The following is a 144179-nucleotide window of genomic DNA, read 5'->3' on the forward strand; positions in this document are numbered from 1 at the left end:
CTCTGCCTAGCTACAAGTAAATTAGTCAAGTCTGATGCTGAAAGACTGCTGCTTCTCCTGACAGCCACATCCTCAGGATATCAGCAAATGACCTATCATTAAAGAGGGCCTCTCCAAGAAAGCGGAACAATAAAAGCAGTGAAACCCTTCAGCAATAATTTCAAAATGAAGAAAATTACTTGGGGGGGAAAAAAAAGTTTCCCTCAAAAGTCTGTGCAGTCTTATAAATGATGAACACAAGTGCTAAGCTTGTCCCCAGGCTGTCATTTAAGTTATCTCGCTGTGAAATGTAAATGAGAGCGCTCATAAGGTTGTAATGGTGCTCTATTTAAACCATGAGGTTATGATTACACCGTTTCTTTCCCTTGAATATTCAAAATGCATCAAGTGGGAGTGATTGGATCTAATTCGATCACGGGGACCAGGAGTACGCGCCGATGCATAATGGATGAAATCTCGGCAGCCTCCACTACGTCTGAGGGAAGCCAGGAGGACGCAAGTTCATGGCGAGCCGGAAAGTCGAGAGATCTCTCAGAATGAATCGCCTCGTGGTGTTTCCTCTTCCTGCCTCCGAATGCTTCGTTTACACGAGCGGAGCGTGAAGTTGACGTTCGCTTAGTGTCGTAATAAATGCGGGAATGCAAACACCGGCGAAACGGGGGGGATGTGAGAGGTCCACTGCAGAGATTAATTGGAGGCCAGGAGGAATGTTGTATAAATGCGTGTGCGCGCGTGTGTGTGCATACCTACATGTAAGAACCTGCGCCGCCTGAATGTTAAAGACGAATCGCTACGGAGACGGATTGCAAGCCGGTGGGGAAACGAAGTAATTACGGTATGCTGGGGAGCAACGTGAACACTATCTTAAGAACAGGCCCTCTGGCCGGCAGATACTCCAGCGTACTTCATGGCATCAAATGGCCAATTACATAGCATGTCAGTGGGTGATTTATTGTACCCAAACTAAGTCCTGCCTGACACACAATCAAAAATGAGTGCCTGATTCTATTAGATACTCTTTATGTCCTCCTGCATGAGGTCTTTGACAAAGGCAGTAGGCTGTGTTTTGACGTAATTCCATTATTTAACAAGTTTGCGAATGAAAAGTAGAGGAAAGCAAGAGAGGCAAGAAAAATGAGAATTGGAAAAGACATGATAAGCATGCAAGAGGAAAAACCCCACCAGCAGCAACTAGTGTATGAGTGAGAACTGTATTAACAATTATATTCTACATATGGAGACCATTGATCAGATCACAATCGGCAGAATTGTTGAAGACTCTTTGATTATTAAGCTTGCTGTGGTTGGCCTTATTATAGACAATGATGATTCTCCGTATAGACAGGAAACCCAGAACCTGTCTGCATGAATGAAGGTCAACAACTTCATTCTCAATGTTAAAAAGATAAATAAATAAAATGACACATAAATGATATTATCCTTCCTGGCTATTTCCTATTCAAACTGTTACATTGTGCCAGGTGCTATAGAGCCATTAAAATCTAAGATTCTCTTAAGAGTTTTTTTTTTCACATTTGCCACATTTGTAGTAAATAACCACCAATTTTATTTACCTTGAGTGAATGTGTTTTATCTGGTGTGATTTTTTTCTTTATCTGTCTTTTAATGTGTTTAATGTCTTACTTCGCTCCATTGGGTTGCATTCCTCACGTGCTGTTTCAGTGCAGTAACAATAAAAGCTCTCTATTAAAAGTTATAATAAAAATTTATTTCAATTGAACATTTTCATAGTTTACCAATCAAAGGTCAGAAAAAATAATCAATCCTCATCAAAGATGAGCAACACTTAGTTTATTTTTCTCTACAGTCTCTAGGATCTCGAATGTTTCTGGATTTTTACAAATTTGTTTAATCTCATTTTAGCTTGAAGGCACACATGACCTGACTCTTCTAAATATCTGCTAAGTAGTTTTCTACTAATCCTCCACTTACTACCCAATACAAATGCTTAAACTCACCCCAGGTATCTTTTCCGCAGTAGGATGTTCCCTCAAAATTGGCAGAATTTGCCGATAAACTCGTGAGAGAGTGCCGATGTTGCAAATTTGTTGAAATATACAGGAGCGACTTTGGTTTTGGTCAAGATTATAATCCAATAAAACCAATTTACAACAGTAAAAATATTAATTATGTTGTGTTGTAAGTGTTGAGTAAGACAGTGGTGAAAAAGGATAAAAGAACAAATGTATCATTTTGTTTTAGATGTACTTCCGTATTGGTGCAAGGTGCCATGTAATGCACTATAAAGTTATTTTTATGGATACGATCCCATAGCAGCAAGAACTAGTGTGTAAAACGGCAACAATTGACAGAGAAAGATTGCCCTCTAAATTAAAAAAAGAAAAAAAACCCCACTAAAGTCACATTGTACCGTTGTCATCCGTCATTGGGCCAGATAGAATCACGTCCAGAGCGGAGATCCTCACCATGATCTCTGTGTACGTGTGGCCACATCCATCTTCTGTATTTTGAAATTTATCATTAACTCAAAAACCGTTTTAAAGGACGTCTGTCTGTCAGTTGGTGCTAACCGCTAATCAGCTAGTAAAGAAACATGTAAACTAGAAATTTGCACGTATAGATTGATCTAAACCTTGAATAATGCCACATGACTTTGGTAGCCAAAACATTTCTGATACAGAAATTAATTCAATTACACTTTTTTTCCTGACACAAAATGCTCAAAACTGGAGGCTGCAGCCCAATGAAAACTGCTGAGAAAGGATGAAACGTTTGACAGTGATAAGGCTGCACGTTGTTACATAAGACATATTCTGCACAATTTAAGCCTTTGTCATATAGAAAAGTGTTTAATCTGTTAATAATTGTGATTTTCAGTACCCAAATATAAATATCACCAATATACCATGTTGCAGTAGTTAGATCAGTAACTACTGCCACATACCAAAACTTGAAAGATTACATTTTAAGAGTTTAGTAGAACTTCAGCAAAAGAAAAGCCCGGAAACAGAAGATTACTCTTTCAGCAAAACATTTCTTCCACCTATAAGTCGGACATTGATTTTTAAGTCAATGAGAAAAGTGACGCGTTAGGAGTTTCTTGCCAGAAAAAGTCTAGAAGGTGTTCATCTCTCACCTCGCATTTCAAAATGAATGCTCCGCTGAACCTCCTCAATATGCTTTAACATGCACCACTTTCAAATAGGCAGTAATAATGCCATACTTCCATCAGTCACCCTAATCCTTCATCCTCCGTTTAGTATTTCAGCTTGTAGCTAAACTGAAGCTGCTCTGAATTATGCACATGGTGCCACAGAGGAGCAAAGCCAGGTCAAGAACAAATAGAACAAGTTCTGTTCTGATTCTGTTATTACATGACACACAAACTGAATTATTAGTAATCAGAAACAAAATCATATTATTAGTGTGTGTATTAGTGACACTTTTGCAACATATCTAATAATCATAAAGTGTCAGTTTTATTACGGCTTATCATCTCACAAGAGTGTGTAAACGTACAGCACATCCAAAGAGACCCCAATAAATCAATAACAATATATGCTGAGATAGACATGTGATCAATATCAATAGAAATGATTTCACTGAATTCCCATCTGGAACCGCACAGCATTCTGGGGGAGGTAGGCAGAGGGAAGACTTTAGCTTCTCAACTTCTCACAATAGCTAACAAAAGTTGGTAGCATCAGCTAACTCACTCTCTTTGGTTACCTAGTAACAACCTGTGGAATAACTTGCTAGCAGTTTCAGTTTTTATCCACCGCTGCTTTAAAAAAATGTTGTTGTTTTTTTTAAATGGCGTGGAGTGACGGGAGAAAATTAGTACAACTTGACAGAAAACTGGATAAAACAAGAAAGGCAATGTCATGAGTTCAGCTGTATTTCAGATATTTAAGATGAAAAACTAATCAATAATTACCCAAAATTACATTAAGTTTAAATTAAGTGCAGCTTAATTTAATCAATTTACAAGAAGCAACAATGACAAGCACCAAATGTGTTTCAATCACTTGTGCACTAAGCTGATTATGTGTCCGAGACTTTTTTTTTTTTTTTTGCAATTTCAAAATCAAGTTGAAATCAGTAAATACAATATTCTCATTTGGCATTGTACATACCCAGATTAAAAATCAATAAAAAGTTGAATTTGCTGTTTAGCTGCTCCGGTCTCTCTGTCACAGTGCTATAGCTTTAAAGAAGCCATGCATTAATTCTCATTTCCTGATTGTAAATAAAAGCAGGACAGAAACTGTTCACATACCAGCGACTAATTCTGGGTATGTTTTTTCTTCTTTTAAAAAAAAAAAATTGTATTAGTGGAAGAATACTGCTGTCCAAGCAAACACTGTAACTTAACAATTGCCATCCCTGTATGATAATCACTCTTGAACAGCAGCAACCGAACTTTAATACATCTCAGCTGCGCCACTGAGAGAATACAGGAAGCAATATTGAAGCCAAAGCAAAAATTAATGGGACCCACATTTTCAGCTGAGTAGAAAGTAATTACAGTCTTTTTTAGAAATGTTACCCTTTGGTGGGAGAAAAAAAAAATGAAGGCCACGCTAAAGCACAGATGGGTGATATTTGCCTGCTGATAATTACAAACCATCAGTTCTGAGCCAATTTTCCACTTGTTCTCCTGGTACCGTAAATATCAGCCACTTCTTTTCCCATTTGTTTCACAGTGCCAGAGCAAAGAAACAACAAAAAAAGAGAGGACAAAGTCTCATTTTTCTTCTTTATGTAATGATTTATAAATCAGAGATTCACTGTTCTTTCAAGTAAGTATGAAAAGGAATCTTAAAGCCATTTGCACTTGCTAGTAAATGTGGCTAATTAGCTAAACTGCGGGAGTCTGCATCACTGCCCAATGCTGCTTTAAAAAAATAAACATCTCGGGCTTTATTTCAGTCTATTCTATATGTGAAGTAAGATTTACCTTTTAAATCATTCAGAAGTGCTGCGATTGGTAGATGTCACAGCCCTCTTATGAAATACTATTAGACTAATATCAGCTAAAAATCTGATGAAAGGACAATCTAGTCAAGAAATCTGGGATGTTTGGTTTTGTTTGCATTATTACTCCAGTTTTCTATTCTTAGGATTTCTACGTTGTTTTATAGCTCAGTTTGTTTCTGTGAACACAGCAGCCTCGTGCTTCGCCGGCTGCGTTCCCAGTACAAGCCAGCGCAAAGCTTTTGTCAATATTTCGCTAATGACGAAACCCCCCCTGCACAATTTTGCAATTGCGGTGTTTCTGTTAAACAAGAAGTTGAAATCAAATGTGATAAGTCATAAAAATTTTTTTTTAAAAACATGCCGCGTCGTCATCCTCCTACCACTTCCTGTTGTCTTATTTGTGGTGTCCGCCAGTGGCAACATCCGGTTGTTAATCGTGTGATGTGAAAAAAAAATTTTTCCATTACAGTTTTGCAAAAATAAACCAGTTTTGATACAGATAAAAACTATCTCATCCTAGCACAAAAACAGTTTTTTTTCTTTAGAAATGGCCCTGTTTCTGTTTTAGCAAATTTATTTTGAAATCCCAAATAGCACAACTATGCGGTCAATGGAAAGGCATCTAGTGTAATGTTTACTTGGTTTCAGCCTCCCTCGGTATGCCCTGTTGATCTTGTCTCAATGCTGCTGCACATTCAGCTAATTACACTCACCTGTTCGTTGATCCACTATTCTGATGATATTACTCTCTTTCACTCACTACTTTTTTGATTCAGTCGTTATTCCTGTCCCGTTTGTGGCTGCTCTCATGATCGCCTTGGATTTACTGCCGCCTTCATTTCTCAAGGTCCAAAAAAATTTGGAAAAATTCATTCTCCCTCTGCCAGAAAAGAACGACATCATCCTTTTCTTCAAGCCCTGGTTTGTGAGTTCTTACGGATTCTTCTTGATACATAATCTGAACTGAACGTCTTTCTTCAGTGGTGTCCAACTAAAGAAAAAAGAACGGAGTTCCAACTTAGAAGAAAATCATCTAATTAATCTAATTAAGTTTGTCAAACTTACTTTATGTTTGTGTAATAAACTTAAGTTTAGTTTGATGAACTTTATTTGATTAGTTGTGAGCAACTGATGCAATATATTTAAGATGGATCACCTGTTTTCTTTTTTCTGTGGTCTAACATTTCCAGAGAAGTTGACTCCTCCAATGAACAAGCTAGCATGTCTGTTAAGCGGCCATTACTGCTGTAAGTAGAGTTCTTGCTTCTTTTCGTTGTGAAACGTCACGTTTCACAATTCTTGTCTACATTTGGGTCCAAACTACACAAGTAAAACTAGTATTACTAGTACGTTTTTTTAAAAATTGAAGTGGATCTTGTGTTTTCTTGTTCTGTTAGCCGAAGTAGCTAATAAGGGCTGCTCCATGGCTGCCTGGCAACACACTAAAAAAATTTGAAAAAGCCTCTCTCCGTTTGAAGTAATTTTTGTAACATGGCTTTGGATATTTGTCAGAGAGCAACACAACTACCTAGAGATGATATGAATGAGCTGTTAGAAACCCTCAAGTGGCTGACCATTAGCCGCTAATGACCTTAAAGCTATGAGCTTCAAAGCTTCCTTTGTAGGTGCCCTAAGCTAACAGGATGTATCTCTGGCTTTTTTGGATTCTACACTGAACTAGACATTCTCTGATACAAAACCTTGAGCTCTAACACTTATTAACCTAAACTGGGTAAATTCTAAAATCCTTTTAAACACAGTTTGAGGATGTTTAAAAGTTTTTTCCCTCTGGCGCTCTTCAGTCCGATGTTGTGTATCCTCTTATCTTGTGAGCTGAAATCATTGTTACATCTGTGATAAGTTATAGAAACAGTCACGGCAGTGATTACATCATAAAAGTTGTTTTCTTTCATCCTGCTGTGAAAGCACCGCCGGGTCTCTCAGTCGAGGGTTTCTTGTCGTTTTTAGCATCTCTGATTTACTCTGCCCCTTTTTTTTACTGCTATTTGTATGATTACAAAGCGAATTGTTTTCTATCATTTGTCTTTGGAAATAATAAGACAAAAAACCAACCACATATCAGACGTTTCCATTAGGAATCTATTTTTTTTATTTATTTTGTTTTCAAGCATGGTGAGTTTTAAACTACTGTTGCGGGAATTTCACCCTTGCAAGCTCATAAGTTTTACAAGCCCATGCAATTGCTTTTCCTCAAATGTAAATTGAATTTCCAAAAGAGAACTGCATGTACCCTCTGTGATTACCGAGGCCTTTTAGGGACAATCTAAAACCCACATTGGAGAACCATTTCATCATATAACTTTTGGCATCATAGTACTTGCACATTTCTTGAAATTATTAGCGTTTAATTTTTACCATCCAGCAGATGAAATCCTCCACTGCAATTACGAAATAAGAAACAGCATTTTCCATTTTTGTCTTGAGCATACTGCTGATCAGTATTTAAATGTTTTTGCTTTATTAACTGTATTTAAGATATTTTAAGCTACTTTGGTGTTTTTAAAAAAAAAAAATTCCACCTAAGCGGGGAATGCAGAGAAGACTAACATGAGTTTTAATGAAGTAGCTATTCACGTGTTGCTGTTGGTACATGAATAGTAATTGTGTGTAACTCTGGCACACAAAAAAACATTTGTGAACAACAGCGATGGAAAATAAAGCTGCTTCTTTTGGCCCACTGGGGTTAATTTTTGCTTCAATAAATAATCTGACGGAACGCTAGAAAACACTACTGTTGTGTTCAAGTTGTGCTAAAAGGTGCTAGCCCAGGGATGGGCAATCCTGGTCCTGGAGGGCCGGTGTCCTGCAACTCTTAGACGTCTCCCTGGTCCAACACACTTGAATCCAACAGTCCAGAGTCCTGCTAACGACCTCATTATTTGACTCAGGTGTGTTGAAGTTGAGACGCATCTAAAAGTTGCAGGAGACCGACCGGCCCTCGAGGCCTGGAGTTGCCCACCCCTATGCTAGCCTATCACTGAAGCTTTTCAAAAATAAAATATTGTCTTTATGTTGAGCGTCGACATCCCCAGCGTTAATATCATATTATGGTCGGATAACCTGCATAAAACATACATTTAATATCTTTGTTGTTGAACTCTTATGTCTATTTGCTAGGGTTGCCACCCTAAAAAAATACAGAATCGTCCCATATTTGGCTTATGAATGTTACGTCCTGTACTGAGCCGATATGGGACACGATTTGTTCTGTATTTCTATAAATGTCCAACAGACACACCTATCACACACAAATTAACACTAAGTGTAACAATAATGACCAAAATAAAACACAGGAAATATTGAGATCAGCTAAATTGTCGTGGCAGGACATAAAGGACTCCCTGAACCCCCCGGAACACTACGGTCCGACACTGTTGTCATGGTTGTCTAGAGACGGACACTACGCAGCCATGGTGAGCTGCCATCAACATGCGTCTTTTAAAATGTCCTCGACCGGATACTCCATCGTCCTTAGAAGTAAGAACTCTGACAGAAATACAGACGTGAATGAAGAGAAGCACATTCCAGGCTAAACAATGTCTGATTCCAGGCTAAACAGGCAATTATTTAAAAATGTGTCCATCGTGGTGCCGTGTGCTGCTGTGTGATGTGATTGATATCAGACAGAATGGATCAGGAGAGGAACTGCAGACCCGTTTCTGCCTCATCACTCCTACTTGTTCTATACTTTTTACAGGAAAATCACAATCTGTTACACTGACACTAGTCCTGGTGCGTGTAACACATGCTACAATCTTTAACATGTTTTCTGGAGATGTTGGCATCAGGGCTGCCGGTCCAAGCCTCCATATGGACTAAGTGTGACCAGCAGGTGGAGATCTATTAAAAGTAACAAGATGCACCTGAACACAATTCTTTAAAACGGTTCTTTTTAAAAACAAGGCTTCAGGCCTACTACTCTGGAACAAAAGGAACACAAAAGGAAAAAGGACAGACAAGATCGATTATTCCAAAAGAAATAAAACAAAACATGCAATGCAAAAGAAATTAGTAAATCAAACAAACAAAACAGAACACAAATTAGTAACTTCAATCACAAAACAAAACTAAAAGAAAACAATGGAACAAATCGTCGTCCACTTCCAAATGCCCTTCTATGGGGCCAGAGTATTAACGCCCTGCCCACACAGCCGGTCCAATCCGCAACAGGTTTAGTTGAGAGCGGCCAAAACAACGGCAAGACAAGACAAGACAGCACAGCGTCCAAAGCGCTGCAGCTCCAAACACAATCAGGTGCCTGAAACAGAAAAACCCATCAACGGTGGATCCAGATAAATGAAATCAAAAGCTAAATAGCAGGTAGCTTACCCAGGGGTGGAAACACAGCCTAACCTGGGAGAAATCGGGTCAGCAGGTGAGGACCAGACGGAAGCCGCACGCCACAGCAAACCCCAGCTGCAGCCTGCAACGCCATCAGAGCAACACTGCAGAAACGCACGACAGGTGTAGCACCCAAAAACCAACCATGATCCCAGCCACGTAAACTGCCACTTACGATCACAGACGAGTCGACCAAACCCACAAGCGACATGTAGCCGCCCGACAGTAGCAACAGTGGGAGAAACAAAGACGCACGCACCCTGCAGCGGCCCGCCCAACTATAAAGGTATTCGCCCCGCCCACCAATCAATGGTGCCCGGTGCACAGAGTGGGGGAGGGTGGAACACCATCCCACCACATAAGCAAAATGTTATTTTGGGGCCCTCTATATCTGCTGTTAACGTGGACTGCTGCAAATCAACAGATTATTAGATTATTTGCACAGCTGCTGTAAACTCACTGCCTCTCTGAATAATGTTGTTTATGTTATATGTTATATGCATATCACCTAGTGGTGGAAAAAGCAACAAAAAACTAGCATGCTCTGGACTTAAGATGGAATATATGCACACATATTCATGACATACCAAAGTATTTATTGATTAAATTAATAAATGTAATTCCAGTAATGAAAAATTAACTTTATACCAGGTGAGTCTCTCTCACCTGAGAATGTGAACCTGTACTGGCTGATTCTGTGCCTTCAAATAATTTTAACAGCTCCTGGGGAAGTTTCATAACTGAAACAGGAACAGGTCTGACAAAAACTGTGCTACATTTGAGACAGATTCCTTTGATGCATCAAAGAGTGATGTCATCACTGCTGATGTCATTGTTACCACTGAAACTGAACATTCTAATGGTGCATTCACACCAAACACGTCCTAATATGATGGATTCATTGCTTTGGGTCAGGGGTAATGCTTAGAGGTAAGATGTGAATTAAGGTTTAGTTAATGATAGGGCTAGCAATAAACTAGTCTTTGTTAAGGTTAGGGAAAATGTGTGGGTTAGGCAAAATCACAGCTACTAAAATGAGGGGAAATTAATGCAAAGTTCTAATATGGGTTGAAATAGTTTTGACAAGCCTGTATAGCATTTTGTTTTCTAAATCATTCTATAAATAACAATTATATAATGTTAGGTTGTTTTTCTGCAAATTGCATAGCTGCAGGATACCAGTAGACACATTCAACACATTAGAAACCAATCAGAATCAAAAATTTGCCTTTTTTGTCTTTCATCTACCTGCTTTGTGAGATCTTTGACATGTTGGCTCGTCTCTTCCACTAAGGTGGTGATCTCGAAGCCAGCAGAGGGAGTTGTTTTCTGCTCGACTTCCAATGATGTTGGACTCTCCAAGTCGCCAGAAGTACTTGATTTCCTCTGGACCTCTGCTGATTCATCTTCCGGCTCAATGGGGCTGCCGCTGTCATCTACCAAAGGGAAAATGAGAGAGTCGTAGTCGACTTGGAAGTTGAGGTTCATCATTTCGACCCAAGAAAGCTCAGCAGGAAAAGCTTCATGTTCACAACCAATCTGTTGCTTCATGTTGATATTCTGGTAAATTCTTGCTTCTCTGAAAGGCGTGTAATATCTGGAATCGATATCCGGCTCTTTTCGATAAATTTCAAACTTGCTCTGAAGAGTGATCTGTCGCGATAGAACTGTGGAACAGGTCTGAGAAAACGCTGTCTGTGAGCTACATTCAAGAGAGAGATTCCCTTGTGATATCATAGAGTGATGACATCACAGCTGATGTGTTTGATACCGTTGGAACTTAACATTCTATTGTAGCCTGACGTAAAAACATTTTAGCTAGACAATGTCAAACATTGAGAAGTTTTAACTTTTGTTATCAAACATTAAGAAGCCAAAAGAAGAAAAACCTCAGAAATACACAGGGTAGGGTTGCCACCGGTCCGTAAAATACAGAATCGTCCCATATTTGATAAATGTTGCGTCCCATATTGAACCAATACGGGTTTGTTCCGTATTTCTATAAATATCCAACAGACACGCCTATCACACACATATTATCACTAAGTGTTAACAATAATGACCAAAAAAAACCACAGGAAATATTAAGGTCAGCTAAATTGTCGTGACAGGAGATAAAGGACCTCCTCCCCAAACCACCATGGAATGGTAAATTTGGTCTAGAACCAGCCTCCAAACCCTAACTCCTTATTTGTATAAATATTTTGGTAATACAGTTAACTTTTATATTTTTGGTTGTTTGAGGACACATTTTAAATATTAAATCAGGTGTTATGATCAATTACTCAGTACTTGAGTAGATTTTTACTTCATTAAAGCTGAAGTAAATCTACTCAAGTATAAACATGTTGAAGGTATGCTACTCTGATTGGAGTACAATTTTGGTGGGCGACCCTTAGTGTGATTTCTGAAAGGTGGCAACCCTTTCTATTTGCTCAATAATCTAACGGCAAAAAGAATTCCTGATTTGAAAATGTTGCTTATTTTATCCACAGATCATTTTAGATAAAACTCAATTACGTTTGATTTAATTACAGTCCCTCCAATTAATTAGCCCACCTCCATGAGCCCATCACTAATACTTTTAAAAGTATAACCCTTCACCCCTCGTTGACATCGTGCTACGCTGGATAGCTTATTTCAAACTACATACATCAGAGTTAGCATCTCACAAACTGCAAGCCAATATATTTTGTCTGCTTGATTTAAATCCAAACTCAGGCAGCAGAACCAAACGGGCCAGCTGGAGGAAGAATAACCAAACCGCACGAGTGGCTAGATGATTGCCATAATCACAGTCTAGTGTTACAATCAGCGAGAGAGTAGCTGGCTGAGTCAGCCAAAAAAAATGGTTAGCAGGTTCGAGCAGCTGACACGTGTCTGAAAGCATCTGCATGGTGGAGATAAAAAAAATAATACACACGGCCCAGACCCGGACCCATCAATCACTCCCAAGTACCATCACATCCAATCATGAGCCGAGGTGTCACAGGAAAATGCTTGGGTCGGAGGAAAACAGTAACACCTGTTATAAGCATCAAACAATTGTCATTGTTTCACAGAACACATCAGAGATTCATCAAAAAATGTCAGCTGTTTGTTGTCTGTTTGCGTAAAGTGCAGGCGAGCGGATTTACGAGTTTACAGCTTCCTTTTTACCTTTTCCCCCTCCGCCGTGTTGAGCCATAGATCTGCGAGGCCTGTCACCTCCATGAGCCCATTCCAAGCAAGCGATATTGCACAATAGATTTCACCAACGTGACAGAAACACCAATACAGTGCTGAACAAAGAGGCATTAAGGCCAAGATAAACCTCTGCGAAAGGAACATAAATCTGCAGGAGGGGTCTTGGTTCAGACGGCGCCCAGAAGGGTGATGGCCACCCGTGATCAATACGAAGCTCATCAAGAGAGGTTTCTGCCACTCTGCTGGAAGGAGGATCTGCTTTTAAAGCCCACTTAGCAAGGCCGGGTCAATCAGTTAGCAACGATGCGGCCGTTTTACCGCGTTCCTACGAGGAAAGGAGAAACAAAATCTGCAATTGTGGCTTCAAAACCCCTCTCAAAGCCCCCCCCCCCAGGCGTTATGTATGAGTTTTGAACAGACACAGAGCTGTTTTTAGCGTTTAGCCTCCATGTAAGACCACATTGAGACATGAGTCAAAGCTGTGTTGTCTACGTTTAGACGAAACAAAAGTCTGTGGTTGAGCTGGAGCATAAGCTTACAATCTACAAATTGAAAACAATCTCAAACAGTCTGAACGTACCACCTTCATCAGTCTTTCAGTCGTGGCATTATCATTGTGTGGAACTAAACAGTGGCGGGAGTTGAGAAAGCAGTGCAGATTCCCTTTTGCAACATTTTTGCTGCTGCTGTTTTCTTCATTTTGTCAGTTCGGATTCACAAAGCAGATTGCCCTGAACGCACGCGAGAGCAATCCTGCTCATAGAGGCCAGGAGATTAAGGGAAATTGAGAGACTTGCCCCTGTTTTTGGATCGGTTTGCAGTTCTTCTTTCAAATAAGATGTGATCAATTTATTTTAATTAAATGATTCGAGATCCTGACCTGAAAAAGTTTCCCCCAAAAGTTTTAATAGCAACATCTATGTGGAGGAATAATGTTGAAATAGGATAATATACTGTAGATAGAAACGGTTCCTACCAGCAATCTCTGCCTCACACAGTTTCACTAGTGCAGGTCTGGCTGACTGGAGAAAAGTCAGCAGGAGCCACAATGACTGATGTTCTTGCTCCTTTCAAAAAAAAAAAAGAAAGTAAAACCCTGGCACCACATTGTAATGCAGAGATGATGCAGCAGTAAGATGTTTTAATTGGTATTGACAAAAAAAATGAAGTAATTAACTTTATAGTGACTAAAATAAACCCAAGACCGGTACACATAAAAAGACCTGGACTTGAATATTATGTTGAGTAACATTGTCGTGAGTTAATGCTGCTCAATCTGAGCTAGAACAGATCTAAGGGTGTTTTTTCACACCTCATAGTCCGGTAGACTCTGTTCGATTGGGGAGAAAAATTGCCACATGTCACATTTTCAGCTGGTGTGGTTTGATTTCACGCTGCACTTCGTCAAACGATCCAAACTATTTAAAAATCTGTTCCCCTCTTCACCTGTGGTGGCGCTGCACCAAGAGCTACTAAAGGAAACAACATGAAAACCTCAGAAGGAGACACTGAGCGGAGCTTACTGTTCCACATTTTGTGGAGCGGCATCAGATTTTCGTCATTATAAGGTTTCTCTTTTGTCTTTGTCAAAAAACCACGAGCCGTTTCTCCTTCACGTTACTCTCGCGTTTTGTTGTTGTATCTACTCAGTGCGCCCTGCTTTTGGCGCCGTCTCTGGCTCGCTTGCATTCTCGTATGCATTCCAACCAAACCAGGGTTCACTTTAATCGAACCAAGACCTGCGTTTGTAGGTGGTCCACAGTTCTCTTTTCTGGTCTGAGTTTGATTGCACATTCACACCTCTGCAAACAAACTAGACCAGACTAAACAAGTCAGTTGTGACACCCTAAGTTTAGATTAAGTAAGTCTAGACATTAAAAACTAGACCAATTTCAACCTACACCTCTATGAGACAATAGACTTTTTTTTATACGAATTTTTAAACTCAACAGCGATTATTGGATTGCTAAGGCTGGGAAAACTGCAAGGTGATTGGTGATTTCCACTCCTCCAAGGTGAAGCTGTGCGAGTCATGAGGATAGAAGTCTTTTCTCCTACAGTGCATCAATGTGCTATCAAGGTTTCAAGTATTCAGCTGGCCACTTGATGAAAGTGTTAATCCTCAGCCGGCATCAGTCAAGTGGACGGGTTCTGGCCATTGAGCTGAAAGTTCACGGTGAGTTCACAACAGAGAAACTTGAGATAAGGCTCCTTCCGCTCGACACGAGGGCCGCAGTCTCACTGGCATTTTAACCTCAAGCTTCACGGGCTCAGATTGCATTTTCCTGTAAAAGTGGTTATTTTAAGAGGGCGAGTTATGAGGAGGTAAAGTATCGCGCGGAGCGGCGACTTTGTGACATTTCCATGCTGGTTTAATTAGGCAGGTACAAAGATCAGATTTACAGGATGAAATCCCACAATGCTTTTAGCACATCTTAACAGTAAGTCCTTTATTCATTGCTTTGTCTTTCTGGTATTCTTTTTGTTCTTCAAATCCTTTACCACTTTAGATTTATTTATTGGAACATTCTGAGCAAGCATTGATACTTAGACATATGTTGTTTTATAGCTGGTTTTAATGTGTTTAGGAGGCCTGCAAAAGCTTTTACTTCTAACAGCGTGTGTAGAATTGTTGAGAGTTTCTCAATTCACACCAATAGAGATTCAGACAGACGTTGCACCTCCTCTTATTTCATAGAATAAGACAGAATATTTACCATATTGTCACTTTGCTAAAATATTGACTGCATCATTTTTTGCCAATATCACTTTTGGCAAAAACATTACTTTGTCCAATTATTTTAAGAAGGTGGCTATCTTGAGTCCTGAAGCTTATTGTTATATTAAACATGCATGTGACAGAACAATCTGAAGAGGATCCACGGACACACCTACAAACACATTCATGCTTCCTAAAACTAGCAAAATGTCTCCACAAGTTATATTCCTGATTTATATTTTTTGGTGTTCCACAAGGCGCAACATTAGGTCCCATTCTTTTTCAAATTTGCGTCCTATCCTATGATTGGGGAGAGTCAAAGCTGCGCAGCAGACACAGAGCGCTGAAATCTTAGTTATTTATTGTCTGGGAGTTTAATAGACAGAAAAAAAACTTTCATTCAGCGTTCACACACAGAGAGAGGAAAACTCATGATGCAAATTGAAACTGTCAGCTGTCATAATTCTTGGGTGTTTGGTTTTAGGTTTGATTAGTTCTTCTCTTGAGGTCTATTTTTATACTATCTTGTTCTGTTGTTCCAGATATCTGCTTTAGATTTTTTCCATATCTCGATCTTCTGTGTTTTTTATTTCGGTTCAGACCTTACCATATTGGTCTTTTCAGATTCCTACATTATTAATGGCTCAGAAGGTCTCGCCCTATATGTTTATTCCTTTTGAAATTATTTTGGTAGTTTATTGTTGCATTTTGTTCTTTGTGAATTTCAGTTTTGTTCCCGTAGATTAGCGTTGGCGCTTGATTTTTCACTGTTCTTTGTTTCCATGATCTGATTCACATCTACATAACTAAATTTCATATCCCGTTTTTCCTGTTCCTGAGTTTTAGACGTTTGGTTTTTTGAATTTTTCTCTAATGCCTCTCATCAGTGGCCATCTGATGGCTCAGTTTATTCACCATGAAACAATAAATCTTTGAGATTTCTTGAAAACATAGTCATACTTGATTTATATTGGACACTTCACAGACCGTACAAATAATGTATAAAAAGTGCTGCATTAATACAGTCTGGTTGATTGATTGATAAAATATGACAATTCACAGCTGATAATCTGCTATATAATAAGTTTTTTTCCAATATATCTTTTTATCTTATGTCTATTTAGGGATTTTTGAAAGGGTGAAAGATAATTCATATTGGGGAACAATGTCTTTGCAGGAAGCTGCTACTAAATTGTATGAGGGTGCAATTTTAAATTGGTTCTTTAATCATTTCTTTTTGTTTCATGCAGACTCAACATCGCTTAACCTCCCGAGTTAGGTGCTATTCTTATAATGAACAATGGTCAGGCACAGTTGCTGGGGTGAGAAATTTGTTAATTAGCAGCCATTGTCCAGAGGAAGCAAAATCTTCAGGCAACCTTTAGTAAGCCTGCAGAACTTCTGCTCAGTAACTCTTAAAACTGCAGAAAACAGTCTGGCTCATTGGAAAATAGTATAAATAGCTACATGAGGAGACATGGAGACACTTAAAAAATACCCTAACTTCCAAGAAAACTCAAGTATATAGCTTGTGATTTAGCAACTAAGGGCCCAAATTAAAGGCCCTGTGGATATATATTCATAAGATTAATGACTAAGTTTAATGCCTCACAGATTGTTTTCATACAGAAACAGACCTGTGATCTACAATTTGTAGCCATTTGCTTTGGGAATCGCTGCTTACTTCCAACAAAGACAATGGGAGCTACTGGATGAAGTATTGATCACGATTGTGTTTGGGTGGTAGCAAAAAATAAATGAATAAAACCTTCTATGGTAATTAAGTTGGTCAGAAAGCAATTTCCCATACAATTCATGTCACCTTTATGAAAGAAATTCAGGGTTTAGTCTCACAAAAGTGCAAATAATTTAGTAATTTGTTAGGTTTTTCTTAAAATGTCTCCCTCTAACCGTCTTCGGTGAGATATTGTTACAGAAATATTTGCTTATGAAAACTCCCTTTGTTACTGGTGAACTAAAGAACACAAACCAAAAAGGAACCCGTTGGAGAAAGGAGTGTTATCTCTTCCAGACAATTAGAGAGGAGATCTGTAGTTGTGTTTCCAATAAGAGCCAACCAATCGATACATATCTTGAGGGTTTAGGACGTTTACCTTCTAAAACAATTGTTCTGCAGGACAGCTATGCATACTATGAAGTATGATTCAATGTAGAAAAGACACATTGATTTTTCAAACCAGCAGTATAAAAGAAGATGTGAAAACAATATTAGTATTTCCACAAACTTTCCTCTTCAGAATAGTTTTTTTTTTTTTTCTGGACAATTTTTGCTACCTTTTAGACATTTGAGTACAGAATCATGAAACACCACAGCGCTGAAGCTGACCTTGAATTTGCCGGTGTGGTAAATGGAAGGGAAGCATTGAATCGGCCGATACCGATCTGATAAAACGGTGCTTAAAACTTTTCTTTTTATTACAAATGTATTTGATAACTCTGCACCAGTACAGCACACTTTAGTCAACAAATAGCTTCACAAGTTGGTCAAACATGTAAAAACAACTTTAATTTGTTTAGTCAGCGCATTTAGGAGTAAAACAGTCAATGGAAAATAAGTAAAGAAACAGAAACTGACAAAAAAAATAGTTTGACGACCTTGGTCAAACATGTAAGAAAAAAACCTGGAACAAATCATCTTTAAAAATAATTCAGTGCATTTAGGAATTCTAAATATAATGTAAAATAAATAATAGAGAACGATGTCGCTCAGATCACCAAGTGTAGAATTAGACTGAATAGATCTGGCCTTGTGAATTGTCACTAATGTCCAGTCTAGAATTATTTTCAATATCTGGAGCGATACACATATTAACATTGGATTGGTGCATCTCTAGTAAATGGAAATCTGGGCCTAAGTAGACTTAACACATTTTGCCATGAAGGTCAATATGCTCAAGCTGAGAGTTAATTAAACCAAATTATATTAGTAGAACTTTTTGAAACACCCTGACCTTCATAAACGGTTATGAATCGTCGACTGCTTGATTATTCGTTTTCTATTATTTGAAGAAAGTGCGATCGCAAAGTAAATTGCTTCTTTAAAAAAAAAATACAGCTGAATAATTGTAACCTCTCTAGCTTTTGATTGTTTTTGAATGAATCACCCTTTATCAAACCTGTTGATTAAACGAACGTCCTGCAGCAGAGCAGATTCACATACCTAATGAGAGCCAGTGTGAAAAAGCCGCAGTTATGTAAACAAAAGCAATTTTAAGTTGGACCTTTTTTTTTTACGTGCGCTGTTAATAACTTGTGTGGATAATTACCTTTTGTTTTCCCGCCTGAATCCCACAGTGTGAAAAAAAAAAAACAATAACCCAGCTGAGAGAAATGCTTATTTTCAGGAATGGAGGTGTAGAGAAGCAGGGATTGGCAGGGCCGTGATCTCCTCTGGTTTCTGGTCTGTTGCGTCTCCCTGGAGGCGCTGGGGCCACGCCGGCTCCCTGCCGCCGCTCTGCATCCAGTCAGCCTTCATTAGGATCCACCGTAGCATTCCTCATTCCGCCAATTCACATTCAGACTTCCTGATGGCTTGAGAGTGCTTCCACTGCACCGAGCCGCAAAAGTCGGAAATATATATATATCGAGCCAAGTTTTAAAATTGAATATTGAGTGGGAGCTGTAATGAGCTAATTACTGCTGCTAAATAATGAGTAAAATCTAATTTAAGGGGACTAATCATTAAGTAAGTAATGATTGGTTCCAACCAGTGTTTTTCATTAATTATAAGTTCCACTGTGATTGCTGTGCTTTTTACTCATACTTTAATGAAAATCTCCTGAAATCCGAAAAGCCACAGTAAGAAAAAAAAATGTCTTTCATTAAACTGAACCATTAAATGAACTGGCCACATTTAGCTGCTGTAATGTAAAAAGTTATTAAATTCCAGAACAAATGCTTTTTCTTAAAGCACAATAACCTGCTGGCACACAGCAATTTAACTGATTTATTGCCAATCACCTTCAAGATAATTACAACTATGAACAATAATAATCTGATTAACCAGGCTCTAGTGTTGAAGTGAGAACAATCATATACTTATGTAGTTTACTTAGATTTAATGGAAACCAGTGCGAAAATCAATTACAGGAGATTATCGACATCTTTAGTTTAAAGCTGCAACTAACGGTTATTTTAGCAATCAATTAATCTGATGATAATCAATTAATCGGAAAAAATGTGGCATATTCTTCAGTTTTTTTAACCTCTTGAGGTTATTTGATGCTATATTAACTTATTTTATTTTCAAAAATCACTTTTGAATCCACGAAAATAAGCTTGATCAATTGTAGCAAAAAAAAAATTCATCTGCATCTAAAAAACTAGTTCTGACATCAAAATGTGAGAATCTCAGTCATTTCTGCTCAACTTAACACGTCATATCATGAAGCTGATCAGTTGACTATTTTTAGGATTAACTGTCAAATAATTGTATAGCTAAAGGCGATTATTAGATGTTTTCAACTGAACTTGAACCAGGTGAAGCTAAAACTGTCACTTTAGGTCACCAAAGTTGTTTTATGTCAAATGCAAAATTCATATATATATTTCATACAGTTTTGATTTAATTACTGCCCTGTGTTGTTCTTTCAGCACATGGCCGTTTGTGAGTTTGTATGCCCTAGTTACCTATAAGTTACTAAATAAATTGGCGATCATTTCAATAAATGATTAATCGCGACAAATCCGATTAATTGTTTCAGCCATACTTTAGTTTTCATCAGATTCGGATTAAAATGATAGAAATTAGGCATTAAGTGTGCAACAGGACTCCTTTTGATGTCAAGTATCATTAGCATGGGTTTTGGGTACAACAGAAAAAAGAAATAAAAGCCAAACTAACTTTTTTAGGTTAATATATTAAAAACAAATTAAACAAGCTATGTGGCTCAAAAGTATTAGTTCACAATTCTTTTATTACAAAAACCACCATCTTTTAAAACATCAATCACATGTCATGACGTCTCTGTTTCACGCTGCTCACAGCCCCTCCCCTACCTGTTGATTAGTGCATTGCTCTCACCTGTACCTCTGCCTACTTTAAAACCTGCGATAAGCATGCAGACCGTTTCTACAAACCAAACAGTAACAATAATGTCATTTATCACAATAACTTCTGGTACAATTTATCATCCAGTAAAATATGTTATTGCTGACAGGCCTTCACATCCAACATCAGTGTCTGACCTTGCAAATGTTCTTCTGGATGAATGGTCAAAAACTCCAATAAGCCTTTGTGGAAGGCCTTCCTGGAAGAGCTGCAGCTCCAAAAGTTGACCCAACGCCACATTAGAACCTTCGCCTTATTAAAGTCCATGTGTTCCAAAGAAGGAAATATGGAATATGACTCAAGTGTGAATGACACTCCGTCTGTCAAACAAACCTAAATGAATTGAACAAATCCCGCCGAGCCTCATGAGCGGTCCGTTGCGATTCCAATGCTGAAGAGAGATGCTGGAATCAATAGTGATCAATGCAATGCATCAGGGTTTGTGCTGCCTCAGCAGAGACGCCGGTGATCCGTCATGCTGATGGGAAAGGACCTCTGGACCTTGCTTTCATTCTGCATCGGAGCTAAGCCTTCTGCACAGCAATGCTCACCGTGCAGTCCCCAGGTGCAGAGCACAAATTCGTTTTAACATTCTGATCGCAGCCGTGAGCGACTCGGACCTTTCCCTTCGCTCGCGATCCGATGGTGTCGTCTATAATCCCCTCACTGTGCTCGGGCCGGTCCGTTCGACAAAACGCTTTAAATGTCTGCTGCTAAAAATGAACGCGACTCTCTGTCATCTTCAGTGGAGTTGTGGTTTTTATAGGCTGAATGACCCGGCAAAGAAATGGAACAATCACTGTGGAGTTTGGGGGTTGCAGCATGGATGAAGGAAAACCACATGAGATTAAAAAAAAAACAAAACAAACAATTGTTTGTCATCTATATTCATGTACTTTGGAGGTAAAAAAAAAAAATTGGCTTCATGTATTAGTCACATGTGTAACCTACTGTTTTTTCCTCCTACAGTCACCGTAGGAGAGGACTCGGAAAAAGAACAAGGCATCCACTTGTGAAACCCTTAAACCTGGAGTGTGTTATTATCTCCCTGTACGGTTCGAAGCAGGAAGATGAAAGGCCTCCAGAGTAGTTTCTACAGACGAATTAGTATTGTTGCACTCAGGCTCTGTTTACTTCCTAGCTTCAGCTTTGGTCCTGAGGGAAATGAACAACACATGAACAGCTGGATTTGAAAAATTCTGAAATAACTCCTCTTATTATGGCTCCTGTAACTTTGCTGCTTAATAATTTGTGGGGAATTATATTGACCACTCAGGGCTGTGGCGTAACCTCTCTGACAGAGAACTGTCTTTAAAAGCTAAGGCTGCTCTTTACTCTGCCTTTGCAATTACCCATTTAAACACAGTTTCACACACCTACCACTGGAAGCCTTAAGGTTTTCAATATATGAAATGTATTGAAAACAGGTCAGAGCCATCAGTCACCAGTGCATGTGCTGTAACCAGCCAAGGTTCCCTGTTGAGACGTTCTACCCAGCTGTTTATGGTTTCATTTTTACCTCATGGTGCATCCCAGTCAGGTCACAGACAGAGGAGTGTTATACGGATACAAGGAAAAACTGGGTAAAATAATATTTTGCTTTTAGTATACATTTTTACAAAGGTTGGCTTGAAGCACTTTCGGGACAGGGTTGATGATTTTCATGTCATTTTACTTTGGTATATTGGTTTTGCCAAAACTCCACTGACACCTCTGATGTAACCATTTGTATCGCTGTCAGTCATACAGTATGGAGTCCTGCATGCAGAACTTAGATTTTCCTGTAAACTCCAGAATACCAAAACCAACAACAGCTCTGAATGTAAACTAAACATGTATGCCTTCTTGTTCTGTTGCGTGTGATTTATTTCAGAACTGGATGCCCAAATACATGCATTGGATCTTGGATTTTTATATCAAAACCAGGCATTTTTCTCAAGTTAAGAAGTACTGAAAATACCATATCTTGGCCGTCTGTTAGAGCTGCAGTATGTAATCATCCTTAGTGATACATAAGACAAATCCATTTGCAGACAATGGTGAAGGCAGGGTTAGCCAGAACACAACGGCTATGCACACTTACCTGTTAGTCTCCATCATGTTTATCCACTCATAAGTCATTAACATGACCTGTCAATCTCTTTCACTGATTGGCTGATGGACGTTATCATCATTCACTGTGTTGGTGAATGCTGGGCGTCTTTATTTCATATTTATACAAACACACTGGAATACAGGACTAAATTGGGAACTAAGCTAAACATGGGACAAATAGTCTGACATGTCATTAATAAGAACAAACAGTATTCACTGACAAGCTCCAGAAACAAAGTGAGCTTGAAATGAATTTCTGTTAGACCTCTGCATTAAGCAGAGTGATTCAAACGCCTCCTGTTACCCAAAAAAACCAGCAGAATCCAAACATCTCTGAGATCTTGTTTTTACTTTTTCTTCTCTTTTTGTTCTTTTTTTGGGTTTGGAAGTAATGTAAAGAGAGATCATATTGGAGCTAAACTGAGACAAATTGGACCCAATGTAATTCCCTTAAAGCTTTCCTTTTGACAGATCTTGACTTGCAGTTTAATAAAATGAATGAAAGACTAAAGCTAAGGCAACAGGAAATTAGGTATTTACTTAAACCTGGCCTAATCAACCGATCAAAGCTCAAGATCTAGCCTTTAATGGGTGGGCCATGTCATTAGCTGACTAAGAATAGGGAAAATCGCTGCTTTTATTAGTTGATACTTGATTGCCAAATGTTGGAATGAAAACTTTTGCCAGATGTTGAGCTGGTACCTATCATGCTAGAACCGCGACTTTAGACTTGCCAGCTTGCATCCAGGCAATAAAAAAAAGCAAATCATCAGCAAAAGCTCATAAAGTTCAGTCAGAAACGCACGCTGTGGTTCTTAAGACCAGTATGGCGGCTCTGCCAAGAACAGGGAAACAATCAGTCCAGAGACATGTTCACAATCAGTGGTGTCTTACATAAGCCGGAACGTTGACGATGGATGTTGGAACCAGAAATGAGGTAAAGAAAGTCTTCAAGCAAAAATTGCTAGTCTGCCAAAGCAAGACTGACCTAGAAAACAAAATGGAGTCATGACGAGGGCCTGGAAAATGAAATCTTGCAAAGCAGAACAGACTTTTAAAAAGCAGGGACCATCTGTGAGACAAGGCAAGAGAGTCTCACTAGATTTGACCAGTCACCAGTATCTAAAGCTGATCTACCACTACAAGTTTTCCATATCGGGAGGTGAGGATACATGTGCCGAGTGTCAATGCTCGCTTGCTTTTTCAACAAAAAGAAAAAAGAATCTACTCACACTTTCGAAATATCACAGGCACAGGAGAGATCCCACCTCCCTCAAGACAGCAAACATTGTTCCTATTAGCAGGAAGTCTGCAGTGTCAGGTCTAAACGACAATCATCTCGTTGCACTCGAAAACCTCTCTGATTAAGTAGAGAAACTGGGGATGTGGAAGTGTAAAAGCTGATTCTGCACTACCTCATGGCACATAATGCCAACTTCTCTGGCTCCCTGCCAGAATAGTGCCAGAACGCTAGAGATAATGGGGATCCTAATAAACAAGAACTACCATATTTCAGCCTGTCTTCCTACACCCTGACAACAACAAACCCCACATTAGGATGCCGTTTGCTGATTTCAGCTCACCACTCAGTGCTACGGTCCCAATGAGTTGGACTCTGAAGCACTAAACCAGAGCTTATTAAGGTTCCGCTCTGCTCACCGAATGCCCAGACGGCATACTGCATAAAGACAGGTTGACTTAGTAGTTTACTGACAGCCTCAGAAAACCAGATTTCAGACAGCATGTTGTTACTAAAGGCTGCAGTTTTGCAGTGTGATGGATAAGAAGGAAAACATGGAATGTGATCAGAACTAAAAAGGTGACTATATATATATATATATATATTATGTGATTGCTTTTGTGTGTGATATTTTGCATTATGACTTTAATGTGACGGACATAATCATATGCTAAACTTCAACATGTGGACTAAAAGAAGAAGGGCCAGTTTTCCCAGACTAGCCAAGGCAACTCAAGGCGATTTAACGAAATGTAAATGCAGTATCAACGATAAAAAGTTTCCAAAGCATAAATAAATAGTTTGGTATTCTTATGAAGGCACTCCAGTGTAGAAAACTATTGATCCAGCTCTATAAAAATATGTTGTTGTGGGCATGAGAATTGGCTTCACCTTAATTTATTTCCATGGTCTGACTGCAACGACATCCTTCACACAAGCGCGCACACACACACACACACACACACTCAACCCCGCTCCCAGAAAGGCACAGGTTATCTCCACTAAGAAGAAAATAACACACACATCCAATACTAATCAAATAAATCAGCTCAAGTGCATTTCTGCCCTCCTATTTATCAGATGGCTCTGACTGAACAGCTGCTGATAATGCTACGCCGTGCACACCGAGGCAGAGGCTCACTTTGACACACAGCGGGCGCCCATTTCACGCCCGCCCAGTTCAGGCGTGAGGGCGGGGGGTTGCTAATGAGACTGGTTAGCGTCTCAGAACTGGGCCTGCACGGGAATCGAACATCATTAATTCCACCACGATTCATTTTGCAACCAATTCACTGATCAAAGTTCATTCCGGGAGAATGATGGTTTGATGTCAAGCTCTCGCATCTCCGCAAACAAATTACATGGATTCATCCCCCACCTTGTCTGCACACTTGATTAAATAATAATGATTATACGTGAGATTAAATACCCATCTTTTATTTTTGGATGAAACGGCTAACGGACGTTTCGGATTGGCTGAAACCTTTATCTGCCTTCCATGTGTAAACCTTAGGTGGTGAACTATTTACATGGTCTGTGGAACAAAATGTTTTGTCTCGAATCGGTTCAAATCAGTCGGCTAATAAAGACGTTAATCTTCCCTCACTGACAAAAAAAAAAGGTAATAAGCACTAGAGTTGGTGTAGAGATGGAAATAAGAATGTGTACTGTACGTCTCAAAAGGTCATGGCTATGTTGCAATGAATACAATAGTAGTTCAAACAGACAACAGAGTTAACAGTGATGTGTTTGAATGGGATGTTATTACACAGCAGCCTTCGTGCATCAATGAAGTTACAGATTCGGTACGGAGCCATGCAGTCATTGCATCATCTCATGCAGCCGTTCTTGATACAACATTTGTTCTGGAATGAGGTTTACGACCAAGCTGACCCCAAACAAGCTGGTGTTGTTGGGGTGGAAGGGGGCATTAATACGGTAAGGGAACTATATAAGTGCACTGGTATGTTATAAGACTTTTGGAGGGGTAAATGACTCTTTATTGAGCCAGAGTGCCGATCCGAAATCAGTTTTCGTTGTCACACCTGCATGGATCTTTACACATCACTGTATGTACGACACAAGACTCATACGGTCATTTCTCCCCTGATGTCTGAAACAGTCTGGGCTTCATTGTAAAAAAATCAAAAGCTTTCCTCCAGACCTCTGCAATCCAAGCCACTTCCCACTGATTGTAAGTTCGTCCTTGACGGTTTTCTTGGAGAGAAGTGGCTCTTTGGCTTTTCTTGGGCCACCCTGTTGGCATCCCAATGCCTTAGTTGAATTGTCCTTATGAGGCCGATCTGGGAGTTGCTGGACTCTCTGAAGCGTCCAAATCTTTCTGTACAGTTGTTGAATATCTCTTTTGAATTCCTGGTGAGTCAATAAATGGTTGAGTTGTTGCGAATCTCAATAAAGTTCTTTCTTACACGTGAAGGCCTTCAGATCTAAAGCAATGATGACATCGCAAGTTTCCCTGGGTTAATCAGTAACCCCCGCATCAGTTCACACGTTCTCTTTAAAGATTTTAAAATATTTGCTGACAATACAGGCAATTCTGACTCTTCCTTACTGAATCAGAACAGGAAATAATAAATACATAAATCAAGACAATAATCGTAGATTGCATGTCATTGCATGTTGGTTCTAAATGGGAAGATGTCTCTTTGTATTATTTCTTTCACGGTACAAAATGTCTCTAAACTCCAAGCAATTCTGTTGTCACTGCTGTCAAATACAATCCATATTACGATTTCTTGGAGGACGTTGTTTGGAGTTTCTTGTTTCAAACAGAACCACAGCGGCCGTGAAAGAGCGCCAAAGATTTGCTTAGGTTTTAGAGGAGCGCTGTATTTTGAGTTTGAAACAATTGTGTGACTTTGGTTGCTTTTATTCATTTTCACTCAGTGTTTGTTTGTACAGAGGGCAAATGAAAGATTACAGTTGGGGCTGGATTTATGTCACATTTGTTAACACATGGTAAAAGGCTGCACTTCTTGCTACAGTGACGAGTTCGCAATGGCATCCTAACGCAGTTCTTTTCTTTTTTTATTTATTTGAAGCCTAGTCTTGATTTACTGAAACTCATCGATGATAGATGTTGCTGTTTTTAGAGAGATAAAATGCCTGAAAGGATAGTTCTCAACACCTTATGGGGCTTTGTGAAAGTAATGGGATTTATGTGATAGAGGAACACAAATGGAGCACAACTGTGAGGTCGAGGAAAGATTATAGGCCTGTCGCATATTATTGTTTACATCTGGACTTTTCGCACTGCTGTGGTAGAACAGTTCTGTTAACAAAATGAAACCTGGAGATGTAGGTGTTGTTAATTTGGTGCAGAGTGCCACATCAAAGGGAAAATAACCAATGAATAACAGCTCAAAACCACTCAGCCTTCTTTCTTTCTTCCTTTCTTCCTGTCTTTCTTTCTTTCTTTCTTTCTTTCTTTCTTTCTTTCTTTCTTTCTTTCTTTCTTTCTTTCTTTCTTTCTTTCTATTTGTCAGCTACGCTACTCTCAGACCCGTTGCCACAGCAACCGACTGACAACTCCACCAATGTGTCAGTGTTCAACATTGAAAAACACGCAGACGGTTTGTGAAAATGTTTGCGATTGGGCCGACTCTCAACCTAATTGTTTGTAGTACATTTTGTAGAGAATTATTCTCTAACTCCCATGAATACTGGAGACTTACTGTACTATTGAATTTGATTTGATTTAATAAAGATGAATGAGAAGGTGTTGAATTGTTTAAAACTTATATTTGCACACCTCTGATTTATACCCTTCTGTTGGAGATATTAGTCTGGAAGTTGAATCTTTTCCCCAAAATCCAAAATCTTTAGCCATCATCTTTTTCTTTTTTTTCTTTTTTTTTTCCAGAATTGCCCTGTATTTAGCATCATCCGTCATCCCGTCAGCGTTTTCGGAAGATGGATTGGACAGTCCTCCGCGAGACGCTTAAAATTTGAGATATTGTTTTATAACTTGATCCAACCTCAAACTTTTCCGCAGCTTTCTCCCCTGACCTGCCTGCTGTTTCTCATTTTTTATGATTCTGGTTGCTCTCTGATGTTCTCTAACGAACCTCTGAAGCCTTCACAGAACAACTGAGATGAAATTACACGGAAGAGGAGTTTGCTTTGTAAGTAGGCGACTTCTGATTGCAACTAGTTGCACTGGATTTTATTTAGAGGTATCAGTTTAAGTACAGTATCGAAATGGTCATTCCACTTTGAAATTATTTCTTTCCCCCCCCATAAATTCATATTAAAATACAATGTGACACATTCTTTCACCATGTACCATATCACAGTTGATCGTCATCACAAAAATAATGGCGGAAGGCATTTTTTGTCAAAAGATGATTTAAACAAAAAAGAAAAAAAACTTTTGGCAAAAAAAAAAAAGACCATTATTTTAGGAAAGTGACAAAATCTCGATTATGTTTTTCCCTTATTCCTGTTTCTGATGATAGGCTGGTTCTTAGGCAACTAAACTTACAGAGTAGATGCTGCTAGACGTTCGTCAAAGAACAGCTTCACCTCCATTCTGTTGGACTGAAAAGTCTAATCAAAGCATGCACATAGCCAATATGCAAACTCCTCACACAAAGACTCCAGCTGAGAGTTAAATCAGAAAACCTATAGCTGTGAGGCAACAGAGCTAACAAACACGGCAACCCCGCAGCAACTTGAAAGCCAGAAAAACAACAAAGCAAAAGTATGTTTTTTAAAACTCTTCCCAGGTGTACGGTGTTGTTTTTGGCACAAAACCAATACAAATGAGTCCAAATGCTGAAGTAAACAACAGGTGAAAGCAAACATGAAGACTGAAGTTTCAAAAGTTTGGGGTCTAATAGGAAGGTGAAGTCATGAAAGAAAAGTTTGGAGCACCAGCTCCTTGCAAACCTCCAAAAGTGAGATTTTTCACTCATAGAAACTGACTTCTGTGACAGTTTTGCACATTAAATTTGGTCAGTTTGCCTGACTGGATAAAGATAAATTCAATTGGAGTTCCATGCAGCTGCCACACAATTTTAGGCATCACCATGACGTAGGAAGCATACACAGAGAACGTCCTTAACAGTTTACATAGGAGAGCCAAAGGTTATGTCCAGCTAAATAGTGGATTTGAAAGGGTTTATAATGAAAGAAAAGTTTAGTTCTCAGTTTGAGAAGCAAAACAAGTTAAAGTTCCCACACAGACGGCTGGGTCAGTCAATAAAAGTCAGCAGTGAGAAATGTCCTAAAATACAGGAAATCTCGAATTGTGTCAAACTTTGTTTACATACTTTAAAATTACATATACTATTTAGTAACGATGTATGAAATAAGTGCCTTCAATGTGACTTTAGCTGATCTGAAATGTATTAATGATGGTACACATTTATACAACTTCAATATTAAAAGACCCACAAGTTTCACTGCATTTTATTTTAATTATGTGACCAATCAATGCAAAGTAGTTCTTAATTGTGAAGCAGAAGAAGAAGGATACATAATACATAAAAATCTGAAGTATATGTTAATGCCTCTAAATAAACCCCTGTGTAATCAGTAGCTTTCATCTAATTAGTAAACACATTCCACCTTATGTTACTGAAACTGCATATAAATCCATCTGCTCATGGTACTTTATGATTGTGATATCACAAAATAAGTAGCTCAATGGGTTTGAATACTCTTGTGAGGCGCTGCAGATCGCAGGATAAGCGTTGGCTGAAACCGCAGGCGATACCGTATCCGAAAGCCTGATGTGAACAGACACGTGTAGAGCAGATATTATCAGGCACGTTAATTGCAGGTGTGGAGAAAGCCTTGGAGATAATCCCGTCACTGTAAGACATCCTCCTGACGTCTGGAATACGTGAGGAAGACTTCCTCTGTCCTCCCCAACCCGTTCTGTTCTCCTGCAGCTGGCGGCGAGCAACGCAAGCTCAGCGTAAACGTCTTCGGAATAACCTGCTTCCTGAAAGAGGGGGGGGGGAGTCTGGGTTGTACAAACATTGGATTCAGAGTAAATCTCTAAGCGTTTGGTGAGCAACATGTTGCACATGTTTATCTGCTGCCAGCAAATGACTGTGTTAGAGATTACACTTGACTCTCAATCGTTCTGCTCACATATTGCGGCCCTGACAGAGACATCAGCTTAGAGAGGAGAGGCACGTTCCTGTTTTAACGTTGAGTTATAGCACCACCAGTGGTGTCGCAAGCTTCACGCTGCACATTTAAATTTGACTGTTTAACAGTAGAACCCAATCAGGCTAATCACTCTACTGTCCCCTTGCCAAAATGGAGTTGGAGAAAGCAGTGATTACCCACCTAATGAAATGACTTTGAATAAATTTTATAGCGCCCTTATTAGGCCACTTTTAAAAGCCATAAAACTATGACAATACATCAGCCCTTCACACTTAACTGCCCGTGAAAACAGTCAAACAACAAGACAAACCACATTCATGGAAAAGTCTGTAAGGACAGGGAAAGGAGAACTATTAACAAGCGAAGTGGGCATATTTGATTTAACAGAGAGGGCAAAGGCAAGGCTGGGATTGGTTCGGTCTGCTCTGGGGCCACATGCAGCCAGATATCTGAGAAAACACATTTTAATGTGTTTTAGCCATTCATCCACACAAAATCCTCATTTTATATCACTAAAAATGATTTAGAAAAACACGTGGAGGCTTTGAGAGCACTGTGTGTTTGTGTTTCATGTGTACGTGGAAAACGGTGATTTCGTGTTGTGTGCATTAATACTAATACACCAATATATTTACATACTTGCTTTGACGTGATTCAAAATTGACATAATATACTATTTATTTTTATTATATCGCACTATTTAACCAATATATTGGTCTGCACAAACAAATCCCAACAGGAAATTGTCATTGTTTTGGAGCAATCTGATTGGCTGACAGGTTTTAGCTTTTGCTCCACACTTCCCCTTTTGGGTTTGACATGTTTAAAACGAAGCTCAGGGACGTATTTGTGTTGATGAAAACTTTAGTGAAACCGAGCCCGTGTTTATATTTATTTTAAACAGCATGGAAGAGAAATTTGTTCTTATGAAAGGTTTGCATATCCAGACTTTATTCCTTGGTCTTTTTTATTCTAGATACTCCATCCATCCATCCATCCATCCATCCATCCATCCATCCATCCATCCATCCATCCATCCATCCATCCATCCATCCATCCATCCATCCATCCATCCATCCATCCATCCATCCATCCATCCATCCATCCATCCATGTTTGTCCAACTATCCATCCTTTGCATCTACAGATGTTAAAGCCACAGATTTGTCCAACCATCCTTCATTTTCCTATGTTTGACGTTTACATTCTTAGGCTTGTCACAATAATCAATAAATTAATTAATTGCATACGAAAATAAAACAGTTAAATAATTTTTTTCCCTTCTTCTACCAAAAACTGGATGATAAAAGTCTTCAGTTTGGTGTTTTGGTCTCATCCAGCTCATTTTTCTTTGTTTGCAGAGACCTTATAATTCACTTATTTGTGGTTTTGTTTATTTATTTGTGGGTATTTAAAATGTCTTTCAGTTCCAGTCTTAAATGTTCATTAGAACATTTAAGACTCGTAGATCAATAAAGTTTATTGATCTACGAGGATCTGTTCTTGCATTATTATCTTGCCATTATATTACTTAAAAATAATCTCAAAACAATATTTTCGTTTATCGCAATTAGTTATTGTGCCAGGCCTATCTATCCATTCTCCATCCCTCTCTACAAATCTGTCTTTGCTCTGCTTAAGTAGTCAAATGACTGCAATCCCAGTAAATTTCTGCTTAGAAAAACAATAAAACAATTTTTTTCCTAAGAATTGCAGTACAATCTTCACGGTATATGGAGAAGACATAAACATATAAAGGTGCCAGTGTTTTCTGGAGGGATAAAAACCCAGGATGTTAAATAAATAAACAAACCGTTCAGGCAGTCACAGACTCTCAGGTACAACAATAACGTTTACAATAGACATTAAATCCCCGCATCAGTTCACACGTTCTCTTTAAAGATTTTAAAATTAGCAGCTGTGCAGCAGAAATTAGCCCACCCCACTCATTGGACGGCACACAATGGCTGCATGTGTTTGTCCACGGCCCTCCTCGCTCCTCGCATTCTCTGAGTGCACTGATGTGTATGTCCTGCTGCCTGTCTGAGATGACAGGGATGGCACAGCGCCCGAAGACCCGGCGCCGCATTCCAATGGCCATTAATTGAGTACCTGCCCGTCATCTCCTGCCTGATTGATGGCATAATTAGAGACGGGGCCGTTTGATGGAGATGCCTGGCAAACCCTTCTGTCTGCTGGCCTTTGTGTGAACGTGAGGCCCAGGTCCCCGGAGCTTTGGTCTTTTGCTAACCTTGCCTCATAAGAGGGTAGGAGTCTACCTTAGCATGTGTGTGTGTGTGTGTGTGTGTGTGTGTGTGTGGATGGTGTTCACCGGTCCTGCTCTCTCTTACAGCTTCAAGCTCGGGGAAGCTGATTAAATTAAAGTGCCTCACAGGCAATCATCCCAAGGTCAAAGAGATGCTGTGCAAACTGCTTTTGGCATCAACGCTCCTCGGGGTGCGGCGGCGCTTATCAGCTGTGCCGTGTGCGGCTTCGGCCCCGGCCGTGGATGAACAGTCGTGGAACGTGGAAAATTGAATTGTCACTGTTGATTTTGCTTCTTGCATATCAGAGAGAAAAGAGACTTTCATCGGCGGCACAATATGAGGCCCGCGGCTTGCAAACATCCAAAGCAAAGCGAGGGAGTGGGATTGCTGCCTGTTTGTCTCCATCAGCGAGGTTCAGTGAGATACGTTTCTTCAGATGAGTGGTAACTCATTTGATTACCACGTTGGTCCACAAATCCAGCCGTCCGCGGTCAGTTTCAGTGGTTCCAGCTGCATTACAACTTTATTCTTCAGAAGCACTTTGACTCTGTCTTTAGGGCCTACAACTTTTGCACAGCTGCTAATCACCGTCTACGTGCTTTAATGAACACGGATGTATCCATGCAGGTTGAAAGAACACACTTGATGGTTTAATGAGCGCTTAAACATTGGAAACAAATGCTGAGTGACTCAGTCACTGGGTTTTCCAGAAGCTAATTAAAGGTCATGTGAGGAGCAGCATTTCCTCCAACTTGGTCATAACATCAACAAACAGTTGGGTTTTTTTATAATAATGGACAAGTGTTTGTCTATTTACCTTTTGATTACATTAATATTTTCTAAGGTACATAATTTAACAGTATTGGTATTTATCAGTAGTTTGTTAGTAGTATCGGGAGATGTATGTGTTGAAACAAAACTTCTTTTTTTCCTGACTTTTGGTCAGACTCAACATTTCTTGTTCAGGCAGAATTGGAAGCATAGAAGCTGCATTCAGCTTCTATGCACCACAAATCTGGAACTAACAAAACACACCAAATTCCACAGCACATCCACCTTTAAGGTTGTCAAAGTCAAGCTAGCATAACTGACCTATTTCCATACCCATCATTATTTTTCCTTTTTTAATTAAATCTTCTTCCTGACCTTATCTAATTATCATAATGTTGACAATTGGTAGCAAAGCACTTTTTTTTTTTTTTTTACATATAGCGCATATATTTAAGACTTAGCATGTTAAGACAATAGAGGTGAACTGATTGCAGTTTTCTCAAACTGATTACCGATCTTTAAAAAACCAAATTCCTTTTTTTTTCTTTTTTTTGCCCGAGATGTTGCTAAATATAGGAAGAAAGTCAATGAGTTGGGAACAAAGGGGTCACTGTTAACTGCAAACATGCAGGCATGACCTAGTGGGTCAGTCTGTCAGTCAAACTTCTCTCATTGCAGAGCAGAAGTGGACATTGGCTGATCTTTAGACTTTTGCCGAGGCAGATGACATCAGTGGATGAGATTGACTTTATATGTAAGCACTGGCCGATCACCAATCTCCCAATATTAATGAAATTGGCACTGATAAATCAGCTGGCCGATAAAGTATCAACCCCTAGTTGACGACTTAGCATCCAAAACCAATGGTAGTCATCATGAGTGACCAGTTTCTTGCCCTCCAGCAGAGAGTTGTGTCCATAAGCAGCTGGTGCCACCTGCTTGGCATCTCTGAATCTTGCATGCCCAAAGGTACCAGTATGCAGGCAGCAGGGTCTTCAGCCAGGGGGCATCCTTTATTAATGCTTCCTGGACTGTTTCAAGGTGGAGGGAAGGACATCCAACCCGACTTAACTCTGTTCAAGCTCGAAATTGGACAAAACCCTGATGTGCGATTTATTCTACTCTGTGAACTGGGATAACTGTTATTACCAGCACTGGCTAAAACCAATCAACTTGTCCAGTAGAAGAGGTTGCGCATTAACACACTCCAAATGTGAACGATTAGGTGATATTCAAATCATCAGAACCAGCTATCCCGACTTTCAAAGCTGGAAACCTCCGACTTCCCCGCTTGGAAAACTGATTTCAAGGGACCTTTCATTTTTCCAACTACAAACATCCTCACATTGCATCCTTCAACTAACTAACAGATGATGGTGATCCAGTCAGCAGCTGTTTCTGCTCCTCCATGGATGTCTGTGGCTAATGACTCACCATTTGAGTTCCTCCACGTCCCGTGGAGAGATTCTGAACCACGGGCCAAGTTTTACGTGCCATCGGATGCGTGATCACCAGCGGCGTCGGCAGCATATGCTTAATTGGCAGTTTGAGCCTCTGCTCTGCTGTCTGCGTTCCAAATCATTAACATGCATCATGCACGCCGGACCGTGGGCCCACAAGAACCACTCCCGTCCGCCGCAACGCCCGAGCGGCTGCGCGGGCGCGCTTCCCCCAGCTGTGAGACAAAAGGGGGCCTCTGCTTTCCGTCACGTTGCAGATTCCTCTTCAGTTTTGCGACGTGAACTGTCGCCACCTCTCAAAATTGATCTCTCTTCACAAGCGCTTTCTTGTGGGATCCCACTGGAGCGGCGGCTGGTTTTTGTCTCCGCTGGTTTAAGGCGTAAGAGGGAGGAAAGACGAGGGAGGGACAGCGAGTGGTGTTTAGCAGCTTGTTAAACATTTCTGCTCAGTTGAGGAACATTCACACCCGTCTGCCGCGTCTGTGATACACAACAATCATCAAATCTAATGCTGCAAATGGGAAAAGGCTTTTATGTTCTGAACAGAGAGAAAAATCCTATAATGTCTCCATGTTCTGAGTGAATATGTGAGGCTTTAATGAGCTGCTAGCTTAGACCGAGGTGTTTGTTTTAGACCGTAAAGGATAGCAGGTTTGACTATGTAGGCAGAAATAGGTTGTTCAAGAATGAGTCATAATTCAAAATTTCCCTCTGAGTAGAGAAAAAAAGGTTGTTTTTTTTTTGTTTCTCCTGAAGCTGCAGTGCTTATTAGATGCAACCAAATTCCAAAAATAGTCTTGCTTTCACAGTCATGCTTACCGTTTTTTTCAGCTTCCTGCCTGAGCTTTGATTCAGACTTTGTCGACGCTTCATTTTCCAAAACAATTCTTGTATTTGTTGGTTCTTAAAAGAAAAAGCTCCTAGTAACAACATGATTACTGGAAATGATTAGGAGTGTAAATATACACCAAACCCAGGTTTGACAGTCACCGTTCGGTACGTTTCGGTATGCTTTGATCAAGAGAAACACATTTTTCTTATTCAAACTTTGACCCTCTTTTTGTTTTAGAACTTCAGAGCGCGACTATTTTTTGAACAGACTGAGAATTGGCTTGATTATTTTAAATTAATGAAGCATAAACAGGAAATGATGATGTCCGCCTGAGAATGGACAAAGATGTCGGTAAGGAATATTTGAATATTTTAGTTATATTTGGTAGTTTGAGCAACTTTCTCTGGGTATACATGTGCTTTTAGTGCAAATAGTTCTGCAGGTAAAAACATTCTGCATGGGTTCTGTGTGCATGTCGAACTGTAAGGCTGTACTGGGACCGTCGTCCCATAACTATTTACATTTCAATATTTACCTACTTGTGAATTATTCTGTGGAATGTAACTAAAACATGAACATTCACATAAAATCTGCAAAGTCAGATTTTCTCCTTTTTTTTTGGTGGTGCATATCTGAAATATACAACAGAAAACAGCCTGAGAAGCTGGAATTCCTTGGTGCACTGCTACTTGACACGTTATTGGCTGGTAGCGTTTGCAAAACAGCCAATCCAGGAGCAACATTTAATGTTGTTTTGGTACTGATTAGCTGCAGCCCGAAGAGCCACCATAAGGAAGACTGTAGATATGTTTTATGGTAGTGCTAAGATGGTTTTCACTGTACGCATCAATGCATATTTGTTGTTTGAACTATTAAAATAGGAAGGTAAAAGAATTTTTGCAGGAGGTCTTAAGTATTGTGGAATTTAGGTATTTGCAGGATTTGTGGGCCACTGTAAACCCTCAGGAATTACTTCAACACAAAAACATGAAAAAACCCAAAAAACTATTTTGTAGCTATTCTAGATTGTGACGTTTTAGTCCCAACCCTTCCTAAGAAATGCACCAAAAACAAGAAAAGGTGTGAATCGATCACATAATGGAGGCATTGTGAGGCAGTAACAGCAGGATGCTTTAGCAAAAAACAAAAAAAAAGAAATCTAAATTTCTATAGGATATCTTTTTACACATTTAAAATTTCCCCAAACTTATACTAACGCATGTACCCACAGTAAATAATAAAACTGGGAAAAAGAAGCTTTATAATTACTGAGTAAGAGATCTGACAGATCAAACAGCTAAACAGGAAACGCTTTGACTGGCTGAGCTCATTGTGTCAGAATCAGGACTTTCACATCATGTGTTTATGGGAAATATGTTTTAAATTAAAGGCACACGTCTAATGCTTCTGTTACAGTTAAATGTCAATTATGTCTTGGTGGTCCTGAAGAACGTCATCATAATTAATCAAGATATTTTCAATTGTAATGTCTAATTTAAAAAGTAATAAGTACAAATAGTTCATCTGTACTTCATTATTGCAATCAGTAACTGTTATTAGATTTTATGTTTCCCAGGAGTCTTTATTGGATTGAAGAACTGATTCACACCAAAGCTGCTAATTGCAACGAAAATACCAGCAATTTACTATCATGGTGGAGCAAAAAAAACAAAAAACTAAAACTTGATCATTTTTAATAAATAATGGCCAAACGATGTCTTTATTTTCTCTGTACCTTTAATAAAATGAACTAAGTGAAAAGTCTTTCCAAGTTTTTTTAATATTTTTTTTATATGCTAAATTCTTGCCAGAAACGAACTTGGGAGTCGAGTGAGACCATAAATAAGTGAACATCAAAAGCCACTTCCCAGTGTTACATCAGCTGCAGATGTTTGCCAGACAAAAATAAAAACCTCTGCAGTCTTTCCATCATAAATGAGAAAAATGTTTTGCTTCTCAAAAGCCTCCTCTCTATCTGGGCCGGCTGCACCGCAGCATAACAGGCATTACTTTCTCTGCGAGAGCGGCTTTTATGACTGCGGTCCAGAGAACGCAACGGCGACCGGGGAGTTCATGATTGAGAGAAACTCGACGTCTCACATTCCAAGTGAAGCTTTCTATTCTACCGATGCTCCAGAAAAACAACGGCAGGAGAGGGGGAAAGTGGCACACTCTGAAAAGTTGGATGCGTGATCCTGACTTGCACAAAGCCGAGGAAAACTAGAAATTTTTGGAGTAAAAAAAAAAAAAAAGCACATCTTTGCAACTTGTACAAGTGTGAAAGCTTTAACTTTCATATACAGGAAAACTGACCTGAATCCTTTTGTTAGGCGACGTTGGATGTGTCTAAATACGTCTGTGCTGCCCACGAATTGACCATGAAGTCCAGAAGTAAATGGCTATGAAGTTGGATTCTGATTTATTACTCCTACCTCGGCATATGACCTGTGACCCAGTAAGCTAGCAGGCTAAAGGGAGATGAGAATCGAGAACAGTCTCATAGGTGAGCAACGACCAGGCTAGCATATGTTGAACTGTCTTAAGATGGCCTAAATGTTCCGATCTCCAGTACAGTCTGACGTTTCATAATGCAGTTCGGGTTTAATCCAAGTTGTCAGACTCATCATTCTGTTTGCAGAGGCTGGAACGGTGCTAATGCTCTTTCTTTGTTTACAATAATTTGGTGCTATTTTGAATTAATTTGATGTCATTGAGGTAAGGTAATTTTATTCAGACAGCACATTTTCAGTAGCAAGGCAGCTCAAAGTGCTTTACATGAATTAGAATAAAACAACAAACCAAAGGAATGAGCAAAAATAAAAAATAAAAACGGTATAAAACTACATATTAGTTCCCCATGTTTAAGAATAAGCAGTCTGTAGGGGATTCTTGTTCTGATGAAAGGAGTTTCTCTGGATTCTAAGTTTGTTCTAATTCCTGTTCTGGGTTGAGTGACATATATAATTGTAGTAGCTAATGATGGTGGTTGCTATGATTAGATCTCTCAATGTTTTTGGTCAAATCCTTTGCCTTTTTCTTCATGAGGGAGAAACATCTCTCAAGTATTACATCAGTTTATTGCCCTTTTTTTCCCTTCTTTTTTAATAAAAGCCATCACAACCTCAAAGATGAACTCTACCGATGATTTATGGGGACTTCCTGTGTGCTTGAACTGAAGGTATTTGGTCTCATCCGTAGCCTTTGTGCAGGTCAGATTGATCGAGGCCTTTAGACGCCTCGAGTTTGCAGCAGGCCTTGAAAGTCTTTAAATGTTTGTAGTTAATTTTGCGTTATCAAGGCTCTTCATAACTCATGTTAAGATGAATTGACCTTTAATATTCAAGTCACTGCCATTGTAATAAATACATCCCCATAAGACACAGTTTGGACCTTGGACGTCTCAAAGGCTTCCCTTTAAAAAAAAAAAAAAAAGCTAAGTGGGGAATATGTGCATTGATGGAAAATTTTAAGCAGCACAACATGTGAAATAATTTAGTTTTTTTTTCTTCTTCTAAGAAATCTTGACTTTTCTGGAAGTTGTTTTAAAGTCCACCGCCTAGAGTCCAACGCTCCCGGGTCTCCCGAGAACGGCAAACCTCTCCGGATGGACCGTGCAAACACCGAACATCCCCCTGTCCCCCGACGTGAAAGCAAAGGGGAAGAATGTCTTCCCCGTCACCTCCGGGAAGCTGCGAGCCCCTCCGCCTTCACTATTCATTGCCGTCTCCACGCGTTACGGGCCCCACCAGACGGCAGGTCCTTCTCAAGGTCACAGCTGCGCCGTCCCACCTGGATCGGCGACTCCTGTGACCCGCCGGCCCGGCATATGGAGGCGTCGCCACGCTCCACGAGTTCCAGGAGAGAAAGCCAAGCCTTAATCTGGTCAGCTACTCGGGAATTTGCTCGAAGTTTCCTTGGCAGGTGGCGCTTTAATTATTGACATAGTTGGGTTCACATTTAGTTTAGCCACCGGTGACTTTTGCATCAGCAGCAACTGGGAGCCAGAAGCAGCCATATGCAGCACATTTGAAGCTATTTTGAGCTTTTCTTCATCTTGTGCATGCAAAAAAAAAAAGAAATAACGTCTTTTTTTTTCTCTCTCTGTCTCTCCATTAAATCTCTCGCCCAGCTCACCCCTAGACAAAGTTTAGACGTATATTTTCAAAAATTCTTGGCTGGCGAAGGTACCGCGCCTTTAAATCAACGAAACCAGACGAAGAGAAAGCGTTGTTTATGTCCGAGCCAATTATTCCTCTGTACTCCTGTCTCCGGAGACATCACCTTTCCCATGATAAAAGGCTTTCCAAGGCGCCCAACACTGCAGCGTATGCCGAATGGAGAAATCACCTATTAGAGAAGAAGTTTTCTTCAGTGCAACTTCTGTAAAAACACCAAAAAGATTTTTTTTTTTTTTTTTTTTATAATGAGAAGGAAAATGTGTCGAGACCTATAGGTTGTTAGTTGGAAGAAGCAGAAAAATGTTGGGAAAACTTTATCACTTCAGTCATCTTCACTCACTTTTACTTATGATCATCAGTGTTATGCCGTATCGTACCGAACGATGCAGCTTTCTGTTACATTTTGGAACGGCGTTCAAAGTGGTTCTGAACTGTTCGCATTATTGTTGTGGATTTAGAACGTATACATTTTAAAGCCTGGATGGAGTCAAGCAGTTGAAGCTCGACCTGCAGCATCAGTAGGGTTAACTGGAGGAAAGAATGTAAAGAGACAGATTCACCAAAAATGAAGTCGTTTTATAGACATGGCTAAGTGGGAGACAGAGGATTGAAGTTCTCTTAGTAGCTGAGTAGCAATAATTAATTTTATTTTCTTTTAACATCTTTGGCACTCCGAACTGTTAAGTGTTAACCTGAGGCCCAACGGATTTTCTTTCACAAGTGGAGTATTACGGCTTTCACCAAGATTCTCCACAGCTGTGGAAAAAATGAAAAGACCACTTAAAAGGATCAGTTTCTCAGATTTTACTCGTTATATGTATGTCTGAGTAAAATGAACACTTTTTTTAAAAATTGTGAATTACTTACAACATGCCCAAGTAAAAATTTAGCATTTATTTGCAAAAAAATGAGAAATGGTCAAAATAACTGAAAAAGATGCGGTTCTTTCAGACCTCAAGTAATGCAAAGAAAACAAGTTCATGCTCATTTAGAAACAACAATACTAATGTTTGAACTCAGGAAGAGTTCAGAAATCAATATCTGGTGGAACAACCAGGAGGTTTTCAATGGGGTTCAGTAAAGTGGGCTCTTATTTTTTTCCATAGGTGTACATATGTAACTTTAACTAGAAGTTGGTTTTGCGTTTATTTCAAATGTAATGAGAAGAAAAAGAGAAAGAGAGAGAGAGAAAGGTGGTGAAAAGGTTTAAAGGGAACAAAGGAGTGAGTAGAGGAGAGAAGGACACATAGACAAGTGAACACGGTGGACGTCTGACTGTAGACCTGCTTAAAGAAAACAACAGAGAAACCACATCAATAAACATAACAATTGTATCACCACTTAAAATTACACGGTACAAGTTAATTCAAGATGGATGGAGTGGCGACTGTAGCCCAACTGACCTGAATCCAAACAAGTTTTTTTTATTTTTTTTTTAAAGAAGTTAACTTCTTTTTTACCTCTTAATTCAACATATATTCCACAATGAAACTTACAAAATCCTTCAACGTGGTTTATTACATCATAAAAACCTGGCCACCTTTTCTACCCACTGCAGATGTGCTCAAAACTTGTGTTTGCCAGCAAATATCCGTACGAGCCTCAGGGAAACCGAGCCAACAAATCTGACGGTGTGAAACTTCCCAGAGGCTGAACTGGTTGCACGGTTCTGTTTGTGGCTTGCATCACGCCTCAGATGGCGGCCGGCGCTTTTATTGTGTCAGGGCCCGTAAACGGCTGCTGAAGCTAAGAGGCTTTGAGATGACCACACAGCAGTTTCCAGCCCGGTTGACCCTGCTGTAGTTTTACTGAGCATTCTTCACAGACTGCTGTGTTGCAACCAGACTCGGCGTAGTGGGGGATGTAGTTTCAAAATAATGTTGTCGATGAAGAAAAGCAGCCTGTTTTTCTCTGCGAGTTAAGGATGATCATTTCATGTACAAGCATTAATAGCACTCAGCTCAACGACTAGTGAAGGTACTTTTCTCAGAGTTCAAGTGCTTAACGGTATCCAGACGAAGTCGATGCAGTATTTTCAGTGTTTTAACTCACGTCAAATATCGATACATGAAAAGAGGATAAAAAGTTGGTTTTTGAAGGTTTTTAATCTTTGATATGACATAAAAACTGTATTGAAAACAAGTGAAATTTCTAAGAACCACCAAGGTTGATGAAAGGACAAGAAGAAAACTGGACCAGGAGGCTTCGAAGAGATCTTCAACCATTCGAGGAGCTTCCTGAGCGGTGCACACGTTCTCTCCTGTTCTTCATACACCTGGAATAAAAACAAGATTTTTTTTTTTTCCGAGCATAATTGTGCAGGAAGGCAGCAAGCAGGCTAACAGAATGATGAGACGGAAACATTTTCTCGTCAGGAAAAGTCTTCACGACTGGCTAAATTTAGCAAAACTAGAAAACATTTAAAGTTTCCCAAAACCAGAAATGTGTCCTGGAATGATGAAAGTAGAATTCTTCAAAAAAAAAATGAATATCATTAGAACAGAGTGTCTTCACTTAAAGGCTTCTTCGTTTTTGCTGTAATACAAACCACAATACCAGATCCTTCCCAAAAAAAAAAAAAAAAAGATACATTTAAGAATTGTTACTATCATTTTTTATGGCTACAAAACATATCTTTGATCATAAAAAAATTGATTTTTAATTGATTTGCCTAATTTTACGATATGTTTGACACTTGCATCTACTTACTGGGGGGGGAGGGGAAAGCAGATATCATGACTTTTATCCTAAACACGAAGCTTCACCTTCATTTGGTGTCCAATTAAAAAACGACTGAAGACGATGACAGACGGGGAAACGTACCGAGCGCAGGAGGGAGCAGAGCGGAGCGGAGCGGAGAGGGCCATCTCCAGCCTCATTTTCCCACATGTTAATGTCTGTAATACCTGCTTTAAGCCTCCTTTAAACTGCATCCCTTAATTACATTTTCTCCATATTGAGACCGATTAGAAGTTGTTTAAATGTGGATCACAAAGTGAGGCTGTTAAAGGAGCTTTTAGTAAGCAGGAAATTAAAAGCTCTTCTGGCACAAACAGAAGAAAGCAGACTCCCAGCGACCACCTGTTCACAGAGTGAATCAAAAACATTTTAAATAGAGAGGAGATTCCCACTTTGTTCCACATCGCCATATGGACGCTGGCGGCCCGTTTTCTTTTCAAATGAAAGCAAACAATCACAAACGGTGGAAATCGAACCGTGCTGGGAAGAGACTTTTTCAGTAAAACAAAATAAAAATGAATGGGCCGACTTGACCGGCTCGCAGTTCAAACGCAAGATTTTGCATAACTGGCCAAATGAGTTTCAAGTACGGCTCGTCTGTTGGAGGTAGAGAGAAAATGATATTCATAACAGCAAAGTACAGACTGAAAGTTCAGGTTTTTCATTGGAAAATGCACCATGTAAGATTGTTCTGTTTTATTTGTTCATTTTTTTTTACATTAATTTTGAAGTCGGCCTGTAGAAATGAATTTTGTGCGCTCTGTGCCTTACCCAGAGCGGACGGCTGTCAGAGCAGGTTCTGTTTAATGAGTCGGGTCGGAGCCCTAATGGAGCAGGAACGTCTGGCTTCCAAAACAACACAAGATCGAAACTTTTACAGCAGTTCCACCAAAAGTCAAATAAGTTTTGGGTTTTTTTCTCCTACGTGAGAACAGTTCTGAGTGAGACGGTTGCTGAGGTCGTATCAAATATCCTGCTGCTGCTGCTGCTCAGAACAATCTGCCAGGATTTGGTTCATCTCTATCCAAACTAGTTTTTGATTTTCAATTTGCCCTTTACAATTAACACAAGACAGTTGAAGCCATGAGATATTTTCAATTTAAAAGCTAAAATAAACACACAGATTATTATTTTTCAGATTGCTAAAATGTAAATATAAAAGCTAAAATTGAGTTTTTTAAAACTACTCCACACGATTGCATTTAGAAAAGCGAAGCATTTTTCAACAGCATTTTTTAGCCTGGACTCTGTTGTACTTGATTTTATTCAGTGCTTGATAAATGAAGCAGCGTAGTTTTCTTCTCAGGCTTCATATAAATGAAGTTTTACCAGCATTTGTTCTTCTTCTCGTCACTTATAACTACCATTATAAGTGTAACTACCATTACATTTTAAATGTAGAAGGTAGAATCTTATTTTTAAAATATAAAACATCTTTAACATGCAATACAAAAAGCTACTTTCTGGTTCTGGTTCTTTTTTCTTCAGACTTTTACTAATTCAAGGTGGAAGGATTTAGTTTTGCAGCCTGTCGCATGTGTGCAACTAACCCCACATCTGCTAACGCTGTTGACAAATTTCGGTTTAATGTAATCTTTTAATCTGACCACCGTGTTCCTTCTCCGAGTTAACGTTTCGTGGTGGCCAAACCGGATTTGAATCTAAAAGTCTGAGGAGGCGACTAAAGATTATGGTGACGACAAAAAGCTTCCCAACATCAAACACTTGGAGCTCATCACCGAAAATAAACCATCAAAAGCGAGTCAGGAATTACAAGAAGGGTGTGTTTCATACAAAAGAAAAATCTAAATAATTTAACAAACCAGTTTTTAAAAGCATTTCTTGCCTTGTGTAGGAAAGGTGTTGTGCTTAACTGTACATGAATATTCTACGTATAAATCCAGATAATTTTATAAAATGTCATATATGACATTTTTTTCAAGATGTTTATTTGTCTTTACGATGTTTACTTATGCACATATTTTAACCACATATCTTCACGCTAAGTGTGGAAGAGTCAAACGTGATGTTTCTGTTGGGGCTGGCACGTCTAAGCCCACATTTTGAAAAAGATTTTTGACGATAATGTGAGTTGCGATGCATGAAAATGAAACATTTGTGTCGACGTACAGCCAGCGGTTTGTTTTTCTGCCTAAATATGTTAACATTCACTCTTTTTACATTTTATCCAGCCCTTTCCTTCCTTAGACCCGGCGGCGTCCAAAGCTGTTACTGTATTTTGGGTCAAACCAAATCCTAAAGCACTTTTTTTTCTTTCTCTTTCTCTCTTGGAAAACAAAGATTTCCACATCACAAAGAACCCATAGTGGACCTTTATGACATTAGCTCTGCTAAAGCTGGGAGCATAAGTTTAGTAAAAAAAAAAAAAAAAAGAAAAAAAAAACTTGACGAGGGCACAACGTTTATGGAAGTGGACGGCACAGGAGGAGGGAAGAACAACAAGGTGGCCGGTGCCAGCGCCAAGAGCCACAGTTCATTTCACCCGGTTAGCCTCTGCATAAAACCTTCACTTCTGCAATAACAAATCACATTTTGACGTTTTGGGGGCTTTTAAGGAACATAGAAACTTCCCACTCCAAACACCAGGGTGACACGCCCTTTTGTGTTCCAGCTGCGGTTAATTGTCAGAGTGAATTAGGACTGGGGCTAATGTGGGTTTCCAAACTGGGACGGAGGCTCCAGAGTTTAGGGGAAATAGTTCACTCTGGGATTAAACTAGTGCCATACGAGTCAAATCCTGGATTTCCCCCCCGAGCTCACTGCCGAGCCGCGGCGAATATGCTACCACGTCAGACGCTTCCCATATAGCGAGACGCGGAGAGCTGGGCCTGGTGGCGGCAGAGCCAGAAATCTTTGACCCAGAATAACGACTGTCTGACCCAGAATAAATTTAGCCAGCTTCTGTGTAAAACCAAGAAAGCCGGGTGACTTCACGAGAAAAAAAAAAAAAAAAAAGTGTTCGTTTAAATCCAATGGCTCTTTTTATTTCTCAAAAAGCTTCACTTAAGTATTTACAGTTTGTGCAAAAACATTTAAAGGTTTCAAGGACTTTACATTGTAAGTTCAACCTCAAGGCACATACATGGAACAACATCAATATTTCATCATGAGAACAAAAACAAACGAAAAAAAAAAAAAAAAATTGAACTTTGGTTCCTAAAGATGTCTCGCTGTGGATGGCTAACGTAACACTGCCGCACTGTCTGAATGAGAGGCCGGTATTCCAAACGGAGCCATTTTACATGCACTGCAAAAAAAATGTCGGTTTTTTTTGTTGTTTTTTTTTCCAGCCTGCGTCCTCCAAACCACACGAAGCGTTCTGCGTACGCTCGCTCACACTGCAGCGCAACCACCTCTGGGGATTTCCTTAAACAGAGAGACGGAGAAAAAAAAAAAAGGGCCAGTCCAAAACCTGGTGTGAGAACAAAATGAAAGGCTATGAAGCTAAATACAGAACATGCAAAACAAAAAGAACTAAAGAATGTCACTGACTAATAGTTTAAGGACAGGTTTTGGTCAGTATGAAGAAAAGATGACATGAATCCAGAGTCGTGTGTTTCTGTCTGAATTAGAAAAAAATAAATAAAAATAAAAAAACGCTTTATTGTGAACAGTCTATCCATGTTTTGGCTGTTGAATTTTCACAGAAACAGCGATTAAAAGCTAAATTATTGAGAGGTTTTAATTAATGTTCAATTTAAAATACAGATTTTTTTTTTTCTGTGATTAAAATATGATGGAAAAGAAATATAAATGATTCCCCCCCACAATGTAAAAACAAATGGTACACAGGTTCACATGTGTCTTGATGTTTGGATTTCGTCTTTGGATATAATGAAAAACTTAAAACAAAAAAGTTTTTGTTTGCATTTTTAAATGTAGAGTATTAAATTGAAACGCAAGCAGTCACTCTTCTTGGGGTCAAAGAAGGACAAGAACACATATTTCTTAAATATATAAAATAATAAAAATTCACTGGTAAAGGGAAACAAAAAAAACAGCATCCATATCTGAAGTTACAGCAAAAAATGCTTCAGTTTGTTTTGTTTTTTTTTGTTTAAATCTATTATTGTCGTTCTCCAAACGTATTCAAACTGTAGAGATTTCCACTTTGTATGGTCTTGTTCATTATTGTGGTGAAAAATATTTGTGACATAAGACACGGTGCCTCCTGAGGTCACAAGCGCCAATATGAAAAAATAAAAATAAAAATTGTTTGCATTTTTTACACTGAAAATTTGATCATTTCAACCATCATTTTTTGTAATTTTTTGTGTGTGGAATTTACACTTGTTTTATTTTCTATGTCAGGGTAGATTTGGTTTGCCAAGAGCAGAACCAACATACTTAACTTGTAGCACTCAGAATTTTTTACGTAAGCTCAATTTTAATTTCTACTGATCCAACAACAGAATATTTCACATTTTAAAACTAAAATAATCAAATGATGTATTTTTTGTCATTACTGTTTTATGATGGGAACATTCATTTACCAAACATGCACAGGCCCAAAACAAAAAACAAACAAAAAAAAATGTGCTTCCTTTCTCGTATTCTGACACTCTACATCTCACTTTCGCTTTCATCACAGCCTCTAAAATATGTGACAAAAACAATCATCTTTGTCTAGACGCCTTAAAATTTTAGAAATGTGTTTATTTCGTATGCTTTTATTCAACTGTATTTTATCTCTGGTACAAAAAAAAAGCAGCATAACTCCTTTGAGGTACACAAAAGTAGCAGAAACCCCGACTGTTGAGATAAAAATGGTTGCAGATGTGTCTCTCTTTGCCTGCGAGTTTGTTTGTATGATACAAAGAAACATTCAGATTTCTATCATCTGTTGAGGGCTGCAAAAAAAAAAAAAAGAGTAAAAGTTTGTATCTTAATTTTATTTGTATTTTACAACAAAAATCCAGCCATCTCTTTTTTTGTTGTTTTTCATTCCTGGTTTCTGACCAAATGATGCCCGTTAGCTTCTCGGCGCCCTCGCACACACACAAAAAGGGAACACTGTGAGCCTCAGAAAGGTTTTCTGGTTTGCTGTTGGTCCTGACACTGACGCCACGTTCTGTCAGCAAAGTTAAAAGAAACGCAAACCACAAAACAACCAAAGCTCCACCGCTGCCTGCTCTGGCTCTTTTTATTTTTTGGCACAAAATGTTGGATGAACCGTCTTCGGTTAGCTAGTTCACTTGATGCTAACCGTTTGTTTGCCTCTTAGGGCGCTGTAAGAAATGTGCTTTCCTTTCAGCTTTTCCTGTTGCTGTCTCTTCCCATCTTTCACCCCGTTAGCTCTCTGTAGCTAGCAAAATAAAGGTAAGGCAAATATCCGTCTCCGTTAAAACATTCACACACAGGGCAGATACTATGCGGCAATGTTTTTGACCTGACTTGTTTGACCAGCATGTGGCTTTAAAATGGGGCTTCTGGGGGAGGGGAGGGGAGGGCAGGGCAAACAAAAGTTCATGGTAGCGTGTCACTGCGTGGGAGAGCGTTCAGCAGGAACGGCAGCTAGGCGACGAAAAACGGGAAACCTGTCAGGTGCTCCGCGGGGCGAGTCCGAGGACAAATCCGGTCGGTGTCGTTGGACATTGTGAGCAGGGCGAGCTGATATGTAGGTATTAGTAGAAAAATGGTGAAATAAAAATTGGGGAGGCTTTGGTAACCACAGAAGTTAATGATAAACCCATCTAATCGTGTCCGACTTGGACAATATTTGCTTAGAGAACTGATTCCCAAACTTTTCACCTTCCAGGCCACAAAATAACAGTAGCAGAAACTTGTGCTACTGTTAAATTGAGTAGACAGGCATTACTGTAAAAAATGCCTGTTAAGAAAATCTCTAACTTACAGTAAAAATACCTGTATTTAACCATGAAGTAGAGATGTTTTTTTTTTCTTTATAGTGTAGTTGGTGAGCTAAAAGTGGATATTATATTATGGCAACAGTGACATATTTTGAAAATAGCTTGTTTCCCCTTTTTAATACTTAAAACAAATTCATTTTAATATTAAAATCACACTATTTTGCCTTCCTTGGCTCCATATATATATTGAATAAATTAGAATATGCATCCAATGACGCTCGTTCGTCAGATTAAAAGTACGTTTTCAAAATAAGCTTTAAGCAATTATGAGACACATTTCTATTAAGCCCACATTTCTGAACTATGAACGTTGAAATCTGAAAATGAAAATCTTGAAATATATTCCAACCTTAAATGCCATGTTTTCATTGGCTGGAAGTGGAAAATTATCACAAATGAGAGAAATAAAAGTTTGAAAACAGCTTTATGTGTGTAATTAATGTTTAATGGTTTTCACTTTGTGAACTGAGTTACTGAAAAAAAAAACTTCAACTTTACGTTATCACAAGAGTTCACTGAGTAATTAGGTTTCGTTTTTTAAGAGTCTTTTTACATATCAAACCTAAGAATTCCCACAATGTTTGGCCAAAGAAAGCAACAACCGACATGCGCTTTGATACTATTTTGCTAGATTTTGTTTGGGAATGGAGGGAATTAAAAATGAGTTCAAGTGAGGGTCATATCCTGTGATACTGGTATGGAGACAATATAGAAATGTCTATTTTCCATATTGATTACTTTCTTTTTTTTTCTAGGGGTTTATGAAAAAGTAGCTGAATTGGCAGGTTATACAAAGAAAAATGAAATATAGCAAGAATTTACCATTTCATTTTTGGAATGGAATACCCCAGTTTTTTATTTTAGGTATTTTATTTCATACAGAACCGCTGACTATGTAATACTTAAAGGAAAAGTTGAACTAACACACCTCACTCTCATACTAATGACCAAACTGATAACTCATTATTTTTGAATGGCAAGCAGCCAGTTGGTTCAACTCAAAACACACACAAAACAGCAAGACCTGGCTCAGGCCAAGCATGAATCATGCTTGTTAATTGATCTACGAATCAGCGAGAGAGAATCATTTTCTTTTCAAATTGAACCTCTTGCCCATTTCTAACATTTGTGATACGCTAAGCTAGTTTTCCTTAACAGCTCCCACTGAATATGTGAAAGAAAAACAGCGAAAGTTGCTGTCTGTATTTTATGATATCAGGTTCAACATCAGTATCTGCTGTGAGATATATATTTTTGTAAAAATGTTCCCTTTGGCGTTTGGAGCCATAAAATATGATCCAACTGGCTTGTATTGCTTAAACTATAGTCTGGTCCATCAACACAGCAATTGGCTAATTTATGATTTGCGACTGGAACATTGTTAACAAAGATGTGATGCAATTAACAAAAAACCTTTTCCAGTGGAAACATTGGAAAAAGTTAGTCAGTAGTTAGAAAAAGGGTTTGATGGCTACAATGTAAAAATAAAGGATTTTTCCACCAATTATTGATTGGTGGAAAAATCAATAATTGGGTTGGACAGCTGACCCATTTTGTTTTTTCCCCAAAGTGGATACTCCTGTTCTGTAATTTTGTTCTCCTAAGATGTCCGTTTTGTTTCCCGTCAGGTTTTAAATCTGATTTAACATATAAATCTACCAGGGCAGAAACAGAAAATAACTTGATATGTGCTAAATGTAATTTGCTAAAAACACAACCGGTTCTGCTGCTGGAATTACAGACAAGTGAAGCTAATATTGCAAAACTGAGGATAAATACTCCACTGATTATCTCCGTGATCTGGAACAACTTTGTTATTTTTTTTCTACTTCAATTGTTCTGTAAAATTTGCTCCAAGAAATAAAGTTAATCTTCTAGAGGGAGCTTCACGCAGCCGGTAGGAAATTAACGCTGCAGATTTTTCTCCTGTTTTTTTTATCGGATTATCAGGAAAAATGATCAAGTGTTCTTGAAACGTGTTACTTTAAAATCGAATACAGTCAAAGCAAATAATTAGTTAGAAAAAAAAGCAACCGACTTCTAATTCCGACTTGAAAATTGTGAGGTCGTAGTGACAATCTGTTAATTTGTTGTTTTGACAATACTGGTTGCGTAGTAACTACCGTAAATTAGATTTTAAATGCTGCTGGTGTTACAACTGGATATGTTTTTTTTTTTAAAATCTAATCCTTTCTGATGGACATGGACTCGTCACTCTTAAGAAATTAACCTCAGTTTAAAAACAAATAGAAAGACAGTCATAACCTGCCAATTGTTTAACAGTTTTATCATACTGTGTATTTACCGTTTCTGTGTTTAGCAGTAGGGTTTGGGATGCCTTATGACTAGTGATCACGGCTGGAATTAAAATCAAACGCAACTAATTTTGAGATTTTGGAAAAGGAAAAAAAATCCCTGGAACGTTTTCCGCTCTAAATGTTTCCTACAGTCTAAAACACGTCTGTGGAGCCTCGCAAGGAGTTAAAGACCGTTTCATCTGGAGCGGGCTTCATGCGGCCAAGTGAAAATAAGGTTGACATATTTTTCTTCCTTTTTTGGTAGGATTACGAGGAAAGAGGTGGGTGGGAATTCTTTAAGCTTGGCCGCCTTAAAATCAAATTGTGTCAGATCAAATAGAGTCCTGAGAAGTGCATAAATGGAGACCTCTCACACGCTGAAGAGCTGCTGCTGCCGCCGCCGCAGCGTCTGAGCCGAAGGGCAGGAAGAGGGTTTTAATTGAGCCCATGCAGGGATCAAGAGCATGCAGCCTAGAAATGAAGGGTAAATCGGGTTGGACAGAGTGTGAATCATCCTTCCAGCTACTGCCGCCCTAAAGAGAGCAGGTACAAACGTTTGAGACGGGCAAACCTGAAAGTGAAATGAGGCGCCTCGCGAGGGGGGGAGCGGGCCGGGGACAAAGAGATAAATAATGATGAGCTAGGCGAAGAGCTCGGCGTGATCATGGGCAGGGTGTGATCTCAAAGTCATTTTCTAATTCATCACTATGTCTAATAAACGCCGGGACAAGGATGAAATATGTGGGTGTATAATTAGCGTTATGTGTGAGCCATCTCCAGATTCATAGCTTTCCTCCCCCCAACCCCCTTTTCTTTCTTTCTTGCTCCAATCTCAGAGGAATCTTTATGCCGCAGCTGAAAATCCATATCATTTAGCCACCAAACACTGAAAACACTGTTAGTTTTAAACACTTCCGTGTCATTAAGTAGCTCGATGAGCATGACTATGCTGTTTGAGCGTGAGTAATGCTGTCTGGGCAAAAGGCTCTGGGGAGAACGATGGAGGTAAAGTGATCTCTCTGGCCTCTCTACCGTTACTTGGTCCCACACACACAGTTGAAGGAAAACCTGCCCCCTTGTGGCCAAAAGATTAGGCCAAGAAAAAGACAGGATAAGAGCGCGGTACAATTAGAAAGGAGCTTCAAGTCTCCTCATTAGAGACAACAATCCTTTGTTGCTTCTAAGCCTACATTAATTATTTTCGCTGAAAGCTGCACATCCTTTTCTAGACTTTTTGTTTGTGTCACGACTACTCTAACCTCCTCTGTGAAGCAACAGAACAAAGATGCTTTTTATTATCGTGTGGCACTTCTGGGAAAATTTCAACAAATACTCAAGTTTGACATTCTCTATCCACAGTTCCATCACCTCTGCTCACTTCCTGCGCGGCTGCTGTCAATAAGAAAGTGCACTTAGATTCAAAAAATATATATAATTATATATATTTTACCACACTAATCAGCAGTGCTTCGATTCCCCTTGCTCCGTTTTACCGGGGGAGTGACTGGGGTGGAAGGGAATAATCATTTTTGGAGTTGTGAGGATAATAACCAGTAAAGGTCATATTTTGTTTCTGTGGTTAGCAAAGGATCCCAGCCCTCTGGAGCGGCCCTTTCGTTTCTGAAGCTGACGCTATATTTGTCTGTCAGGAGCTACACCCAGGGTGCCGTGATTGTACAAACCTATGTTCGTGTACAGTACTGACCATTGAAACGACTTTCAAAACCCTGCTGGTTATTAAAAAAAAAAAGAAGAAGAAAAAAAACCCACTTGTGTCTCTTTTTTTCTAAGAATAAAAAAGATAGCAGAGAATCCCACATTATTATCCACAGTATAAATTACATTGTAGACAGATCTTGGAAATATATATGGTACAGTTATATTTCACTAGAATTTTTGTATATTTTTCTTTTTTTTTAGATGTCATCTACACAAACAGTGTGTATTTAAGCAGTTGTTTCTGGTCCGTGTCCGTCCGAGCATTGCATCACGTGTGGCAGAACTCTGTACTGGGCACGTTGCTGCTCTTGCAGTAGGCTATGCTGTTGTTGCTGAGGTGACAGTCTCTAAATCCAATGCCCCCGTTGGGCGTGTAAATAGGCTGGATCCGGAAGTCTCCCTTGAGCAGCTGCTCATTGTTCAGAGCCACTATCTGGAAACTGGTCTCGGTCATCTCCAGGATGGAGTTGTCCTTCTTGGTTCCCGCCTCGCAGTAGTCGTCTTTTCTCCGCCCGCGGTTGTATTTCCACTTGGTCGAGGACGACCGGCTCTTCCGGTGCATGTGCCAGCAGAACAAGCCCAGCAGCGTCACCAGGATGATGACTACCGCTCCGCCTATAATCCCAGCCATGAGCAGCGTGGAGTTCAGGGTGTCCTGCGGGGCTTGCTCGCGCCCAGGAGGCTTAGTGGAAGCGGGCGCCTTGGTCCTGGCGTCGGAGCAGATAGTATCCTCTCCTGGCCGGTAGGAGTTGAGGGTGTCCAGAACGTGAACGCAGATCCGATACACCGAGCGGGGCTCGAGGTCAGTGAGGCTCAGGTGGCGCCGATCCCCGCTCACCGTCCTCTCCCGCATCCCTTCGTTTTGCCTTTGGCTACTTTTGACCCAAGTGACTTTGTAAGCTGTGACGGTGAAATAGGACGCCCAGCTCACCTCGATGTTGGTGGAGTTGACCACATGGAAGGAGATCTGAAGGGGATCCTCATAGGGGGGAAGGGGCCCAGAGGGGTTATTATGGATGGGTGGTAAGGGAGGAGAGGGGGAGTCAAAGTAGTAAGGGTTAGATGTGGTTATGAGGGTGGAAATCATGGTTGTTATAGGGGTGGTGGTGGGTGGAGGAGGGGGTGTGGAGCGGAGAGTGGGCCAGGGCGTTTGGTCAGGGAAAATAGGGCACTCAATAATATCCAGCGTGAGCTCTCTGATTGTCATGCCTCGCACCTTCTCTGGACTGTTACACACAAACCCCCTGGCGTTGATGGAGGACGGCAATGACTTGAGCCACACCACCACCCACTTGACAGAGCAGTCACAACGCCAGGGGTTGCTGCGTACCACAAGGTGCTTCAGGCTCGACAGGCCATCGAACACTCCTTGCGTAAGAGTCTGCAGCTGGTTGGAGGAAATATCCAGTCTTTCTAGCCTGTTTAGGTCTGCAAAGGCCGCCACAGGGATCTGGTCGATCAGGTTCTCCTGCAGACTGAGCTTGACCAGAGACTGGCTGGGTAAGAGGGGTGGGGGAAAGGTGAGGGAATTCCTAGCCAGAGCCAGCTCTCGGAGAGAGCCCAGGTCCCTGAAAGTCCCTGGCGCTATGCCCTCGTCCGTCAGCAAGTTCCCGTCCAGCAGGAGGCGCTGCAGGCGCGTCACATTCTGAAAGGCCTCCTCTGCAATAACAGCTATGCGGTTCTCATCCAACCGCAGCTCCTTCAGGTCCTCAGGAAGACCAATAGGAACACTGCTTAAGTGGTTCTTGGTAAGGAAAAGGAGCTTAAGGCTTTGCGCCTCCCTAAAGGCCCCTTCCTCCACCCCCACTGTAGAGATGGAGTTATCGTCAAGGTGCAATTCCTCAAGTTTACTCAGCTGAGCCAAGGCTGCTCTGGGGATTGTTTGGATGTTGTTCTCCTGAAGATGCAGGACTTTTGTGTTTTTGGGCAGATTTATGGGGAATTCATCCAGCTGGTTGCCGTACAGATAAACAACTTCTATGGATTCTATATTGTGAAACTCCATAGGGAAGCCGGCATTGTTGATCTGGTTGTTGTGTAGGTAGAGGATGCTGTAGCCCTCCCCTATCCCCAGAGGCACTGATGTCAGGCTGCGTTCGTTGCAGTATATAAACGCTTTGTCACAACGGCACACTTGGGGGCAAGAAGCAATTGGGCTGAACTGCATTTGAAGGCTAAGGATGACAGTTAACCAAAACTGCAAAAACGAGGCCCAATCTTTATTCCACGGTCCAGAAAGAAACTCCATAGTGGAAAACCAAAAAAAGGAAAACCAAAAATAAAAAATATATATATCCCCCCCAAAAAAGGGCAATAAATTGTAAGTATCCACAAAAAAAAAACAAAAACAAAAAAACCCAGATCCTGCAAAAATGTCCACCACAGGAGAGTCTAGCAACAATTTACAGTTAGTTGGGAACAAAGACAGTAATCCCGTAAATGCTAGTCCTCAGCTGAAGAGCAACGGCCTCATTCGCGGTGGTGACTCCATCCATGCTGAGACGTCAAACAATGGCGGGACCCTTCACTCGCCGCTCCACAAAGAGCTCAGCCAGGGCCAATTTGAAGACGCGCAGGAGAAGGCCACCACAGGCTTCGCTCGCCTGTCTGTCACACACTGCTGGTCCCAGACCACCGCGAAGCCCGCAGGGGGCGGCATTTGGATCCAGCAACCTGTGGGAAAATGAAGGGAAGCTAGATAAGTTTTTATTTTTTCAAGGAATGGTTAGTTCTTGAAAAACAGGGACCTCATTTTTTTCTTCTGAGCCTTATGTACCTTTACTTAACATACAAACACACACTTTTCCATCTACGAGTCCCTGTCTCTTGAATAGACAACCAGGGTCACATATTGTTTGGAATTATACACCGACTATGTTATATAGGGAAGAAAAAAAAAAGAAGCCGTCTGATAAATATTCAGAACAGCTCTAGCACATCCGGTCTCACAGACATAAAGAAGGCTTTTATTCCCCTCGCGCTCTATCAAAGGAGGTAATAGAGCACTGCAAGGACACTCACTCATGGATTCACGGGGGCTTCTCGGCAACATCGGGGCCCGCTTAATGGAAAACATGATAAAAAGAGATAAGACTAATAAAGACATCGGTTTTCTAAGTGCCAACATGGATGCACAAGACGGTTCCTGGTGAGAAGAAGACAACATGAGGAGGAGGGAAAAGACGGATAAATAAGAGCTGCACCTGCTTTTATTGTTATTATTTTCTCTTTATTTCCAGCTGCTTGAGCAGACGTTGCACGGAGAGGTGCACGAGTAAACACGACTGCTTACAGTAAACAGAGGCGACTGTTTTGCCGGTGGCCCGCAGAGGAAGTTGTTATTATCAACGCCGACTGGAATGACGTGCAGAATTAAGGCAGGGGACATTGGGGGTGAGCTGGTGGGGAGTGGACGTAGCAGAGGCAGTCGAGGAATATAGACACTGCGTGTCGGCTCCTCCTCCGGATCGGCGTGACATACACGACCTGCCAACTGGAATGGGATTGGAAAAATCATATTCCCCTTCAAGCTGCAATGCATGAACAATACAGGCTTATAACATAGCAATGGAGAGATATTGAGTCCCCCCCCCACTACCACCCCTCCAGATCCATTATTCCAACTTTTATAAGCCATCAAACAGCTCTTCTTCCATCTTTGCGTGATTTAAAGATAGTGGTCGTCATCTGCAGCTTTCAGCTTTGACCGAAGCCCCTCCCTGAGTCGGCCACAGCGGTGGGAGCGAGGAGTTGAATGTTAAGCACTGCAGTGGCCATGAGTGTAGATGAAGGGTTCCTGCTCAGATTGGAGCAGCCAGAAAGAGACAGATTGGGAAAACAGAGAGTTTTAAAGGACAGTAGGACGCTTTTGCTAATGAAATTTTGGGTGAATTACATCTGGCAGCCATAACGGATAAAATCTTTTTTTTTTTTTTTTTTTAAGAAACGGATCGATGGATCGATCAATGGATGCACTGAACATGTCTTATTGATTGATCCCGGTTTTTTGTTTTACACTAACAATTATAAAACATAAAAGTGGAAAAATATGCTGCAGGTTCTTTTATGGGGTTAGTAGATTAGAAAGTGAATAAATCACCATGTTACCCTTAGTTAAACATGAAAGCAAAATAATACATAGCTAATTAGTTATGAATAACATGTTTTATATATATATATATATATATATATATATATATATATATATATATATATATATATATATATGTGTGTGTGTGTGTGTGTGTGTGTGTGTGTATATGCTGTTTTACAGTAGGCTATATATGCCACCAATACCTAGATAGGGCCTATACGAATAGACTATTCTTATAAGCTCCATTAAGGTGAGTGCTTTAAAGAGTTAACTTACATATAACTCATTGGAAAAAAAAACATGCAACACTTATGTAACTTCTGTGGATGTACTTTGGACGCTCAGTTGAAAAAACAAACACTGACAAACGAATTATATGGAAACACCCGTCAGTGTTTTTAGCTAATTGTTAGCTAAAAACACTGACGTTAGCATTAGCTTCACAGCTTTTCTCAAAAGTGATGCTAGATTTATTCTTTTTGAGAAAGCAAAAATAATAGTACTTTCTGTGTTTTCTAGGACCATAATGTTCAGTCAGCGGAGCCTTCAGGAACAAAAACTGGATTCTTAGTTTCCCAAACCACCTTGTCTCGTTCTCCTGAACCCATCATCATCTAAGCTGGTTTTATCGACACAACCCAAATATGCAACATATAGCTACGCTTTAAAAAAAAAAAAAAAAAAAAAAAGTATACCCTGCCTTTGCTTGTTGTGGAGATGGGAGCCAGAGACAGAGGAACAATCCTGACACACATCTGTGATCTACTTTTCTAAATTGAAAAGAGCTAAATTTAATCAAATAAGCTTCAGGGGTGGTGGCGGTGGGGGGTTGGGGGGGGTGAAGGATAAGCAACCGCATGAGGCGATAAAATGCGGCTGAATCAACAGCAGAAGGCAGCAGCATCAAGATTATTATGGCAGCGTGAATCAAACGCCACCAAGAATCCAAATTATAACCTTCAAAAAGCAGCACAAGTTTACGGGAAAACACCAAAATTCTCTCATATCAAATGCAGACAGGAATCAGCACGTCAGGGGGTGCTCTTTCTTTTCTTTTTTAATCTCCCCCCCTCCTCTTTCTCCTTTTCTTTAATTTCATTTCCAGTCGAGGGAGCACAGTTTCTCACCACCAGATGAACGCGGTGATACGCGACCAGGACAATCCGATTAGGAGTGGGTTTAGCGCCTGAAACGCAATTAAAAAAAAGAAAGAAAAAGTTTTTTTTTTTCTTTTTAAATGGATATGGGCGTTTAAAAAGAAGGCGATCAGGTATACTTGAAAAGGCTGCCCTGTGAGCGCTGTTCATCTGAATGAATCATTTCTAAAGGAAGGGGCAGGAGAGCGTGCAGTGCATCGAGAGCGAAAAGCTCTAAATCATCAAAAAAAGGAGGAAACATTAAACGGAAAGCGCAGTAATCCACGGCATCCAACTAACATGAACGCAAAATGTGGAATTTTTTTATTATTATTTTAAAGTGTATAATGCGACGACTGTAAAGACGTTGAGTTGTTCTGTGTGTTTGCACATACATTATAGAAAAAAAGTCTTCGATCCTAATTTAATTCAGGCCAGAGCCACACATGCATTTCTTTCCATTTCTCTCCCGCTTTAACATGCCACATTCTCCGTACCTTTTGCGACCCCGCGTCCATCTCTGAACCCCGCAACCGCATTTAACTTTTGCCCTCTCTCCGATCCTCCGTCCTTCATGCGGTCCCGCTGCGTGTCCGTGCGTAAAAGGCTCCCATCAGCGGCGTGGACCCGACGACTCCTCGGAACAGCGTAACATTTTTATCCCGCATGGGTCCCCCTCCGTCTCCTGAGCGCTCTCTCCGTCCGTGCGTCCGCACTTTTTCACCGGGTGTGCGTGCGTGCGTGTGTGTGTGTGTGTGTGTTTGCGTGCGTGAGAGTGAGAGCTCCGCCGCTTCCACTCAGCACAGTCCGCGGCGCACCGGGACCGAGGAACGCGGCTCCCCGCTCACACACTGTCTCCGCGCGGCGAGGACGCACTCTCCCGATCCGCTCCGGCGGGCCATGGCGGCCAGCTGCGTCCGTCCGTCCGTGTGCGTTTTTTTTTTTTTTTTTTTTAAGGCAAAAAAAGAAAAGTCGGGAGGCTCAAGTCTTCTTCTGCCTGCGCAACTCGGAGCTCGGACTCCCTGCGAGCTGTTTTCCAAGATGGATTCAGTTGATAGTGCGACGTGCCTGCTCCGCTCCGCTCACCTCTCCCTCCCTCCCTCTCCTCTCCTCCGTCCCTCCGCCCCCTCCTCACTGTGAAGAATGCCTCTCCTTCCAGCAGCTCCGTGATGGCTCTAAGCCACAGATCCTCCCCGCCGCCCCTCAAACTGCACAAAATAGTTTGCCTCTCAACAGACTTGATCCTTGCGCGTTATTCGCCCAGCCTCCCCCCTCAGCCCGCAGCGATAACACGGCTTTCATTTGCGCTTCATGCACAAAATCCAGGCATTCGACTTGAGTCACATCCACGATGGGGGAAAAAAAAAAAACAAAACAATAACCACACAGCAGATTTCTTTATTTCTTTGGATTAGTGGATTTTGTTGGCTAAAACCTTCAGCTGCACTGTTCGCTGTGTGGGGATATTTTATGATTAGTTCAAACTCGCTTGAAAGTTTGGTTTTAATTCGTGATTTGATCGACTTAAACAGTGAAAAGCTGAACCCGTTTGAGTTTTTTTTTCAGAGTTTTACACCTTCACAGTAGTCAACCTTCACAGTAGGACTAATTTAACAAAGATTTTTAGCATAAAAGTTTAACCCTAACCCTACATCCAGTGGTGATAACAGCATGAATCGGGCCCTGGGCAGACTCTTCCTCTGTGTCCCCCCCAAACAAAACTGAATACATCCTCTCTGCGTGAGTTTAGAAAGGGCAGTAGCACAGTCTCCTCTCCCTCCTTTTTTTTTCTCGTCACAAAGTATTTTATAGGACCAGAAAGAAAACATATCACATGAAGTTTCATTTCTTTTAGTTTTATTAGTGATCAGAATCGATTAAAATCTTTAATCGGTCTTTAATTTATCACGATTAATCACATTTTAATCAAACTATTTAACAAACAAAATTAACATTTAAAATTGTTTTTGCTGCCAAATTATTGAACAAATAGAGAGATGAGCTCAATGACAAAGATATTCTTTAAAAAAAAAATCTGTTAAGGTTATTCAGCCATTAGATTGGGTGTTATATCTATTCAGCTTTCTAGTGTTTCCCTCATCAGCCATGTAACCCCTTTGGGTAACACTTTATTTGAAGGGGGGTGAATAAGACTGACATAACACCTATCATGAACATGAATAAGTCTTCATGAATATTTATGACTTGTCATAAAGCGTCATTCGATAAATTATGATACTTTTAATACAAAGTTGACATTATTCAAAATGTTATGTCAGTAATGATTTCTTGACATTAACCAAGAAATCATTACTGTTTAAACTTAACCTTTAATAACAAAGTTACCTAATTTTTAAAGTGCAATCAGTAATGATTTCTTGGTTAATGTCAAGTTGTCATAACATTTTCAATAATGTCAACTTTGTATTAAAAGTGTCATAATTTACCGAATGACGCTTTATGACAACAACAGTCATAAATATTCATGAAGGCTTATTCATGTTTATAACAGGTGTTATGTCATGTTTATGACAGTGTTATGTCAGTCTTATTCACCCCCCTTCAAATACCCTTCTTGGAAAAAAAAAACTTCTTTAGAAATGTGGACGCTAACATTAGCAGTGGGTACATCTGTGCTGCTGCAGCCTCGGTGATGGGCCACAACAATAATCTTTTCCAGCATCATTGGATCATTTATTGAAGCAAAAATGAACACAGAGTGTTTCAAAGTAGCACCAATTCATAATTACAACCTGCAAATTGGACTTAAGCCACTGCTGTGGTTAAAAGGCCTGGTTTAAGAAAGCAGCTCGGAGTGATAAGACTCCCAACTTAAATCTATTGCAATTGCTAGCTAGAGGATGCTCCAATAGAATTAGCATTACAAACCAAGGTCAAAGTATTTCCCTGAGTTTTATGGGAAATGGATGTCATCTAATAGCGTGTGTGCAAATAGCTCCAACTTTCAATGTTCCTTGACTGTGGCAGCCATGTTGGATTTACAGTCATGGTTCATGGACTTCCATCTACTTTTCTCCTTTTTCTCTCTCATCCACTCAAAATAATGTTTAAAAAAAACAAATGGGGAAATAAATTATGAAAGTTTTACATTTTTTCCCCCCAACTAAGATAAACCCAGAGGTGGAGTTGAGGTCGTAACGTTTGACCCTAATCAAACATGTTTGAACATCTTTAACGTTGAAATGAGTACATGATGTGCTCTGCTGGGCTTTGCATCTAGAAATGAAACAAAAATAACCACTGATTGAGTCCGCATTCGTCTCGGTCATTACTTCAATTGTTCCCAGCACCAGTCAAACACCAGGAAGTGATTACAGCCTCAACGCTGATGACAGTCGTCCGGTGAATTGTTTGTTGGAACAGTCTATGTTCTCTTATGCAACCAGGGTCACTTTGAACTGTGACAAGCCGATAACTCCATGCCTTATCTAGCCGATAACCTCTTCTTCACCTGTCCAAATCCTGAGATGTCCCGTGTGTCTGTTGCACTCTTTATCTCCTCTACTCCTCCATTCCACGCTCTGGTTCTACTCATACAGAGAATGCAGTGGAAAAGCAACCAAAATTAACCTGTAACCTATAAAAGGTACGTTTTTAGCTGCTAAAAACATACAGGGCTGCGGCCGCAGATGCTAATGTTTTAGGAAGCCAATGGAAAAACATTAAACTATAAGTTACACCCCGGCTCTGTTTGGAACACCCAGGGGATTTACTACTATCGAGTCTTAATCTTATAATTTATGGATCAGAGTGCCAAATATTTACTGGTAGTTAACATAGCTTAAAAACTTAATGGTGCCAACATGACTATGTTCAAAATATTAGCATTTTTCATCACACTGGGCAGTGCCTGAATGGATTTGACTCTCTGTAGTGTTATCTGTTGCTGTAGAGAATAACTTTATAAATGTTAGATTTTTCTGAGATTGTGCCTCTTCATGCTGTTCTTTCGAGATGTGTATTTCCACGGCTATCTTGAAATGCAAATATTTCTTTTTAAAATAAAAAAACAGTAAGGTACTCAGATTAAGTATAGTTTATAAACAGTTGTTTAAGTAATTTAGATTTTTTAATGAGTGATTAGAGCAGCACAAAGTAAGAGAGAGTAAAGAGAGTAAATCTGTAAAGTCATGGCTTCAGCTGCTAGTTGAGTATTTAACACTGTCAACACAGAGAACAGAAGCTAAAACAGTATCCCCCATATTAGCTAGGCTTACACGCTTTTCAGCATTTATTAACCAACTTACCTCTAAAGTACAATATACCGACTCTTAATCCAAGTTGAACGTAAACCTGAAAACTGAACGATGAAAGTATATATACTTTATCTGTTTTAGGCTACGGAGAAACGATTCAGTCGTGCAGCACGGTAGTTTATGGCCATTATGCAATTTCAGGCATCAAATTTCAGAGGTACATCAGCTTAAGCCATTTCATCTTATTGCAGTTTCTGTTTAATTTATATCCACTGAGGCAGAAAAGAAATGAAATACAAATGAAAGCCATAAGACGAGCAGATTCAAAGGCCCCAGTTTTACTTAAAAAAAAAAAAAAAATTAAATCTGTCATGTTCCTTGTTTTCCCCCCGTCTGGCGGTCGAGGTCAGAAAGGCACACGGGAGTCACAGGATCCACACGGGTCAGCAGGTGCACATTTTCCCTTTCATCTGTGCCTCCAGTTCCCGAGCGGTATTAATGTTTGACTTCTAGTGACCCGTTTCAACATATATAAATCAAACACCAGACTGCCAGCAAATAACAAGGCTCCCGTTTAAACCGCCGTCTGTCATTTCGCGCACGCGCCACGACGGCCCGACTCGTCAGCTCCGTCACGAGACAATTCGGTTGTTCCAAACGTCCCCTCCCTTCATGTCCAATTTCGTCTGCCTTGTCCCTGGGACGGACGGCTGTTGCGAAGCCCCAGTCCACAACGTTTAATTCCTTCATAAATCAAGCTTCTCTGCACGGCATGCATTATTGATTGAGTGAATTTAGAGGAAACGGCCTATTTTTATTTTCCCTTTGATGGACGTGCTTCGCGGCGGTGCACTTCTTCATTCCCGGCCGCTGCTGCATTATGGAATGTCTCTTTCAAGCAGGCAAATGAGAATAAAAATTACAGCTACCTGAGGGGCCCTGTGAGGACAAACACACCGGCGCCATTATACGGCCCGTTAATTTAATTGTGTTTATTGTTGCCAAGCAAAATAGCTGAGCGGCATTTACGTGTGAAAGGCTGGAATAGTATTAGCGCTTTAGGTTAAAAAAAAAAAAGAAAAGAAAAGAAAAATCACAAACCCAAGTGTATTATTCTGCTGATGAAGTGTCTGTTTGGTGCATTCTTTTAAGCTCTGATGACTGCATGCTGTGCACTGCATTGCAAAAGTACCCAATCAAGTTCTTAATATTTTGTGATATTACACTCAAATTTCCACAGTTTTCTAAATTTTTGGTATTTCATGCATGTATACTGTGAAAATTGTGGCATGCATTTTTACTATATAGAGCATACAATATGAAGTTACAGTAGGTTTATTTGGGAACAACATAGAGCTACTGACCAGGGGACATATGGAAACTACCATTTATCAGTTTATAGGGCTGATATATTAATTTGCTGTAATTTCCATTAGCAAAATATTTTTTCTGCACCTACAGGACACCCAATGTGGCTCTAGCTCAGGGGCCCAAATCCTTGTAGATCCTGATTAAGCTCCTTGCATTAATTATTCCTGAGCAGCTTTCCTGTTGACAAAAATAGCCCCCACAGCATAATGCTGCTATCACCATGCTAGAGCATGACGGTGGTGAGTGCAGGATGTATAGTAGAGGTGGAACGATCCAAAATATCAATAATAGACAACAAATTGTTATAAATACTGGATCCCTGCTAGCGTGGAAAGGTTGATTCTTTAGTTTCAGATTCCCTCTTCTAATTGTTTTTATTTTTGCATTGAAGTTTCTCAACTCTACCTCAACAATTTTGTTTTGATTTCAAATAATATTTTGCACTTCATTTAGGAAAAATTCACATAATTCATGTCATGTTATTAGAATATTTTATTTATCCCTATAAACTTGGCCCGTATTTAGTCCTAGGTTGGAACAAAATTATTCACAGGAAAACAACCACAAATACACCTAGAGGTCAGAAGTTTGTCATATCAAACTCAAAAAGCATAGATATTAGTATCGGTATTGACGATATGGTATTGGATATCTTGGCATTGGTATCGGATCAATGCCAAGATATGCGTAAAATAGTGTATTGCATGTTTGTTTGGGTTTTTTTTACATGTTTTCCAAAGAGTTACGTTTCGCACAATCAGTGGTTGTCAAGTCAACACATCCTTCCAGCTGAGCTGAATCCTCCACAGGTGGAATTTAGCGAGTCATTTGATGACCTGTGGATTTTATTTAATAGAGAAATAGCAGATAGGCAGGTACATTTTTAAGTTGCATTTTCTTTTCATTTGTCTTATTCTACATTTATTCTACTCCATAAAAAGAAAGTACATTGGAATCTGTGTTTTTTTTTAACATGACAAAATGTAGGTATATTCGATCCCTTTGCAGGGCATTTTTTCTATCCACATTCCAGAAAGACAGAGTAAAATGGTAAAACATCCATGTGCACCCTTTCTTCAATCTCAAAGTGGAAATTCCCCCTGCCTTGCCCTGTGTTTTGGTGTGGCATATTTACTCGGCACGCATGTGTGGCGTGATAAAACTACAGATACCCATGACCCCAGAGAACTTCAAAGCCTGCTCCGTCCATCTGCTCCTGCTCAGGCCCCAGACTCTAACGGAGAGTAGATATGGGCTTTAAAAAACAAAACGACAAAAAAAAAAACAAAAAAAAAAAACGATCCACTTAGATATGCAGATACGTTTCTCCCCCTGGTTGTATCCACTCTGGTCCCTGAAGACATCATTAGCTTATCACATTCCTCCCTCCTGCATGAATGTACATCTGGACACTGAGAGGCACTTCAAAGGTGCCAACAGCATGAGTGTTTAAAAACCCCCTTCCCCTCGGCAAGTCTTGGCGAGACCCTTCTCAGGAGCCCGAGTGTGGGAAACCACAGTATCACGGCGAGCGGTGATGTAATCGGGCCCCGTCGCTCGAGATTCGCCAGGCTTTGAGGAAAAATATGCTGATTATGTTTAGAGTGGGCGATCAATGCATTCATTAATTTCCAAGGCGGTGTAATTACGTCTGCCCCTGTCGATTATCAATCTACATACGGCTCACGCCGCAGCGGGGCTCTAAGGAGAGCCGACCAGATGAGTCAGTCAACAACACGCCGAGTGTTTTGCTCATGGAGCTCGGCGGCTTTTTACCCAGCTGTACAGGCAATGTTACAAATAAAGCTGCAGCTCAGTTTTCCTTCAAATTAAGTGTTTGTGTCTGTTCATTTTAAACATCAGGATTTCATTTGAGGCAGAAATGAACGCTATTGATTACGTTTGCTCAGGAATGTGGCACATGAAGGATTAACGCTGTTTCCATGTATTTATATGTTGGTCAGAAGTTCATCATCTGCTCTGAGTTCAATTCCTTATAAATGTGAAGAGCTCAGCTTTCCATCTGACTTTTATTGAATTTACTATAACATTGATAATTTTATTTTTTTGTTGGTGTTTAAGGAGATTGGGTTGTTTGCTTTCCTTTCATATAGTGTAATAGCAACTGGTTGACCACTGGACCAGTTTCTAAAGATCAAAGAGGAAATACAGAAACTAAAACAGGATGTGATGTAATTTAGATGAGAAAACTCATCTTCTGACATGAACAGTTAAACTATATTCCATCCACACCTTCTTTAAATGTTCAAATGTATCAGGGCTACAGATGAAAACTATACTTACACTTTCTAACAAAACAATGACGACGTTCAACATATTTTAACTGGGATTTGTTAAAGTGCAGCACTAAGCAGGGCATCATTTGCTCTTTCACAACAAAGGAGATTAATTCACTTATGACATATTTCCCATGTTACAAGTGAAATAATGTACTAGTAGAATTAGTGCTGCTTCATCAATACTAAAGAATTGTTTGCTTGAAACAAGCCCTTGAATCTTAATCAAAAGTAGCTTGTAATGCAATTTTGGCTTATTTCAAGTGTACCAAGATATTTTTACTAGAAAAAGACTTGACAAGAGTTTGTGTTTTTGTAGTGTTTGTCCATTTAGGTGATTATATTGTCAATATGTTGAGACCAGGACATTTGAATCAATAAAGGACAATTGTGGGGGGAAAATAAAACATGTTAGAAGCTGCAAAAGACATACTTTTACGTTAGAACGGCCCAGTCAAAGTCTAGACCTAAACCCATGTGAGAATCAATGGCAAGACTTGAGATATTGATATCCACAGATGTTTTCCATCCAGTCTGACTGAGGCTGGTTGAAAACCTCGCCACTTTTGATTCAAAACCTAGTTGATTTTTTAATGCGTACGCTTTATTAGAAATTGCTTTGGATTTATTTCAGGAACATGGAAACAGGGAGGAATAGGTTTAAAGGGAAACAAAGAGAAAGAAGCATAGAGAGAACATAAGTCAACACTCAACTAGTCTGTGTCTAGACCTGCAGAGAGACAGGAAAAAAATGGAGCTCTACTAATTTTGAAATGAAGGATGATTACAGATACATGCTCCAATTACAGATTTTTTTTTCTTTTTGTAAAATAAATAATTAAAACACTATCAAAGCGGCAATGCAATTTATTAAAGTGTGTGGTTTGTAACAAGAAAAAAAAAAGTAAAAGTATTCAGAGGACATAAATAATTTTGAAAGACTGCACAGCAAAATGTCATATGCGATATGACACATGGCGAGAAGATTTATCAGCAGGGCATACAGTAGCTTTAATAAAAAAAAAAAGTCTAAAATTGATGGGGATGCTGTCAAAAGGCCTGGCAGCACTCAATCAGGCCCATTTCATATGTGGCGGTGCATGCAGTAAGTAAGATCTCGGATGTGAATTTATCAAGGTGCGAACGCGCGTTCCTCGCTGAATGCTGCCCTGTGCTGATGCCAGGCTGTAAAATCACCGACTTGACAACAAGCAAGTCCCTGTAGTTCTGCTGAGAGAGGGATGGGAAGCAGGATGGCAGGAGGTGGGAGGGGCCGCGCAGAGACGGAGGGTAAACTGGGAGGGTGGAGAGGTAAAGAAAGAAAGAAAAGAAAAAAAAATCACTCCAACAGAACTGCCATGTCATCCTTGTCCTCCTACTGTTTAGTATATCAGATTGCTGCCATGTAATATCATACTTTCAACTGAAATGTTATACTGATGTGTTTGTAGTCAAAGTAATACAAAGGAAGCTGTTCCATTTAAGGTTTTCAGGTTGTTGTTTTTTCCAAAGTAAAGATTATTTTCAGCTGTTCTCCTGACTGTTTCACCATTTAAAAGCCCTTTATAATTTCATTTTTAAACCTGCATTGCAAAACGTCAATAACAAACTTTAAGTCAATAATTTTTTTAATTTTGATGAAAAAGTATTTGTTCCATTGGCAGATTATTTCACTAATAAGACATTTTCCCATGTCATAAGAGAAATAATCTGTCAATAGGATTAGTACTTTTTTATCACTATAACTTATGACGATATGGTTCTGGACTTGTTGGTTTTTGTCTTATTTCAAGTTTACTATGATATTTACATTAGAAACTAAACCAAAAATACTTGGTAAGAGTTTATGTTTCTGCAGTGTGTCGCAGTAACCAATTCATCAATTAATCTTAAGATAAATTAAAATTAAAACTTTTAAATTTTGTTTGGACTTCATAATCTGTTTTATTTATAGCTCCGGTTGAATTTAGTTTATATTTCCATTTTATTCATTGTTTTTGGTTTATTTTGTCTTTGGTTATTTAAATTTCTTCCAGTTCCTGTGTGACTTGTTCTTTACAAAATTAAACTTTATCAACCTTTGAGAGCGCAAACTTGCATTATTCTGCAATTATCAATGGATTTACTTGAAAATGGTCTCAAAACAACATTTTTGTTGTTTATCATAATAGTTTCTGCAACAATTTATCGTCCGGCAAAGTTTATCATGACATGCCCAGTTAGGAATTAGGAAGACTGCACATATTAAGACAGTTTCCATGGTGAGTATTAATGCATTTGTCGTGGTAAGCATTTTCTGATGGCTTCTGAAGTATTAGCAGATTTTAGCTTCTCGCTAGCAGCTGTCAATAACGTACTGCGCAAAACGACAACAAAAATCCAATTTGTTTAAAATGTTCCATACTAAAATATCCCCGAGTCATGAGAAAAGCAGCAAAACAAGCCATTTGTGTGTGGAAATTTTGGAAAAATGTGCAGGAACTCTGACGCAGGTGTTAGCATTTTGAGTCTTAATAGCTTCACAGAGCCACATTCCAAGCTTTCAAGATTGCTAAAAAATGACCATGTTGGCAAATCTGTGCTAAACCTCAAGCTGAGCTCAGCAGCTCAAACAATAATAATGGCCTTCATTAGAGTGAATTATAACACTTACTTATTCAAAGTCCATTGTACTGTCGTAGTGTATGAGTTGAGGAAGCAGAGGGGGGAGGGAAACCAGAGAACAATGCACATCGTGATGGATAGTTCAAAGGAGAACAAAGTTCCTTGAGACACTGATCTTGTATCACATCGTCTCTTAATCTTTCTGCGCATGACGTTCGGCAGCAAGGCCGGTCAGACGGATCAGCACTTGTTAAAAACAGCCTTGTCCTTCTACCAGCCATAAAAGGAGCAACGGGAAAAAAAACAACTTTGAAGAGCTCAGCACAGAAGAGATGCAGTGGAGAAGAAAAATAGACAGATGCCAGGAAGGAGCGGGTCCCGGGGTCAGGAGAAAGATGGGCCTGATCCCACCTCCAATCCCTGCAGCTTTTCTTTTGTTTGAAGTCACATCTGGGCCAAATTTCCCCCGTTTCTGACTCGAGCAGAGAGGAAGTCTTCTGGGTGGGTGCAAGGAGGACGCGGCCCGCCGTGGCCTGCCGGGCTAAACTGTGCGAAACTCTGTAGCCGCCATGAGTCACGGCAGAAGGGACAGAAGCCGGGGGCGGGGGGATCAGACACGTAGTCAGGGTTCATCACGGGGATCCAACGGTGAGGACAAGAATGTGTCAGATAAGTCATTCAGTGACACACAGGAGCAAAGACATGTTTAGACACTGAAGACAGATAAGCAAGGAAAGAACCGGGGGCTGGAGGGAACTAATCGCTACATTACCACATCACCTCAAACGCAGGTCAGCACTGACTCAACATACAGTGGAAAAGAGAAGGAGAAAATACTCGGTGAACTTCTCACCTCAATTAAATTTTGCTCACAGCTTTGTGCTTTTACAATGAAAACGAAAATGCCACATAATATGAAATTAAAGAACTCTTTCATGGAGTATTCCCTTAATTCTTTTTGCAAATTTTGGTATAATTTATTGGGATTTTGTGATAGACCCACCCAAAGCAGTGGATGTAAGTGAAGCGGGAGGAAAAAGATACGTGTTTTACAACTGGAAAACCGTCTGCCGTAGAGCCAAAGCGTCATTGGTTGTGGGTCTTATCGAGCGTCGCCGTTGACTTCCTATGAAATTCTGCTCGATTCAAATTTTGCTTCACACACTCTGGGATTTCTTCCATTTACTTGGATTCTACTGGTTGAATTTCTACTGGGTCAATCAGTGAACAGGAGAAGATGTGATTAGAATTGTAGTCTGACTTGACTTTTAGTGACGGCAGTGGAGGAAGTGAACGAAGCTGCTCAGTCCAAATATTGAATTACCATATTTTCCGCACTATAAGGCGCACCTAAAAACCTTCAATTTCCTCAAAAGCTGACAGTGCGCCTTATAATCCGGTGCGCCTTATATATAGACCAATATTGAGCCACAACAGGTCTAGCAACTACGGTAAGCAGCCGCCCACTTCATTTTCGCCCGTAGAAGAAGTAGTGCACGGTGCATGCTGGGATAGTTGTCAGAACGCTGGTTTGTTAATAAAGTTTGACTGACCTATCTACCTACCTCGTCTGCAGGTCATTTAGCACCACGTTCTCCACAAACATGCTGTGTGCGAACAGAGAAGGGTGACCATCGTCCGGTCACGCCCCGGCCCAGTAGCGGAAGGCTCTCCTCGCCGACCGGAGTTGGACTGTTTTGTTGACTTTCTTTATGTCAACAAAGTGGCTTTAGATATTCATCCGGGGTGCTTCGACTAGGGTTACCAAGGGACCAGCCTCTATATATTTAAAGCCTGGGGCGGCGGGGGAAGAGAGACAAAGACTGCGGCGGCAGCGTGTCGGTTGGTCTGTGTTACCCAGAAAGCAGTTGGGTGCAATATCGCAACATCAACACCGTGAGTGAAACAATGACTGGGGCAGCCTACTATATAAAGCACTCGGGGACCACTTCTTTATTATTACACATCCACATTTGTAGAGTACGGAACAAATCGCGTGTCTACCTTAACTGTAGCGTCTGTTCTATGCGCCTTATAATCCGGTGCGCCTTACAGTGCGGAAAATACAGTAACTTTAACAGCCGCCTCGTTCAGATTGGCACATCTCTCTTCACAGCAGAGGACGGTTGTTTACAGCTCAGGTAATTTCTGGTAAGCTTCATAATGTCAAACTGGCGCATTACATACATTGCGGACAAACGTTTGTGACTGGGTAAAATTTAAACCCTCAGAGTCCACGTCTCCAGGCAGCCATCGCTTCTCAACAGCCGAATGTCCAGACCGTTTTGACGAACAGGGGGCTGGTTTTTACCAGGCTCTGACTTATCTGGAGTAAGGACTTTCTTCCACATATTTTCTGTCCATAACCTGACAAGCGATACTTCTAACCACTTTGGGTGTTTTTGCCTCCTGAACGGTTTCAAAACTCTAGATTTGTTCAACCCTCCTTCATATGTCTGAAATGACTGGATTTTATTTATGAGCAGCAGAGTAAAGAGGCCTCAATACAAATGCAAACCAATTTTTCTAGATTTTTATTTATACGTTTTACTTCTGTTTTTTTTTTGTTTTGTTTTTGTTTTTATGAGAAGAGACAGCTGCAGGGAGAGCAGTTTCATGTTTTCTGTGAATTTCGAGATATACTTTAGAATTCTGGTTGCAAATCATTGACATGGAATTGGGAAGCAGAGCGGTCTGACGCAGGTTATTGATTCAATTATGAAAGAGGGAAATAAGAAGCTATGGAAGCACGGTGACCTGTCACCTGCGTCTCTGCTGGCTATCTTTAGCTCAGTTGTTGCCGTAGTTTCACCAGAGCAGACCCAGATTCATTTGGAACCGGCAACATTCTGTCCAGAGAAATAATATCCCCTGTTCTCCCTCTGCTTGACCTCATGCTGTCGTCCATAGAGGACGGAGCAAAAAAAAAAAAAGAAAACAAAAAGTAGACATTTTAAGAATTCATGCACTATAAAAGTTATATGCTTCTTTGTTTCCAACCAATTTTCTTTTATGCTGCTAATGTGAGTTCAGTAATTCTATTACAGAGGAGGATAAAAACAGGGACTGGATTTATTAAGAAACCAATTATTATTTTTGTTAAATTTGGAAAAGTAATCAGTAGATTACTGCAAATGTAGGTTGCATATTACTAACAGAATTAAAGCATTTACAAAAAAACCTAATCTGATATATAGTGGGTCAATGAGGAAACATGACTTTATGGTAGTACATTACATCCAACAATCTCGACTTTTATGATTGAATAGCTTTTTGTGTAGAAATGAATAATTATATTTTTGAACATTATGTTATTCAAAATAAATAAATGGTTCAGTCAGTCAGTCTAATGCAATCCAATTATTTTCTTCAAATATGGGGATTGTAGACAAGCTTTTGTGGATTATATTTTATTATGTTTATTCAAATTCAAGTACATACAAATACATTAGAGCATAATAGAAAAGTTAATTTATTTCAAAGCAAAACTCATATTGAATGGTTTCATCAGATAGTGTTATTCCTCAATAAATAAACCTTTATTTTAACCTATATTTATTTAAATGTACCTGCAAATATGTATGATTTAGCAAAAAGTTTTCAACCACAAGAATGTTTATACAGTGATAATTTAGAAAATTACCTCAACTCATATTTGTTCTTCTGGAGCTTTTTTCTACTAGAGATTTTCTCCTTCCACTAAACTTTCCATTAATATGTAGCCATCTTCATTAGAAATTACATTTTGTAGCTTCTTTATATCAGTGTTAAATTATTTTGAGACCCAATTTAAAAAACAAAAATTGTCTTTTTGGAACATTCTGCTAAAAATCTATTTCCATCCACTAAACTTCCAAATAATATGTAGTAGGCTTCATTAGAAGTTACATTTTGCGGCTTCCTTTCATTTTTGACACTGGTATATATAAATTGTTTGAGACCCAAATTAGCAAATCACTTCACCACACATTCGTCTACCAAACCTTTTCCTGCCACTAAACTTTCCATTAATATGTAGCCATTAGAAATTACATTTTGTGATGTCTTCTTTTTTTTGCCACTGGTAATTTTTAAAATGATTGAGACACTCACCTTTGGGTTTTTTATTATATATAATCTAAATTAAAAGAACAAAACAGATTGTGTCTTAAATCATCTGCATAAATGTAATTTGTTTGCGTTGAACCAATATAACAGTACACATCCTTTTATAAAGCAATCAAACTATTGAAATATACCTTTAGTGTTAAGTGCATGTAACTTTATAATTAGAGGCATTAATCGTGTTAAACCAGCAGCCTGTATGTAGAACAAGGACCCGTGATGTGAAGCCCGGTGCGTTTAAATAAAGCTCAGCACAGCGGCGGCGTTCTGCTCCGTCTCAGCACCACCTTGATTTGATCGGGTCCTTGCAGCTGTTTAAAAGCTCCGCCTGCGCTTGAATGACAATCTGTGTTTATCTTTGGCTTTCCTCTCCAACTAATTAACTAAACCCCGGAACACCAAAACACACAGTCCCTCCAGAACCTTCCCCCTCTGCTCTGACAGCTGACGTATTGTTGCGCCGTTTTTAAATTAGTGCCGAGTGGAAGATGTCTCACAACAATTTACACTCGTGTGGCCTGAGACACTTATTAATTGCTATGTTTTAATTAAAGGAGAAATTACTCTATCTTAAGCATATAGTGGAGTGTAACTGTCAACTTTGGGTCTTTATGTGTGAATTACAGGAGGATGATTGAGAGAACCCGCTGGTTTTCTTAAGGTTTTTTTACCTGGATTTTTATTTCATTTTTATTAATTTACGACGGCAGGTTTTGGGTTATCAAATCGGATGTGCGGGCACTCTGGAGATGAGGCTGTTCACTCCCGCTTCCACTTCTTCAGTTTCAGATGAAGCACTCTGCCAATCTCTATCCCTCCCGGAGACGTTTAATTGCCTCTGAAGAAGAGAGAGACGTTTTCAGGCTCGCCGTGCTTCCAGAAGCAGTCATTGTTTTGGCCCCCATTATCTATTCTTTTTCTTTTTTTTGTCATTCCCCCTTCAGCATTTGAATTGCTCTCACAGCGCATGAGGTGGGAATTTGGATAAATCCAGATTACATCAGCAGGCAGGTGAACCAGCTCAGAGAAATAAAATAAAAAATAAAAAAAACACACAACTAAAAATATAATTATGCTGTCAGACGCTGCTAAGCTGCAGCCTTTAATCCCTCGCCACGCAGATACCGCCGCTTGTCTTCTCCCATCACCAGTCGAAATCCAATATTCTTATCCCCGGCCTTAATATGCGTTTCTTTCCTCTGGTTAATTCATCATCATCATACTTTTTCATGTTATTTATTCTGGTAACAATCACAGTATTGGCCTTGGCACGCTCGAGCGTAATTTAATGCGCTGTGATATTAAAGTCTGGCAAGTGTTCATTTGCTTTCATTTCGGGAATATTGCTCTCAAGTCGAGGCGAAACTCCCCTCCGACAGACTTCTTTCTCTCTGTCTGTCTCCCTCATATGCTCGTGGCGTTCCTGCCATCGTTTCCCCTCAAACTAAATGCCCCGGACAGCGTAACAAAATATTGCGCTGATATCATGGAGGGTTTTTTTTCTTGCGGAGGCCTCTTCCCCTTTAAGACAATCTGCGATTCCATCTGGTCGCTGTGGGTTTTTCGCCTCCCGTCCTCATCAGCTCCCTTCCACTCGATGACCAGTTTGAATAATTTTCTGAAACTTCCTGAGGGCATCCTTCGAAGTGAATGGGAGCTTCCACCCCACGTCCCTGGCAGGACGCTTCAGAGACGTCCAGAGAACAAGTCACTTAACCCAGCCTTCGTGTCCCCATGAGGTACGATGGCCGAGAGGAGGAAGAAGAAGAAGAGCTTGAAGCGGGCAATCAGTTCAGACGGATTGCTTTTCATGGCTCCTTCCTTCTCTCTCAGGTGGCAGCGGGCCCATCTCTGGCGCCTGCCACCATGCCCACGTTAATTGGAGCATGCCACTGTAAATGAATCGCATGTGGCTAATACCTTTATTACTACTACTACTATGAAGTAGTGGTTTCTTAGTTTATGACATTGAAAGAACACATTTCTATTAATTTTAACCAAGATTTTATGACAACATTGAATTTGAATTGAAATGGTACATGAGTGTTGAATTGCTACAAAATGAAAATCCGAAAATTCTCTTTAGTGAGTCTTTAGTGAATTTACCAGATTCACTAAAGGAATGAAGGTTTGGTTCATTGGAATGAAGGTAGTTCTTCTTTGCAAAATAGCTCAACGTTCGGAAGGATGGAGAGCGTCTCTTTGGTCAAACTTGTACGTCTTAATCTCATTGTAGCTTGAGCTGTGTTTTTAGCATTGTTGCTAATCTGGCTGTTGCCTTCCTATGGGATTCTGCTCGTTACTCATCTCCCTTCAGTTCTCCGTCTGGGATTTCTCCTATTGAGTTAAATTTCTCCGGAAGAATTTCAGACGTACCAATTGGCGAACAGAAGGAAGATTTATGAATGATGTCGATTGGTTTAGAACTGAGGTCTGTACATAGGGTTTTCATTTAGCAATGCCAGCGGAGAAAGCAAACAAAGCCAGTAAGTCAGTGTTGAGCAATTGAAGTTGAAGTCAGAGCAAGAAGAATGTTTGAGACGTTTTATTGCTGTCAAAGATGTTATTCAGCTTGGTGTTTCTTTCTTTTCGCAGGTTGTTTACAGCCCTCATAATTTCCGCCAAACTTTGTGAAAGCCAAACAGTAACGCTTTGGTAAAATTAGATCCTATAATTTAAAACTGCAACTGAGTTCATGATTCCAGCAAGCAATCATTTCCCAATCGTCAATGGTCCAGATACTCTGTACGAAGCAAACGAGGGGCTGGTTTTTACCAGGCTTTGTTATCCTTTTATTGGACGGTCAACTCTTTTGCAGCCTCTGTTAGTATTCTAAAAGTATTTTGTAGACACCTATAAGCTTCGTCCAAATGTTAAAAAGGTTAAGATTTAGCAAAATAATTCCAAAGACAAACCAGATAAACACCTGAAGGTCATTAGTTTGATGTTATATCAAACATAAACAATAAGTTTCGGTATTGGTATTAATATTGTTGATACTGGTCATGCATTCACTTGGTATCGGATCAATACCAAAATATTCAGTATCACACACAGTATCAATACTTTTGCTAGGCACTGTATGAACATTACTGATTTATATGTTTTTTTCACAACTCTCTCCCTGTTGACTTTTTTTTTCCTTTTAAGAAAAAAAAAAGGTGAAGGGGTAAAAAAGGAGGAAGAGTAAAGATAACTGAGGTCAGGTGCTCATTGGCTGGAGTTCACTGTAAAATTCATGACTTTCCATTTTGGCTTTTTCCATTTGTCTCGTACCGCGGTCCACTCTTTGCTCTTAACCTGGCACAAAGCAGATTAATTGCTCTGTCGTACGAAAGGTAGGAACGGGCCTGCGCACCTGTCCGCCGTGCCACCACGCATTAAGATGAATGCGTCCCAGCGCTGGTCTTTATTAGTTATTTATAAGGACCCACTGCCCAGAATAACAGCACTAACAAGAAAGGGACAGGCTGAACGCGGGAGCCAGCGGCGGTTTCTGGCAACGCTCACAGGGAAGTAATAGGAAAGTGTTGACCAAAGTGACATTAACCACGGTGCCCCGCCAGACGGCTCAATTGGGTTGTCATGTCAACGCGGCATGCTTGTCACATAAACATCAGGTTTGAACAAAAGCTCTGTGAAGAGGATTTGCTTATTTTAATGGCTGCAAACGGATTGAAGACATTTGAATTTGTTGGTTTTGGCACCGTTTTGAGTGTTCGTTGTTTCTTTTTTTTTGGTGAAGTAAAATAACAGAGTAATTTTCTGAGAGACTCCGTAATTTTCACCACAAGGAAAATTTACATATACAGTAATTGACCTCAAGGAAAAGAAAAAACAAACTATAGAAATACTTTGGGTTTTCTTTACAACCAGCAGCTTAAGGTCAACTGAACGTAGACACTAGATAAGTATTTCTGTAATTCTGCTTAATTTCATTTTGCTATACCGTTGTCAGCTCTTCTACGGAGCTCTCCAGGTGCCAGGTGTTGAAATGAAAACAAGAACTCTGTTATTCTAGTTTATTTCATGCAGATGAGCTAGCGGCCGTTTTTATGTGCGAAAACAAGCTGTACATCTTTTAGTTGTAGAAAAACCATCAAACTAGGTTCTTCATAAAATCATAAAAACTGCAAACAGCCTTAAGGGTCATCTTCATGAAACTGTTACATGGTAACAGTGTCTTTAGTCAGATGCTTCTACAGAACCGCTGTAATACAGACTGCTACAGGAGCTACAGCCGTCAGCATCTACAGCAACTTAATAACAAAAATTTAATATGAGTCACAACATTCATTTTACCTCTGGGATTAATAAAGAATACTTAATTCTTTTAACTGAAGGGGCAAATATACTAAAATACTAGAACCAAGAAATCTAAGAGAAACTTTGCTAAAATAGTTGACTCTGCATTCAGAAGTCATTGAAATCAAATTATGGTTAACATCTTTTCACCTTCATGTAGTTTAGCACAATACAGATACAATTTTTGATTTTATTTCTAGAATGTAGATTGCAACATAAAACCTTCTGTCGGTCTGGGTTTGGTCAGCGGGCCTTTAGTTTGATACACGTTATTTATTGAAAAACTAACTTCAGAACTTTAATTGGAATAAGCCATTCCTAACACGAAAGATGGTGTTGGCAGCATCATGGTGTGGGAATGCTCTTATTAAGCAGCTGATGGGCGTCGATGGGAAGGTGAATGCGAGTATATGTAGAATGTGGGCAAGCCCAGTCAAAATGTAGACAAATCCAGTGAAGAATCTGTAGCAATGCTGGGAAATTGTGGTATTTACCTAAAAATTGTGCAAAAAAATTTATAATCTTGAGATCTCCAAAGCTAGCAGAGACATACTGTAACTTTTTCCCAGAGGTTTGAAGGTTTGAAGGCTTAGGCAATGTGCTGCAGCCTTTCAGGAAGATCTTGCTAGACGAAAGGCACTCTACCAAAGTTTGAAGAAAACCATTAGCGGAGAGGAAACGCGGCATTCGCAGCGCTTGTGGGGTTGGTTTGCTCTTGTCAAATTTGATCTTCCAGCAGGCCGGCATTGCGGGAGTTTACTGCCTGCGAGCTAATATTTAGCAGCGACTCGAGATGTCTGATAGCTAATGAGAGGACAGGCTTTCACAAAGCCACAGCGCCCCATTGATCCCCCCTTCTTATCATCAGCCTCATCAGGGTGCATTCACTAACTTGGCAGGGACCCTGATTGCATGGTTAGAAATTCAAGTGGTGGATGTATCAGGTTTGATATGAATATTATGCGGTTTGCCCACAGGGACAATTCCATTTGTAGAGCCTTACCTCCCCACTCTGGAACCTTTTTGCATTTGTCACTTTGCATTTGCTTTAAGGAGCGAAGCTTTTAAGCACTCCCAGTAACATAAAGCATGCTCTGCTGGTGACATGGCTGTGATCTCTATGAAAGCCATCTGGAATATAAAAGTTCTCGGCTTGCGTTTTAAAAGCATGTTTTGTGCTTTTTTTTTTTTTTTAATTTGTTGGTCTGATGCGGGTGTGGTAGGGTGTGTGTGGGGGGGGGAAGCGAGTAAATCAGTTCATGCACACGCTCAAAATGCTTTGAGGACGACGATGACGACGCGTTAAATTTAGACGCAGCGAGAGTTAAACACTTGTCTGTCATCGCGGCAGTGCGCGTCCCCAGACGCCCCCTCGCATTTCCCCATCTGTGTATAAAAACAGATGTGGGCGACGCTGTTCTTTGAGTGCGTTTTAATCTTCGGACCCCCCCCACACACACACACACACATTAAAAAGAGTCTGTTTTTTATTAAATACCGCGTCAATGTACGTAATCGGCCATTAAACGGCGCGTTTCGGGCTCCCGGCACGAGCCGTCAGCATGTGTTCGCCAACCCACCACCGCGATTGGCGGCGTGGCCTCGGCGCGCACGAACCAGGGTGGACTCCTGCTGTCGAGGGATTTGTGTACACAGGCTGTAGAGAGGGTCTGCGAAAACATTAACGCGAAACGGAGCGTGAACGCGCGCCGCACGGCTGGGATTTGCAGGTGCCTCGTTTCCTGCACACTGTAGGTCTTTGTTCTGCCACGACCTCGGTCCAGACGCTCCCGTCTGGCGACGAGGTGTGGCCCGCGAAGGCCGACTGGATGAGTTGGCGATTCTGAAAGTGATAGAAACGGCCTTGGCATTTGTCGGCATCTCCTGGGTGCCTGCAAAGTGGGAAACAATAGCTGATGCACGGCCAAGACTCCGGAAAAAACACGACGGAGGGAATGGCAAAATCCCCCCCGTTGTTATTTAAAACTGCTAAAAGCTAGCAGGTATTTCTCATGACTATCTGCTTTCCTCCTGGGTGTCTGGTATCTGCGGGAAAGTTGCAGAAGGTAGTGCTAAAGGTAGGCAGCATGCAAGGGCTGCACGTGGAATCGTTTTAGACCGACCTATGTGAGAGGGATGTGAGGAGAAACATCGCTCAATGTCCTCTTCAATGTATCTCTTGGAGAGAGTGTTAGCACATGTTTGGTTCCCTGGCTGCCCTGCCCCACAAGTGTGTGTGTTGGTGTGCGTGTGTATGTGTCTGTAACCGGCCTTGCAGCAAAGCAACTGCCACGTTACGGTGGGGGGTTGAGTAGAAATACACCCCTGAGACTTGAGTCCTGGCTCAGGTCCAGCTCTTCTGATATGTTAACAAGAAGAACTTGTTCTTATCAATGGGCTGCTTTATTCCCATTCCACACACATACACACACACACACATGCACACGTATCAACAAAAATGCTAACATCAAAAATTCCAGTGCTCTTGCTCGCATCTACACACAGCAAAACACACACCCAGACAGAGGAGAGAGTCAACCAGCCTCTGAAATAAACACAAATGCACAAAAGTCATGCTGGACCTCATGTCGTCTGTAGAGACACACCGACACACTTTCAGTGGCCAATTCAAGATTCTCAATTATTTTACAGCTCTGGCTTGTCAACACTGATTGTTTTGTCGAGTCCAATTTCCATCAGTAACAACAGAATAATTCTGCTTAAATTGAACAACTTGTTTTTAGTAAAGTTAATAAGTCCAGAGTTATGGAAGTGACTCTGCCTCGCTGAAAAGCATCAAATGTTGATAATCTTCAAGATTATGGGATAGTTGGTTCTGTACAGATGGCCTACGTTCAGCTTAGCTCTCTGATGTCTATAATACCCTCTTCTTCATACTAAATCCCCTAAAAATAACGATGTCCATCTTAGTACATGAGTAACTATCTTATTTTCTATTGGTTAAGAAATTAAGTCTATTATTAATTAATTGCAACTTAAAAAGAAAAGGCCATGATATGCTTTTCTGGTGTTTATAATCAATTATTTTTGTTAGAACCAAAGGCAAAATTATGAGATGTATAGAGTACAGTTGGTGAGAGTTTAGAAATGGAATTTATTTAAAATAAAGAAAATGATTAGAGTTGATCTTTTTGGCTGTGGTTATCAGCGTTTGGCACGCATGTAGCCTGTAGCAAAACAAGCACAGTTAGCGCGGTTAGCATGACTAACTATAAATTTCAAGTAAGACAACTATACAGATATCTCACTTTGTGCTGGAGCAGACTGAATGAACAGCTGCAAGATTTCTAGAAGCTTCTTCTACTTCATGAAGCTACTTCCTTGGACTTGATTTGTAAATAGCTCTACCAATTCCAGCTCAGTTCTTACTGTACTTTAGAAAACTGTTGGAATCTCCCATTGTACTTATTTATGGTGCTGTTGGTGTCGATAAGAAATGATTAAGATTAAAAGTCATGCTGGTTTAAAACCCCGTCCTTCTTGTAGGACGGGTTGTTTTTGCCACATGACAAATGTTCAGAATTGTCCTCATGTTTTTCTCTTCCGCGCCGCAGCGTTCCTGCTGAAAACAAACCTGAGATGGCTCTGTTCTTCCCGCTGTTTGCCTCAAAGCCTGTGTCATTACTTAAAGCCGGGACCTCGGTCCTATTGATACCTTCGCCATCGATCCCCTCCCCTTCTGCTCCTCGCCCACGACAACAAGGCGCGTGCCAAGCGGGGCCCGCTCGTTAAAAAAAGTCTGAATTCAAAACACCTGCTGAGAGGAGAGGTCTGAGTGGCACTGATAAACAACACCTCTGAGCGCTGATGAGAGGCAGGAGAGGGAATCAAAACAAATAAAAGGTAAAGTCGGAAGGCTGAGGGAAGAAAATGAACCGAGAAACAAAAAAAAAAAAACAAGCAGAAGCTGTCTTGGGCCGATCCGAGCTTGATAACTGAGGTTGCGATCCATTGCAAGCAAAAGATTTAATCACTGCTCTGTATTTTTTGATGTTGGCAAGAAGAAGAATGCAGATATGGCAACATTTTAAGCACATAAACTCTGTTGTTGCCTCAGTGGGAACAGTTCCAGCATCCTGGATGTAGGCCGGAGCAGTTCTCGGTGAGCCCCTCCCTCTGCCTGCTGCCAGCCAATTAGAAGGCAGGAAATCGTCTCAGACATAGCTGTGCAGTGAAAGGAAACTTTGTATAAATTCACACCCCTGCAATTAAAGCAACAAGTCTTTTGGGGAATGCTTCTAACAGCTTTGTGCATTCTTCTTTAGAAAGGAATAGAATCCCAGATGGATTAGATGGAAACCATCTGTGAACCAAGTCTTTTTTTTTAATGTTTTCTCGTGTGGTGGGACTAACAAAAATATTTAAATCAAGTTAATAGCAAATTATGTAGTTAATCACAAACAAAATGAGCAGCACTTTAAAGTCAAAAAACCCTTTTGCTGCAAAATTTTTGCAAAAGAAAAAAAAAAGGCACTTGAGCTAGCTATTGTTTTAAATCTGTTATTCGACTTATTCATCCGTCAGATTGGTGTAAAGGGCCATTACAGCCGTTCATCTTTCAAATGTTTCGTGAACCACTGATTGTTCATGGCACTTCTTTGAAAAAAAAACTGTTGGAACTGGATGAAGTTGTCTGTGCTGCTGGAGCAGCTTTGCTGATAAGTTAACGTCTTTAAGCACAACTTGAACACAGCTATAGTTTTTTTCTCTGATGCAAAAATTAATATTCTGAGAGAAGCGTCGGTCGTCCTTTGCCGGTTTCGGATGTTGCTCGTGCGTCAGATTTACGGGTGTAACAGAAACGCGTGAATCCGAAGATTCTGGCCGGAACCTTTGGCTGTAAGAATCAATTTAAAACACACATGATTGAGTTATAATTCTTAATGTATTGAAATTAACGCATAAAAGTCCAGATTTGTGGAGCAAACAACTGCAGCTCTCCCACCTGAGGTGTGGATCACTAGACTACAGAGGGCTGCATAAACAGAACTTGCAAGGTAACAGATGTGTGCTTTAATATTATTTTATCAATCAAATCAAAGCAGGCTTTATATACTGCTACATTACATGAATATGAAAAGATCTTCAACATTATTTAACTTTAAGAAGGACTAATAGAACGCAGAGACGTTTCTTAATGGTTTTTATCTATAGATTCTGGTTCAACTGGCCCGTTGAGAACATTCCTGATCTTTATGTGACCCAAAATGAAAATCAGTTTGGCATCCCTGTCTGCCTCCCTGATTGACAGTCGGTAGACCTGCAGCTGTTCCATACTCTCCCTATCGTCCTGTTGATGCAACCTGGGATAACTCTGCTTTACACATCCCTGCAACTTTATCTCAGCACATTTTATTAGTAAATCTGGGGAGTATCTGTGCTCTCTATGCCTCTCTGCGTTATAAAGGACACAAAGTGAACTTCTGGAGACGGAGAGAGAGAGAAGCTGATGAAAATAAAAATGTGACACCATTGTTTCTGTTAGCTGACGGGAGTTAAAGTACAGAGAGAACCGAGCGGCGTCTCCTCCAGGTCGGCCCGCTGACACGGACTCGGGGTGAGGCAAGGCGCTGCGTTGCCCCCGCCGTCACCCGCCCTCCCCCCGCGGCCCACCTCTGTGACAGAGGAGGGTAATTACAAACTCCTACACTTTCTCCGATCCTCTCCATCGGCGACTCCTCCGCAGACCTCCCATGCTTCCTCCCGTGTCGCAATCAGACCCGTTTACTTATGCCAACAGAAAAGCCTTCACTTTTTCATTTTCCGTCACTCGGACTGCTGCCCACATCCAGCGCACACACACACACACACACACACACACACACACACGCACACACGCAGAGTGTAAAACACAACTCCCACTCTTGAGTAGTACCAAGGCCAAGTGCTGCATTACTCACACTCTGTGTCATTTGAACAAAGAGCGCGAGGCTTGTGCGGAGGCAAGATGTTAATACCTTTTCCCTCAGCACGGTGTTATTATAGCTGGAAGGGTCTGAAAGATCTGCCATGTGGTTGACACCATCATGAGTCTCTTCTGTCTGATCCTAGAAGGTTTTTTTGGGGGGATGTGGAGGGGTGTTCTTGCACAGGAAGTCACATGTACCTGTTGATTTTTAGAAAGCCGCCCGCAAAAGACGAAGCATGTGGCCGCCTGCAGCCACCCTCGCTTCTTCCGCTGCCCTGAAACACGCGCATTGTGCTGTGTCCTTCGTCACGCGGCTCACTCTTGGGTTTAATGAGGACTATTATTGCTTATTCTGCTCTGAATCACAGCCCCGGTGCTTTTAGTTAGGAGTGCAAACCCCAAACTCGGAGTGCTGAAGTAATTAAAATCCTGCTGTGTTTGTTGTATTTTCAGTTCTGGTGGTTGCAATCTGGGACTTAGGCGGGTATAAGAGTCAGATTAAAGCAGTTAAAACAATTAGAACCGGATTCTTGGTGTCTGGATGACAATGGGTCCAATATGAGATTTTGATGCAGGGAAAAGTTATGGTGCGAGTCACAAATGAGATTTACAAATGAGACTTTATGCAGATCCAGTCAATGAATTACAAAATTGAAAAAAAGACTTATTACAGCAACTCAATTAACTAAGCAGAGCACATTATATAGATTATTGTGCACAGAGCGATGTTTTCAAGGCTTTATTTCTGTTAATTAGGATGATTTGCTGCTTATGGCTAATGAAAATATGACATTTAATATCAGAATATTGGCATATTAAAATAACCCCCAACCCCTCAGCTCTTTCCAAGGATTAACCTGGGACTATAAGAGGGATAAAATGGGCGTTTTATGCATTTTCCAGACACATAGTGTCATTTTATAACACAATCGAGTAACTATGTTGCTTGATTGTGTTAATTGCTGCATATATCAAACATAACTTAAAATAAATTTGACTTTGCAATTTAATGCCTTGGAATTGGCCTCTGTCTCTTTAAGAAGCTCCTGCTCTTACGACAATCCGCCTTCAGCACGTCTTCACAGCAGCGTGAAGATGTAAACAGGATGTCGTTTACAACAGTATTTAGCATTTAGGGACTTCCAACTGGTTGCCTTGGGAGATTCAAGGATTTCTCAAACATGCATGAAAGAATCAAAAGCAACACTCCAGGTACATGTTGATTAGGGAATACAATTATAGCATAATAGAGAGTGAAAAATACTCCACCTTCCATGCAGAAATACAGACTTAATTAAAATGTTTAATCCCTGCTTAAGGCTTATTTTCAAAAAGTACTTGTAATCAGATAAACAAGTCTCATTGGGATAAATCTTAGCAAAATAAAAACTATGTTTTTATTCAACATTTTTATTTTTTATCCAATGGAATTTTAAGCAGCTTCAACTATAAAACAATGACACTTAAAATGTCATTTTATTCTTTACAGAACTAGACCCATACGAGACGCCAAGCAGTTCATGTTTAGGAAGAGACGACCGGCTCTCGTGTGTAAACATGCTGTGACCCAGACGAGCCGAGAATCTGATGACGTTCACAATATAATTAACTATTATTACAAACAGAGACTGACAGAAAATAAGTAGACATGAACATAGCCTGGCATTGAATCACTTAAACCCTCGAATCCTGTTTTATGATCAAACATCTTCGTCTTGGTAGTTTCACTTTTTACCCATCACCATAGTTTTTTTTTTAACTAACTGCTAACAGGAACTGGAATCTGCTTTAGAGTTTCCTATTCCTAGTTTTACACTTTCATCTGGTTGACTGGCCAAACGTCAAGTGGATAATTCTAGACTGAACAGAGATCCTGAAAATACAGTTTCATATTTCTAAAACTTGTCACTCTCAATATTTTCATTTTTTATTGTTCCTTTTGGCATTGTATGCTATATGGTTGAGTTCAGCCTTGATATCACCTTTTATGTTAAAAATGTTGTGCTCTCAGGAACCCAATATTGTGGCTCGTCTCCTGTTGCGATCTGGATGCAGCGCTACATCCATCAGCTTCTTGACAGAATATCCAGTTTTGCTGTAGAATATTTCATCTGCTCCTGGAACAAAATGCTAAAGGATAGAGGGGGGTTGACACCAGGAAATATGTTTTATTATAAGACTTTTGATTTATTTCCTTGCTGTCATGACTGCTGGCATCTTTCTTGGAATCCATTTTAAAAAATACCGTGTTTATCTCGTGTTTGGCATCACTACCAAAAAAATGATGCACATACCAGTTAAATCTGTTTGCATTAATATTATTGAAGTCGTTCCATTTGGTGTTTCTCTCACAACATTATTCCAGAAGATTTTATAAACATCTATTCAATTGAATATTACTATGGAACAAAAGTAATTTCAGCCGAGAGAGTCTGTTTCCAGTGAAGTTCTGCTCAAGCAACCATGGAGCGTTTTTCTAAAGTTTTACCTTCTCCTTCCCCAAATGCCTGCAGCGCTTCTGAGAAAATCTCTTTAAACTTGAAACAGTTTACACAGCCGGGCCGACTGAACACACAAACACACAACTTTTTACTTTTCTCTGCTCCATTCCTGCTCCGCTCCCTCATCTGTGCTCGATCCGATTTCAGCCAGACCCTGGCGGTCCTTCCTCTGGGCTTTGTCGGGCTGCAGGCCGCCGGGCCAATTTCGTGCGCGGGAGCGAGAATGAGGTATTTCTAATGAATCTGCACTCCGATAGTCTTCTAGTGGTGCCCAGGGCTTCCAGCCAACAACCTTCTGATGTGACATAAGCACTCATCGGGCCGACCCGGAACGCCACGGCTCAGGCAGGAACAACGCAAGGCCTCCGAGTCCGGGAAGCTCAGCAGCAGGCGAGCATTAGCAGATGGAGACATGCTGATCAGAGGAATTGTTTCAAAGGTCTTTTCTTCTCTTCCTATAATTAGGTGCTAATTTTTTAAACACCTATATTGTCCCTGGGGAGAGCTTGAGAGTAAAAAAGCTCCTTTCATTCAAGCTGAGGTTTGTAAAGTATTCATAATGTAATGTATAATTAATATGTTCGTATTAAAAATATTTATAATCCTCCAGAAATGAGTAGCTGTAAATGTGTCCTTGGGCGTTAAGGAACTTTAAAGCTTTAAGATTTATACTTTTTATTTTCTCTTGGCTTTCTGAACTTTAAATTATTAAATGTACACGACAGGACTATTTTAATACCTTCTGTGTTTTACATATATAAAGTTTTACAAAGTTATAAAAGAGTTTTACTGCAATAGAAAATTGTTTTAACCTCTGCTTTAAATGTTATACTACTGTGATGGATGAAAATTTGATTATTTTGTATTATTTTTGAGTTATTTTACTTCCAACCTAATTATAAGCGGTGGTATTATTATTGTTATGCAAGTCAATATATATCTTAGAAAGTTCTGTAAATTTTATAAAAAAATAACATTACATTTCTCAATAAATCTACTTTCAACCCTTGTTGGGTATTAATGCTTATTAATTAAAGAGCAAATTCCTTTTGATGCTCCAGAGCATTTGTCTAATCTTTAACTGAATGTGCATCAGAGAATATTCTACTTCCTGATAAGTTTATGACCCAAAGATGAGGAAGGTTGTGGTTGTTTGATTATGAATAAACTAGGCTTTGTTTAGACCTGGTGATCGCTGGTCAGATGTGATGAAGAGAAACCAGCCGACAAAACTCTGACGTGAACTTAGATAAGAACTGCCTTAAGGACTTTTAATGTTCATTCATAGTATTTTTAGCTACCTTAGCCAAACAAGCTATGTTACACTCAGACATATCCAATTCTTACTATAGCTTCTTAGGGGCATGTATAATGTTTGTATAATGTCTAATTAGAAGAGGAAAAGAATAAAAGAACCAATAAAAAAGAATGGAGTGATTTCACACCGTGCTACTACTGCAGTATTTGTGAGAAGTTTATACATTTACATTCCTTAAGATGAAAATATGGAACAACATCCATGCATAGTGCAAATGCAAATCTTTCAGTGTCTGCTGATTCAATTTATAAGGTTACGATTCAATTCAGAAACAATTTTTAATTCAGACACCAATTTTTCTATTCAAACCATCTGGAGATTTTGCTTAAATTATGTGACTGACAAGAGGAAATGACAGTTTAAACAGACCATTTATTGAGAACAATTTAAAAGTTTCTATACTGCATCAAGTTTGCTTAAATAGAGTTAGGTTTGTGCATAATATTGTGCAACAAAAATGACCAGTATTAGGTTAGCTTAGCTGCCTGGTGAAAAAAAAAACAAATAAAAGAAATATTTGAAATTTTACACACACAAAAAAAAAGCTAAGACAAAAATGGAGCGTTTTGAATTGATTCAGAATTCACGGGACTGGAAATGATAAATCTCTACAGAATAGTTTTTTTCTACACCTCTAAAGCATAGACCCAAAGACAACACACACAAACTTTGCCGACACCAGTGCTCAGTTACATGTACTTATATGGAATATGGGCGTATTCAACTCATCCCACTGTGTAGAACTGCACAGCGTTGTGGCTACATCGATCCAAAAGAAAAAGAAAAAGAAAACAAGGTTTAAGCTTTTTAATCTGCTTGTTGTACCAAATTGAGCGGCACTTTCAATCTCATGTCTCCCTGGCTTGTTTTACTTCCACTTGTACAAAACTGTCAGATGGATTTTAAGCCCCATAGTCCTCAACACGAACCTGTAGTCACATTGTACAGTGCACGCTTTTGCAAATGAGAAAAATGTTTTCCACAAAGCCCGTAGGAGAGGCTTGTACGGCAGTCAGAAAAACATTTATTAGCTTCAGATATTTATGTTTGACTCCATATAAAACAAATTTGAGTGTGCGCTTTATTAGTGCTGCCATATTCAAAGACAACCGACTAACGATGGCGGAGCGCGTTACATGAGAAAGCCTTGGCATCCCCCGTTTTTGTAAAAACGTTATGGTGGCACATCAAGCCGTGTGATTATGGATTAGAAATCCTGAGCTCAAGAGCAAAGAAACTGCATCTGTTTTCAAATGTGGTGAAAGGAGCAATTTAAATGTCCCCTTTGCAGCCAGCGCTGATGTACAGTGGAGAATACTTCACAACCTAACACCTCATCTTCTTAAACAATGGCCGAACATGGTGCCAACTCTCTGAACTCCAGAGCGCCGTCGTGCCTCACTCGGCCCAAACTGCCGCCCGTTGAAACTTCTCTTTAGCAGCTGCGTGCAGCGCTTTCAAACATCTTAAATTTGTTTTCCAAAGCCCAGCTGAAAGACGGCTTGCAGGAAAATGAATGTGGGCAGCTCCGGTGCAGAATGTTGGTTGGAATTTGAATCTGTTGTTTTGACAGCAGCGCGACATTACAGAGGATTTTCTGCTGTTTGTCAATGTTAGACAGGAATTTTTCCTGTGTCAGTTCTTTTGAAATAGCAACATGCTCTATTCTTGCAGTAGATTTTGGTTTTTCTACCCTCTGCCTCTTGGCCTCAGCTTTTGGTCAACAGATGACTAACAAAGATTATACCACTCCTTGTTAAATCTGGATAGATCACATGTCTATTGGTTTTGTAGTCTTTATAAGGAAAACACCAGAAAGGTAAGGCCATTATGATGATTTCACTTGTAACTAGATAACACTAAACTATCATAAATTGTTGAAAAGCTTGTTTGTTTCACTTTGAATTATGCCATATTTGTAGAGGAAATACATTTGTTGATTGAGCAGCAAAGTTAAGTACAACGGTTGACAAATCCTCTCTACTAATGCCAAAAAGCTTTGTTACAACAAAAAACAAATTGTACACATTCACTTACTGTGTGTAGAAACTTAAATATTGATCCCCTAATAATTAGATATGGCAATACAATTACAAGAAAAGCAGCACACCCTGTCCTGATATTGCAGAATACAGAATTTGACACCTTCCATGCAAATATATGTGCCCTGTTCAAAACGGGACATTAGTCTTAGGCTACGTTCACATAGCAGGTCTTAATGCTCAGTTCCGATGTTTTGCTAAAATCTTATTTTTTTCCCCCACAACTTCTGTGTGAACAATTTATTTCTCCAAAGAAGAACGTAGACGTCACACCAGCGCACTGTTTATGGATGCCACCTGTAGATGGATCAATTTTGAAATTATTTAGCAATGGGAGCCAACAGTATCGTCACAAGATCAAACAACGCAAAGGAAGCTAGTAAAAAGAAGGTACAATTAACAGAGACGGTTTTTATTTGGATGTATCGTCGAAACTGGGAGTGGTGGAATTGTTATGTAATGGCTTCAGTGGCAGACTCGTTTCATGAGTTCAGACTTTTCAAAATTCAAATTTTCAGCCATGTTGCGTCCGGTTTTACCGCATTTAGCTTTTGCTAGTTCATAGTTATGACACAGGTCTCACTTGAGTGATGTAAAAGTCACATAAAACGCGACATTTCCATTCAGACTGTAGATACAAATCCGATTTATTACAGAACTGACAAATCAAAATATTTTAGGGGTGAAAATAGAGTGGGGCCCGTCAGACTGCCATGATGAAGCCTGATATGGGCTGTATTTGCCTGTTGAGTGAACGTAGCCTAAGTGACACATTTTTCATTTGACTTGATGTTTCAAAGAATAAGCTTCATATGAATGTTTCTTCATGTGGTCGAAGATTCATCACTTTGTCTAATATGGTGAGAATAGCCAGTTCATGTTGACATACAAGTTTTTCAAATCTGAGAAAAAATGTTTTCACACAAAAACTGCATGTGGACAAGGGATGTGAATATAGGGGATAATTCTGGTTTATTGTAGGTACTTCCTGGCTAACATGCTGCGGTGGCGGCTAGGTGCTAAGTGGCATCAAAAAGCCCCGATCCTCCTCCATATGGCTTTGAAAAAGTGTTATTAGGGTAAAACCGAGCTCTTGACCCCCATTATTTCTGCGCTTGGTCATATTTCTCCATCATCATCACAGGCCCACGCTGAACTTCACTTCCTTCACCATATCAATGTCTGAGACAAAATAACACGGCGGGCGTGCAGAAACACACACTTAGACAGAATGTCATCACAACGTGTGTTCATCACCTCCATCAAGAATGAAGCAACTCATCATCTGCTCTGGAAAAGGACACACACACTCACACCTAACTCCCACACAGCTACGTTTCAGTTTGTCATCTGGGCACACCAAGATGTGCGACGTCTTCACTGTACTCATCCCCTGACAGTGCGGCTCCTCTGACATTTACCCAAAGCAAAACAAATTCCACCCATGAGCGCGTTTCCAATACACACGGAAAAAAAAAAACGTTTAAAGCCATACCCGGAGTAATCAGAGTGTAAGAGCGTCCCTGGATAATAAAGGCAGCGGAGGAAGAGGACGTAGAAACAAGCTCCCTCGCTAGCTGACTGGCGATATTTTTGCGGCGGTGCAAATGAGGCCATTTTGCTGCTGATAACGACGCGGGTTTCCACGGTTTAGGGGCTAATTTAAAGAGGAGGACCGCTCCAGACTTGCAGCCCATACGAGTTGAGTATTTTTCTCCTCATTTGAGCTTTGCTTTCAAAGCAAAACGGACTCAATAAGCCCCTTTTCTTTTTTTTTTTACATGTCTGGGCCCATTTATGTGAAAAGCGTTGTGTAACTCCTCCAGAGGCTCCCTCTTTCTTTCTCTTTTCTTTGTACCCTCCGTCCCCCCTTCCCTCTCCACCATATGGGAGATTGAGACACAGCATGTTTTGAGGATGGAAAATTGATTATAAATAGATGATGTGGGGATCCACGGTAACGACAGGCGGAGAGTGCTCTGTCCCACATTGCCCATGTCTCAGCTGAAATGATGCAGCACTCTGATGCTTTCCAGAGTATACTCCTATGCTTTAATGCTAGTAAGTTATATGCCGCTAGGGAGTTTGATTGGGGGGGGTCACCTAATGGGCCATCCTCTTCCTCTTTGCCTTGGAAGAGCGTCAATTTCTTCTTCTTCCCCCACCCTGCCACCCGTCGCTTTCTGTTTCTCTTTCCAGAAGACTGGTTACAATAACTACAGCTCTCACAAACTCCGGTCAGAGCCCCGGCTGTGCGAAGAGATGGAGGAAAAGCACGCACGTAAACCCGACCTGCACATCCAGAAGTCTGCACACGGTGACTCACGCCTTGGAATCCTTCAATTTGAGGGTAATAAATTGCAGCAGGAAGCAATTGTGTCACCGATGTGCTGAATGAGATTAAATTGAAACCCGGCTCGGTGACAGTGGCACGCTCTCAAAGGGGGAGAAGCACCCGGGCGGCCCCTCGCTTTGACTACAGGGAGATGAGCTGAAACAATTCCCAGAGTCCCCCCTCACCCTCGCTCTTTTGCGATGCCAAGGCTTTCTCTGGGTCATGAAAACGTTAGTCAGGTTGAGCACTCTTGGCAGCGGAACTGCGTCTACATACACGTGTCAAGCCATAACCTACACTCCCTTATACTATTTTTCTCTTCGTGAAAGATGAGAATTCGATTGACAGCAGCAGCATCTAGTCGGGTAATTGTGCAGGCAACCAAACAGATATGGAAATGCGATTGCTGCGTTAAACAGCCACAGGAGGTTCTTATGATGATTGAAATATGTAGGAACACACACACACACACTCGGAAATAGACAAACACTTATGCATTGCCTTGTGAAGGTTCTCTAATCGCTTGAAGTATTTCACAGTTTCTCACGTTAAAACCACAAACTTCGATGGGTTTTATTGGGAATTTTATGAATTAACAATGCAACCCTCTTACCATCCATCCATCCATTTTCCTACACCCTTGTCCCTCAGTGGGGTCGGAAGGGTTACTGGTGCCTATCTCCAGCTAGCGTACCGGGCGAGAGGCGGGGTCACCCTGAACAGGTCGCCAGTCTGTCGCAGGGCAACACAGAGACACACAGGACACACAACCATGCACACACACACACTCACACATAGGGGCAATTTGCAGAGACCAATTAACCTGACAATCATGTTTTTGGACTGTGGGAGGAAACTGGAGTACCCGGAGAAAACCCACGCATGCACAGCGAGAACATGCAAACTCCATGCAGAAAGACCGGGGCCGGGAATTGAACCCAGAACCTTCTTGCTGCAAGGCAACAGCTCTACCAACTGCGCCACTGTGCAGCCCACAACCCTCTTACCATTTTACCAATAAATAAAATAAAATTCTTCTTTCCTAGTTAGAAATGTAGGAAACGTCTCAACTAGGACAGTTAAATCCAGGTCTTGTAAATTCACTAAGTCCACTGAATCAAGGCTCCACTGTAACTCTGGAGGTGCTGTAGAGATCCAAAACCTCGGTGGCAGAATAAGTTGGTAGGAAAATTGCTGATCACGTCCATGTCCACAGTCCGAATTTCTAAATGAGTCGTTTTTCAAAGAAGTTACTTTAATGATCAGAGGTTCCTGAAACACTTGAACGCTGAACGAGTCTAATTACAGACACTCCAATCAGCTCAATGAGAAATCCGAACTAAGTCCCACCACTACATACTGTAGATATATAGCTCCTCCCTCTGCAGTACTGCTCAGCTGATGGGCGGCTATGTTTGCTCTGACTGCAGGTGTCATTGGTGACATACACGCACACACACGACTCCATCTTTGACCCCGAAAAGAGAAGTCAATCCGATTCCCCCCAGATCGCTAAGGGGGGGCCCCAGCGTAACTGGATAAAGGCTGTTGTCTGGCTCGCGAGTGGAAACGCAGTCATAATCTAATAAGAGCCCAACCTGCACCCAACATAAACCATAGCTAAACAAGGCCCACGCAACGTGGCCTCCTTAAGCAGGTAATTTGGTCCCTGGCTGGGTTTAAACCGCCGTTATTCTGTTACGTTCCCTCACGGCCATCTGCTTTGCTCTCCATCTTGCTCCGCTCTGATTCCCTCCACAAGAGAAAAAAAAAAGCCGACGTTTGCTGAGCTCGCAAATTCTCTCACAATGATGCTGTAGTCTGCGCAGACAGCTGATTTCAAATTCTCAACCTCGTCTGTAACGTCTTGTTTTATTCTAAGGCAATTATGTTGTTTTTTTTTCTCATGCAAGATAAAAAAATAAACAGCATGTGTCGAGAGCATCAACAAAGGCACGTCTAAAAGCAGGCGGACAATAAGATTGGCAGAACCTTGTTTTCTCGTTAAGTCTGTGAGTATCAGATAACGCGTAGTGTTTTATTGGGTGACAGATAAATAAAGAATAGCAGAACAGCGTGTGGGAAGACAGACACCGGTCTAAAAGCCCTCCATTCATCCCCGAGTTATGTTTCAGCTGGGTTGCAGTGTCAGATTGGACCCTAATCTCCTCCAGATGCCCCCACAGAACAGAATTATCCCCACCCGCGCAAGACCAAAAACAAGGACAGAACCTTGAGAAGGCGACTGATTAGCTAGGTATGCTGTAGTTGTAACTTGCTCATCCGTCTCCTTGGTTTTGTTTCTGTGCATCATTGCTTTCTAGTCTTGACTATGACTGTATTTTCTATAGCTCTTTATCTTATGCCTGTTCCTTGATGGATGAGAAGAACAAGGGAAATATATGCATAGCCCTGTGATGACACACCACCTGCTTTTATGTTGGATTCTCAAACAGATGTGCCGTCTCTCTCTCTGGCGTTATTGGGCGTATTAAAGTGCGCCGTGGCTTTGTCTCCCTGACTTTGTAAATACAAACACCCACAACATCATTTGCAAAAGCCAATTCCATTTCCTGCTCTATAAACTCGACCGACCGCATTTGTTTTCCATGGAATCAATAAAAAATAAACCGGAAACTTTTTCAGTGTGTGAAGGACAGCTGGTGCAGTCGACACTCTGCGGGGGGTGGCAAAACCCCGGATTTCATCATACGGAAAGGAATTTTTACAATGTTCGACATTTGTGTTCAGAACAGAGCACGTAATTTATTCCCTGGCATTTTCTTTTACAAGTCTTCAGATTTTTTGCATGATGAACGCCACATGAAATTAGTTTGGTTTCAGAAGCACTTTGGGGTTTAATGAAAAGAGCTAGCTTACGTCAAAAGTTTTCAAGAAAATAATTATGGTTTTCAACAAACTTGTACAGAGTAAACCAAAATCAAAAAACAAAAACTAGCTAAAACAAATTATTCAGTTAGATGGAAAAGAGTACCAGCAAAGTTAGTTGACATGTTCTCTTTTGCCAGTAAGAGAACATGGCGTATTAACTGGCGTATCTGATTACGCCAGTTAAACTGATAACTCTCCAGTAGGTCAGTGTTTGTATCATCTATAATCTGTAGGAAGACAAAGGAGTTGAAATTTAACTTGTCGCTAACAAAACTGGCTAATGACAGTATTTCCGCTATGCTAATGGCTGTGCAGTAGTATATCAGATTATTCATACAGTTATGTATTTTGGTCTCATGGTCCAGAATATATTAATTTAAGGATTAAAATTGTTAATAAACAAATTTGTGTTAGACATTATTCAGTACTTAAGTTCTTGTCAGATAATTGCATATATTATAGTAACACCTTATTTGAAGGGGGTTGAATAAGACTGACATGACACTTTTATAAACATGACATAACACCTGTCATGAACATGAATAAGCCTTCATGAATATTTATGACTGCTGTCATAAAGCGTCATTCGGTGAATTATGACACTTAACACAAAGTTGACATTCAAAATGTCTGTTATGACAACTTGACATTAACCAAGAAATTATTACTTTTTAAACTTTACCTTTAATAACAAAGTTACCCAATTTTTAAAGTGCAATCAGTAATACTTAAATTTATATCAGTAATGATTTCTAGGTTAATGTCAAGTTGTCATAAAGACATTTTGAATAATGCCAACTTTGTATTAAAAGTGTCGTAATTTACCGAATGACGCTTTTTGACAACAGTCATAAATATTCATGAAGACTTATTCATGTTCATGACAGGTGTTATGTCATGTTTATGAAAGTGTCATGACAGTCTTATTCACCCCACACAATAAAGTGTTACCATTTTCTCCAACTATGTTTTTGGATAAAGTACTTATCTTACTTGAGCCACATCTGTCTTCTCAGTGGAAGAAGAAGATAAAGTGGTTTAGGATATAGATCAGTGGTGCCCAAAGTCGGTCCTCGAGGGTCGGCATCCTGCATGTTTTAGTTCTTTCCCTGGTTTAATGCACCTGGATCAAATGATGGTTCGTTAGATGGCCTAAGAAGAACATTGACATGCTGAGAAGGTTGTAACTACCACCAGGGAGAAAACTAAAACATGCAGGATGCCGGCCCTCGAGGACCGACTTTGGGCACCCCTGATATAGATCAAGCTAGCATTGTTTTTAGACACATCTGATAAATCACTATTAAACTACACATTTTGATCACCAGTTTATCCAGACTGCTTCAGATTTTTTTGAGAGTCACAAAACATTTTCTTAAAAATTAGAGATTACACATATCCTGTATCCCTGGCTAATGTATGCGAGTGATACTTGATCACTTTATTACACCAGTTAATCAGATAACTCTCCAATCTCTCAGGGACACCGACTATAGCGTGATGAATCTTCATTCCAAAAGTCAGACCAGAAGTAATTATAGAAAAAACGTAACGTATGCTAACGTCACAGCAAAAGTAGCATAGCCCATCCTGATGTGTTTCACAAAACTTGCCTCAATTCTTCATGCCTGACACATGTGAATTTATTTTTCAGATATGCCAAGATACTTTCGATTGAGTGGTAACCTAATTTTTTTAATTTATTTTTTACATGTTAAAAAGCAAATCTTTCAAGGCTGAACATTTATTCTCACCTGCTGAGGACAGGGTGTAAAATATCCGAGACGATGCAGAGTTTTAAAAGGCCCCACAATTTGAGAGGATGTCTGTCTGTCCTTGTAAAACAAAACTGTAAATACGCAGATTGAAATTTACAAGCCAATTGAGCCGCCTGGAATTGAGTCAACTTAGTAAATGCTGAAGAGGAGAAAAGGAGACAAGGAGGCCTGGAATTATGTAGGCCACTCGAGCTGAAGTGTGGTCAGGGACGGACTGGGCGGCTCTCGCCTCGCTCTGGGCCAGGTCTGCTGAGAAGGTCATGTGAAAGTGGAATGTGGCTGAGCTGGACGGACGCCAGAGGCTGTGTTCAGTTGAGTTGTCACTTTTTTAAGCAAAGTGAGACCTGTCAGCCACTTGGGAGACATTCTTTCTCTCCATTTCAAGTAAATAATTCCTTAATATTGATGAAAAAGTACTAGATCCATTGTCAGATAAATGTCTTGTTACAAGTGAAATAATCTTAAAATCGAACTACACCGTTTTCATCAATATTAAGGAATTATTTTCTTCAAACAAGCCTCTATATCTTGATAAAAAATTACATTTACATTAGTCTTAATTCAAGTGTACCAAGGTATTTGCACTAGAAGCTAGATCAAAATCAATTGGTAAGATTTTGTGTTTTTAGGGTTAGAATCAAGTCTGCTGTTTAACTGGACCAGCTATCTTCTGGCAAAAAAAGGTTAAGATTCAGTGATAGAAGGGAATCCGTCACTCAGCAGGCCGCCGACAGAGCGAGTTAACCCAGTAAGCGACATGCAAAACAGGAGAATAATTGTGTTTTGTGCCAGAATGCAGACTGTCCTTACCACACTGAGGCATAAAATAAACAAACGGGCAAAGAATGTACACAGGTAGTGAGGCCACACTAACGCGTGTATACAGACAAGACATATATCCACAGAGATATGAAGGTATTCTGATAGTACCGCTCTCAAAACAGTGAGAGAGAGCAGCACCTCGTCCTGGATAGGCATCTTCAAGATAAACCAGTTGGTACAAAAAGAAATACAAATGCACTCTCTTTTTGGACATGTGAAAAAGCTTAGAAAGAAAAGAATTACGGTAACCCCTAGCAGGAGAGGCAAGGAGTTACGTATATGGTGTCAGAATGTTGTTTGGGTTGGGAGCGATACCGTCTTGTGTCAACCAGGCTATTGTTCCCACCCGCATCCTTGAGTCACAACTCTTGGTATTGCAATAAGAAACCAGGCGGTGATGTCATGCTGGAAATGGAAAGAGTAACAGGGCAGTCTAGAAAGGGGGACGAAAACAAAGGTACTTTTTCATGAGCTGCCTAAAATCTCATCAAGTGGCGACTTGAACAGCGTAAAACTATTAGGGGCATTGAAATTTGATCCAAACCATCTTTTGCCTCGAGGGCAGAAAAAGGATTAATTTACTTCAAAATAGAAACCAACACAGAGCATTTCTAAAGTATCATAATACACCTTTAATCTCCTGACGCGAGTAATGTTACAGCATCAAACTTCAATGCATTTAATTTAGATTTTATGCAACCAAAACCGTAAAGCAGATCACTGTAAACAGGACGTACTGTAGGATGTTAAATGGTCTTCAAATTTAGAACCCCTTTTTGGTGCAATTACATGGCAGCAAACCGTTCATTTGGGGAATGTCCTAGCCAGTGTTGCAGCTCAGGAGGCTCAAATGTTCTGCATTTTCTTGGAAACGTAGCTGCAGCTCAGTCGGATTGAATAGAAGAGCAGCAATTTTTAAATTAAGCCTCAGATTTAAAACCTATTAGCTCTGTCTATATGCCTCCGATTCCAGGATTGCACTTCACTTCTGGCTATACAATAATTGGATCCTGACATTACTGGCCATTGTTGGCCATAAAGAAAAAAAACACATCAGCACCTGTCCTTTTGGGGATGAATTTAATATAAAATCTCCCCAAAATTTCCTTTCTTGTCTGATTGAATTCAATCGTTTATTTGAAAGCTTCCAGGTGTGCAGCTTCACAGCCTTTTTTTTTTTTAGGATAAAAGCTTCTTTTAAGGGATCACAGTTTACACTGATGTGAAAAAGAACCAAGTACAAGCATATCTTGCAAATGAAATTGTAGCAAGGAGAAAATCCCTTAAATGTAGCAGAAGGTAGGAGAAAATTGAAACGGCTAAATTGTGTCATTTAACAGTTTGTTTGGAGCATAAACACAGAAACATCTGTGTGCTGCAGATACCTGCCCGCATCTCCACCGTATCTGTGTTGTGAAGTGGGACTCATCTCCATTTCTCATCTTATCAGCTGCTGCATTTTTGGGGGGAGGAAAAAAAATTTTTTCATCTGTCACTATGAATTCTCTGCTTCTACATAAACCACCTGAAACGGTACTCGCAAAAGCAACAACAAAAGGTTTCTCGCTCCGGAAGATCCCAAGTGTTGAAGACATGTTCCTGAAGGCGAGGTGAGTTTTTATCAAGTGCGAACATAAAAACGGAAGATAGAGAGGAAAGTTGAGGGCAGACGAGGTCGAGAACGTGTCAGAGGCAGTTCGAGGTTCGGTGTGGCTGGAGCAGAAAATCACAGAGAGAGGCTCCATGTTGGCAGGCCTTCTGGCTCGGCGTCACCGATGCATTTTTGGCCAATTTACGATGGCTCCAAAGCAAACAGTAATGGTTCTGCTTACGGGCTGTAAAACATGTGTGTCAGCCTTCTCAGTCATTGCCAGCACTGTGCTCGCAAAAAAAAAGAAAAAAAAAATGAAAGGAAAATGGCACGATGGTATTATTACCTTTCATATCAGATCAACACTAAATGTTAACCTCATATTCTATAAATCCTTGTCTTAAAAAGGCCCACTTGTGGGATTTAGATTAATGGTACGTTGGACGACAGCATGTTGGATACTTCAGTACAGCATTTGTATGCTTTGAACAAATTAGTGAAAACGATCTAATGCTTAAACTATTTGTACATGCATTTCCCACGCTAGTGATCGACAGGACTCCTGTGGTTGGACGACATTCTTCCACCATTAGTATTGGTCCACTAAGTTGGTCTTGTACCAAAATAAGTATCAGCCCATTGTTTCGTCTAGTCAGAATCAGTCATATTCACCAGCTCTCTCTTGGGATAAATCAAAAAACCACAACTTTTTCAAAGCAGTCCTGAATGTAGTCTGTATATATGTCCTCGTCATGTTACCATTTTCCAAAATGTCAGCAATTAAACATGGTGCCAGGCGTTTAATTTGATTGGACACTATAAAGGTTGAACTACTTTTAAATAGAGTATTAGAATATAAAGTTATTAAAACACAAGACGATGCCAATTAGGAATCATGTCAAAGCAAGTATCTAGATGCATTGGCACATTATTTGTTGCCCAAACTCTGTTTTCCTACTTACACACACAAACACAGATAGAGTTTTCTTACATCTCCACTTTGTTCAGAGTTTTTGTAAATAATTGTTCTTAGTGTGGCCAAAATCCATAAAAATGCTTTTGTTTTCCCAGATATCCATCTACGTGCAGACCACGCCTAAGACCAAGTAAGGCTGTTTGTAACCTGATCAAAAAACCTTAAATAGGTAAGCTTGAAACAAGTTCAAAGTCAAAAATTATTTTTCATGCAGGAGATTTTGTTCTTCAGCCCTGGAAGATTTGTAATCAGCAAAATAAGAATTATAAGAAAATGGGGTATAACCCAAAATCAAGCAGCCTGCCACCCTACAAACTGTTCCAAAATCAGGCTGATCCACCTCAACCGGGAATAAAGAGAACTTAATTTCCAGATTACCAGAAGCAATGTTTACAGTGCAGTCACACTGTTTTCCTAATTGATATTATGTAAATAGGCATTTTATGTAGGTCTGAGATGCTCACATTTTGTGAAACATTTATAACATGTGTACATTTTACATCATTTACATTCCTCCAGATCCCCTGTTACAGACTGTATGACCATCTGGGGATGAATGTTAAGGATCAAACCCTCTATTCATCACAAACGTATTAGAAAATTGGTCCCGCCGCCACGCCGTTGGAGCTACATCGAGAATTTCAGCATATTGAGGTGAGAGAATTTATTAGTACAGAAAAATCCGTTTTAATTATTAATAAAATAACATATGCTACAATATCAGATGTATAAAAAGCTAGTTCTGCAACATTATTTGAAGTCATGTTTCTTTAAAAATGCGTACATGAAAATGTGACAAGGGCCTTAATGTAGTTTTTGTGAGAGGCCTTTAAGCTAAAGAAAATCTTTGTTTATCTAAGCATGATTAGACCTTGAATATTAAGCAGGCACAGCCAGGTTAGCCGTCACATAAAACTTAAATTGCATTTCATTATCCGAGTGAATTTACGCCATCAGATCTTCATTTGTTAGCTGCTACTTTGCTACATAAAACCAAGCAAGTTAAACTTCTGAAAATAATTTTTCTTCTTTTAAATGTCAGTGTTGGGCAAGTAAAATAAAAAACAATTCAATTCTAATAAACCATGTTTTTTGTTTTAAACTACTTCAAGTAAAGTCAGAAATATCTGATGTTTTTTTTTTATTGAAGCAGTTCCTTGCTTTCATTCAGGAAGGCCTGGAGGTTGAGCTCAAATCTCTCTCATTATGCGTTTAATGTTCAAAAATGTCTTTATGTCAAAAGAGTTTAGATTCAACATTTTCTGTAGCATTGTTGTTGTTGCAGTCAGGCTGATTTTCTCGTTTAGGTTGGCAGGGCTTCATTTAAGAAAGATTGCATTTCACCACTGATGCTTACATAAATAATGCTGCACAACGAAGGTCATTGTGGACGACTCGGCTGCACACTGAGGTATGTCGGAAGTGGTGGAGTATTTTCCCCCGCTTGTTTAGCTCTGGTCATCTTGTAGAGACCAAGGCTAAATTCTTAAGTGTTTTTCTTTCCTCTTCTTCTTCTTCAGCTGTCTGTAACTCTGAATGACAGATCGCAAATAAACAGGTTGCTGTGGTCGCTAAGCAAGAGATTATGAGCGTTTGATGAAAACGTCTGTTGGTTGAGGTTGTTACAGTTGACGTCAACGCCGTGGTTCGACCTCCAGATGCTGAAGTGAATTAACCGTTAAGGCCTTTTTTTTGGCCTTGGTCTTTGCGTTATTCTAATGTCTCAGCAATGGACTCTAATCTAATGACCGTGTTATAAGTACCCAGGTATTATCTTCAAAAAATATACATTTGCAACATTCTTTGTGAACTATTTAGTTTCTGTTTATTTTACAGGAGGAGGAGGGAATTCGAGCCCACTTGGCGGGATGGAGGCTAACTTGCAGATGTATATAGACAGAGCGTTTTTTTTTAACAGACACTTAACTCCAATTAACCTTCATTCTCTGATTTGCCTTTAATCACATTATCCTATGGTATTCAACTCCATTTTCGTACCCCTCTGCTACATGCCCAAAGAACAGTGAAGCGGAGCAAGAACAAGCTTCTCCTTGTGTTGGATCTCCCTATTGGCTGGTGAAACATGCTATAGTCTTTGTGCGTTTTCTCTTTCCCTACTCTAAGATCTCTCTCATTACTTCTCGTCTTAGCCCCCTCTCTTCGTCTCTCTCTCCTTCTTTCCCCGCTCCGTTGCAGGATTACCCTCAGGCTATGTCCAGCTTCAGACAACGCCTGATTCATGCCCATAGTAGGCTGCTGCCTTTACTTGACTCCACTGTACAACAGGATTGGGCTTGAGCAAGCAAATGTTTCCACATGAGAGAAATTCAAGAGGATTGTTAAAAGGGAAAAAAAAGTCAAGAAATGTCATCCAAGTGTGCTTTTTATTTTGAACATTTCCATTTTTTTTTTTTTTGACAAAACTCTCCAGACTAAGTAGGTCATCGCTGTGTCAAAATAATGTTGGATAATTTTACTTCTTAGCCTAAAACTGTAAGAATGGACAGTATTGAAACAGAGGCATAAACCGTTTTTTTTCCCCCTTCTTTTTTCCTCCCCCCTCCTGCTTCTTGCAAAAACACATTCCAGCTGTCGAATGTGTTCAATCCTGCAGCAATATATAAAACTGTTTCAGACTACCTGCCTGTCCCCTAAAGCAATTACAAGTGACAGAGCTCACTTTTGGCACTTAAACCCAAATGCCTCAAAAAGGTGCCTGTTGAGCTGTCACCTTCCCTGACACATTAGTAACATGCTTTGTCTTCCAGTTGACACATGAATGACAATGCATGGAATTCACAGATTAGGAAAGATGTCACTTCAGGAGACTTCTCCACAAAAGAGAAGTACTGTGTGACGTTTATTTTAGTTTTAAAGCTAATAACTGCAGGCAGGTTGTAGTAGAATAATAATAATAATAATAATAATAATAATAATAATAATAATAATAAAAAAAATGTAAATTGCACTGTACGCTAGTTTAATTTAGCAAAATTTGATTAAAAACAATTCAGTACAAAAATGTTAAATTAGATGGAACACAGTGCCAACAAAAACAAGTAACCAAGCTTAATAGAATAAGCAAAATAATGTGATTAGGCAGAAAATATTTAATTAGCTAAAAATGACTAGGTACAGTAAGGTTAGCAGATACATGTTAATCATTGTAAATGACTTTTAAAAATTATTTCCTGAGTTTTTAAAAGCCAGTGTTTCAAAGATTATTTCTTATTAAATTGGAATAAGCCATTTGAAATTGGTGTAATCTAGTTTAGTGATGCTAAAGATAGCATACAAATTCAGCAAGTAATCCTATGGGTTTTTTTAAGTAGCTTTTAGGCTACAAAGGGAGGTTAAAGTAGTTAGACTTGTTCAAAAGGGCACATTATGACTTTTTTGTAAAATAAAATAAAAAGCTACAACTAAGCCTTAATTTCAAAATTTGCTTCTAAAACAAGACATTTTTAAATAGAAACCAAAGTAAAAAGTTTAAATTAAATGCATAGATTTGTTTTTATTTGTTATTTAACGCAGTATGACAAAAATGATGCATGTCCTTTCTAATAATCAGTGGACATACTTGACTGGTATTACAGACATCAAACCCTACTTGTGACTGCCGACTGGTATTTTAAAAATCTACCTCAACTTCTTGAGGTTGGAAACCCTCTTTGCCATCGCCCTAATCTTTAATTCCTTCCACACATTCTGTCATGGATTATAGCCACAGAGTCCACTCTGTGTTATTTTTACTTTAGTGTGAAATCTGTAAAGATTACTTAAATTTAAATATGTCTGATATGTGAATGAATTATAGTTTTTATATCTACGTTTAGTTAAGTGGTTTCGGCAGTGATTTGATAGAGCTGTTAAAAAAAAAGAAACATTACTTTTAATAGTTGAAATACGGTACACGACGGCTGGAGTTTCAGAAATACTGAACAGAAAACTTGACATATGTTGACATGTTAGAAGACAGAAAATATAAATTTCAAGGCCTGAAAAAAACAAACGTATTTGATTTCTTTAAAAAAAACAGAACAAGACAAGTGACTCAGGGAAGGTGAGCTCATCTGATCTCCAGGGGAATCAGTGTTATGAAGTGCTTTATTTCCTTTTTGGCACATTATAGATCTGACCCCTTGACTCATTCTGCCATTCAGTGGATACGGTAAAAGCTGCCATTGAATCACTCTGTAGTTGGAATTTCTTCTTTAAAAAAAATAAATAAATAAAAGAGTTTTCTGTACAGCAAGTGTGGATCTTCAGTAAAATAAACTTCAGTAAAATATGTTGACACCGGGGAGGTATGATTGTTATTCTCTATAAGATACAACGCTCTGTCATTAATCACATGCATTGGCAGTCGGGGTCTGGTGTTCAGCGCGCCGAAGGTGTATTAAGTGAAAGCCGTAAATAAAGCAGCTTTGTAAATTGAGTGCATTCGGGGGCAGCTCTTTTTACTGCCGACGAAGCTTTTGATCATAGCGGATGTCATTATTTTCTTGGTGTGTTTACTTGCGTGAGGCAGAGGAAGACTTCACACCTTTTTTTTTTTCTAAATAATGACACCTCTGCAACAAGGCAGAGATTAGAGATAAATGTTTGCGTTTCACCCTCAGACTAATAAAAAGGTAAAAGTTAAAAGGCTCCAAAGTTATTTTTAATGGCTTTCAACGGAGAAAAAAAAAAGACAATGGAAGACTCCAGACTGGCCTTTAAACTGATTTGAATTTTTAAAACGACCCCCTGAGAAAGCATGCAAGTGCTCTTTTATCACGCTCGGTTCAAAAAAAATAAAAAATAAAAGAGCGAGAGAGAAAAAAAGAATGTGTAGCCAACCTTTTATTTACCATCACCTGTAGGTCGCTCATTAAAATCATCAAACCTCTTTAAAACTCTTCCTGGGATGCTTCACGTCACCTCGCAGGTTGACGAGATAAGCGCGAGGTCATGGAGGAACAACAGGCATCGAGCTAGAAGGGAACACGGCGCTTATGAATAATGCATGCACCAAAGGTTTTGTCTAATGGCACTCTTAAAAGTTTTAAAAGTTCATCTTTCAGCTGAGGATGCTCTTGGCTAAAAAGCCTCTTTCTCCCGCCCCGTCGACGTACACGAAGTCATCCTCCAAGCTCAGTGTGAGTGAGACACTGATTGGTGTAATTATGTTTTCAGTGATTACTTATCTTAATGGCACTCATCACAATATGAGACATGAATCACAATGATTTCCGAATTAAGTTTCTGGAACAGAGTGTCTTTTTTCTTCTTTTTTTTTCCAACATGTATTTTACCAAAAAGGAAATAAAAAAAAGGCTGCACAGCCCCCAAAGCCATCCACACACAAACCCTTCTACACACTCACATGTTGAAAATTTCAAGAGGGCCACTCACCATCTCCAGTCACTTGGTGGTCATGGCAGGGTCAGAGGAAGAACAGAGGCGCTGAGAGAACGGAGAGTGCGACCCCACAGCGTTTAATGCTCACATCCCAGGCACGAGGAAGAGAGCGGCCGGTCTCGCTAACTTGAAAGCCCAGACGGAGTGCAGTGGGTTCCTGCCGCCGTGAGTTCAGAGGAAGCCGCTCGGTCGGTCAGGCCACAAAGGAGAAGAAACAAGACGGACAAAAAAAAAATAACAAAAAAAAGCAGGGAGGATTCACAGACACTTCTTCCTCTGTGCTCCTCGCTTTCCCCGGTGAAACTCGACCTCCTTCGAGGAGGACACGGCAGGCAGGCAGGCAGGCAGGCAGGCAGGCAGGCGCACAGAACCAGTTCCAGACCTATCCCACTCCCGACGGCTGCCTCACCCCCTTCTTCTCTCTCAGGTTTTTCTCTAGTTTTTTTTTTTTTGGTATCGCTTAACTCTTGGTTCCGCGGCCCGGGTGATGAGCTCACCGCGGGCTCAGGTTTCAGCTCCTTCGGCTGGAATGCGAGGGCAGCGTTCGCAGAGGCAGAGGTGCCGGGCGAGGTCAAAGGCTACCAGGGCAGCTTGGAGGAACTAGGACGACAGGGGTATCTGTCATCTGGGACCAATGGAGGGAAATCTGAGGGGCCTGGAGAGCCGAGAACATAACAGGAGTTACAAGGGTCACGGGTTACGGATGTTGTGGAGCAAGGCAACATTTGACAGCTCTGGAGGCTATGGACTAGGCGACGCTATTTACACGCTCAAATTCACACACCAACACGCACTACCACTCCTAAGTGCCAGATTTACTGCTCACTTAGAGACCGGAGTGTTTTCCTCAGGGAGAGACTTCTTTTTTCCCCACATCCTTTTGTTGAGCTACTGCTTTCACAGACTTAGGTCAGCAATTTGAAATCTACAACTGGATTAAACAAATTTGTCAACCCAAGCACAAAGGGAATAATAGTTTAATTTGGTCAGAGTATTGATACAAAAAGATACATTTAATGGTAATTAAGCTAATAGCCTAACCCCGACTCAGCTGGAGGAAGTGTTAGTGAGTTAATAAGATTAAAAGAGTAGATAGAAGGTAAAACTAGAACATTTCTGAAGAAATTTAAACGGGGCCTGCCAAAGAGTGTCCGTTGGTTGGAACCCAGCGTTCTGATGCTAAAAATAAGCATCGATGCTAAGCTTAGCTAAAATAATATTAATAGCGTGTGGAGAATCACAAGAATATTGACCAACATGGACATAATGCACTAGTGGGTGCACTGCCTTAACCTGAGAGAAAAAAAATAGCTAAAATGCTTATTTCAGAAAGAGGTAAAGTTAGTGCACCACCTCGCGAAGCAAGTGCACTAACTTAAGAGAAAGACAGCTGAAATACTCATTTTAGGAAATGCTTATTTTAGGGCGTAGTCTTGCTACCCGAGAGAAAAAAATTGCTAAAATGCTTATTATAAAGAAAAGACAAATGTTAATGCACCACCTTGCTTGGCAAAGCCGTGCGCTGACTTGAGAGACAGAAATAGCTAAAATGCTTATTTTAAGGGTAAGAGCTAATGTTAGTGCATATCCTTGCTTAACTTGATAGAAAAAATAGCTAAAATGCTTATTAAAAGGAAAAGACATGTTAATGCACCGCTTTGCTTCGCATTAACGGTAATAAGAAGCAGCAGTTATTTTGAGGTGTAGAACAGGTGTTCATCAATGAACTGCAAAAACTCTAATGCTATGAAGCAGAACACAAACCATATTGTTGATTGTACTGCAGTTGTACAAGGGTCTACAAACAACCGATTGGCTTGAAAATAAATTCAAATTAGACCACCTTTTACCAAATCAAACAGGTCTACTTCCATTTTAAATACTGAAGACTGAGATTCACCTCTTTTCTGAGTTGAACATTTTAGAAAACTGGTAGGAGGCATTCTCTTTGTTATAGAAAATTCAATAGTCTTCGAGAGATTCAGTTGTTCAATGCTAGCTTTTTGCTGTTTGTTTTGCTAATTTTTTTTCTCAGAAGTGTTCCTCAAGGATGATCACTCAGCCCCTTCTGATGTACGGTAAACTAAAAGATTACTGCATTTTTGCTTCTTCATGTTTTTTGAATGGCAAAAAGCTGCTATTCACTTAGCTTTCTTTCAATTTTATTTAGCTTATTTTTTTCAGTTTTATTTGTCCATGTATTGCAAATTATGTCATCTTATGATGATCTAAAATTTTTAGGTTTAATTTTGAAACCAATTTTATTGTTCTGTTTAAAAAAAAAAAAAATTAAATAGAGCATATTTTCCAAAATGACTTAAATCAGAAAACCTTAAACTTATTCTCTGAATGAGCCCGTCTCCTCATTCAGACTCGGTTTTTAAAAGTTTCTGTTTAACCTTTTCAGTTTTTGCTGTGACTGTACACATTTGCAGCGATGATTCATTTCCTGACTTATGGACATCAAAAAACATCAAGTTTACGTCTTCCTTTTCTTCTCTTGCTCATTTTAACAAACGGCTTGGAGAATTAAAACTCTGTCACATATTTATGCCCCAGGGAAATGGAATAGATAAAAAATGATCTCAAAAAAATCTTTTAATAAACTATTTTTATTGGATTTGTCAAGATTTTTAAGTTTAAAAACAACCTCAAAATAGGATCTTGAAGCTATTGAATAAAAGTTTTCAAACTAAAGGTTGGATTTTTTACATCCCCCCATGTTGTTACCAGAAAAGCTGAGATGTTTTCCCTCTTCTCGTCTCGTGCTTGTTTAGGGAATGTGATGTCCAGAGTGAATATTTGATTAAATAACTTAACCTTCTTAGTTATAAGACATTTCGAACAAAGTGGTCGTGCATTTGTATTCTTACATACAGCTCTGCCAAAAGAAAAAAAAGGGGAAAAAAATTAAAAACAAAATACCTGTTTCAAATTAATTTTCAGAAAAAGCAGTTTTGATTAAAACAAGTCAGTCCACAAAGCCTTAGCAAGGGAGAGTGCATTTACTGAGGAAAAAGCTGGCCAAAGTCTCAAAGGGAGATTAGTTAAAGTGCTGAGATTTAGGAGGAATTATTGCTGGGTTTTTACATCCGACTGTGCTTAATTTAAGATGGCGACCCTACAAAGCTAACGCACATTTTTACCAGCTGCACAGAGATTTCTAACTGTGCAACAAAATAAATTGCATTCTCTTATTTAAAATAAGTTTCCATTAAAACTGGCTCTAGATTTTTTTTGTCCCCTCCACCCCCCATCGATTCCTCAGAACATACAAAAACTTAGCAAGCGTCTCTGTTTTTCTAGGTTTGAATTCTAGGGTGGGTTAAAAGTTCTGAAGATAATTTAAAAATTAAAATATTTATCTCACCTCAAATCCGTAACTGTAATATTTTTTTCCTCTTTCTCCTTGTCGCACATCATCGTCACTGACATTGAACTTTTCTGCCGTGCTCTCGTTGAACACACGCAAGTGCAAAACTGTTAGCAATTACTGACACCTGTTCTGAGGCACGCGCTCGCTTTCGCCTCCGCGAAGCCACGCAGGTACACCGTGGGATAATTACACGGTGTTTGTGCCACCTGGAGAAGAACAGCAGAGGTGTGAGGACAGGTGCTAATTCCAACCGAAGGCTAACCAGACGACACAAACCGCGGAAGGAAACGGCTAATATTCGAGAACAAAGTGTTACTTTGAAAGGCGTCGCTGTCAGACTGACTTTCCGGCATAATAAAAATGGCTCACTGAAGTGGTTTAGCATGTATTTGTTTCGTACTTTTCTCCTTCCTTTACCCCCTGACAACAACCACCACCACCCCCCAGCCTCACACTACCCCTGCTTCCCTGGCCACTAGGAATGTGTGGTCTTTATTAGCAAAGGAAGTGAGCACCGCAGGCCCAACATCTCAGGTGTCTTGATCCCTTTTTTCCCCCCCACGCGGCACCTCTTACAAGCGGGGTCCGGCTAATCGCTTACTGATAGCGAAGGCTTCGATTCTCCACGGAAGAGCCGTGTGTCGTTCTCTTCCTGCCCTCCTGGTTTCACGCAGTAAGCCGGTAGAAAAAAAAAAAAAAAAAGCTCGCATGTCATTTGTGCAGATGAGTGTCGGAGCGGGGCGCACCCTCGGCGGGCCTGTTCCCATGGGAACGGCAGCGATAGCGAACAGCTTGTTTTTGTGTTTTTTGGCAAGTGTTGCCGCTTGCTGGAATACTGGCAGGCACTGGGGAGGTCTGATATGCTAAAAAGAAAAAAAGAAAAATCATTGCCAGGTAGACCCTATGAGAGAAGATGTTTTCACTCCCTCTTCCTCCGTTGTGTTTTCACATCCACACCGAACTCTGCCGGGTTCACACGGCTCCGGCGGAACTTTTTCACCTGTTCTTCTGACCGAACTCGGTTCATGTTTCAGAGTGTGCCTAGTGCCACGAGCTGACAGGCTGAACTTGTTCTCCAGGGCTGAGAGAGGCCCCCCGAGGGGGGTTTTAGTCAAACGACTGCAGGTTAGTGTTACGCGTCTCCACATGCCTAGTCGACAGACTTGGCTTAGGTTCTGACCTTACCACGTCGCTAAGGAAATTCCACACCAGTCGGGAAGAAAGAAAATAATCTCCTCTTTAACATAAAATTTCCAACGATAACATCACTACACGGTTTAGCTGACTTCATTAGCATATTTGTAATTGGAGCCCTTGTCGCATTTCTGAAAGACGTCGACCCTTGGAAGGACTCCTTGGTACAGACTTTGTTTCCCCTGCTATGAACTCCTCTTAATCACTGCTGGATTCACACGGATTAGTGCAACTTTTGGAAAACATATGGCTCTAACATTATTCAAATCCAATTTCATCAATATTATAGCTTAACGAAAGTCCTGTGCAGTACTAAGGTTGCCTATCAAAGAAAGGTAAAGGCAATCATAAAATATATAAGAAAACAAAAAAGAAGAAGAAAAAAAAGTACAAATACTGAAGTAAAATTAAAAAAAAACGATACAATAAATCGTGTGTCAAAAACCAAGTGTGTTCTTAAGAAAAAAACTGCAAAAGAAAAACTCTGTCTAATACGTAATGGCAACTTGTTCCATAGTTTTGGAGCGGCAACAAAGTCTCTTGATTAGAGCCTGTGGTGAAACATATGGGTGGATGAAGTGGAGAGGGGTGGAGGAGAATTAAGGCTCAGAAATCTGTGGCCATGAATGCTTTGATGTCATCTAGTCACTTTAGGAGATGCTGAATGGAGAGGTAATAGGGAGGTAAATCTGACAGTCATCTGGATAACAATGAAAAAAGATGCACTGGTTGCTCAAAATTGACCTTAACAGAAGAAGATGCCATAAAAAACTGAGAGGGCTGAGAATTAAACCTTGGGGTACTCCACAGGAAATAGGTGCTGACATGGACCTAAAGTTTTCTGTAGGAACACAGAAAGTTCAGTCCTGCAGATATGAACTAAACCAGTTTAATGTTGCCCACCCAAAGCACAATTTTAGGATGTTATATTACTTTTCAGACTGGACTATTACTGTTGAAAACATAATTTTGCCAAATACATACTTTTTTTCCGGTATAGAGAGAGATTTGAAGTTTGGTCTAAACCCTGAAACACATGTTGACATGTTAAACATGTACACATGTTGATCAATATTGTGATGATTATATGGATTCCAATCCACATTTTCCAGAATCTTCTCTTGATTTTCCATCATCATTGTGCTCCCATCACTTCGACCTACATCAGGTGGGGCTATGAAGGTCTTCCAAGACCAAGAGAGACCACAAGATAGAAAAGCTAAAAGGGAAGAGAAAGGGAAGGATGGACACGAAGGATGGAAGAAGACAGGAAAGAAAGAGGACACAAAGAAGAAAGAAATTGAAGAAATAAGGTCAAGAAAGAGGGAGGAAGGAAAAAGGACAAATACAAGGACAGAAAATTATTAACATAAGAGGAAAATTTATAAAGTCTAAACACAACAAATTTTTCCAACTCTGTCTTCTTTTTTCATCCAGATCTGGAAGATACGCCAATCAAATTCCACACTTTTCCAGAACACAAAGGAACCCAGCATCAGATCCCAATTAAACACAATGAATCTGTGAGAAAATGTGGAAAAGTTCCAGCAGTACAACTTCCTTTGCACGGCCCTGTGGGCTGGACAAACAAAATCCACCATCTGTGTCCTGGAACAAAGAGCAAAAGTCTACCTCTGCCCTTCATACATCAAACAGAACCCTGGACTGGAAATAATGTCTTTTTTCTTTCTTTTTTTTCTTCCATTAATATTAGCCCGGCACAGAGCGGGGGCAGCCTCGAAATGAAATTAAACCGTGTGTTTACTGTGCAAACGACTACCTCACTTTATGGTGTTTGGATTCCTAAATGAAAACACTCACCGAGGAAGCCTTCGCCAAGGCTTCTTGCTGAGAAAGCGAGCAGCAGCTAACGCCTCTCCGCAGCTCCGCTCGCCTGGGACAGCGGGGTAATTACATCATTTGGAGATGGAATGAAAGCGCTTTACACGCAAAAGTAAGTGAAATGCTTTATTGCTCGCGGAATTGCCAATTAAAAAGCAACACCTGGAACGCAGAGGCTCAGCTCAAATGGCCCCGCTACCCCCGACCCCTTTGACAGGGGCCAAAAACCAGCAGCCCCCTGTTCCACCGAGGCCCCAGGAGAATGTTTTCCTTTCCTTGTCTTTAACTCACCTGTTTCAGGCCCCAGTCTTATTTGTGGAAAAGGTGTCGACAATGCACCTTCACATTGGCAAAGTCCTGTGTGTTCTTAGAGGCATTAATAAAGCCTATTTCCCCGGTTTGGGAATGTGGCACGGCTGCAAGGTAAACCGGCGCAGGGCACGCTGCTGAGAAAGAAAACTGTGGTGATTCTCTCTAGCACCCACCACCACCCGTCTAACATAAACACACATGCTTTGGCCCCTTCCAAGCCCAGATGTGCTCCACGATTTGGCTTGTCTCCTTCCCTAAGAGACAGACAGAGAACCGAACCGAGAAAAGAAAGACGAGCGTCTTTCATATTCCTGCAGAACAGAAACAGACCTCACTCGGTGGCATACAGGAGACTCCTGCAATAGTATCAACTCTTCTGATGAATAGATTTGGTTCAAGGCTGTTTTGTCACTGAGGAAGCCAAGCAAGCGTCTGTCTTCCTGTCTACGGCTGGGTTTTTCTTTAAAGCACGCATGGTGATCATTGTTAAGTTCCACTAAGAGGTTTACAACTACTTCTTATGGTAACACTCAAATGCACGTACCTTCCAGTTTGGTTAAAGCAAACTGGTGTTTTGAGTTTAATTCATTTTCTCTATACTTGACCAGTGAAGTCTTCAGTGTTTTTCTGCATTTTTTACTGTCAGTTTGACTTCCATTAAAGTTTGTAATCAACATTACGTTCCCTCACCCTGAGTATTCACGGGTGTTGGAGTTCATTGTTGCCCATTGTTAGCTAATATCTGAATACTTGAGACTCCTAAAAACGATTATTGCTACTTATTTTACTAGTTCAAACAACTACACAGTGTGTTGCTATGCATTAATACACACAGCGGAAGCCGTCTTACCACTACCACAGAATGTCAATAGTATACTTTTTTTACTCTTGGGGGTTTAATCAATCAGTGCTAAGGGAAATTAATGGCACTCGTGGATTTGCTGGTAACGTGTCAAGTAGTATTGGTGTTATGTGTTTCATCATCCCCAGCTGCAATTTGTTTTGAATAATTAAAAAAAAAAAAATCGGTAAATAGGTAAGTTTCCTGTAAACAACTTGATTTATGCTTTACATAAAAATCTGAAATGCAAAAATATGGGGTCCACTTTACATGTATACATTTTTTTTTAAATACAATGATACATAAGTTCTTGATGTGATGAATAAATACTGTTGGGCCCAACACTGACCCTTGTGGTTCTTCACGGTTGATATCAGTCCATTAATATCTGTGGTTGTCTTTCTGCTCAAACTGGTTTCTGTTATTCTGGTCATTTTCTCTCTCTGACAGCAGATTTCTGAAAGTCTACTGGTTGCTGTCTTATGGTCTATCATTATCAGTGCTGGTTTGTAAATCTGAATCTCTGCTTATCTATGAAATAGATAAGCAGTTAATTCTCTAAGCGCTACTAAAATAGTGATAACAGTTAATAATGTTACATAATTACATTTTTCAATTTTCTATCTCAATCTTTATACAATGTTTGAGCTGTTTACTTTTCCATGGACTCACAAGTTATGTATCTTTTCAGGCAGCAGCTGTCTTTACCAATGTGCCTGTCAGTCTGAGGATGTAATGGTCTGAACATAAGTTTTGTGTTTTAAGTCCAGCATTTGAACTGTTCTTTTTCCAGGATGGAAGGTCTTCACAATGAATGATGTGATGAGTATTTAAAACCAGAGACTGGATGTACAAATTTAAATTCACTATGGATTTTTCCAAGTTTTTAAACCGTACACACATGCTCAAATACATAGGCATACATCCCTATTAATATTTAAAAGTTTTAGCAAGTTGCACCTAAACTATTAGCTTTTTTTCTTTAGTCATCAAAAAACATTTGGCGTAATCTTGTTTGGATTGTACCAGTTCTTGGCAGAATTGGTAGCATTTACTAGTTCATTTAAATTGGTTTGTCCACTAATTTTGGTTAGATTAATGTCAGCGATTTGCGAAGGCCATTCAGATAGTTTCATGTAAGGTTTCCAAACTCAGTTTGGACAAAGGTTACTAATCACTGTCCTGTTCTAACACAATTCTGTGCGATTTTAAACCGTCAGATGAAAGAAAACTTAAAGAGATGATCAGAAACAACACTGGAAGCACGTCAGATACCGGAAGGTGTTGAAAGACCGATCTGATCTGCTGACTGTTTCTCAGCAGAGGTGCCGACTACACCACAGGTTTGAGTAAGAGCTTGAGTAAGAGTTTGTTATTGCAGACTTTGATGTGTCATAGCTTGGCTTTGATTTGCATGTAAAGCAGCAAATTTAGTTTATTCAAACGGCTGCAAAGAGTGAACGGTCGTGTTTCAAGCCGTCCACTTGACTCTGAATAAGTCAGAAGTCAGTCTGAGAACCATTGACATGTGTACAAATGTTTGTTAAATGTTCTGGTTGTTGTAACTTGAGACAGTCATCTAAGTGGAGTTGGTCAACAAATGAAATAGCAAACATCATTCTCCAGCTTAATTATTGCAATCAACAAAAGAATGCTTGGATGCAACATTCAGAAGGGTGTTGGGAATATTTGGAGTGTTGTTCATTCAGGCAATACTTTTATCCAGCTGCATTTTGTTGCCCGCACCTATTTATTCATGACCAAGATCCTAAAGCTTTTGTTTGTTTAGCATCAATCTGTGATGATGAGGGTTTTATTCTCCTGCTATCAGAGCTCAGACATTACGCATTCTCTGGTGGCTAACAAATCCAGATCGAATCGGGTTGGCAAATCACATTTATTGGCGTAGGAGGGGCTGTTTCTGTATTTTGTGCGTAGCAATCGTTGCCTCTTTAAGTCTTTTCTCTGAGAACTGAGATTCCGGTTGTTTCCCTTAGCTCAGGCCGATCTTTTGGCAGCTTTTCCCATGATAACGACGGGATGCCAGCTGACTTCAGGTACCAGTCCAAGACATCACTGTAGCGTAACTGTTGTCTGTCTGTCGAAGATAGCTGATCTGACTGGCTGTGGGTAGTCCGCCATCAGGTATCCCTTTGGGGTTCCAACATTTTATGTTCCTATTTTTTATTTTATTTTTTTAAACATGCCAAATAATGAAAGATTTCTTCTTTTTCAAAAAATTTGTCAGCACTTGTGACCTTTATTCACACTTTTCAGAGAGGAAACGGACAGAGGTTCAGCTAAGAGCCAGAAGATCTCAACTCAGAAAGTTGCGTCAAGGACAAATCCGCTATTTTGCTACGTCTTATACCGCTTCAATTTCCAGAATTTTTAATCTGTTAATTGTTTACCAAAAAAAAAAACTTCTATATGTGTATATTTTTTCAAAAGTTGTTTTTATAAATCCTATTGTTAACTTCAGTCCTCAACATGTATTATAAACACACTTTGTTTTGTTTTTTTATCCAAGTTGAATTATTTTGGATGAAGACTCGGTGGAGTGAATGCATTCTGCAGGAGTATAGAAATGTCCAAATTAAGCAGCAACATTTACTTTCAAAGTATTTTCATTCTTTAGACACAATTGTTAAATATAAAATATAGAATGTAAAAAATTTGCAATGTTGTAGATTTTAGAGAACATCGAATAATATCTCCACCTTGTGTGCGATGATCACACTTGAAAATTGCAAAGGATTTTTTTGTAAAATTTTAGTAAAAATTAATTTCTTTAAAAAAAATAAGAATTGATCAGTGGTACAGAGTGAACATAGCTCAAAGTCATATTATGAGAATAAACTCGTACATGAATAAAGTCAAATTACCAAAACATGTCATAATATATGAACAGTCATATTTCAAGAATAAGGCAATAATAATTTCAAGATAGTCATATTATGAGAGTAAAGTTATGGCTTTGTTTTTGTATGAGTTTATGCAAATGTTATTTCTTTATTCTTATAATTTTTTTTCTTCCTCAGCATGGCCATAATACATAATAAATCTTGGGAAAAGAAAACAATTGAAATACACATGATGGCTAAATTTCATGTCACTTGAATCAGCAAAGTCGAAGTTATGCAAAAGTAAAATTCAAGAACCAAATAAGTATTCCCTGGACCCAGGCAGGCTGTGGACTCCCCTCTGCTCTGTTTGTCCTACATAATGTATCTCTAATGGATTCTGCATAACTGTGCTCTGGTGTTTCCCACTCTGACCAGCAGCCGCTGTCACCCGCACAAAAGATTAACATCAGCCCGCGCTGCCATGGCGACACCGGCGATATCGACGCAGACAGGCGGTGCTGTGGCAACCGCACTTTGTGGGCACGGATTTGTGGCGTTCAGAGCGGGAGACCTTATTTACTTTGCAAATGTCTTTACCAGCAGCGCCGGCTTATTACTTCTGAGGCCCGAGTGATGCGGCCGTATGGAAAATAAATTGGGAGAAGCACACTTGAATCATGGCACAGCACTTATGACGCTGCTTTAGATCCTGAGCGGAGACATGAAAGCAGATGGATACTCGAAGATAAGATGTATTGTCATGAATGAGAGTGAGAGGGATGAGAGAAAAAGGCTCCCAGGCCTTTTGTAGGTGCAGTCAAAGTGCCTGCTGCATATTTAGAGCCCAGCAGCCAAGCATAATGTGCCTCTCATGTCCAAATAATAGCTCCTGCGCTTTGTACATGTCCACACAATTATGGCTGCATATCTTCTTCTTTTTTTTTTTTTTTTTCATGCCCAACGTTATCGGTTGTCAAGCTCGCTTGGGTGGAAAGCGCCGCATAAAAGCGAGGTGTCACGTTTCCATCTTCCTTTCTCTTTCGTTAAATGCCGCTGGAGGATGCCCAGGCTCATTTCAGCCACGGCAGATTACGTCGACCGACTGTTTATACGGATTGGGCTAAAGGCAGTTCCTGTGCGTGGCTTCACACCAGCAACCGGAGACCTGTCAGCTGCAACGCAACAATTGCCAGGCGGGATTATCTTTTGAAGAGATATGAGAGAAGTTTGTTGCAAACAAAAAGGAAAGAAAAAGAAAAATCACCCTCGAATGGCACGGATGGAATTGGAGATAAAGTCGTGATCTAAAATTGTAGCTGCGGGGTTAGCATGCCAACTGCATCATATTGTAGTTTTGCGGGAGTCGGATGATCTGATGTAATGGTCTGCGCTTACACAAATGAGGAAACACGAGTACGGGATATTTTGTCATGTTGCTACCAAAATCTAGTAGATTTTGAGGGGCTTTCAAGTGACGAACCACGAACAATTAGAAGCAGATGGAAAATGATTCACCATTTTTAAAAAAAAACAAAATAAATTCTAAAAAATGCGGCACGTATTTGTGTTTTTTCCCCACCATTTATCATGCCATCAATTCTAAACAGCTGCCTTGTTCCCACAGCATGACGTCGCCACCACCGTGTTTCAGAGTCGAGGTTCAGGATGATGTGCACCGGACAAATTCCAGCACACAGATTCTCCCACCTTTCTTGGTTTGACAGGTTTGGATTTGTTCCATACTCTCCACATTTACATTTGCGTCACCTTCTTTAACAGCTCAATAAACATGTAACCTTTTTCTATCAAACTTTGGGGGTAAAGCGAAACCCCAGGGTGACCCGGCCCCATAACATCTTCATACATTATCCCTGCTCTCTGAGCGTGCCCGGCACTAATGCCCCACCTGTGACGCTGCAGGCTGCGCCAGCATGTCTGACTCAGGAGTAATATCCATTTTGACATCCTGAAATATTCATTGGCACACTTTGGGTGCACTGGAGGAGGTGCGTAGTGTCAAATAAGAATATGGGACCAGGGCTCGCCTTGCCCCAGTCTGAAACGAAGGCTAATCGCAACGACTCCTTGGAAAGTGGAATTTTCTGGAAAAGGAAGATGTTTCTCTCATGCAGATTTTAGTGAGATTTTTCAGAACAGAAGTATGAATCAGCAGTTCCATTGTGTGTATTCTGTCATATCTGTACGCACAAAGAGTTGTATTTTGAAAGCACATTCGTCAAAATGAAAGCCCGTTTTAGTCAAACCTACAGTACATAGAGGAAAATGCTTGCTAACCTCCGTCTAGGGTTAAATGAAACTCAATTTTCTGAATGGGGGAAATGTTCTTTTACCGATTATCTGAACGTCAGAAACACACAAGGACAGCTGGCGGAGTTGAGAGTTACGTTTCGATATTGAGTCAACACGGAGCCGACACCACCAAAACAGTAGCTAGCAGCAGGGTCTCTGTTCTGGTTTTGACTAAAACCAGCAGTCACTGGAAGTAATTTCGACTTCTGAAGACGCGGAGCGTGACTGACATCGGAACTAATAATCTTAAACAAAAAGCTACTTCAACGCTGCCAGAGGAACGCAGAACAGAGGAAGCAGGCAGGAGAACTTTGTATGGGACAAATTAACTGATTTTATAATACAGAGGCTTACAGAAATATCACACAGAGGGAAAGAGGGAATGGAAACACAGGATGTGACAGATTAAGAATATGAGATTATGAGTTTATGGCCGTAATTGTCACTAATATAAAACATCTGCCTATTCTACAGCTACAGTACAGCATTCAGACAGTGTCCGTCCCTCTAAATATTTCTTGTAGTTGTTTTGCCAGATCAGCAAATTTGGATGTAACATACAAAAAATTATTTTATAATGATAATTGCATTTATTACAATGAAAAGCAGTCAAAAGGAACCTTGTTGAAATTATAATTTACCCCCAAAGCTAATGGTTGTGTCGCCCGTGGCAGCAACCCAGTGATTAGGAGAATTGCTAATAAGTTTTGAAGAAATTTTGCTCCACTCTTCTTTGCATAATTGTTTTAATTCATCCTAATTTTGAATACTTTGAATTAAAGAGTTACAACAATATTTAATTTCCCTTTTGGGATCAATAAAGTAATTTTGAATTGAATTAATTTGATGAGTTTTGAACATGAAGTGCCGGTTTAAGGTCACATTACTGCATCACAATTCAATTTACGTTCAAACTTTGACTACACCGCTTCAACACCTTTATTTTGATCTTTTTCACACCACCAAAGACCATCAAGGTTATGTAGATAAGTCCATTATAATACACAAGACAATTCAAAATACTTTACAAGACATCAGGGGAAAGATAAAAAGGAAATAGCACAACATGAGCAGAAAAGCACCGCAGAGGAAGAGATGTAAAAATAAAGGTGAATGTAAATCTGATTTTGAAAGTTTAATTTAAGTTTTATACTGATGTAGCCATCAATATCATTCATTAAGCAGGCAAGCAAACAAAATATTTCCAGTTCTCATTTATAAGAGTTCATGCGCATGCCAGGTTTTCAGGGAGTTTGTTTGTTGCAGAGCAGTATAGAAACAAATCACTTTAGTCCCGGAAACACAAAGTAATTAAGCTGGACTCACTGTGAAGACTGCTTCATATTTCACAGGCAGATCAGAAATATATTTCACACTCACGCACAAACACGAATCACCCAAAAAGGCCAAAGGTCACAGCAACACACGTTCATATTTTATGAATGCAACATATCCATCCTGATGCCAGACGAAGCCCTGATTTAATAAGATCTATCAGGCAATTATGTTACCATCTTTACATATCCTGTTTGCAGACAGAGCTGCTCAGGGGCCAGATAGGCAATCAGCTTCTTCATGTGGTCTGACTGAAAATAAATAAATAAATAAATAAATAAATAAATAAATGTATTATGACCCAAAAGAACAAATTTAGGATTTGTTCTTAGACAGGAAGTCAGAGCATTGTCCTGTTGGATGAGTTTGCTTGACCTTAAGGTCACCAACTGATTGGATGATTCTGTAAAGAGCAAAATTCATGGTTTCATCTTTTATAGCATGGTCAAAGCATCAAACTACCACCGCCATGTTTGACTGGTAGGTTTTTAACAGAACTCATCATCAGTTAACACAACTACATTTGTCTGGTCAATCATCAAAGTATTTTTCCAAAATGTTTTGGAGCAAATGTCAAATGGCGTTTTTTTTTTTTTACAGCAGTTGTTTTACCCTTAAATACATCCCAAAGTGAATCCTGGGAGGATTTCCCCATAAATTTTACTTTTACCAAAATTCAAATGTTTCCAAATTACGCTGGTCTAGAACTTTTCTGCTGTTTTTTTTTCAGCCTAAATTGTTGGATAATAGTTGCTGGAATTTCTAAATCTCTCTTTTCTTAAAACAGATTTAGATATTAATGTGTCCAAATACGTTAGAAAAACACACAGGCTTTCATAGGGTGTCCTGATTACCTCACTTAGTCACCGTTATTTTTTATTAATTTTAAATGTAAAAGTGTTGCATCTTCATTTTTTCCCAGTTCAACACAGCAGAATCGCCGGTTGGAAGCCATAACCAACCGCTAACAAAATCCAAAAATATGCTTGAGATGCCAATTATAACTTAATATGCATTAATAATACACACACTATAAACCAGAACTACCACTAACCTAATATCCACATTTTTCCTTATTTCTACTCTTGGACATACAGCCAATCAGCGCCAAGGTAAATAAACGGCGTTCCTGGATTGGCTGCTTCCATCGTCACTGTGTCTCTGTATTTCAGCTTCCCAAGATGCATTTCTTTTGAATACTATGTGCAAAAATCTGTGAGTTGTCACATTTTCGTACTGCATGCTGAACCTTGAACAGTTGGGGGTTCACTGCTCTGACTTCTGAGTGACTGTGATTATATCAGCATGTTTACTTCTGCCATACAGTGAGTGCTTTGGCACAAGATCTCTTGGCCCGTTCAAACTCATCCATAAACATTTTTCTTGATTCACTGACTGTTTACCTCTGCATCTTCTTTCAGCTGACTCTTATGTGAAAGTCTAGTGCCTGAGATATTTCCTTGTTTTCTGAATCGTTTGAGGTGCACTGCACTGTACGCAACATGCAGCGTCTTGCTGTGCAGAACCGACTTTTTAATAAAATATGTTTACTTCTTCTTAAATAAGAGCTTCAATTTAAATTTCTCATTGGAAAAAAAAAGCAAAAATAGAGGAATAAAGAAGTGCATCACTGTCTGATTCATCAGCGCCATCTGGATGCCGAGTGGCACCCAGACGGCGTGTCCAACTCCAACAATGTTTATCTCTTTCTTCATTTGTTCAGCTGTCATTTCATCACTGCAGACACTTCTTAAAGCACACACACACACACACACACACGCGCACACGCACGCACACACACACACACACACACACACACACACACACACACGCACACGCACGCACGCACACGCACACGCACACACACACACACACACACACAGGGCCCGGAGAGTACACAGGGTGCTTCATTTGTAAGGACAGAGCGAACTCGGAGCGCACACAGCAGGATGTGTGATTGAGCGAAACATAAAGGCGGAGTGAGTCTCTTCACAGATTGTCAGATCAGAAGTGCAGATGGATTTACATCTGAGATCGGCATCGACAGGGAACTCCACCTTCCTAATGCTCTCTCTCTCTCTCTCTCTTTCTCTCTCTCTCTCTCTCTCTGTCTGCATCACCTATAGGTTCCCAAAGAGTTCCAGGAGGGCAGCAGAAGAACATCTGGCTCTGCAGGAGGATCCTGCTGGAGCGAGGTACACTGAGAGGGTTGAGATATTTCCAGACAAAGGTCAAGCACTAAACGGCTCCCTCACTCTCATCTTCCAGTCTCTGTAAACATTCAGACTGATGGAGTTTTCCTTCACCCGACACCATTAAGGCGAATTTCATGAAAACACAACCTACAGTTGGGAGTAAAGGGACTTACTGACCACTTTTGCTTTTCTTACGTTGTCAAATAGTGAATTGGATCTTTACAGCAGGTGTTTGATACTGAGAGTTTTGGTATTGCTGCATTATAACTTTAATGTTTTTTTCTGTGTAAAATACTATGTGGCAGCATTTACACTAAAGGTGTGTAATATTGGAAATTTTGGCATAGATGACGCTTACAAATACAAGGCTAGTATCTGTGATACTTTTTTCTAGAAATGTGGTTATCAATGAATAATTTGATGATTTTATTTGAGTTTTTTATGATTATGATAAAATACAGAACAAAGGTTTTAGGTAAACTAGTTTTGTTATTAACTACAATTTAGCCAAAGAGAACTTCAATAATTTCCTTTTTACGTTCTACTGGAGACTGGAAATATCGATACCAAATTGATATCAGTATCAGATTGATTTCCTCTTGGAGTTTTATTTTATTTTCACCTTGCCATTTCTCAACTCTCCCTCAAAAAAGATTTTGTTTTAAATTGCTCTCATGATAATCTTTAGAACTTTGTTTAGGAAGTAACACAAAACACACTCACTTGTTTTTGCTTTTCTATTGTTACCGTTTGTCATGCTAAAATGTTATGAAAGCATTTCTTAAATATACATGTAAATGATGCTAACATGGCCAAGAGAGAGAGGTACGGTGTTTCCGTTGACAGTGTTGGAGTAAAGCTTTGCCCCTGGGGCAATTCAACAGATTGTTTCCTACAGAAAGCAGACATCTAGAGGGCAAACATTAGAAAGGCATGAAATCCTGCTCTCACATTGAAAAAGATGTGAATGTAAAATGTAAGTTCTTAATATTTTAATTTCTGTGTGTGAACTCTTTGAAGAAAGTTGAGTAATTTGCTGGACGTTCGGAAAAGAAACTGCAAGCCAAAGCTTCTATCTCATCATGCTAGTAGCGATCCGATACGAATATTCATCTGGGCAATCGATAGTATCGATAATCAGATAGATACACCCAGCCTGACTCTTTGCGTCAACATGCTTGCATACCTTTCATCCAGCATGTTAAGCTAGACATTCAAAGAATCCTGATGGAATGCGTAACTCGGTCATCGGAGTGAAGGGAAGCTTATAGATGCAGTCGGTAAGCGACCTCAGATCATGTAGCGTTGGCTCTAACTTCCAAGAATTCTGTTTAGCCATTGGCTTCTCTCCCGCCCTCCGACATGCTCTACATCCCTCAGCATACAGGCAACCCTGCGAGCCCTGCCCCTCCCTTCCCCTCTCCTCCCCTCCCCTCCCCGTACGCCTTCCTGCACCCACCCCAGGCTTGGCACCACCAGCTGTTGAATGCATCGCAGCCCTGAAATGGCTCATCAGCTGCTGCTGTGGCACTCACACACTTCCATAGCCTGAGCAGCTGCTGAGATGAAACAGAGGAAGGTCACCCTCAGGATGAAATGTAGCTACCTGCTAAAACCTGGGGATTACAGTGCCTCACAGAAGTGTTCGTACCCCTTTAACTCTTCCACATTGTGTCACATTGAACTCCCGGTGCGTTTCACTGGGATTTCATCAGACAGAGAAACTAAACGAGTGCAACAGTGATGTGAAAGGAGGTAGGAGTACTCTGAAATGAAATTTATTTGCCTTCAGAGGTCACCTACTTAGCCCTACACACAGGTGGGTAGGAAAACACTTTTACACTTCCAGTATCTGATATCTGCAGTCTAGCATTGGCCGATACAGATCTGACTTAAAATGTATCATCTTTTTTTTTTAAATACAGACATAAATGTACTGAGTTAGACATTTATTGGATAACTCTGCACCAGTACAGCACACTGAAATACACCAATAGCTTCACAAGATTGGTCAAACATGTAAGAACAACTTTAATTTGTTCTGTCCGTGCAATTTGGAGTAGAACAGAAAATATTAAATAAATCAGAACACAAAGCATAGAATTAGACTGAATAGATCTGCCCTTATGGATCAGGCTCAGTGTCACGATACCCAGTCTAGAACTGACTTCAATATCGGGACCGATAAAGATATTAATATCGGATTGGTGCATCTCTACTTGTAGTTAGTCAAATGTATTACATTTACATTTGCTTGAGTAACTAACTGAAAAAAAAATACTTTTAAGAGTATTTTTACTGTGCCATACGTTTTTACTTTTACTGAATCATTTTATTATGAAGTATTACTAGTAACATTTCTTATACTCTACCCGCTGTGAGTAACTTCACTAAATGAAGAATAAGTTTGTTTACTTTGTTCCTTTCCTTTTAGATCGAAAGAAACTGATTGAGATTTTGTTATTGCTATTTTTGCAATCATGTTATGTACATGAATTTATTTTTATTATTTTATTGACATTTTCCTGCCAAAAGTTGAACCTCTGAAAAAAATAGTCCCCACAGCATGACACTTCCACCACCTTGTCTCACAGTCGGCTGGTATGTTCAAGTATGATTTAAAGGGTTGTACTTGGAAGGCCTAATTAGAGGATTTCTGAAGATGAACGAGCACAACTGCAGCCAACATGTCTAAAGCGAATAAATAAGCAATAAATATAATAATTATCCTAAAGGAAACGTGTCAATCCTCAGTCTTGTTAACCGCCGAGGCATTGTGGAGATAAAAAAGCAGACAGCTGATTTACTGCTCTTGTTGACACACAATAATCGTCGTCCTCAGGCTGTAACAGAGGGTTGCCGTACCACTCCCGCATTAAACTCTTAAAACGCGGCTGTTCCTAATAAATCAGTCTGCACGGCGGCGAGCAGGGAAACATGTGGCACGAAGAGGTTTGATGTCGTTACCTCGTCGCAAGTGTTCCCTGAGGGCGAGCTTACAAGTCAGGTTGAGTTTGTTCAGTTGGTGGGAAGATTAATGGCTCGAAACTGGTTTGAGTACCACAGGGTGACTTCTGCAGCGTCTAGCAGAAAAGATAGCAGGGGAACCAGGTTTATTTATTTTTCTTCATATGTCCTGTTGTGGTCTTTCAGGCGTACCGTGTGGAGAAGCCAGGTGCCTGTATGTGCCAGGGGAGTTTTGCGCTACGATATCCATAGATTGGAGCATAATTACTTGATCGACTTTATGGAATCAGGGGATCCATCTGTAGACAGTAGACAGCCTTCATTAGTAAAGCATTTGCATGACCTTTGACCTGTTTGGTTATTTTTATGGGTGAGTGAGCGTGGATGTGGCTGAGTAGAATTGTGAAGATGTTACAATACCGAGAAGGGTAGTGATAGCACAAGTAACCATGGTTACCATAGACTGCCAAGTTCTCCCCTGATTCACCATCTCATACCCCAACATCCTGTTGTTGTGTAAATGTTTTTTGTAAAATGATGCCGGCTAGTTTAAAAATAAAACTAGGAAAGTCGATTATGAAGCCTGCTGTATGTTACTGAGAAATGATTGATTGCTGGGGGCGTGGACTCTGTTGGTTTTAAACAATTGGATCTGACTTTACCCAACTGCTAATATTTAGTCGTGATGTATGATAACGCTTAACAGAAATTGCTGTCAACAACCCCATGGTAAGTAGAGTCTCTACATCTTTATATATATATATATATATATATATATATATATATATATATATATATATATATATATATATATAAGTATATACTTCCACCGCTGAAAAAATCCCTGCCCCCTCTTGCCACCCCATAGATATTTTTCTAGATCCGCCCCTGCTGAGAGGGATCATATGTCAGCAAACAGTCTGCTTGGTTCCACATTTAACACGACACCCTACAAGCATAATACATGGCAATGACTGAAATTATACCTTAGATATTTCTACCAATAGTTTGTTAAAAAAAAAAAAGGATGCTCATATTTATTGATGTTTATGTTTTTTAGTGATTTAAATTGGGGTTTTAAAGGTTTTTCACACGTTTCACCTGAGGTTTAAACACCTTGGATAAAAGTTTCCTCTGAGTTTATCTGCAGGGATTTCAAATGTGAAACTCAAAATTGCATCTACTCCGTCTCAAAAGTGTAACAATCGCACAGTTTCAATCACATTCCTTGGATAAACTACCTGACAGATCATTTCGGTCTGATTTCAGTCTCTCTCACACAGGTTCCTTGTAATACCCGGTGTTCTACTTGTACTAATCTTAAATTCATCAGCGTGGATTATGCTAATGTGATAGCTTCAGCCTGACAAACATCCTCTCCTGTGTAACCAGAGAGAGTGAGATAGCGCTGCCTGCTCCTCGCACATCCTATCAGGTCTCTATTTTGAGAGGTGGATGACTCAGTAGCTTGCAGATGTCCCCTCTACACATCTGATGGATGCCCCACCGGGGAGCTAATGCTGCGTTCCATTTGCCTCTGAAGTCAGAGCTCTGCGCTGGGAATGGCGTCCCACCCAGACGACTGTGTTCCAGCTACAAGGCAGAAAGCTAGCAGGGCTCACTTTGATAATGGTGCTTTGCTTCAAGGCGTGCGCACGAAATGGTTCCACGATACAGCTGCAAATGGGAGTCGCTCTTTAAACTGTACTAGTCTTCCACAAGTCAGTCGTGTAAGTGCTTTGTTTCCTGCAATGAAACACTTAGACGTGCCGTATGTTGTTACCAAAGCTTTGGCCCTTCTTCTGATTTCTTGTAAGAATGGAGCACAATCAACCACATAGGGGGTCCCAGGGTAAGATGAGCCATTTTTCATATTTAGGATTCCTGCATCAAGACGACGTCAGGGTGTTTTCCCACCTGACAGTCCGGTAAACTCGGTTTGATTTATGGGCCAAAGTTGCATCATTTGTTCCATTTCCAGCTGGTGTGATTCTCTTTCTCACCGCACTGTGTCAAACAATCCAAACTAGTTGAAAAACATGTCCCCCCCCCACCAGTGGTGGCGCTGCACCACAAACTACTGAAGGAAGCAACACAAAAAACTCTGAAGAAGACATTTCGAAATGTAAACAAAAACGAAGTGGCGTCAGATTTTAGAGGTTATAGTTGGTTTAAAAGACAGCGAGACATTTCTCCCGCTAGCGCTAGACTCACAAGTTTGTTTTGGTTGAATTTACCCAGAATGCCCTGCACGGTAGTCTACTTCTTGCTTTTAGAGCGGTCTCTGGTCCATCAGAGTTCACTTTAATGGAACTGGGACCTAAAGTTTTAGGAGGACCAAAGTTTGTTTTTTTGGTCGGCATCAGAGTTCAATTGTGCATTCACATTTTCCCAAGCAAACGGAACTTTCCAGGCAAATGGACTAGAGTTTGATTAAATCTGGTGTGAATGCATCCAAAGTTTGGTCGCTAACTTAAATATCTGCATAGTTGTTTTGATAAAATAGCATGTCCAAAAAGTTGTCTGTTGGCTCAACTTACCCCAAAACAACTAACAAAAACAAACCAAAAAACACAATATGTTTTAGTGGGCTTGGGAAGCGAACATTAACATTTGTAAAGAAAGCACTAAAAACTGAATCCTTGGCAAGTTGAGGCTCCATGGCCTGCCAGTGGCTCAACTTACCCCAAAGCTACCATTTCCACTTTATTTGTGCTCACAACTAAAATGTCACATTTTTATGACCTCATGTTGTAACTCAGAAAAAAAACACAAATACATTTAAAAAATATCAAAGTCTCAAGTCTCACAAATATTTCCTAACTTCACAGACTTCAAAAAGTGATGCCTTCCTCCTAACTAGTTGGTCACATGATCAATGTTTTTAACCATTTCCTAGCAACAAGGGGTGACTCAACTTACCCTTTGGCTCAACTTACCCCAGCCTCCGCTACACTCTAATCCGAGTGACAATCATGGATACCGTGTTTGTCACTCTAAATATACTGTGATAGAGATGAAGACAAGTTCATGCTCCATTTCTGGGACTGAATGCACCGTCAAAAAGTTCAAATCTCATAAGAGCAGATGCATCTGATTTTATCAGCGCTTCTCTCCCGACAGCTGAGTGACTGTCATTTAAGCTCCTGAACACCAGAGACAAAAGGACATCTACTGTATACTTTGTCTTTCAAAGTGTATTGTGTTTCCAAGTTAAATCTGATTAAATGTATGTGGCTACATGCGATTGTTGCACTATTCAGGTGACTTAAGCCTTTCTGTCAACAAGTTTGTTTGACCTTTTGTATTTTCTTCATACATTTTTTATTTTTTTAGTCAGGTGCTAAAAGTAAATCCTTGGCATATCCCAGCCTGGGCTGTCTTGCCTTTTGCATTCCTAAAACATGTTTGACAGTAGATTAAATATATTTGTCTCGTCATGTCCTCAGAAAAAAAAAGTAACGTGAAGAAACCTGTCACAGAGCTGACGCAAAGTTTCCTCTATACCGTGTTTTTTGCAAGATTTGTACAAACAGTAATCTTCCGGTCTAAAATGCATTTTGAGATCAGAGAATAATCCCTTTAAATCGTTACTAAAGGACGGAAATCATAAAATCTCATTTTAAAAGGGAAGTGTTATGTTACCTCATCAGAACACAGCTGGAGTGTTGCTTTGAGTCTTTCATGCTTGTTTGAGAAATCCTATGATCTCCCACGGCAACCATTCAGCTGTTCAAATCGCCTGGGTGGACCTAGCCCCGCCTTCAATGACGAAGCTCCTCCTCAAAGCTGCAGTTTCCAAGCTTATGGATTACAGAGCACTCTCTCCACTCCCCCACTCAGCTCCTTCAGACTAGCCAGCAGCAATTAGCAAACAGCTGGTGGAACTCACAATCTGACAAGCTCATTATAGGAGCTACTTCTCAGTGAAACGTTGGCAAAAACGTTATTAAAGGGTTAATAAAGGAGCCATGTTGCAACAACTTCCTGAAGGCGGAGTTTCAGAGAGAGCAGGAGTTTCTTAAAGAGACAGAGGCCCAATTTCAAGGCGTTAAATTTCAAGGTCAAATTTCTTTTAAGTCATACTTGACAACAACTGAAGGTACCAAATTGGCACTATTCACATCAAGTATCCCTTTAATTATTCTAATCATAGCTTATCTGATGAGTTGCTTGCGTTTTTATGGTTGGATGAGGAATTTCATTCTTTGAAAGAAAGACAACTCACTCACTGAAAAACGGTGAGTCTGTCGGAAAGCCCGAGGAATTACATATCAGAATTATTTTTGAAGAGTCTGGGAATCAAATTATAAAATAGGATGATAGAATACCTTGTAAAGAAACTCCCCCGTTTAGGGGCTTTTGTTTCCATCATTAATGCATCTTTCAGATTTGATTAGATTTTTTTAATGACCTACAGACAACGCCTCTCCACAATCCGAACCCCCTTGATTGACTCCAACAACTCTTTCCCACCCACCCGCTCCGTCCCACCGGTGCTAAAGGGGTGTTTCCTGACAAGTCAGGTCGTTTTACATTTATGGGCTCAGGCTTTAAGGCCAGGGCTTAGGTTCAAAATTTATTGGCTATTGTATAATGTTTCATGCGTGGAGACCGGGTGACTTCGTCTTGTGTTCTGCCGCCGGGCCGACACTCAGGAAAGAGCCGATGTATTTTGATAGCAGTGAGAGTTGAGGCTGTCAGAGAGACCCGGCCTGGGGGGATGGGGTAAAGCTCACCTTTTCGCATTTCTCGCTGATTGCGTAAACTCCTGTCACACAACAAAAGAGGTGCTGTGTGAGCCTCGGCACGCTGTAATTACCTCTGACTTTGCCTCTGCACATATTTTTTTTTCACTTGAACTAAAGGTTGCGGCGTATAAAATATTAACCTCCCGCGCGGAGCGGAGAGCTAATTAATACGGTGTTGCGGGGTTGGTTTGTGTTGCTGGAAGACATTCATCTATGAAAATATGTGTAAAGCAATGCGAGGAATTCAGGAGTTTGAAGTGTTTTTCTTTAGGTCTGGTGAGCTTAATGCAGCGGCTTCACTTCCAGAAAGTTATTCTAACCTTTCGATTTTTGAGCCAAGGACGAGCGCCAGAGTGGGTGGTAATAACACATTAATGTGAATAGTTTTATTACCACAGTACAGCTGTTCATGGTGACTAATGTGAGCTCTTTTTTCTCTCTTTTTTTCTTTCTCTGCTCTGTTGCACTGGTCACTGAAACACCCGGGTGTTGACTGGAGTCGTCGCTAAGACTGATACGACCACCTCGACCTTTCTTTACAGTCTGCTCTGGATTAGTGTTTATTCGAGGTGTACCTTATTTCTTTCTATCTGAACTCCCATCTCCTCTGCAGTATTAAGTGCTGTAAAGAAAGGTTACCACACTTGGATGTTTTCACATCAGAACAGAAATGCAAAAATCCAATAAAGATGAGCTGAGTCCACAAAAATGGGCTGGTTTTATTGCAATGATGTCGTTTATTGTGGGGACGAAACGCTGCTGTTCTACATCTAAATCTAAATGAATTAACTGCGGGAGCCACGCTTTCTGTTTGTGGTTCGCTTCAGTTGAATTTCACAAGCCACTCCCAGGGTTAATACCCGTCTTATAATCATTAAATCATTTTGTATGTTTTTGCGCCTGATAGTTCGAACCAAAACTGCAATTAGTTTCATTTTCGGCTGCTCCGTGTCGACCAACCAAACCCTTTGAAAAACTAGTTCCACCCTCCGCCCTGAGGGGGCGCTGCACTCAAAGAAACAACACGGAAACCTCTAAAGAAGAAGCAACACTGAGCGCAACTTCCTTCTTCACAAAATGTAAAAGGGAAAAAATGGATTGATGTCATAATGTAGCAATTTGTAGGATTTCTCTTTTGCCATTTCTCCTGCTAGCTTTGGACTCCTGCATTTGTTTTGGTTGCATTTACCCAGAATGCCCTGCGTGGTAGTCTGCTTCCGGCTTTTGGAGAGGTCTACTGTGGACTCATGAGACAAAATTTGAAATCTTTAGGTTGAGCTTGACTTAATTGAACTTAGTTTAATAAAAGAATAAAGCTATAAAATAGATCAATTTAAAACAAAAACAAAGAAAAGAAGAACAACACTAGAGAACCTTGTTACATCCTAAAACTATCACATAATTTAAGAAACAGAACATTATAGATGGTCTTCTTTTTTGCTTTTCATGGTTATTGAACCATGAATTCACATAAAGTCCTGCCATCTGTTTTTTCTTTTATTATTTTTGAATGTGTAACAGCACAACAATCCGTTAGACCACCACTTAATCACTAAAAGATGATGTTTTGGAGGGGCCATAAATCCATTCCAAGATGCTGCATTGTGGACCTTCACGCTGTAAAACCACATCATGTGCCCAAATTAGAAGAAATCAGCACCACAGATCCGGCCAAAATTCCTCCAAAGACTCATTACCAGTTATCCCAAACACTTGATGGGAGCTAAAGCCGCCAAAGGGTCAAACAAGCTGCTATTGGCTGACGGTGGCAATTACTTTTTTGCATACCACCACATTGATTTGGATAGCTTATTTTCTTTAAAAAAAAGAAAAAAGTGCATTTCGTATATGGTTATTTGATATTTAAAAGTCAGTTTGGTGATCTAAAACATCCAAATTAAAAACAATCACAAAAGAAAAAGAAGGAATCCACGAAGGTGTGAAACCCTATAATTCCTTTAAAGCAGCTACTCTCTGGGGTTGCTGTGGTGACGCAGAGGTTAAGCACAACCCACAGAAGGAGGCCTTAGTCCTCAACGAGGCCGTCGCAGGTTCGATTCCCTGGTGATCTTTGCCGCACGTCTTCCCCTTCTCTCGTTGCCGTACTTTCCCTTCATAGCACGTTCAAAGAAAGGCAACGAGAGCCAAAGCAGCACCCAGTGAAGCTCATCAGGGGGAAGCTGTGAGAAAGCGCCCTGCAGGGTTTCCTGTCTACATGTTCTTGCCATAAACCTTGACTGTTAGTGTTAAGGCTGTGGACAAATATGCACATCCACCCATAATCCAAGGCGGAGTTTGGCAGGTTCTGTAAGCACCAAAGCCAGCATGACACACACACACACACACAAACACACACACACACACACCAGTCATATGACTGGCCGTGTGCATGTCGCCACACAGATGTCGAGTCAGGAAAAAAAAAAATCAAACGCTCGCGTTAAAGACAGATGAAATATGAGTTGGAATTATGCCTCATCTCTCTTATCTTCACATCCCAGTAAACAGGAAATCAACTTTTTTTTTTTTTTTTGTGGTTCCTGAAAAGTGAAACAAAGCCACGCTGATCTGTAATTTTGTTTATTGCAGGGCCGCATTAAGCTCTCCGCAAGCCACTCATTTTGGTTTCCCGAGGCCTTCGCCTGGCGTTTGAAGCCCCCCCCTCGCCCTCCCCCCTCCACTTATCTCTCCGCTGACGTATTCCTTCTGGTTTTGCTCGCAGAATCATCACGCTTCGTTGAGTCACCACATAGTCCCCGCACCACGTTGAGCGTTTCGCAACCTTGTACTCAGACAAACAATTTAGTGAGCTCTGATGTGCAACAAGTACAATGGAGCAAATTGCAAGATGGCACGTGTGTGCGTGTGTGTGTGTGTGTGTGTGTGTGTGTGCGTGTGTGTGTGTGTGTGTGCGTGTGTGTGTGTGTGCGTGCGTGTCTGCAGAAGCAGCCTTGTGCAATTTTTTACAAGATAAACATAATTATGCAAATTGTTTGAAAAACCTTTTTATTTAAAATCACTACAGAGGAATTTTTACAAAGCGCCTTTTTTTTTCTTTTGCTACTTCTTTAGTCAGCAACTGTACAAATATATATAGAAATATATTCCCAGATTTTTCATTTAGGAAGCTATAATCTTTCTTCTAATTGTCAGTTCTAGACTATTTATGTAGTTTATCATAAAACAGTGAAGCACGTTTTTGGTCATAATATGACAGAATGCAAAGGTTGTAAAGAGATGTGTGTGAGTCACTGCATCTGATTTCTTTAACTACAAAGATGGAAAAAATGTACTGAATCATCAATAAAATGCAAGATGTAAAACATTCCTGTAAAACATTCTTTTTAAGCAATAAATAAAGCAGGTGTAGTTAAAGTAAATTGATTATTATTATTATGTATTTATTTTTTACAGATTATCTGTCTAATGTAAAACAAAGTGACACGCTGCAGCTTTAGGACATACTTGCTGCAGTCAGCAGGAACAGCATCCTGGATGTTTTTGGGTTTGCTTTCTTCGTGACCAGCCTCAGATTCTGTCTTCACTTCTGATAATTCTGTCCTTAGTAGTTGTTTGTTTATTTAGATTAGATCTGCTGCTTCATTTTTTGTTAGTTATTTCTTATGTTTTCTCTCCTGCTAGCATTTGCTCCTCCTTCCTCCCCTGTCCCATCTTTCTCTCTCTCTCTCCCTCAGTCTGCCTTCTCCTTCCCCCTCACAGCTGCACCCTGTCAGTGTCTGTTATGTTTGACCACCTCTCCTACATTCACTCCTCGCAGAGTTCTTCTGTTTCCCTCATGCTAACCGGTCTCTGTGTTTTCCTTGCTTTCTAAGTTCTAAAATCTTAATCTGCTCGTCGCCTCTGCCTGGTTTCACTCAGATTCAATCATCAGCACTGGACCATGACACTGTCACTGCTTTTCACTTTAAATTACCCCGTAAAGATGTCTGATATCAGTCACAACAACCTCTTGTCACACACTCTTACCATCCTTTTCTGAATGTCTATATAGATATGTGTAAATTATTTAGCTAATTTAAACACTCAGTGTGTTACGTTCTTTTCCTGCAGCAAAATGATGACACGGTTCAGACCTTGAATGGGAAATAGCTTCAACCTGGATATAGATTTATCTGAAAGCAGTGTTTGTTTGTTTACATTTTTGCTTTCTATTTATGCTAAAAGATGGAAATATATATATATATATATACATATATATATATATATATATATATATATATATATATATATATATATATATATATATATATATATATATATATATATATATATATATATATATATATATATATATTTATGGATGCCTGGTGCGTTAAATGCCTCTTGCAGAAGTTGAGACCAAGTCACCAGACACGAAGAGAAATTTTGCTTGAGTAGATTTAAGGTTTTATCAACTTCAGATTTTTGTTACTTTAAAGTAAAAAAAAAAAAAGTGTGTATGCTACACAACATCTGTCTATTTTTGCTTTACCAGATTCTAATCTTCCTCCATCCACCTCTGACACCTCATAACTTTTCATACAACACATTTTTTTTCTTCATATCCGACTCAGTTCGATCTTAACTAGCAAAGCATCCAAACATGCAGTGACCTGGCCCGGACCGCCCGCCGGGGAGCGACCCGCTGGCTCTTCCCAAACGTTTGTCGTCTCCCTTTTTTTTATCCTTCTCCCAGACTTTTGCCCTTAAATCAATGCTTGGTGTTGCATTCAAAATTCCTCAACACAGAAATCATCTTTCAAACTCACGAAAGGCCAGAAAGCTGAAAAAAAAGCCAAACTTTTAATCAGATTGGCGAATACTTTGAATGCTCATTTCTTATACCACAATTTTCCCTCTTTTTACCTCTAGCAGTACAGTATAAACACTTTTTTTCAATTTTTCTTTTTTCTTAATTACATCATTAGAAAACCGACCCTAGTGTGATTAAAATTGCAACTTTTAATACAGCTAATGAGTATTTTCAAGTGTTTTTCTTTCCTTAGCTTGAAATGAACTGCAATTATTTTGATTGATGGAGAGAAAAAAACTACTACAAAGTAAATACAGTATGAAACGCTCAAGACAATCCAGCAGAAATGAAGCCTCTATTGAATTCAGATGTAGAAGCAGCAATTGAGAAAACCTTCCAGGATTTTTTGTGTGATTGCTGTGGCCTAAAATTACTGATTCAAAAAGTTACAACCAATGTTGGGTCTTTTTAAATTCATTTTTCCTACTATCTTACAAAATAGTTGAAATTTGTTGCAGGTAACCTCCCCAAACAAAGGCAGGATTTTAAAATAGTATTTAACATGAAAATAACATTTTGGAAGAAAGGCAAATGTCACCACTTAGCATCACACTAAGTTCAGCTTTCATCTTGCAAGTTCGGCTCTCGAGAGACATCATGAAACAGGAAGTTGAATTAAAAAGCTGCTCGGGACAACAGCAATTACACTTGTAGTCAAAGGGTGGCGCCAGAGAGACGGCAGGTAGAAATAATCCCATGATAAATTAGAAGAAGAAAAAAAAATAACTACAGCAATCTTTGTTTTTAAGAAATCCAGATGTTTTTGGGGAGCATGACAACGTGAGAGAAGCTGTTACTAAAACAGGAAAACGTGCTAACTAGCATCATCATTAATAGCAGTCACCATTGTGGTGGGAAAAAAAAGCAGCTGTAGCACAGCAGAGAGCAACGGAGAGGGTATGAACAGCACATACACAAGCATGATTGGCAATGCTGAGAATCTCCTCCTGCCTCTGAATGACTGTTTCTGATCAAACTGTGAATTTCTGCATTTATGACCACAGGAAGACAACAGATGTTTGTTTTTTTTTTTTCACAGATTATCTATTTTGTCTTGTGTTCTCAGAACATAGCAACAGTATATATATTTATTTATTTACATTTGTTTTAAGTTACCTACTGCACCCACAAGAGCTTCTTTTTCCTGAAGGACATGTATCTGATTCACTCTGTCTAATTCTGTTCCTGTCATTTAGCTTTAATTTAGATTGTGTAATTTCAGTGAACTGAAATTATTCTCTCAACCTTCAGCTAAACTCCGAGTGTTTCAAGTGTTTATAAGAAGCATCACTGATGAAACACAAACGTCCACTTCCTGGTAAGATGTTTGCTTTACCAGTTGGTAGAAAGCCCTGGTAGGAACTTCGTGGAAACAGTGAACCGTTTTGAAACATTCCAAAAATATATATATAAATCTCCAGTCTTACAGCACAACCTGAGTGTTTTTCCCCCATCAACCCAACAAAAGCTCTCAGTGACACTGCTGGGCTGTACAGTACTGCATGTTCTGTAATAAATTACTCTATTTAATGGTACGGATCTAATGTGGACTTTTTTTTCCCCCCCCAATACGATTTTAAGCCGTTTTCACCAAAGATTCATCTTCTCAAGATAATTGGTTCGGGCCTCCTTTGACAAGTTGTCATTCATAATTATTTCCGTCTCATATTTTATCTCCATATTTGCGGTACTTGTCTTTTCAATCTGACCGATGCATTTCATTGGTTGAAAGTCAACAGTTTATCGATTTTTAATGGGTGATTGGCTGACTTTAAAAGTCCATTCTGGGTGTGGACTGGGAGAGAAAACAGGAAGATATGCCTCGAGTACCTTTCCACATTTTCTTCACATTGCAACCACATGTTAGTAAAATACATTTCAATATTTTTTCTAGGACATCGGAGCTGAAAGTCCATTAGATTTGTCTGAGTTGACTGTATATTTTTTCCTCCCATTATTTTATACAAGATGCCTCAAACTGTTCCAGGCTGGATTGATCAATTTTCTACAGGTTTCAAGTCTTTCCAAAAGTTCTGAATTGGACTTTGAGTAGGCCAGTCGCTTTGATCTAAATGGTTCTCTGATTAAAGCTCTCCCTGTCGGGTTAGATGACCGGCCGTGTCCAGGTTGCTGTGGTCACACTGTGATAAAACTAGCTAGATTGATTATGAGACTTCTGAAGGACATCGGTCGCATTATTAGTGAGCAATTAATCAGTGTTTAGTGTTCCAAGATGTGTGTGCCTGTTAATCAGGTTGACCTTATTGCCAATAAATTGATGATTCTTTCAAATGATAAGTAGCGTTTATGTTGGGGAGACTAACAGTAGCTTGTCGTTCATGTTAAGTTTCATTTTTCTGTTTTTTTAAAAAACACAGAAAAATGTAACAAGGGAGTTTAAAAACATAATATAGTAACCAATTATGAAACAAGCAACAGATGCCATCATGAAAATAATTTAGCAAATGTTCATCAAACGTATTGATCAGTGTTCTGGTTATTATGAATCTGAGGCAGCTCTAAACAGGTGGAGTTTTAACTTTGATTCAAAGGTGCTCAGTGTTTCTGCATCTTTGTAGTTTTCTGGAAATTTGTTCCAGATTTGTGGTGAATAGAAGCTGAATGCTGCTTCTCCATGTTTGGTTCTGGTATGCAGAGCAGAACCAGAACCAGAAGGTTGGTGGAACAACAACAACAATAAATGCATTCTGGTTTAGCACCAGAATGCATTTAAGACTTATAAACTAAAGTTTATTAAAGCCTCTTCACTATAGAGCATAGTGAAGAGGCTATTAGAATAAAGTTCTTACACTATTCTCTATAGTGCAAGAACTTTAAAAACTTGTCTGATGTTCTTTACTTTCATCGTTTTAGTGAAAATGCCAGCATCAAAACCATCATTCTTTCTCCATAGAGTAGAAAGTCTTTTGCAGTGGATCTCTACCAGATTTTTCCAGACACTGAAGAGAGAAAACTGCAAATAATTTGGGAAGGTCTCCAAAAGTTCTTAGTTGGATTTATGTCTGGCCTTTGACTGAACTGTTCTAACAGAGCTGTTGCTCTCCTGCAAGAAGGTGAACCTCCATCTCTGCCCCAAGTCTTCCTGAACTTTTAACAGGTGTCGTTCTTCCTGTATTTAGCTTCATCCATCAAACTGGAAGAGTCTCTGTTGATTAAAAGCATCTTGGCAGCTTTGGACCACCACCGCATACAAGTCAATAAGGTCAGATTTGATCTTGTCTGACTTCTACCTCTGCTCTCAGATTTTTGTGCAAATTTGGATCTCCAATGAGTTGTGGAAAACTGCAGACATTTTCCTCATAACTTTTTTTTCCAATAACTCAGTAATCTTGCCTCTGTTCCATCTGACCCAGATTTGTGGATTCCAGGATTCTGTCAAAAGATTCTCGGTGAAAGAGCTTTGGATCTCTGCAGCTCCTCCGGAGTCAGGATGGGTTGTTGGCTGATTCTGATTGTTGCCGTTTGGTAGCATGGCCATGTTTTGGCCATGCTACCATGGCCAAAACATGGTAGCATGTTTTGGCCATGCTACCAAACTCAATTTATCCAGACGATAAATTGAGTTTTAGAGCTGAGCTCTGCTCTACTCCTCTCAACAACTTCCTTCTTGTAAAGTCTCTTCTTGGTCTTCCTGATGCTGTTTGCTCTCTGACGTTCTCCAACAAACCTCTGTGGCACGCATTCTGAGATTACACTCTGTCTCCTAAACCTTGTTTCCTAATTTGATAACTTCTAAACTCACAACATAGGAAATGAAAAGGGTCAAGGGTCTTTAATACTTCACAAGACTTTCACTTTCACATTTCCTGCATCTAGATCAGCAATACGTTTGCAAACACTTGGCCTCTCAGGCAGCAAACCAGTGAAGTTGTAACATTAGGATTCATTTGGAGTCATGCCTCACAGAAACCTGGCCTTTTAACTGTGATTTGGGTTTCCGAGGAGCGGCGCTCCCCTCCTCTGAATGCTGCACCACGTCTTACAGCTTGCCACAAACAACTAACTTCCTTGAGGTCTTGTTTCAGGGCAGCCGGTGTACGGCGGGTTAAGTGTGCCTTTCTATTTGAAATACCTAGCCCTTCCCACACACAGGACAGCGAAAAGGAGACCAAGCTGCACACCAATGGATTTAGGGAGTAAAACAATAACCGAAAACATCCTAGAGCAGGAGGGAAGCCGGGGTGGCAGCTCCTAAGCTGAGGCAGTTAAAAAAAGATTACGGAAAAGCCCAGAAGCTAAGTGCTGTAAAACTCGGTAGAAAGTTGGCAGTTGTGTTGCGGAAAATTATAGGGATGTGAAATGGGCTGTAAAACAAGCACAGCAACAGATCAGAACAGCACCTCTCAGGTGGCATGATGCACCAAACAAAGCCTGAAGTAATAGAACGTAATCGATTGTGCAAAGGGGAGAAAACGATACGCAGAACCCAATTTTCATCTTTAGTTGCACTGGCTACGGCAACGGCGTCTTCCAGAAAGGTGGATCAGAAACGCTCAGAGTTTAACATGTTTTTATTGGTTTATAAATCACTGAGCGACTTGGCAGTAAAACACATCCAAGACCTGTGGTTGTTGCTGCTGCATCAACGTTCCAGAACCAGAACACGTCTGAGGAATCCTGGTTCTGGAGTTTACTCTACATCACCATCCAATCATCTGGTATAATCATCCAATTGTACAAACATGCTGTTTGGATCTGGTTCTACAGGTGCGGTTGCCCATAATACTCTATTATGTTTTTTCGGTGTAAAGTGCTTTGAACTGCCGTATTGCTGAAATGGACAATACAGGTGAAAACAAACTCCAACCTCGGAGACTGAATGCATTTTCCACTTTTCAGATTTTTGTTTAGAAAAAAACAAAAAATTCTGGTCTTAAGAAAATTACCCAAATGAATTACACAGGATTTTGTAGTTAGGATGATGTAGCAAAAAAATGCCAAATGGTTGAATCACTCGCTGTATGTGGGAATACAAAATTAAATTATCTTTAGGAATAAAAGACTAAACCTATGCATTAAACCAAACTCTACTGATGTGTAAAGACCTTCTCTAACTTTCGCTGTTAGCATTTCCTCTTCACCCCGTTTCCTTCCTGACCTTAAAAGCCTCGACTCCTACTGGCCCTGCAGGCTGCGCCGCCTCCCACTGACGGAGGAGAAATGCTGAGACAGGCTGCAGCAGCCGGGGGCCCCAGGAGCCGCACGCCGGGCTGTTCAGAGCGCGGTGTCATTACGGCCGGTCGCCCACTGTTCGCCAGACGCGTCCCGCGTACCTGCTGGTGAGCAACACGGCGGCACAAAAATCACACCGCTTTGCACCGCGAGACAGGACGAGGAGAAAAGGGCACCGTTGCTACGGCAACTGACGTCCCGGCCACAAAAGTTGAGGGAGAGCAGCTGAGCCGTGCAGGGCGTCCCTGCTGATGCACTTTGGCTTGGCAAAGTTATGCTTCCCTAAACTCTCTGGTCTTTTCTGCTGCTTTTGCGTTTGTGTGGCTGTTGGAGCGAAAACATGAAAGGGAAAAACGGCAAGAAGGTCAAAAACTCCTGAGTACAGTAAGTATTTTTAACACAAGCAAAAAATAAAGGTTTGTCTTCAGTTATTAGGCAGCAGAACAGAACACAGTTTAGCGTCACAAATTTCAAAACTGTGTCCAGATGCTTCTGCTCTCTATTAAATCGTCAATAAATGTTTGGGGCCCACTGAAGCGATTTATAAGCCCGTGTCATCCCACTGTCTCCACATGTTTTACAGATGTTCTACAGAGATGTGTTCTTGAAATCAAAAACTCTTCCAGTTCTTATTTTAGCGTTGATAAAACTCAGCTTTATCGATCCCAAGTCGTTTATAAGCTACGGACGGCCTAATGCAGCGTTTACAGCCTCACCGTCTGGGCCGACGGCGGAGCTGCCGTTCCTATCAGCCGGTGAGGCTTCCAACGCAGATGTTGCACCCAAAGGTGTGTTTAAACACGATGCTCTGTTTCACATCTGGCCTTCAAGGGAGAGAAACGACCAACAGGACAGAGAGCGGGATCATGAGCAAAGGCAACCCAAGGCAAGTGTGTTTGTACTCTACCATTCGTACACAGAGTGAGTCAAAATCAGTTTCACATATTTAAAAAATGAGGAAACGGAGATAAGACACATTATAATACTAAATGGATTTTTTTTTAAAGGCAGAAATTTAGGCAGGTTAGGTGAGGTAATTTTATTTTTATAGCACATTTTCAGCAACAAAGGCTGTTTAAAGTGCTTCACGTGAATTAGAAGGAAATATAAACGGAACAAAAAATAAATAAAAATAACAAAAGGCCAGAGAGGTAGAAAACTAAAAGTTGGTTCCAGTTGTTCTGAGTTGAGTTCTAGATTTGCATAAAGCTAAATGTTGGTTCTCCATGTTTGATTCCTGTTCTGGGACTCACTAAAGTTCATGAACAGCTAGTGACTGAATGGAATTATTTGGATCAAAGCATACTTATGTGCTGGAAGGGCCTAGTCAAAGTCCAGGCCTAGATCCAATGGGGAATCTGGAAATATTTGAAAATACCCAACTGAGATCAAGTTATATTCCAAATATTACATTTTAGATTTGTCTGTCACATTTAAATTTGCAGTTATAAAAGGACAAAACAAGATAAAGTGTAATTTTACATAAAATGTTTCTAACATCTTTAAAAAAAAAATTACACGTTACTTTTAACACGTTCATGAAGCACGGTTATATTTGGCACCAAACCCGAACCCCTGAAGTCGCCCCAAGGTGTTCGTGCTGATGAGACGTTGATACGCACCGCTGTTCTCTCTCACTTTGAATAGACCTTCATGTGAACATCATTATTAATTCATCAACCTGCCAGACTGGGCTTTAGCCTTAATACATTTAGAGATTGAGTTATCTGCGCTGGCAACACTCTGAGTGATTAATGATTGAGGAGAGGCGAACGCGTCGGCTCGGTCCACCAAGAAAGGATGAACCCGGTCAAAGGGTGAGCCGGAATCCTCCAGATCCGCCGTAGTTTTTGCTACAGGGGACATTTTGAGTATTCATACAGGCATACATCAACATCACGAACGATGGTCACATCTCCTCAGCCCGATGCATAAAGTCGGCTCTCCACTGTTTTCGACATGACTGATGGCTGCCTTGTCTGGCCTTTGAAGACGCCTGAGCTTGCCGAGTCACCTCAATCAAGAGAAAGGCTTCAGAAGGGGGAAGCAGAAGGTATCGGCATGTACACAAACACTGAGCACGCGTTATTTCAAGAGAAAACACACACTCCCTGCAAGTACAGGTGAACTTGCCTTGGTCTCCTTGGCTCTGTTGTTTTACCTGCCACTGTAACACAACCTTGAGCGATCGCTCGCAGACAGCAGCACGTTCCTCCCCGCTCCAGCTGGCTGAGACTTTGTAGACAAAAGATGAAACGAGACCTTTTGAAGGTCGATGTGAGCGGGTGAGAGGCGACGGGGAACCTGGCGGCGCTGCGGTATTGTTTTTGGCCTCTTATCTCTGTCGATGTGACGCCTCCATCCCGCTCTGTCCCTATGTTACTAACGCACCACCTGCACTTTGATGTGCCGGTCTCTGTGTCTTCCCAAGCGTATCTTAGCGAAGGAGCTGTCAGGGAGGAGCGCTCACAGACGCGTGTTCCTAAACAAAGTACGAGCTGCTAAATACAAGAGCCTCGCAGTAATTGTAGGATGTGAGCGAGAGGTACAGTCAGTGAGGAGTAACGTCTTCAAGTGGATTCACACAAAGTGTCAAGGACGATGGACACGGCCTTGTCGACACGCTGCAAGCAGAGACTTGCTCTGTGGTTTTTATCTTTGCGGTAAGCGCTGTGTTTTGAATTTGGTTCATGTTTTGAAATCCCAGAGTGCCAACGAGATAAAGGCCCAGTCTAAACTGGGGACAATCTGTTTCCATCGGTGACAACGGATGATACAGTTTCACCTCACTCGCTGCCAGAGGTCTGTCGGAACTTGCCTGAGCCACGGTTTGCTTTTAACTCTTCACCTCAGCTGAACATGACTTTCTACGCAGGATCTGTGAGGCCTTTGAGGATGTTGACCTTTTCTTTGTCTTCAGGCGGGACATTTCTCAAGACATTAGCAATTACGGTGCTGTCGTGTTGCCGGAGGAATTTCTAGTATTGCACATTTTAGTCTTCTTTTTTAAGGTACTTAGATGGATTTCCTCTTGTAATAAATCTTTCGACAAGAGAGATTTATTCCAGGCAGGAGTGTCATTCTTTCACTTCCTTTAAGACTAGAAAGGTTCATTGCTGCTGTAGCATTGGCCTTGTGTTTTACGACTTTGAGTTCTGGTGCTTCCTGGTGCTTTTAAGGACGACGCAGTCCTTGTATAATAAAAGCAAGAGCTGTGTTTGCATTGTCAGCAAAAAAAGAGAGGAGTATATCCAGTGCGGCTGGACTCTGCCTTGCCTGGCGCTTTTCTTTGATCCTCTTCTTGGTGCTCATGGACAGGCCCTCGGGGTGTAACCATGGGGAGCTGGGTGACTGTTAGGGAACATTACCATTGTTTTTTTTTGCTTTTTTTTTTTTACAAATGATGTGGTTCATCTTCAAACCGCGGCTTTTGAGAGGATGGATTTTTTGATTTTTTTTATGAATATGTCACCATAAATTAAGATATTTAATGTGAGCTAGATGTGAGACAGTGGATGAAATTTGGCATTTTCTCCTTTAAACTCCCTAAAAACCAATCCACAGAAATGTGGATATGCTGTTAATGCTGCCAGGCTCTTCCATTAAGCTTCCTGGACTACAAAGATCCCATGATCCCTCAATCTGACCACAGAAGTAGAGGAGACTGACCAGATTCTGGCATATTTTTAAGGTTCTGGGGCAGTTTGGAGGTAAAGGGGTGGTTGTCGTCCTTTTTTTTCCTCTTTCTATGGGGTTCCCATAGAAAACACAACACAGCCTCCCTCAATTTACACAAGGTCTCAGCACTGGATTCCCTTCCTAATGCCAGAGATTTTATCTGGGGTGTGCTGCCACCCAAGTCACTGCCTTGTCCATGTTTAGAGTAACAGAGGCATCCCCTACGAGGTTCCATGTGAAACATCCATTGTTTGTACTTGCTTACTGGGCTGTAGGGAACTGGTGCCTATGTTCAGCGGTCTTTGGGCAAGAGGCAGATTAATCCCTGAACAGGACAAATAACCATTAACACACACACACACACTCTCACCGTAGGGCAATGATGGACGATGGTAAGACTTTGTCCTGCAATCGGTGGGTTGCTGGTTTGACCCCCACTGATGTGTGAATGAGTGTATGCCTGGATGTAGTGCAAGGCGCCATGAAAATACAGACCATTTCCCATTCTTACCATTTAAAGAGTCCAATGAATCTAACAGTCGTGTTTTTAGACTGTGGGAGGAAGCCGGAGTCCCCGGAGAGAACCCACGCATGCACAGGGAGAACATGCAGGAACCCAATCCTTTTTACAGCAAAGCTACACTGCTAACATCTGCACCGCTGTGCAGCCCTACGTGAAACGTATCTCTAGCAAAGTACATGAATGTGAAACGTCAAGAACAACAATAAGTCAAATACAAAAACTTTATGACCTCAAAGATGTTTTTTATTCTTTGTCAGTGTTTTCTTTGTGAATTCAGATGAAAACTCCAGCCTCACGCCAACCATCCAGCTTTATGCTCCTCTGTGACGGAGTCTCAACCAGATGGCTGTCACTAATTACTTCTGCAGAAAGTGTTAAATGGTAATAGGAAATGTCTCCGCTTTAAGAGAAATGACAAACTTGTCAAGTACGTTGTGATAGTAGCTTAAATAGACCTTGAAGTACGCAGCCGAGAGGTTCACAGACGAAACAGTCACGGCTTTGGGGCTAAGCCAGTGCAATATAAATCTGCCCTTTTCTTTTTACCATAACAGCCCACGGCTTCTCTCGATCTCTGCTTTTGGTGTCGTCTGATTGTGGAGCCGAACGACTCCAATCAGGGCGCATTTATTAGCAGGAAACGGTATCTTTGAAAGCGAAGCTCGCGTTTGAGGCACAGAGCTCATTTCCAACAAATCAAAGGCCCTCTTATGTTCTTAGTAGTAATTAGCGTACATGAATGGTGTTCAGGATGCAGCCAGGGAATGTGGAAGCATCTGCAAAAAAACAAGAAGTCCAGTCCCAGCACTGCACTGTCCAGATCTTTCATCTAATCTGCTCTTATAACAAGCAGTTTTATAGCGGGGTCAGGGTTGCTTTAAGATGTAAAGGAAATAATGAGCCTTTGTCTGAAGGAGGTCAGTCATCGCAGAATCTAAACACCTATCTTTTATATATTTATTTTTTGTCATGAAGCTATTCTTGGACTTGTGTTTTTGGTTTCAGTTCATGCAGTGGTGACTCACTGAGTCCAGGAGCACTTTCCTGTCCACTAACCAACGCCAGTGATTAAAGAGCGAGCCTCCCTGGCTTAATAAGTGACTAATCCTGCTGCCCTTTCAGTGTGTCGGTTCAAACAGATGAGCTAGCAGGTCAGGGACGCTCATCCAGGCCAGGTCGGTGGTTGCTGCTGGAGTACGACCGCAGCAGACTTCATCCTTGGCGAATCGCTTGGTTCACTTGTTTTTCTGATCAGCCAAAGTGGAACCGGTTGAGAAATGATGCCAAGAATTCAGGAGTTATCCCAAGAAAAAAGTACTTTTCCTTTGAAAAGCCTTAAGGTGTGGCTGATAATGTGCTGTTGGTAAAATAAAAGTGTGCCTCAAACATTTCCGTTCCGTGTGTGTAACAGCTCTAAAAGACGGCTTCTTCATCAGAGCTCGGATGAGTCAAGTTTTCCAGCATCTTGCTGCTTTTGTGTTGATGCTGCGGCCAGAGACCTGAGTTATTTCAGAACAAAAGACCTCAGATAACATCAGCATTCACACCTTTAGCATCCAAACACAGGATATTTTGACACAAGCCATAGAATCTCACTCTCATCTATTTCCAAACAATCACATCTGCGTCTCCTTTGCAGTAAGAAAGAGAAATAGGCAACATCTCTTCTTGGAGAGCTGAGTAACAGTGAACAGGTGCAGAGGAGTACCGCTGTATTGTTCTATAGAGAAAATGCTGGTGACTTTGCCAATTATTCTGGCTTTATATTAGAATGACTTTATAAAAGGGAAATGATTGAAAATCTTTGTCGTTTTGAAACAATAACGTTTTTAAAAGTTGATTTACCTTGATATCAATAACCAGCTTATACCCAGTCAAAACAAACACACTAAATATTCATCTTCCAAGTGTGACGTTTAGTCAGTTTTTGGTGTTTATAATTACAATGTGAGATTTTGAATAAAAATAATACTTCAAGTAGCATTTTATTCTGTTTGAATTATAGTTGCATTTCATACTATGATTTAAAAATACATTTTAAAAAAATCATGAATTGGTTCATATTTTAAATGGGCTACATTTACTTCAAAATCACTCCACATGTCTAGAATATTTTTTAATGTATTTTGATGATACTCATAATGAGAACTTTTATTTCTATTGGTAAGATATCTACAGTTCATAACCTCTCCATAGAATCCCGCTTCAAAATTGCGAAATATGTTCAACCCAAACATTTGATCATTTTACTGTTAACGTAATCCGTTTTCTTCACGATAATAAAAAGAAATGTCTAATGGCAGAAACATGAAGCCTAAACGTACATGAAGCATGTTGGCGATAATAAATACATCCAAG

At 40.2% G+C, this 144179-nt stretch overlaps 1 protein-coding gene and 1 long non-coding RNA gene across 6 annotated transcripts; both read right to left on the reverse strand.

The window, feature by feature from the left end:
- Positions 1–3864: 3864 nt before the first annotated feature.
- LOC145549774 (uncharacterized) lies at positions 3865–16131 on the reverse strand. Its single transcript, XR_014085623.1, has 2 exons — positions 10573–16131; positions 3865–5953 (listed from the first exon to the last, which is right to left on the reverse strand). It is a non-coding gene; the product is annotated as an uncharacterized LOC145549774 (long non-coding RNA).
- Positions 16132–45003: 28872 nt separating this feature from the next.
- flrt2 (fibronectin leucine rich transmembrane protein 2) lies at positions 45004–107760 on the reverse strand. Of its 5 annotated transcripts, none has more exons than XM_008398213.3 (3): positions 107623–107760; positions 103640–104300; positions 45004–54604 (listed from the first exon to the last, which is right to left on the reverse strand). In XM_008398213.3, exon 3 carries the CDS (start codon positions 54177–54179, stop codon positions 52200–52202), a length of 1980 nt encoding a protein of 659 aa, XP_008396435.1. In that variant the 5' UTR covers positions 54180–54604; positions 103640–104300; positions 107623–107760; the 3' UTR covers positions 45004–52199. The 5 variants fall into 5 exon arrangements, 4 of the variants coding, with proteins under 4 accessions (XP_008396435.1, XP_008396432.1, XP_081458421.1 ...); XM_008398210.3 differs by lacking the exon at positions 107623–107760 and adding an exon at positions 107016–107583; XR_532476.3 differs by lacking the exons at positions 45004–54604; positions 107623–107760 and adding exons at positions 103075–103218; positions 107016–107605.
- Positions 107761–144179: the final 36419 nt, after the last annotated feature.

The sequence above is a fragment of the Poecilia reticulata genome, chromosome 21 (assembly GCF_904066995.2).
Source record: "Poecilia reticulata chromosome 21, P_reticulata-male-v2, whole genome shotgun sequence".
In the NCBI taxonomy this organism is placed as follows: Eukaryota; Metazoa; Chordata; class Actinopteri; order Cyprinodontiformes; family Poeciliidae; genus Poecilia; species Poecilia reticulata.

Bases quoted from the DNA above. Each gene is read 5' to 3' on its own strand.
- flrt2 (XM_008398213.3), bottom strand. From the start codon at position 54,179: ATGGAGTTTCTTTCTGGACCGTGGAATAAAGATTGGGCCTCGTTTTTG.